The sequence below is a fragment of the Schistocerca gregaria genome, chromosome X (assembly GCF_023897955.1).
Source record: "Schistocerca gregaria isolate iqSchGreg1 chromosome X, iqSchGreg1.2, whole genome shotgun sequence".
Lineage (NCBI taxonomy): Eukaryota > Metazoa > Arthropoda > Insecta > Orthoptera > Acrididae > Schistocerca > Schistocerca gregaria.
Window position 1 is genome coordinate 853,619,350 of NC_064931.1, and position 144,179 is coordinate 853,763,528.

Here is a 144,179-nt window from a genome sequence, read left to right on the forward strand (position 1 = left end):
TGGACACCTGACCTATTCAGCGGAACCCGAAACCCAACCACCCTGTGGCGCAAGTCGAGGAATCTGCAGCCTACACAGTCTGCAGAAACGAATAGTTCCCCCAACCAGATATAAAATATGACAAAATATTTGTCAATGTATCAGATCTAGTTTCATTAGTTTTTGAGCCCAAAATGGTATAGGCTGAAAAATTTCAAGAAGTCAACCCCTATACAAAATGTTCATCAACAAACATTATTCATCACTGGAACTGGATTCTCTAAAAAAAATTACAATTAAAATGTTTTCTATTAAATGGAGTTGACGATAGATCTCGTCAACAACAAGCTTGGATACAATGGGAAGAAACAGTATATCACAATTGATGAAATGAATAATCCTTGGTTTAAAGTTAAATTAGTTGCAGCTTGGATGCAGTTTGAAAACATGTAGATACAGCCAATAAAGTAAAATAAGAAAAAATGATAACCCTGCAAAACACTGTGGTTAACAGGTAATGAAGCATCAACTACATTTCTCACTGAATCTAGACTGTACAAGCTGATATTCAAATTAAATATGCCTCTCAGTGTAAAGCTTACCAAACAGGCAATGAAAGAAATTTTACCATGAGTTTGTAAACATGGAGAATATATGATTTAAAATGATGGGTAGAAATTGTAGTGAGGTGAAATAACTGACTTGGAAAATATAAATAAAATTCGAGAAGATCACATAAATCATTTTAATGGTATAGTTTATATTGTTTTAGTAATAATAAGAGGAAGAAACAGTGTAACAGAAAGATTGTTGCCTCTTGTTGTACCTGAAACAATCGATCAAAATTTAAGACCAGATTTCGTCTGTTTAAAATTATGTGATGATGACTATGAGTGTAATTCTTGTGTCATTAGAACACAAAGAGGAGATTTACAATGGCAGTTATATAGTTTTGAAAATGATCATCCAAATTGTGAAGAAATGTTAAGGTTTCACTACAATCCTAACTCAATAAATTTGTACCAAAGAATGAAAGAAAATTAAAATATTATTTGTGAGCATGATTATTTTAATTTTGTGGATGGCTACACAAAAGAACAGTTGAGTTATGACACAATCAGTCATCATCACTGCAAGTCAATATAAAAAATAGATTTTCTTCAAGAAAAATGAAAACTCAATTACTTGTTTCATAATTTAACTTTATGTAACATTAATTATTATTTATTATAACTGTTTGAGTTTCGAAAATTTCTATTGAACAGCTGGTTGTATACTCTTTTTAAAATATTCCTTTAAGTTTACTGAATTTAACTTTATCTTCTACTTTATGTTTGGGCTTGGCATCACTCACATAAATTGTCTTCTTTGGCAATTCTCTTCCATTATCCTTGGTCACAAGCTTTACTTTTGTTGTTGAATGCTTTGTGTTATTGTACTCATCAATCAAGTTTTCAGTGAGATCAAATCATTTATAATTTCCTTGAAGAGCAAATCTCTTCCACATCTTCTTCAATACCCTGCCAAATCTTTGGACAACAGGTGCTTTTAATTCTGTAAAAGTTGAATAATGGTTAATATTGTATTTCTTCATAAGTTCGTGCAATTTTTGGTATAGAATCCTTTTCCATTCTCTGTTTGTAGATTTCTTGGAGTTATTACTTCAAATATTTTTTTCAAAGGCATCAACTATATTTTTACCTGTTTTACCTTTGAAAGGAATAGCTCAAGCAAATTTCGAGAAACATCTATTAGAGATAATAAATATTTATAACCATTATTTATTTTTGAAATTCCTTTTGGGTTGCCTGAATCCCTTTCCACTACATCAACTTGCCATAAATCATCTATACTAAGAGAAAGGACATTTCTTCCTTTAAAATTTTTCTCTTTGGAAACTTATTAATAATTTCTCATTGGTAACTCATTAATAATTTCTTCTCGAATATTGGACTGCTGACCATCACCTAGAATTTTTTAACAAGTCTACTCGTTTTAATTTTGCATACTGTGCAAAGACCTTCCATTCTCTGTCTTCAATTTTTGGTTCTTACTGTTTGAGTATGATGTGTTTCTGTAATTTTCTTGCATTTCAAGCAGAAGATATGGTTATCCAGTTATATGGATTAAATTTAACCACATAAAATCATTTTTAAATCTACTGGTACAATTTTCGCTGTGTCTTTTAATCTTACAGCTAGAAAATATAACTTATGTATTCCTATTTATATAGTCTCATTATCATTCTTTATTTCATACAGCTTATCAGATACGTTTACTATGATATGAAAATCATCAAATGTCAAATCTCCATTTCTATTTTTACCAATGACAATACTTTTCCTTAGTGTAAAGTCATACTCAAAATTATACATTTTTTATTGATCTTGTGTCATAAATTTAAATTCAGTTCTTTGTCCTTCATGCACCTTATTTTATTCTGTATTGCACCTATCTAAAGCATATTGAAGAGCCATATCCATGCTTTTTATTCTTTCATGAAATTGTGTTGTAGTGGTATGGTTATCTTTATGAATCTGAGTACTATTTTCAATAAGATGTGCTACAGTAACATAAATATTGAATTGTGTTTGACTACTTGCATATTTGGTAACCAGATTGTCCATAGGTACTGAGTGCAAATCATGACTGTTTAATTCATTTTCTAAGTATTGTTTGGTAACTGCATCATAACCACTTTCGGTTCTTCTAAATCCACTAATCTTCTAACTTTTAAATCAATAGATACTCTAGTTATTTTCGACATGTTACATAATGATTTATGAAACTGTTTAATCATTGTTCTATTTTAGATCAATTTTTGATTGCAAATCTTCGATTTCATTTTTTGTTTTCTAATTCTCCATTTATGAAACAGCTTCTGAAGCAGCCTAAAGGCTGTGCTCTATTACCAAAAATGTCTAGCTATTAAATTCAAAAGATTATAGAAATGAGCAAGAGGATGGCTTCCATAACATCTGACAATAGTTTCAGCACAAATATACACAAATGACTGCATGTTACTTCATTAAAAGTTTGTATTCTGTCAACACTGCGTATAGTTCGATTTTTTTTCAAGTAATTTACTAGTTGCTTTAGCACTGAGTGAATCACACACTCAGGATGCAGTCTGAAGAGTGCTATACCAGTCGCTACCTTAGGGCTACTCCCAAATTTGTTATGATAATTCTTACAACAGCAGATCCAGTGAGTACCAGCATGATCAGATGTATCTAAATTTACTATTCCACATTAAAAAGTTTTAGTTCATTAGGTAATTCATCAATCATGATGATGACTTTTCTTTTTGCTTATGACTGCATTTGCAACAGCAGCTGCTCTACCACGTAGTGAACCAGTCCTAGCTAATATGGTAGTCCTGGCAAAGTAATGGCATGTTTTGTAAGTTCAGACCCATTTTTTGTCTGATATTCAATAATTTTTTTCACAACAAGTAGTCCTAACGTTATGATTAAATTTCAACCAGTTTTCTTGATATGAGCTATTTTTCTTTTTTGAGCATCACTTAAAAAATTATCAATACTATGTCGCTGTACATTGTTGAGTTTAATTTTAATTGCTTTGGGTTTAGTTTCGCAACCAGTTAGCAATTTGTTCTCAATGCTGAAGTTATCATTTATATAGAATAAAAATTTTATGAAGATGAATGTTTTTAGATAGCACTGAAATTGAGATATTGAAATATTTCGGTAGTGGTGTTTTACTACTGAAAATTTTATACTCCTCAGGTATTATCCTCAATATCATACTTTACTCAGCTCTTCAGAGCCATCTAAACCAATTCCTAATTTTCGTTTGGCATACAACTCGTCTGTAGCAATCTGTTTTTTAGTTAAAGGATTCATCAATCCATCTATAGCATCATATTTTTTTCACCATTTTTTAATTTATCCTCTTTGAATTCAAGTGGCAAAGTACCAACAAATTTATAATAACTGACAGTTCTCAATACAAAACCTTTCTCATCAGTTATTGTTATATTGCAACACTCTTTCAGTTACATCTATTTTTCTAGCATCCCTCATTTTTTAACATTGACGTATCTTTTATTTCTTTTCTCTTCTTAATATTGATTGTGTACAGTTTTTATTTCTGTTCTGTCTTCAAACCCTTCTTCACACTTCTTCAATGAATTCTGTATTTCTGAGTTACTTAATGTACAATCTCAACTAATATTATTATATTGTTTCTTCTTCTTCTTTCGTTTCACCCTCTTTAGGATACACTGGATGAATCATTTCTATGTGCGTTGTTCTTTTCTTAAGGCCCAGTATTTCTTCATTCTTTCTGATATTCTCCTCCTCTCATCTTCTGAGATGATGGGTTTGGACTTTTGAGTAGTTTTGTCTTGGAACCCTATGTTTTCATCTTTAGTAATTAATTTAGCTGTTCGATCAATAAGTGAATTCTCTGAAATCTTTAATTCTACTAGGTCTTTCTCAGTTTCTTTGAACCAGTTGGGTTTCGTTTTGCAGTTACGGAAGAAATCAAAGATTTGTTTAGTTAATATGTTGGAATTCATTCTGAGAAGAAGACGATAAAAATTTATTCTCATTTTTCGCATAGAATCTAAAAGTTTTTCAATTTTCTTGTAGATAGTTTCATTTTTGATGTATATAAACTGATTGTCTTGAAATTTTGGCCCATTGATTTTTGGATCTGCCCTGTTCAAAAGGACTTTAGAAAGAATCTTGTACTTTATATCCAGCAGTGATATTCCTCTGTAATTGTTGGGGTCTGTCTTCAAACCTTTCTTGTGGATAGGGTGGATGAGAGCTGTTCTCCATTCTGTGATGATCTCTTCTTCTTTCCAGATTTTATTGAAAACACACTTAAGGGATGTAACTGCATTTTTGTTTAATATGTGGCATTTGTACAGATTCCTCTAGATGGGGATGATGTGTTCAAGGAATCATTTTTTTTTCATTTTCTCTGTTTTCTTCAATAGCTTTCAGTACATTATTGTCCATATCGTTGACTCCTTGTTTTACCTGTACGACTGCATCAATAACAGGTTGGCCTTGCTATATCTTTCACATTCTGCCCTTGGCTGTTTTTCCAGAAAGCATGGACCTTTCTTTCAATTCTTCAGTTTTTTCTGTTTTCTAAAGCGTTTTTTGTAACAACTTCTAGGCTGTATTTGGCCAACATTTACTGAAGATTAAAAATAGATAATTTTTTTATTTCACCGTGTTTTAGCAGGGTATGACCATGCACCACTGAATCTGATATAATTTTCATGTTCAAATTATTAACAAACCTTTCGTTCTAACTCTGAGTTTTCCCTCATTAGGTTTCCTAGCCATGTCTATCGTAAAAAATCTGAACTTACACTCATTCCAACAATTACTATACATTTCTTTAAAAATGATAAACCTTTAAGTGACCACTAACAAACTCATGATAAATATGAGATACATTTATATCATCTTGTCTAAATATATTTAAAAAATTAGATTATCTCACAATGGTTGCTTTGGAATCTTCGAATATATTTGGGCTACACAAAAACATTCCCTTCCTTTACATCTACCTCATAAAATATTCCATGACTACATCCCAATTTTCTACAATGAAGTCATCAAATACTACAAGTGAACCTTGAAATTGATCCAGTGGTATAATTTCATCATTATTTTCAATAAAGGCAGTAGTCTTCTTATTATTTCGGATGCAGTTCAAAGACAGCTTTAGCTGTCGTGTGTCTTCCACATTTTTTCATAAATTCTTGATATTTTAGTTGATGTATACTTTTGGAGTGAACATACAAACGATTGATTTTATTCCAGTGCAACCATCCCAGAGCTGAGATATAAATATCAAACGTTAATGTTGTTTTTCCACATCGACCTAGCTCTATTTTTGCGTATTGAATAGAACCAAGCAAGACCGTGTCATGTTAGTTTTTTGATCTCTTCTATGGGATTCTTATTTCTGTTTCACAATCAATTTTCATTAAATTAATAATATTTTTGTTAGTAATAAATGAGTCACTTATTTCAATTGAGTGGTAAGTCATATGTTCTCAAAAAAAAAAGACTGTACCTATGCAAGCCAGTAATAGCGATATTACAATGGTTGGTTTAACTCTAAATGTTATTGCTGTTGTGGTCTTCAGTCCTGAGACTAGTTTGAAGAAGCTCTCCATGCTACGCAATCCTGTGCAAGCCTCTTCACCTCCCAGTACCTACCGCAACCTACATTCTTCTGAATCTGCTTAGTGTGTTCACCTCTTGCTCCCTCTACGATTTTTACCCTCCGCGCTGCCCTCCAATACTAAATTGGCGATCCTTTGATGCCTCAGAACATGTCCTACCAACCGATTCCTTCTTCCAGTCAAGTTGTGCCACAAACTTCTCTTCTCCCCAGTTCTATTCAATACCTCCTCATTAGTTACGTGATCTACCCATCTAATCTTCAGCATTCTTCTGTAGCACCACATTTCAAAAGCTTCTATTCTCATTTTGTCCAAACTATTTATCGTCCATGTTTCACTTCCATACATGGCTACACTCCATACAAATACTTTCAGAAATGACTTCCTGACAGTTAAATCTATACTCGATGTTAACAAATTTCTCTTCTTCAGAAACGCTTTCCTTGCCATTGCCAGTCTACATTTTATATCCTCTCTACTTCGACCATCATCAGTTATTTTGCTCCCCAAATAGCAAAACTCCTTTACTACTTTAAGTGTCTCATTTCCTAATCTAATTCCCTCAGCATCACCCGACTTAATTCGACTACATTCCATTATCCTCCTTTTGCTTTTGTCGATGTTCATTTTATATCCTCCTTTCAAGACACTATCCATTCCGTTCAACTGCTCTTCCAAGTCCTTTGCCGTCTCTGACACAATTACAATGTCATCGGCGAACCTCAAAGTTTTTATTTCTTCTCCATGGATTTTAATACCTACTCCGAATTTTTCTTTTGTTTCCTTCACTGCATGCTCAATATACAGATTGAATAATATCGGGGATAGGCTACAGCCCTGTCTCACTCCCTTCCCAACCACTGCTTCCCTTTCATGCCCCTCGATTCTTCTAACTGCCATCTGGTTTCTGTACAAATTGTAAATAGCCTTTCGCTCCCTGTATTTTACCCCTGCCACCTTCAGAATTTGAAAGGAAGCATTGTCAAAAGCTTTCTCTAAGTCTACAAATGCTAGAAACGTAGGTTTGCCCTTCCTTAATCTAGCTTCTAAGAAGAGTCGTAGGGTCAGTATTGCCTCACATGTTCCAACATTTCTACAGAATCCCAACTTATCTTCCCCGAGGTCGACTTCTGCTAGTTTTTTCATTCATCTCTAAAGAATTCGCATTAGTATTTTGCAGCTGTGACTTATTAAACTGATAGTTCGGTAATTTTCACATCTGTCAACACCTGCTTTCTTTGGGGTTGGAATTATTATATTCTTCTTGACGTCTGAGGGTATTTCGCCTGTTTCATACATCTTGCTCACCAGATGGTAGAGTTTTGTCAGGACTGGCTCTCCCAAGGCCGTCAGTAGTTCCAATGGAATGTTGTCTACCCCAGGGGCCTTGTTTCGACTCAGGTCTTTCAGTGCTCTGTCAAACTCTTCATGCAGTATCGTATCTCCCATTTCATCTTCATCTACATCCTCTTCCATTTCCATAATATTGTCCTCAAGTACGTCGCCCTTGTATAGTCCTTCTATATACTCCTTCCACCTTTCTGCTTTCCCTTCTTTGCTTAGAACTGGGTTTCCATCTGAGCTCTTGATGTTCATGCAAGTGGTTCTGTTATCTCCAAAGGTCTCTTTAATCTTCCTGTAGGCAGTATTTAACTTACCCCTAGTGAGATAAGCCTCTACATCCTCACATTTGTCCTCTAGCCATCCCTGCTTAGCCATTTTGCACTTCCTGTCAATCTTATTTTTGAGACGTTTGTATTCCTTTTTGCCTGCTTCATTTACTGCATTTTTATATTTTCTCCTTTCATCAATTAAATTCAATATTTCTTCTGTTGCCCAAGGATTTCTACTAGCCCTCGTCTTTTTATCTATTTGATCCTCTGCTGCCTTCACTACTTCATCCCTCAAAGCTACCCATTCTTCTTCTACTGTATTTCTTTCCCCCATTACCTGAACCACTGTACAACCTCTAGTTCTTTCAGTTTATCCAGGTCCCATCTCCTTAAATTCCCACCTTTTTGCAGTTTCTTCAGTTTTAATATACAGGTCATAACCAGTAAATTGTAGTCAGAGTTCACATCTGCCCCTGGAAATGTCTTACAATTTAAAACCTGGTTCCTAAATCTCTGTCTTACCATTATATAATCTATCTGATCCCTTTTAGTATCTCCAGGGTTCTTCCATGTATACAGCCTTCTTTTATGATTCTTGAACCAAGTGTTAGCTATGATTAAGTTATGCTCTGTACAAAATTCTACCAGGCGGCTTCCTCTTTCATTTTTTAGCCCAATCCATATTCACCTACTACGTTTCCTTCTCTCCCTTTTCCTACTACCGAATTCCAGTCACCCATGACTATTAAAATTTTCGTCACCCTTCACTATCTGAATGACTTCTTTTATTTCATCATACATTTCTTCAATTTATTTGTCATCTGCAGAGCTAGTTGGCATATAAACTTCTACTACTGTAGTAGGCATAGGCTTCGTATCTATCTTGGCCACAGTAATGCGTTCACTAAGCTGTTTGTAGTAGCTTACCCGCATTCCTATTTTCCTATTCATTATTAAACCTACTTCTGCATTACCCCTATTTGATTTTGTATTTATAACCCTGTAGTCACCTGACCAGAAGCCTTTTTCCTCCTGCCACCGAACTTCGCTAATTCCCACTATATATAACTTTAACCTATCCATTTCCCTTTTAAAATTTTCTAATCTACCTGCACGATTAAGGGATCTGACATTCCACGCTCCGATCCATAGAACGCCAGTTTTCTTTCTCCTGATAGCAATGTCCTCGTGAGTAGTCCACGCCCAGAGATCCGAATGGGGGACTATTTTACCTCCAGAATATTTTAACCAAGAGGACGCCATCATCATTTATCCATACAGTAAAGCTGCATGCCTTTGGGAAAAATTATGGCTGTAGTTTCCCCTTGCTTTCAGCCATTCACAGTACCAGCACAGCAAGGCTATTTTGGTTGATGTTACAGGGCCAGATCAGTCAACAATTCAGACTGTTGTCCCTGCAACTACTGGAAAGGCTGCTGCCCCTCTTCAGGAACCACACATTTGTCTGGCCTCTCAACAGATCCCCCTCCGTTGTGGTTGTACCTATGGTACAGCCGTCTGTATGGCTGAGGCACGCAAGCCTCCCCACCAACGGCAAGGTCCATGGTTCATGGGGGGGGGGGGGGGGGTTACTCTAAATATTACATCAAAAAATAATAAACTGCATTGTGATGAAGGAACGATAGAACTTCCTGTAGGGCAATGCAGTTCAAAATACACAGAAAAATTTATTCATACAAAAACCTTATATTAACATTAAGCCAGATGAAATTTTAGACAGAGTTGTAATTGAAAGTAATGTTAAATTTTGTATGGATAAAAAAGACAGTACTGTAAATATGCTTGGATTTAGAAATCAAACTATTCTTGCTAATGAAAACACTGTTGCTAATCATGTGCACAAATTATGCCATTTGAATAATTTACACGAATTTCAAATAGGCTGATGGAATGCTTGTGAAGTATACTAATCGAGAAATTAATATTGTTGTTTCATTCTAACCTAATGCAGAATTTGGTGCATCGATAATTAATGAACCACATTACCCTGCATATATGGCAATTTATTTAACCTATTGAGTATTTAGAAATAACTGTAACTGATGTAAATGATAGTTTGATCGACTTCATCGGTGCAGTGGTGCTACTCTGATAGCTGTTTTAGAAATGTATTAATAAATTTTAATCATTATTAAATGAATAAGATTGAGAGCTGCCACCTGGCGTTTGGGGATGTAAAATTGGTTAGTTTGGGTAGCCAACTTTCGTCTAAACTAAAGCTCTATATCTACATTCAACATAGAAGCTTTCCCAGGAGCCCCTCATTCACCCACATTTCCTCTCGCACACACGATCGATAGCTGGTCGCAGGTGATGCTTCAAAAACGACCAGCTTTGCAAAAGAAGCATCTACACTTTCTGCGCAACCCACCCATCATTTTGCATGACAATGCGCGGGCGCATACGGCGCAAGCTGTGGCTGCTCTGTTCGGTCGATGGGACTGGAAAGTACTGTACCATGCACCATACTCCCCAGACTTACGACCTTGCGACTTTGATTTGATTCCGAAGATGAGAGAACCACTTCGTGGGATTCGCTTCAGACCTGTTCCAGAGATTCGACAGGCAGTAGACAGCTCCATTCGAACCTTCAAGAGAACAGGCTCTGCTAACGGTGTACTATGCCTTCCACATCGCTGGCAACGGGTTCTACACAACGCTGGTGACTACTTTGAAGTATAGTAACAGGTGCAAACATGTAACTCTTTTGTATCTGTTGTGAATAAATAGCTGCCACTATTAAAGTTCCAACCCTCGTATTATCCTAAGTTCATAGAGCAGTGATCAGGGTTGCGAAACTCTTTTACTGGGCCTATCTGACAGTATGATATAGTTAATAATTCACGCTAGACAGAACCTAATGATTACCCTCCGCCACCTCACTTAATGTACAGTTGAAGATAAGGCATTCATAAACGATTTTAAAAAGCAGAATGCTTAACCTAACATACAAAGTGAATAACTTACAGACCTAGTAAGAAGTACCTTGCTCCAAGTAATCTAGGTAAGTACGCCAGCTTTCTCATCCGTCATGGTTCTCGCCACCTCCCTTCGTGACGAAAGGCCCCCAGCGTTGGTTTCCATCTGTAAGACCTGTGAGCCGGTCGTGGTGGCCAAGCGGTTCTGGGCGCTGCAGTCCGGAACCGCGCGCCTGCTACGGTCGCAGGTTCGAATCCTGCCTCGGGCGTGGATATGTGTGATGTCCTTAGGTTAGTTAGGTTTAAGTAGTTCTGAGTTCTAGGGGACTGATGACCTCAGAAGTTAAGTCCCATAGTGCTCACAGCCATTTGAACCATTTTTTGTAAGACCTGTAAACATATTTTCAACAGTATACAACATGGCAAGATCTATAATTTGAAGGTACCTCATGTGTCACAACCCTTACAGACTACAACTGGTAATCCATCTCTATAAACAATAAACAATGCGTTCTCAATTAAAACGAAAGAAAGAATCTTAAGGTATGTATGTAACACTGATTCCTTAAATTGATTAGTGTCATGCAGATCTCTCTCACCATGTGTCGTCACGTTCCGAAGTGGTGTCCAGCAGCAGTTCTCGTAATCAACACGTTGAGAGTTATGCTCTCGTTCTCTTCTTATCACCTGGTCCAACCATAACACAAACGTGTAATTTTCTTAGTAGTGTGATCACGCAGATTTCTCTAACTACCACATATATCAATGCTTGACTTCAGACAACTGTAACTAGTTTTAGGCAACACTACAAAAGCCTCTGATCTGCCTGTATTACATCCCTTGACGATATTGTCGTGGAGTTTCTGCTCAAACCACTTTCACTGTAGCTACAAAATAACTCTCGCGAGTGCACATGTACAGGGTGTTTCAAAAATGAGCGGTACATTTGAAACGGCAATACAAACTAAACGAGCAGCGATAGAAATGCACCGTTTGTGGCAATATGCTTGGGACAACAGTATATTTTCAGGCGGACAAACTTTCGAAATTACAGTAGTTACAATTTTCAACAACACATGGCGGTGCAAGTGATGTGAAAGATATAGAAGACAACGCAGTCTGTGGGTGCGCCATTCTGTACGTCGTCTTTCTGCTGTAAGCGTGTGCTGTTCACAACGTGCAAGTGTGCTGTGGACAACATGGTTTATTCCTTAGAACAGAGGATTTTTCTGGTGTTGGAATTCCACCGCCTAGAACACAGTGTTGTTGCAACAAGACGAAGTTTTCAACGGAGGTTTAATGTAACCAAAGAACCGAAAAGTGATAAAATAAAGGATCTGTTTGAAAAATTTCAACGGACTGTGAACGTGACGGATGAACGTGCTGGAAAGGTAGGGCGACTGCGTACGGCAACCACAGAGGGCAACGCGCAGCTAGTGCAGCAGGTGATCCAACAGCGGCCTCGGGTTTCCGTTCGCCGTGTTGCAGCTGCGGTCCAAATGACGCCAACGTCCACGTATCGTCTCATGCGCCAGAGTTTACACCTCTATCCATACAAAATTCAAACACGGCAACCCCTCAGCGCCGCTACCATTGCTGCACGAGAGACATTCGCTAACGATATAGTGCACAGGATTGGTGATGGCGATATGGATGTGGGCAGCATTTGGTTTACTGACGAAGCTTATTTTTACCTGGACAGCTTCGTCAATAAACAGAACTGGCGCATATGGGGAACCGAAAAGCCCCATGTTGCAGCCCCATCATCCCTGCATCCTCAAAAAGTACTGGTCTGGGCCGCCATTTCTTCCAAAGAAATCATTGGCCCATTTTTCAGATCCGAAACGATTACCGCATCACGCTATCTGGACATTCTTCATGAATTTGTGGCGGTGCAAACTGCCTTAGACGACACTGCGAACACCTCGTGGTTTATGCAAGATGGTGCCTGGCCACATCGCACGGCTGACGTCTTTAATTTCCTGAATGAATATTTCGATGATCGTTTGATTGCTTTGGGCTATCCGAAACATACAGGAGGCGGCGTGGATTGGCCTCCCTATTCGCCAGACATGAACCCCTGTGACTTCTTTCTGTAGGGACACGTGAAAGACCATGTGTACCGCCAGAATCCAGAAACAATTGAACAGCTGAAGCAGTACATCTCATCTGCATGTGAAGCCATTCCACCAAACACGATGTCAAAGGTTTCGGGTAATTTCATTCAAAGACTACGCCATATTATTGCTACGCATGGTGGATATGTGGAAAATATCGTACTATAGAGTTTCCCAGACCTCAGCGCCATCTGTTGTTGACAATTGTAACTACTGTAATTTCGAAAGTTTGTTTGCCTGAAAATGTACTGTTGTCCCAAGCATATTGCAACAAACGGTGTATTTCTATCGCTGCTCGTTTAGTTTGTATTGCCATTTCAAATATACCGGTCATTTTTGAAACACCCTGTATATTGACGTGGCGTTACTGTGACTGGCTCACGACTCTCTCGGTGATTGTCTCAACGCTGCAGATGCGTGGGCGGGCACTTTGGCCACCTTAACATCAAACTCCATCACGAAGTGACCATACTCAATCGAAACTCCATGGAAACTGTTGCGACGCAACTCAGGCAGGCCCATACACTATCGAAGCTCCAACGATAAACAGGTAAAAATCAACTATGGCGTGCCCATACGCTTCCAAAACTCCAACGATAAACTCAACGCTGGCCCATGCACTAGCGGAATTCCAACGATAAACTGGTGCAAACGCAACTCAGGCATGCCCTGGCAATTGCGAAACTGCAACAATAAACTGGTGTGGCACAACTCAATCGTGCCCATACGCTATCGAAAAAGTATGCAATCACTGATGCACAGCTGATCAAGGTCTTGACACGAGCATGAATCGTACTCTTACAATTCCAGAGTACATGGTAACATTCCCACATCGCGGTTCGCCGAAAATTTGCGACCCCGACAATTATTCACATACAGTGTACATCATGACAACATATTGCTGGCGGGCATTCCGGGTCAACAAACAGTTTCTATAGAGGGAGAGGAAACGCAATATGGTATTTACAATCTTAACTTATGTATACAAAAAATAAATCAATCATCCTAATGCTACAGATGTTTAGTTCGCGAAAGAAAAGGGACACTCTATTCTACGAATGGTTTCAGGTGACTTATGTGACGGAGTCCAATTGACTTTATTGTCTTTAGCAACTCGAGTTCCAAGTAATTCGAGTGTGCGTTTTTCCGTACACGAATGGCCCGTTATACGTCGAAAAGAGCTTGTGGCGTTTTTGTTTCTGCTTCTTGCACAGCTGAAAGGATTCAACTACAACCTTTTGCCCAACATAAATTTCGCGCTTCAGCGCCTTCTTGTCTGACTGTTTTCTTGGTTTCTCGCAGCGACTTGGTTCTTGATGATTCTGCCGATTCCGCAAGACTTAACGGGCCAAGCAGTGTGACTCTGGGGAGGGGGGGGGGGGAGGTGCCTCATTCATCGCATCTTGAAAATCTTTCAAGAAAATGTCCCATGTATTGTGCTGCTTGTTGCAGTAAAACCTGCAGAGATTTCCAAGCTCTCTCATCACCTGTTCAGCGGAATTCGAGCTCAGGAGATGGATCGAAATACCGACTGGTTCAATCCTATGTCGTCTGAGCATTTTCTTCCATCTTTCTGAGGTGAACTGAGGCGCTTTATCTTATATGAGTTTCTCTAGGTGTCCAATCTGGGGTAGGAAATCGTTGCACAGAGCGCAATATACACTCCTGGAAGTTGAAATAAGAACACCGTGAATTCATTGTCCCAGGAAGGGGAAACTTTATTGACACATTCCTGGGGTCAGATACATCACATGATCACACTGACAGAACCACAGGCACATCGACACTGGCAACAGAGCATGCACAATGTCGGCACTAGTACAGTGTATATCCACCTTTCGCAGCAATGCAGGCTGCTATTCTCCCATGGAGACGATCGTAGAGATGCTGGATGTAGTCCTGTGGAATGGCTTGCCATGCCATTTCAACCTGGCGCCTCAGTTGGACAAGCGTTCGTGCTGGACGTGCACACCGCGTGAGACGACGCTTCATCCAGTCCCAAACATGCTCAATGGGGAACAGATCCGGAGATCTTGCTGGCCAGGGTAGTTGACTTACACCTTCTAGAGTACGTTGGGTGGATCGGGATACATGCGGACGTTCATTGTCCTGTTGGAACAGCAAGTTCCCTTGCCGGTCTAGGAATGGTAGAACGATGGGTTCGATGACGGTTTGGATGTACCGTGCACTATTCAGTGTGTCCTCGACGATCACCAGAGGTGTACGGCCAGTGTAGGAGATCGCTCCCCACACCATGATGCCGGGTGTTGGCCCTGTGTGCCTCGGTCGTATGCAGTCCTCATTGTGGCGCTCACCTGCACGGCGCCAAACACGCATACGACCATCATTGGCACCAAGGCAGAAGCGACTCTCATCGCTGAAGACGACACGTCTCCATTCGTCCCTCCATTCACGCCTGTCGCGACACCACTGGAGGCGGGCTGCACGATGTTGGGGCGTGAGCGGAAGACGGCCTAACGGTGTGCGGGACCGTAGCCCAGCTTCATGGAGACGGTTGCGAATGGTCCTCGCCGATACCCCAGGAGCAACAGTGTCCCTAATTTGCTGGGAAGTGGCGGTGCGGTCCCCTACGGCACTGCGTAGGATCCTACGGTCTTGGCGTGCATCCGTGCGTCGCTGCGGTCCGGTCCCAGGTCGACGGGCACGTGCACCTTCCGCCGACCACTGGCGACAACATCGATGTACTGTGGAGACCTCACGCCCCACGTGTTGAGCAATTCTTCGGTACGTCCACCCGGCCTCCCGCATGCCCACTATACGCCCTCGCTCAAAGTCCGTCAACTGCACATACGGTTCACGTCCACGCTGTCGCGGCATGCTAGCAGTGCTAAAGACTGCGATGGAGCTCCGTATGCCACGGTAAACTGGCTGACACTGACGGCGGAGGTACACAAATGCTGCGCAGCTAGCGCCATTCGACGGCCAACACCGCGGCGCCTGGTGTGTCCGCTGTGCCGTGCGTGTGATCATTGCTTGTACAGCCCTCTCGCAGTGTCCGGAGCAAGTATGGTGGGTCTGACACACCGGTGTCAATGTGTTCTTTTTTCCATTTCCAGGAGTGTAGATCACGCAGAGGGAGAAGAGACTTCACTGCTTCGGTATACCGCTTCATCAAGACAGAACAGACACCACTCATATCAGTAATTCTAAGGGTGCCACGGATGTTTGATGAAAACGTTTCAGTGTGGATGCCCAACCAACGTCAGAACTCCTACGAGATTCAGAAATCTGCGAGTTTAAGGTTAAAGGGTAGGGGTCGTTGCAGTGCAGCTAGCAGGAAGTTCGGAATTTGGCGCTGACAGAAAGGCGTGTCCGGATTGCCGAGGCAATTAAGATATTCATTCTAGAGACGCTGAGGATCTGACGCGCTTGGGTAGCTCAGTCGGTAGAGCACTTGCCCGCGAAAGGCAAAGTTTCCGATCTCGAGTCTTGGTCCAGCACAAAGTTTCCATAGCTCAGTTTGTTCGGTCAGAGGACTGGCTGACCTCTGCAATAATAATAATAATAATAAACTGAGTGGAGGGATCAACGATGCAACTGAACGGATGTCATGTGACGTCCGCCCCGACCAAATGCAACGAATAATAACGAACAAAATGAGAAAAAAGAAGAAAATACACTTAAGGCACTCATTCTAGAGAAGCGGAGCATCCGGGTACGAATCCACATCCAACAAAAATTTTCAATTTAACCCTATTCCATTGCTGCAGTGCCCTATGCAGCTGTAAGTCATTATTTCCTTTCTATCTATTTCCCATTCCGTCTCCTTTCCACTTCTTTCGCTCCCATTATTCAGAGATACTTTCACCGTTGTAGGCTGTGAGGTGCAGGCGTGGTTTTTGGAGCTGCAGGTGTCCCAATTACTTATAAGTAGTCTATTTAGGCAGTGTGATTGAAGCACTGAAATAGAACAGATTGGCTGAAAAGCTGTAAAGATATGGATAGGTTGTGGTTTGTTCTCTGAATATGACTGTCACCTCTGACTTTTGGAACATTGTTTTTATCCATTATGCTAGAGACAGAGCCGTTTGCTGTTTGGCCAGACGAGGAGAGCTGTTTCAAATTAGCCAACTATTTTACTATGCGCGTTGCTTTGTGAATGGGGGTTTGCGTCTATAGTTCTGGAGAATATTGTCAGGAGAAGTGAGTAAAGATTTAGAATGTGAAATCATATTAACCTCCATTTACTAAAATATAGGTTGAAGTGGAAGAGAGTTTGCTTCGTGCTTCTTTTGCAGGCACACTTTCTGTGTGTGTCCTGCCTTGAGATTGTCAGAAGAAGAGGCGTTTGCTGTCTTGTGTGACATAAGACTTGACGGAAGACTTAGGAACGTGAAGTTTGGAATGTAAGTGGCTACTTTCCTGCTAACGCCGTTTGTCAAGACGGGTTACGCGAGGCGGAGACTGCTTACAACTAGGCTCAGTGAGTGTTGCAACAGGCACATCAAAGGTGAGATCCGCGAGGTCTTGTATTTACTGAGCTGCGATTACTTTAAGCATATCATTGAGACGAAGACTGCAAAGCTTTAAAATCTCTGCACATATTCTGTTGTCTATAAGGTTCTGAAAAATGGCATCGCAAAGCATTCCATCTTGAAAAGGAGCTCCACAAGTGCAGTTGCATTTACAGTTCAAAGTTGTCACCCTAACAAGGAAAGTCTCTCAACTCGGACAGGATATCGGTGTTCCGATCGTATTTAGATAGTTTATGTACCAATGTGATTAGGGTGGTAAAAGCATTCGATCGTGTTACTATTAGATTGCCAGCTATCAGACTTTATTCCTCAACAAAATGCATTAAACAATATGTAGAATCACAATAGGCACATTTGACGAAAGCAATATCTGGACAATCCCCAAAATCACATTACTGAGCTGCAGAATCAAATGCCATTTGAATCACATTCTTGAATTCAGTAACATGTACGGTAGTATTGCACCCAGCCACTTGCCAGGAATATTGAAGCAAAGGCTGATACACTGGAGCAGTTATAAATAACCAGACGCATTTTGATTATGAAAATTCTATGTCCTACAAGTAATTTAGTGTCGAATTCAGTGCAGAGAGTACTTATGGAGTCTGGTATCATTCTTTCACATATTTTATATCGCCAGAAGAAATATACAACCAAAGACTGTATGTATTTCGTTGTCTTTGGCGGAATAATCATGTATTCATTGTCTTTACCCGAAAATGAATCATTTACTATTGTTGTGTCCTTGTGAACACTCCAAGAATCACAAAGCAGTATACACTTCTGGTCATTTGCGACATTGCAATTACCAAAATTCACGAAATTTTCCGATTTACTTCTTCGACAAAATAGACTACAGACTGGTGAAAATATTCGTCTTTCTGTACATCTCTGGCTCTCATGAAAGCAGTGATATGTCTATGGCACATTCTGTATTATTCCTTGAGACGTGTTGTGAAAGCTGAAGAACACTTTTAATCTTTGTGTGCTCAGTTTATCTTGCTTTTTGCATTGCCCAAACTTTCAGATGCCTGCATTGGACATGTTTTCCTTCATTCCTAGGTGTGTGAAATTGGGATAGAGTGTATTGTTTTATCTCCCGTTCTTTGATTGCCTTCTTTCCTCGAAAGGGATGTTCATTACATCTTTTTTCTCCTTATAATTAGATAATAATTTGACGTTCGATGTGTTTTTTTCTATAGATGACTGTGTTTTCAATGAGAAGCTGTAACGATATTATGTGGAGGTGTATGATAATCATCATAAATACGCTCAAGACATCATTAAGAAAATTTTGTTAAAATATCAACAGTACTGGATTTCTTTTCTGGTGAAGGTTCATACTGACCAGAACTGTTAGCTTCTCTTTGAGGAGTACTGGATGGAAGATGCCAGGTACTGTGCCACCTTAATTACTATACAGCTCGATGTGGTGGCTCTTCAGTACATTGCCATAGTCAAAAATTTCTCGGTTCCGCCCGAGCAACGTGATTCTCAATTAGTGTTTTCAGTAACTATATTGACAAGCAGAACTTTATTTATGCGTTCAAGGAAATTGCTGCCACCACAGTACACATTGTGCCTTCACCACAATCCAAGCTCAATAACATTAAATTCAGTAATTACAATTTGTGTAGTTTACATTAACCTAAAACAAGTTCAAGTGTTTATCATGTGTGTTTATGTATTGTGAAACGATTTCAGGCTGTGGTATTGTTTTAGATGAATAATGTCCTCCTGCTAGGCAATATCAAATACATAGAATTAAGTGCTCCCTGTTCAGTCACCTCAAAGAAGGCAGAACTCAAGTCTGGGTGGAAGGCCCGTACAGGTGTTGGTCCTGCTTAAACACAGGAAGTAGCTACACGGACGTCGTGGTACCTGAGCTCTGGGGCACAATAGGGTGATGGCTGGCCACTATTGTAGTAAGGGCTGGAAGGATAACCGGATAATACTTCCGAACGCTGAAAATCTTAGACACAGGTGAGAGGAACGAAGAAGTGTTGCCTGATAAACCACGCACGCTAGGTTATTTCCAAGGATTTTTACTCAGAGGCGTACCACTGTGCGAGTATAGGTTTTTCCTCACAAACTTTTCGCGCTGGACGACAAAAGACTAAAATATGGTTGGTCGGCGTTCGGAAGAATCTTTAGAGAGGGAGAATATTCTGTTGTTTCGGGAATAGGATTCGTTTTCGGAATGACGATGGTGGGGAGCTGAGCCTTGCTGGGAGGCGAGCGCTGGAGAGATGAGGTCTTCTTTTGTGGGTGCCCATGTGTGACAGTCCCTCGATATTAGCTTTGTTGGTATGGATGGACTTGCTGTCTTTGCTCTCCGGAGAGTTTATAGTTAGAACAGTTAGGAATGGTACTGTTGCAAACCTATACGATTCTGGACTTCACATCCGGGTTGGAAGTCGTCATTGAGTACGCCGCGTTCAGTAATTGAGAGCACTTCCTCTGCTTATACTTGCGTTGAGACGTTATCTGAAATGCATTTACTGAAACAATTAACCATTCCCTTTCCTGTTCGACTAGCAAATTTACGAGAGGAAGCGACTGTTTGTAAGCTTTTGTACGAGCCGTAATATCAGTTATATAGTCATAAAATCGTAGAAAAATAGGTCTGCAGAATCAAGCCTTAATTCTGAGTCTCGAAATTTTTAAACATATACAGTGTCTCTTACTAATATGATAACTATAATTAGAGCTACATGGTATGTACCCATGAAAAGTTACTATCCCTCCTTTCACATATTTTTCTTTGCCCGTAGCAACAACAGTAATTCACCCTCGCTATTACACTATCAACAAACGGTGAAACACAACAAAAACTCTTGATATTATAAACTTCAAGCGCTGCAGAAAGCACACACGCACAGCTAAGTCCCGAAGACACGTGACAATCCCGGTTTAATGTTGACAACATGCGCAGAACGCAATGCTCACTCCAGAGATATTTACTCTATGGTTAATACTGGCTAGAGGTGGGCCAAACGGTTATTCTGGAGTAACTGTTATCATGGTTCCAGTTATTCTTTGATAACCGTTATTTTTAAGGGTTATCAATAACTGTCAAGTTATTTTTAACTGCCGAATACTCTGACAGGGCTACAGTTGAATAACGACACAGTTAACAATGTGCGTTTTTAAGTATGAAGTAATATGTAAACTGAATACTGTAGTTAAATTCGAAGCTTAATTTCTTGTGCTGCTCACTTAATCGAATAAGTGTACAGCCTTGTAATACAACATACAAACATAAGTAATGTAACAGATTCGTTTACTCCTGTCCTGTACAATATCTAAATTACAAGACCTCAAAACTGGGAAAACGTTCCCACAACTATAAAATAGTTTCTGATACAAGGAGAATTTTATAGTGTAGCTGACTACATTAGCAAACAGTGATCAAAAGTTCATCCTGTGAGTGATAAATCTCGTGCATCATAAAAAGAACTAGCAACTAGAATCCGTGTTAAAGAAATTATCTATAATTAGGAATCACTGATGTATAATATAAGGTAATTATATCTCACAAAATTATTATTATTATTTTGTTTGTATCATGTATCATAAGTCATTTCGTACCATGTAATATTATGAATGGACTGCGTCATAAGTCATTGTGTATGATGTAATATATACATTTATATACTGTGAAAGTTCCTATTTATATTTAATGTGTAAGCTACTTTATATACTTTTATATTTCATATTATCTAGATTGTAAGCCTAACGACCTGTCCTATGTTACAAGTACATGTCTGTACAAAAGGTAATTTACAGGACCCATAAAAATCACAGTAACAATCGCAATGAAATACGTGTGTGTGGGTGTGTGTGTGTGTGTGTGTGTGTGCTCGCATGCGTGCGTACTGAGTATAATGTATTGGGTTTATTTGAGCATTGGTGTTGGATGTGTGAAGTCGTTGGCGGCAGTATTTGTAATTCGGAATGTAAGATTTGGAATTTTTTCCAATGAATTATCAAGTTTTTTGCTTGTGTGTTTGGCGTTTTCGTTAGGTGTTATTGGTTTGTTGTTTTTAGTGTGGTAAGACACTTAATGTGTGTGTATGGGATGGCCGATCTAGTTTGCAGCGCTGGAATTTGCTGGTGGTAAGTAACTTTTTTTTCCCTAGTTGTGTTGTTTTGTGAATTTATGGAGTATTGAATGTGTTTTAATTTATGTAGGGATGTTTGATTTGTGGATTTTTGAGGTTGTAGTTTTGATTTTATTTTTAGCAGTTGTAGGTGTTGGTTTTTTTGGCATCAGTACTTGTGGTGGAGCTATATGGGTCACTGGAATTGGCCGATTCCCTTTTTCGTTGTTGTAGGTATTGGTGTTCTGGTATCGTCCAGTTTAAGTAAAAATTCTGCTATATTTCAGTTTTGACAGCACCTGGTCACAACAGTCAAGTTCAGGTATTCTGTGTATGATAAATTTATTAAAAGTGCATAACTATGTTTTATCCTGACAGTGTATCAATTCTGTAAATTTTAGCAGTTACTGTAATATATCCACATATTTTGACAATGTACTGACAAATGATGAGGATAATAATTATTGTATTCAAATGTTTTATGTTATACTTTTTGACATGTTATTTGTCATTCGTGATGGCCAGCCGCTATTTCCCATGGGGGGGGTCTACGACCTTTAACTGGAGTCACCCAGTCAGGCTCTGAGCACTATGGGACGTAACAGCTATAGTCATCAGTCCCCTAGAACTTAGAACTACTTAAACCTTACTAACCTAAGAACATCACACACAACACCCAGCCATCACGAGGCAGAGAAAATCCCTGACCCCGCCGGGAATCGAACCCGGGAACCCGGGCGTGGGAAGCGAGAACGCTACCGCACGACCACGAGATGCGGGCCACCGAGTCAGGAACACAGACACACAGTTATTCCGTCACCAACTTGCAAGTTTCCAGTAGTGGTAACCCGATAACTTCCAAAGAACGAGAACTGTGAGCCAATGACGAACGAGAACTGTGAGCCAATGACGATAACTGCCAGAGAAAAATACAGATCTCTGACAGTTATTTCCTTAGTCGCTCGAATTCCTTATGGTAACTCTCTTTGTACTACCCGTCCAAGCTAAATTGACATATAAGGCCGTGGCTCAAGGGAACGACCGTACTTGTTAATGCCTGTACTGCAGCTCCCATCAGCCACCGCTCTGACATTAAATTTATTTAATTGTTTGTGCTAAAAGTAACGAAGGCGCACGAAATAGTACACAGTTCTTATCAACAGATGGCGCACAGTCTCACAGTTATTCCCATGACCTATAGAACGCCTTCCAAATGGTCTATCCCTCTCCGTAGCCAGATCTCCGATGAGTTGACGTGAAAGCATAGTAAGATATTCGGTCAACAGATGGCGCGAGGCACTGTTGGCAGTTATTTAAGTAACTAAAGACCCGTCCACACGCAACGATCTGTCTGCGCAAATGTCTGCGCACATCACGTCTGCGCAGACAGATCGTTGCGTATGGACAGAAGATTTGCACCAACCTGAGGTGTGTGCAAACCTGGAAGTTGGAGTTGGAGGTTTGAGCGAAACCTCTCAAATCTGTGGGTTCAAACCATATCTGCGCAGACAAGTTGGAGTGTGTGGACAGGAGATCGCCGCAAATCTGGCGCGAAACAGCTTCTTGATCAGTCTAGTGTTTGTATTTGTGCGCACAGGGCATTAAAATGGTTGATACTCGTCAATGTTCTCGAGAGTTTGTAAGTGAATTCATTGAAATGTATAGAAACCACCCATGTTTGTGAAAGATTAAAAGTAAAGAATATAGTGACCGAGACAAAAAGACAGCAGCATACTATGTTCTAATTGAAAAATTGCGGGCAGTTGACGCCTCGGCAAACAGAGAAACGGTAATAAAAAAATTAAAAAATCGTTGCGAACTGGCGAAATTATTTGCGGACGGATGTCGAAACTTATAATTCTCTCTTAAAGCTTGTAACCCATCATATTATGAGAAAAAATATTTGTATGACAAGGGCAATTTCTCCTCATGAACGGTTGGCGGTAACATTAAGGAAGGAGCTACAAGGATTTGGAATTTTCAACTGCAATATCGAAACAAGCGTTGAGTAAAATAATACCCAACACATGTGAAACTATTTACGCTGTCCTGAAGGATGAGTTCATGAAGGCAAGTCAAGTAAATTAGGTCTGTCAGCGAACTATTTACCGAAAAGTTCAGAAATCTAGAAGATCTGGTGTAAGAGTAGATCAAGTATACCAGCCAACGTTATGGTATTTTCATCTGCTTGGCTTTCTTAGTGATCAAGAAACGCCAAGACCAAGCAGGAGTACAATTGAAGATGAAATTGGAGTGTCAATGTGCCAGGAAATGGGACACGAGGTAATGTGAAACAAAACAGGTTCGCCCTGCAACTCTCGCAGTAAATGTTCGTGAGAAAACTGCTTTCGCTTTAGCAGCCACTGTCTACACCATTTTGAACGCTTTCTCTGTTTCCTGCGGTTGGTCTGAATTTTTGCAGCACAAGTTGCGAACACAGACCAAAACAGAACTTCCTCCATATCTGAATTTCAAAATAACTGAATTAAATTTTTGACGTTTACGGGGAGCGTAGTCGCTTGCCACTGATATTTCTTTTCTACACCGACAGATGGCGGGCGACTAGTAGATTGGGGTTTGTGTCGTATGAACACACCACATTTGCAGCGATCTTTTGCATGTACAGACATCTGCGCCGATGTCTGCGCAGACAGATCGTTGCGTGTGGACCAGGCTTAACAGTATCAGATGAGCGGTTATCTCAGTAACCGGTTATTTCTATCAGTTACGTTATTTTTTGGGACCTCTAGTACTGGCTTGCCATCTGAGCGTTTGACATTTATACAGTTGCTTCTCTTCCCTCCAAAGGTGTGTCTAATTTTCGTATAGGCGGCATCTATCTTTTCCCTAGTCACGGGTGCTCCTTAAGTCTTGTATAGAATATTATCTTGCCATTCCTGGTAAACCATTTTGCATTTTCTGTCAGTCTCACTTTTTATACGTCTGTATTCCCTTACATGTCCATTTATTGTGGTTTCATATCACCTGCTTTCGTAACTTGAATTGTATATCTTGTATGTTATACAGTAACTGTCTTATGTAACTTATCCTCTGTTTTCTTCGTTATTTCCTATCTCGGAGCTACCTACTTATCTGTTGTATTGCTTACCCCTGTTTTAAAAGTTGCCTAATGCTTCCTCAGAAACTCAACTACTGGTTCCTTCAATCTATCCGGGTCCCATCTCTAATTTCCTACCGTTTTTGCAATTTATTCAGTTTTAATATGCAGGTCATAAACGGTAAATTAAATGTGGGTAACTCGATAATGTGATGTGCGTATATTCCTATTTTGGTATTCCCCTGCTCACTGTATTGTACTACATTGTGGTCAAGTGTGGGCAAGGATCAATTGCATGTGATGCAGCTCCAAATATCCATATTATTCAGTTACATCCAGTGAATTTATTTTACAACGGATCGGCATGAGTCATCATTGTTACCGTGCAGCAGATAAGTGCTTACAATTGATCTTTCAGCTGTAGTCCAGAAATTATATTTCTTTTGGCTCAAGTTTTCTACTGTCAGAAAATTACGAATTTATGGCCTACACAGTTCACTACAAAATTCGTCACTTCGCTAGTTTAATTTTGTTATGCCCAAAGCCAGTCATCCAAATCTGCCACTATGTCCTGTGTACTGAACTTTTTGTGGAGGCAGGCCGTTAAAAACGTATAAAATATAATTTTTATGTGTGAGTTAACCTTCTTGGTAATACCGGTTTTAAATAGAACAGGAAAGGGAGGAAATGGACAGTGGTAGTAGAATTACCCTCCAACACACACACCATAAGGTAGCTTGTGGAGTATAGATGTAGAAGATGCATCCTCTTCTTTTTGTCAAATTCACTAATCACAAAGTCATAAAACTCAAGTTCACCCAGCTGCCACAGGTCTCTCTCAATTGATAACACGTCTAAGTAAGCCATTATTTCGTTTGTGAACTATGTACATAGTTTTCATCCTTTTTTTTGAGCTAATGCTAAAAAATAAGTTAACAGTTTTACAATTTTAGTGTCTATTTTAACTTCATAAACTTTCACAAATCAACACTTTTTATTTCGCATTTTTCTGTTAAGTTGTATTATCTGAGGAGCCATATGGGTTAAAACACACTTGTCTTTAATGAGCGATCCGTGTGATTCATCAAGTCCTGTGAATGCCCTCTCTTGCGCTAACAAGTAGCTAACTAGATCAGTTGAGCATTTCATTATGTCCTTATTCCCTTTTACGACTTTATAATAAGTTACGAACTGCATACCCAACATGCAATCAAATCTCTCGGCTTTCCCAAACTTTTCAATTGATTATGGAAAATAAATGGCTCTGAAAATATCTGTGCTTTTCAATGACAGAACTCTAACCACGTAACAATATTCAATATTACCAATACGTCATTTGCTTTGCAAACGACAAGATCAACGAACAGCGTTTGCACATTACGGCATCGTGTCAATCACTCGTTGCTGTTGTAAGATGTTGCGTATTGAAGCACCTTACGCAAGATTTCATCTAAGCTTTGTGCGTAATGCAGATGGATGTCTATCCTGTTGTATTATGTTCCTCTTCTCTTGGAAACAGCGGACGGGAAACCTTAGCAAAACACACTCCCATTGACGATACATCACTGAACGTTTCGCCGCTCCGAGCTACGATACGAAACGAAATCAGCTTCCTGAGAACTCTGCATTATGTGATGTTTATGGCTTCAAAATAACGCCCAACTAAGTACTACCTTCATGCCTTAACCAGTAGCATACTATCCCAAGCACCAGAAAAGAACACACACCTTTTACTTTTCTAACCTCACGTTGAAAGTCCGCAGTCGTCTTACTCAGGGACCTTGTGGCCACTGGGAGCAGATAGCCAAACTACCAGAAGTCCCAGGGGTCTCTAGCGCAGCACTTTCAAAACACATCGATCCTCACCGTGAACACGAAGCTACAGACACCGTGAACACGAAGCTACAGAATTTGCAGAGAATCACGAGAAATCGGTAACTCTAACGAACAAATTCTGCTTAATATCGCATATCAACCTATGCAAAAAGAACGCTTATAAACATTAATGTACCCAGTTTATGTTTGGCAAGCAGTGTTTACTGTCGAATACACGCCAGTGATACATTACAATTGATATGTGAATAATTTACTGGGCAATAAGCTTATTTATCTATTTGACCACAGCAACACTACCTACACTCAAGCAAGTCGGAGGAAATGACAATATCAGCCAATTGCTGGTGTTGGTCTGCAAGTCCCTCAGTATATCTAAGCAGTGCGGTTGCACACTGCTTAAGACACTGGACGTGTATAATCAAGATAACTGGGGTTCAAATCCAAACGAAACTTTGTTATGTGTGGTTTTTCTAAAACTTCCTTCAAATGAATGCTTGACTGTTTCCCACTCGAGATGGGTCACTGCCTTCCCAAATGACCTCAATGAGAGAAGTTCTAACCTTCATTCCCATTTCTGTCCACCTACCAACTACAAATGGTGATATCCTAGCTTTACACACCATTAAAATAAAGTTGTTCCAATGTGTTCACAGTCACAATCACCCAAGTTTCATGTAATATGGTACCTCAAATACGATTTGGCACATCCAAAGATTTTTTTACTACCACCACTGTAGCTCAGCACTCGGAAAAGATCTCCATCTCTTGCATAAAGTTTGTGTGTGTTTTTTGATAGACACAATCCAGAAAGTAAGCAATTTTCTGTCTTTCCTACAAACCCACCTAACGTTCAACACCTTTTCTATTTGAGAAGCAGCATTCTGTCACATACACATCTTCAATTTCCCAGCAATCTGTAGTTTTTATAATTTGTATTACACCATAAATTGTAAATGGTACTCCACAGAGTCTAGTATGCACTGTTATGAAAGCTTCTCACAGACAGAAACTGTGTGCCAAACAGGTACTTGAATCCATTCCGTCTGCCAGCAATGACCACCAAAACAGAGGGTCCAGGTACTACTTCCAGCCCGGCCCACAGTTTTGGTCTGCTGACAAGTTTCAAAACAACACACCACTGTAGAGTGAAATGTGCATTTTGGAAACAAACCCTAAGGTCTAGTTGAGTCTTTTATTTACTACTCGTTATTCCCATGCACACTGTTCAAGGACTTGAATGTAGTTTGGAACGTGGTAGTGATAGCGACAGACCTGAAGACCTTAATTTGGGCATGTACAGCTCAGTGAGTAAGAGTACTGCTTGAAGAAGATGAAGAAGTAACTGTAATTAAATGCAGGATACCGTTTCATGATTGTAATTTTTTTCTGGAGAAATAAAGTAATAGAGAACCAAATGCAAGAATGTCATTGGATACAGATTAAGTTGAAACTGATAATAATAATTGATGAGTGCATATAGAATACATACTGTATGCATATAGAATACATACTGTTACTCAGTTATCAAAATTATAAAAAAAGGACAATCTAGAAACAGTCTTCTTCATTCATGACTCAGTGGTACTATCTCTAAAAGATCTAGATTTCAGACTATAGATCATCTTATATGGGGTATCCCAGTGGAAACTGTCAATATTCAGGGATATGACAGAAACAGTCATTCGTAGAAAATGTGTCTAGTCACCATGAGCTATAAAATGCCTACATTAAGAGCTATGAGCACTTTTTCATCTTTGATACTGTGAAACAAATCTCTTCTGCTGCAAGCTCTTTGCCTTTCACGTGTTGAAAGGTGTTAGTGTGTACAAAAAAAAAAGAAAAAAAATTCGAGTAAACATGAGCTCTAAAGTGCATACCTTAAGAGCTACGAGACCCTGTTCATCTTCACTACTGCTACTTAAAAAGTGCTCATAGCTTCTTTTTTCTAACACCCCATACAATCAGGCCCTGAAGACAAGAGAAAATCAACTGGCCCCCATTTCATCCTCAGTCATGTGTCATTGGAGGCGGGGATGTGATATGGAGGGGCATGGGGTCAGCAGCCGACACTCCTCACCGTTGCCGACATTCCAACATTGGAGCCACCTCCTCTCAATCAAGTAGCTCCTCAGTTGGCATCACAAGCCTAAGTGTACCTCAGTTTAGTCTTCAACCAAGGAAAAAATCCCTGGAAGTACCAGTAATTGAACCAAAGTCCCCCTCATGAGATGTCTCATGTTGACCACTCTGCTATGGTGGCAGATGATAATAGCTCTTAAGGAATGCATTTTAGAATCCCATGTTTACTAGACTTTCTTGCTTTGAATGATCATACCTGTCATATCCTTGAATATTGATCATTCCCCCTGGGACACCCTTCATGTACTATAAGAAATGATCAATGGATATACATTTTGAATGACTTAGACATCCAATGAAGGAAAGAATGAGAAGCCTAAGACAGTAAAGGAGGTGTGCTCACTATCTGAAGAAAGTATCTCTTCTTTGCAGTAGAAGATGATCCAGTCGCTGAAAGGAAATATATGTCTAAAGCCTGACAGTTTTGTGTGTGTGTATGTGTGAAGATTAATACATTTCACTACAACCTCAAGCAAACGAAAACTTGGCAGATGCTGAGTGATTTGAAACAGATTTTTATTGTTTATTAAATGTTTCATTAACTCTATGAGGTGGGTTGCTGTTGAAGGTGATTTCAGCTGATTGCTTGCAAGTGACAATAGGAACAAGGGCACTTTTAATTAGAAAAATAGTGTTGGAAGGTTTTTCCATACAGCTTGCCCTTTGTGAAGCCACTATTTATTTCCTCATGTACACATTTCATTGCTGCAACTGTGCCCCTGAGAATCACTTATTTTTGTAGTGAATTGCCAGAAGAGGACTACTTGTGTACCATTAATCAAAATTTATTAAGGCCTTATTCCGCTCTCTTATAAGAAACTTCTAGATCCATCTAAGAAACGATACAACTTTGCCAATTTGGATAGGCAAGTTACAAACATGACAATCAGATTTGCTGCTGAGATTGGGATTTTGATGAGGGTATTGGAAACTGATAAGCTGAAACAGCCTGCATCTCGAATTAAATGTATTTCCAAATGTAGAAGACAAACAGCAAGGACGTTTGAAAAATAAAAAAAATACAAATCTCTTCAATGGAAATATAAAATTCATTATGCCAAAAGAAAAATCTACCATTTGTTAAAATTATAATGCAAAACAAAGGCAAAAACTAAAGAAAAATGTGTGTCTTGCAGGTCCATTTCTGCTTGCCATCAGTAGCAATAACTCCACATCCAAAATAGCAGGGCATTTAAAGCACCATTTTACAGGATTTTCATCATACTTGATAATAAAAATTCTTCCATTGGAAATATAATATGGGTATCATGAATGTCAAAAGTATTCAAGCAAGGTAATTCAAACAGAAAAAAATGCACATGAAATAGATCGTTATATCTGTCTATCCTCATATAACATACAACAGCCATCTACAGTGACCACCTTCTTCCTGCATACAACAGCTGTCTACAGTGACCACCTTCTTCCTGTTGCATGCTGGCAGTATTCATTAAGGATCAAGAGACTAACAAAATGCATCCTTCAGTTGCCTGGGCTCAGCAAAAAGGAGATAGAAAAGTAGATAACAAGGTTAATTAGTGTATCATGTAAACAAATCTGACATGGAACTTACGACTAGTGTATGTGAAGTGAGATATGAAGATAAACTTGCAGTTGCCCTATGTGAGTGTAGTACATTGATTGAAAACCATACACTGGGTACCACCTTATAAATGTCGTGCTGAAACTGAGGCTATGCCAACAGCAACACATTGTCACCATCACATGTAATGACAACAATGATTAAGGCATTCACCACATATCTGTTGTACAATCAATGAGGACTTGCTTTTGTGTCAATTTTGGTGTAAATGTCCATTGAGGACACATTTCGGAATTTTATTCATGATTATAACAAACTTTTATACTCGTAAAATGCAAATATGATTCACTAATTTGATTTATCTCTCAACAAATCTAATTCACAGTTTTGTTTTGTTAAAAAATGGGTCTTAATAGGCACCAATAAATATGCAAGTATCTTAGTGATATGGAAAAACACTGTTACAAGTAAATTTAATCAATTCTGAGGTTGCACCAGTGTGACTGACAATATCAAGCTGACATCAAAATATATCCTGAAATATTTCTATCTGTCACACAATTTCTTTGATAACACCCCCCCCCCCCCCCCCCCGAAACATTTTTCTCCCCGGAATCACCAGACTGCAAATAAAGTGCAGGTGTCACTAGCATTAGAACTGTTTAACCGTATTGCTTATGTTACAAACATTTCTTGCATAGGAACCTTTAGATTATTTAAGTACTTAATCACTTAATCCTAGCAACTGCCATATGACCCTACAATCAGTTTTAATTAATTAATACCAACTGTCAAATAACCCAATAACTGCTCTACACTTCAAACTATAGTCTCATCCCGTGAGAAAATTAATAATAAAATAACTTTCACACAACAAGACTTTCTCGTTTGATCTTGAATATAATTAATTCAAACTCAACACAACCCTCTCAAAGTCTATCTAAAACTGAAATATTCACACTGTATAATCAGTCACAGAACTACACTACAGTACTATTTTCTTTCTTTATAATCTACAGCTTATCACTGTCTGCAATTTTCTAAAGTGATTTCAATAGAATCTTCTCATCTGTTGCTTAAACAGCTCATTAATAATTTCATCATTTGCTACAAGTATCACAATATGAATTTCAAAACTATTTTGTTGCTCTAGATCTCTTAAATATCAGTAGAAATACCCCAAAATGAAAAGTTGTTCACCCCAGAGAGGGTAGCAATGAGTTTGTTACAATTTTCAAAATTGCTTTTTCTCTGCACTGGTGTATATAATTCATTGGGCACATACAGTATACCAGAAACGCTATCTTCCAAATTCTGTGCCACATAGCTATGGATAAACAGATAGAATAGCACGTCAATGAAAAGCACTGGAAAATCCTGTACACGAGGGAATGAACACTAACTATATTTTGAGAAGTGTTGGTGCATCTCTGACAATAATCCAAGAATATAGTCTGACCACTTCAAGTTCAAGATCACTGGTAAGAATAATACTAAAGCCGCATGAGCCATTAGCATTCTCATGGTAACAAATACAATCATTGTAACACAAATTAAGACTTTCACTGCCACCACCGGGCCAAAAAGAAAATCTGATTGAAGTTCATGATAGCAAAATATATATATAGGGCTGTAAGCAATTGCACAAGCAAAATGCTAGAAAAATCATCACACTTATACCATCAACTACTTGAATCTGGCAGTAGATTACCGGCAAATTATTGCAAAATGAAGCACACAAGGGTCAAAGTGGTAAATCAAATGCAACACCACAACTATCTATTTATTCTTTCAATGAATAATTAGACTGTGTATCCTGCAGACACAGATTATTATGCATTCATACCATTTTGCCAGGAGAAAGGAGTCTACTTTCATTTACTTTTTTTATACCATGTGAAAATGACCTGACTGGTAACAAGTTCAATGGCTGAACGAATCCCCCTCTCAGCAACATAGTTTACACTGTGTGGAACTTACTGATACTTGAGACTTGAATCCAGACCCTCGCTTTTCTTGGGCAATGCTCTTAGCAACTGATTGATCCAGGCTTCAACTCCTACTCAGAAGATTTCCGATGTGCTTTGCTGGACTGACACCTCAGAGAAATGGTTAAGCCACAGCTATCTTACATCTCTTCTTACATTCAAATTTTAGTATGGTATTGTAATTTTAAATTTTTACTCTGATGCTGGGAGAAATATGACCTAAGATAGAAACCTTACCGAAAAACTGCAATGTTTATAAGATAATTTGGTTGTCCTTAATTCTAAATGTTGGAATTTAAAAAACGAAATTAGAATAGCCAAAGTACAGCTCACATCCTGATCTACAAGAAAATGAAGCTACTGAGCAAAGCAGATCAGTATCAGGCCTATTTCCTAGTGGAAGTGTAAAGAATATTAACAAATTATCAACTGAGTCACACATGGAGTAAAACCACAACTGCTTCAGTTCATTCTTTTTGAGTCAAATTATCCCTGAAGAACAGAAATAAAATACTATTTTACAATTGTCAATTAAAATGAAAACGACTACACATTAACTCAAAACAACTAAATTTAATGTGAAAGAAATGTAAATTTAGAATCTGAATAATACTGCAATGTATAATATTACAAATGAGAAACTAAACCTCTAAATACTGCTGTTAGGGTGATTTATATGTACCAGAGACAAGCTTCACTTCATTTATTGATGAACAATCCACAAATATCCTGTATTGTTCAATAACAATAGCAAAACACTTTTAGAAAAAACTTCCAAAATCACTCTCTAGATCTTAAAAATTAACATATCTGAAGGAACACAAATCATCTGGGTGCAGAAATTACTAATACCTACAAATATGGAATGAACAAAATATTCTGATATGATTAAAATAAAATTTTAACCAACACAGAGTGGAGGTAAGGGAGGAGGAAACATTAGCTGAACTGTATAGCAACACTCAGTGTCTGGAGTTTGAATTCCAGAGCATTTTCACCTTGCTATGAATATCTAACAAATGCCTCTGCTGTTGCAAAAATTCTGGCAGTCTATTTTAAGGAATTACATTCTGACTTTGTACTTAAGTGGTAATGTTTGTTTTTACTTTCCCTATATCAGTATTCAACCCAGCTTCTGAATATATGCTCAATACATTCATTATTATGAAAATCAAACAGTGCAGACAAGAAACTGCTAGCAAATAGAATGTACACTGTTTTTTTTGTTTTTTTTTTTTTTACAGTACAACTGTATACAACTCACAATCTAGCATTTTAACCTACATACAGCAGTGTGGCATATGAAGAAAAATGTTTTAACATAGGAAGTGCCTGAATTGTGGCAGCAGTTCTAAAGTCAAGCATACAGCAATAAGACAGACGTTATCACAGTTAAATACAAATATTCTAAAACTGATGTCATCATTTACAACCAGTTTTAAGGCACAATCTAAAAAGTGAGATGTCTCTCAGAATTTTCTGTAATATAAACATACAATGTCAGTCTTTTGTATCAGTACCTTGGAACTATTTATCACAAGATGTAGAAGTGATTTTACAAACATATGTTCCATGAAGCAGTGACCTGCCAAACTGAATTAAGAAAGCTGCCCAGGATGAGAGAGAGAGAGAGAGAGAGAGAGAGAGAGAGAGAGAGAGAGAGAGAGAGAGAGAGAGAGAGGGGGGGGGGGGGGGGGGGGGAGACTACTACGTGGAGGCACACGGGAAAAGTGGGGTAAAAATTAGATAGTGACATGAGAAAAGTGGAGAGAGAAGTCGTATTGTAAGGAGGGCAGATGGGGAACAGTGATGCAGAGTGGTGGAGTGAAGCAGCAGCAAAAGGTGAGGAAATGGTGGAGTGAAGCAGGAGCAAAAGGTGAGAAAGTGGTGGAGTGAAGCAGGGGCAAAAGGTGAGAAGTGGTGGAGTGAAGTGGGGGGGGGGGGGGGGGGGGAGGGGAGGAGGAGGGCAGATGGTGAGAAGTGGTGGAGTGGAGCAGGGAAAGAAGATGGGAAATGGTGGAGTGAAGGGGGTTGGATTACAAGTGATAGAGTGCAGGGGGAAAGATGAGGAGTGGTGGAGTGAAAGGGGCAAAAAGTGAGAAGTGGTGGAGTAAAAAAGTGACAGAAGGGATAAAATGGCGGAGTGAAAGGGTGGAGTAGAGGGGTGAAGTGCTGAAGTGAACAGGTATAGCTGGGGAGAAATGAGGAAGTGAAGTGGAGGGAGGTGGTAAGTAGGGGGGAGGGAGGCCACACATCTGCTGTGTTATGTAGGTCTTACATTACTAGTCACTGAGAAATTTTAAATTATTTCTTATGTAATAACTAAAATGCCGAGTCTACAGTGACACCTCAGTTGAACTGAAAGAAATTAAGCTACAATTTAAACTGATTTACTGTAAAGGAAAACAGCTATCTTGCCATTAGAAAAATATTTAATCAATTCCATAACATAAACTGATAAGTTTCTATTTACTATATACAGTTTAAATACAAATAATCTTTATCACAGTATCATGAGAACAGTAATGCTAGCTCAACAAGTACATAATTTTCAGCACAACGTTAACCACAGGAGCTGCTTTATATTGCCCATTTTGATTATCATGGTTGGATATTAAAGCTTTGGCTAACTCACGAATGCAACAACATAATGGGTTTAAAATTATTGGCCTGCTAGAAATATTCCAACAACAAAACGTAAGCAACATATTTATACTCTTTTGTAACTGTTGGACTATCTGCATTACAGAGTTGGAACAAGTTTTTTGAATCCCTCCTCCTAGAATTCTGTTCCATATATTGAGACTGTAAAACTGAGATTTTTTTCTTTCATACAACAAAATTTAGCACAAATTAACAGTTTATGACATTAATTTAAAACATAGACTTTTCTGCACAAAATGGAAGTATACAGCATCAATTGAAAGTTTATTTGCTAACATGAGTCGGGGATGATGGCACTTTAACATAATGGTCACATTTAACCTAACGAGAAAGAAGAAGAAGGAGAAAAAAAAAAAAAGGTAACAGGAACATGATGTAGCTATTATGGGCAGGTGATATTTAAGTTATCTTTTTAAATCAATGTAGCAGAATTCATTATATGACAATGAATACACTGATAACTTGTGATACAAAATTCTGGGAAGTATCTCAGGAACTTTATATTATGAACCATTATCACCAATGATGTGGCATGACATACTAACAGTCTTCCAACAGAAAATTGCCACATAACAGAACAAAGAGTTCCAAATGCTCAAGCTTGTCAGCCCACATGTGTTTATGCAAGGAAAACACTTTTCTTTCAGTTTAGAATTGAATGGCAGGCACCTTTTGACATGCAAATTACAAAAACTTGGTTTGTTGGTGTTGCTTATTGATTGGAACAGGTCTTTTATTTCTCCACAACGGAGGACTGAATAAATGTTAAAAACTACATAATTAAGTATCTTTAACATCACTGGCTGGTGTTAATGGTAATAATGAAAGGTGACAAATGTAAGCATTCTTCATCTCGTTGTATGCAGTTTAAGTAGCTATATGAATTCTGGCTTTATACGTTTCAAATACTGTTACCAAAAACTTGATTCTTGCAAGTAATTCACTTGGAAGAACTGAAGCATATCATTAAATAAAAAATGAAGTATAAATATATCTAAGTACTAAATCATTCCTCCAGTGAATGACAGGCAACTAGTAAAAGGCACAGGCAACTGTACAAAACTCTGAGTTACAATCAGACTCACTAGTAAATATGTATTAAGTTGATGCTTACAACAAATCAACATTGGGCAGTGTAGCCTATACAATATTAACAGTAACCCTACATTTGGCAACGATATCCAATTAAATATAGGGTACTTGACTTCCCAGCGTACGGAAAATGTGAGGTTGCAAATACAGGACGGGGATGCCCTTTATGTCAATTATCACAAGCCATGTGCCCACGGCACAAACTGTACCATAACTAGGCAAATGCACAAATCCCTGATATCGCTGTTGTATTTCTATCCTTCAGACCCCAGACAGCACCATAATTACACAATTCATGGCTGCAGTTTCACAAAATTACGGTCCATTTGCCAGTCTGCGTGACGACTAGCATACCACAGCCAATGGCGCAGTCACGGTTATCAGTCACAGGTGCGCATATTTCATATTCCGTACACGTCACTACTCAGTATCCGTGACATGCAACAATATAACAGCCAAATCAACCAAATCATCTTAGTCTATAATTGTATACGGTAGTATATGAAGCAACTCTCCAGCTGCAGTCGTCCGCGATACACACTCGTGCCATTCTCTAAACTTGCCATCATGAGACACATTTCCAGTCACACCATCTATCTCGCCATCCAGAAGATCTTCTGCTCTGTAATCGCAATGGACAGATGGTGAGGTCTCCTCTCGACACACTGCAGAGGCATCAATTGGAGGAAGCCTAGACATTATTTCTGCAATCTGAGCACAGATATCGCCCGATCTGGTGGAATCACTGACAGCGTTCAGCAGTGACGACACTGAGCGAGCTGGTGACAGTGAAGGTGAGGGAGTGGGCGACGGTGCAGGAGGGGGAGGTTTTACAGTTTGGGCTGCCGGAACAGAGCTCGCATCGATTCGAGACTGGCGTACCCGCTTCACCGAGGACAAATGTGTACTAGCAGTTTTCACAGATGGCATACTGATGACAGCAGTACCGACATCGTCTCTGAGTGGTGGTGTCGGGGAGGGAGTTGGTACGGATGCGGCAGGTGACGTACACAGCGTACGAGATACAGGTTCATGGGGTGGAACACCTGCGGTGTTAGAATGTACTTGCAGCTGATGAGGTCGCACCACAGGTGACAGCGGTTTCCGCACTACAGGCGATACCGGTTTCCGCACTACCAGAGACACTGGGGTCACAACTGCAGGAGACAGAGGTTGCCTCAGTGCTGGAGAGACGGGCTGCCTCACCGCCGGAGACACGGGCTGCCTCACCGCCGGAGACACGGGCTGCCTCACCGCCGGAGACACGGGCTGCCTCACCGCCGGAGACACGGGCTGCCTCACCGCCGGAGACACAGGCTGCCTCACCGCCGGAGAAACTGGCTGCCTCACCGCAGGAGACACGGGCTGCCTCACTGCAGGAGACACGGGCTGCCTCACCGCAGGAGACACGGGCTGCCTCACCGCAGGAGACACGGGCTGCCTCACCGCAGGAGACACGGGCTGCCTCACCGCAGGAGACATGGGCTGCCGTACTGCCGGAGACGCCCGTGCGTGCAATGCAGGAGATACCGGTTTTGGCTCCGGAGTTGTACTCGAAGGCGTGTATGATCCACTGCTGGTGCAAGAACTCAGACCGGCCAGCAGTTCCTGAGTAGTTTTCACACGCAGTGCTCGAGCTGCCGAAGCCAATTTCTTTTTGACTATGTCGTCATTATGACAGTTAGTTGAACGGTGAGCACGGCGACGCCTACCAGTCGTCGCCGAGCCTTTAACGGCAGGGACACTTTCTATAGGATTGTCTGTTTCTAGCCCGCCATTCACTTGTCGTGCGACTTTAGCTGGAGGCTGACCTTCGTCCGAGTCATCTTTTCGGAGCCGCTTGTTGGCGGCAATGGTCCTTGGTACAGAGTCTGCATGGTGTGGAGGTCGACCGGGAGAGCCTGCTGGTGAATGGGGTCCCGGGCTAGCTCCGTGTCCAGGTGTAGGTCCACTTTGTACTGGACTTGCTCCTGCACTGGCACACGCACTTGCACCAACACTCGCACCGTTCACTCTATGTGCAGGACTCTGTCGCTCCGGCATGATCATGTGACGCCACTGACGAACCAGACCTTTGGCACGTTTTGCAAGCATTTCGTCGGTTGTCTTCTTTCGTAGTTCATTGATGTATCGTCCCAGCCGTGTAGTCTAAAAAAAGGAAAGAACATTCTGGAGGTGATAACAGTAGAAACCGTAAATTTCATTGATTTAGCTCATATACTGCAAGTAGACTGAAATCAGTGAATGACAGATCATTAAAGCTGTGATGGCTTACACATTACTAATTCATAGTCAAATAGTCTATATCCTGAAAGTACCATTAAATACAAAGTTGCTGATTGTAGAAAAGAGTAACATATGAGTGCATGATTTATCATACTAATACCTCTTGTTGCATTATGTACAGCCAACACATGGCCAAGAATATAGAAGTAGGAGTCTCGATTGACATGTAAATGCAAGGTTCCTCTGCTGAGGCTTTATGGTAATGAAATGAATCAAAAAATATTGTAGAAATTCCAGAAGTTAAAAAAAATTACACCTAGGGTAATGGGTTTCTTACTACTTTGTGAAGGACATGTAAATCATTGTCCCATAATGCGTAGCTCAAGTTCAACGTAGTCACATGAGGAGCTCAAAATCATTCATCATCTCTCTACAAAAAACATTTTTTTTTTACAATACTAAATCAACATTTACACAAAATCAAAGTGCAGAGGACGTCATGATTTTACAAATGTTTTCTAGATATTTAACAAAAGAAATGTATCTTAGAAATTTTGTCACAAATGAAAAAGAAAACTTACTTTATTGCAAGATATCATTTTTGAACATGAGAGGTATTGCATCGTCATGTAATAATGATGTAGCTCTCAAACAAATGACAGGTAGATGAAATGACTACAAGGAAACCGTATGCCCCTTGCTGTATCAGGAATAGTCATTCTATTAGTAACTACAGATGGGGCTTCAGAATCCATTCTTGCAAATATGTCAAGAGTTACTACCTCTTCAAGTTATATGTAGCTATTTAAAAATAATTCTCACAGGTATCTGAACTTGCAGTAAAAGAAACACAGGGGACGCCAACTCCAAACTCTTTTTCATATTATTTTACTAGGGGTTGGTCATGTTCCAGAAATAAGTACATAGAGGCTTGTCTTATAGAACTCATAATGTACATAATTAATAGAATATCAAGTACTGAAATTGCAAATCTAAAAGAAGCCAAGACATATATTATCAAAAAGGTTAATGAAGGTGGAAACAGCCTTTTTTTATTAGTTTTTCAGTGGTCTTGTGGGTAAGGAAGTTCTGTCGGCATGAAATATTAAAACATGTATGCAGCCCCTAGAACAAAATCCAACATACAACTCCAAATTACATCCTATACTAATATTTGTTACATATGTTACACACAGGCTAATCCTATCTTTCGAAATAGCAAACATGAATGTCCACCAGTAAAAGCAAGAAAAATGTGATGCACTCAAAGTAGTATGACAAAATAACTAAACAGTGTGGAGTCCTCTTCCTGGAAGAAACAGCATATATTCACTGATCAGCCAGAACATTATGACCACTGATCCACTGTCGATATAAATCTGTCTAGGTGTTAGCAGCTACATCTGGTGAGGAATGACTGCTAGTCAGCCACATGCATGGTGCATGTAGTATCAGTGAGCTTGCTGCCTGTGTGTAGAATGGGGAAGGTTCATGATCTATCTGACTTTGACTGAGGGCAGATTGTGATGGCTCAGAGGCTCAGCACAAGCTCTTTTGAAACTGCACAACTTGTTGGGTGTACGAGGAGTGCTGTTATAAGTGTTTTCAACACATGGCAAAACCAAAGTGAAACCATATCCAGACGTCATGGAGTTTGCGGCCACCTGTCATTACAGATGTCGAACGTTGTAGTCTGGGTGGACTGGTAAAACAGGACAGGTGACATACTGTTGCGGAACTTACATCAGACTTTAATGCTGGGTAAAGTACAAGTGTCCCTGAACACAAAGTGCATCGAACATTCCTAATGATGGGTCCCTGCAGCCGAAGACACACTCATGTGCCAATGTTAACACCACGACATCAGCGACTGTGTACGAAATGGGTGCGTGACCATTGGTGCTGGACACTGGTGCAGTGGCAGAGTGTTGCAGGGTCTAATGAATTCCAATAACTTATTCATCATGCCGATTGGAGGGTGCAAATAAGTCATCTTCCTGGGAAACAGCTCCTCGACACCTGTACTGCGGAACGGAGACAAGGTGGCAGCGGCTCCAGTATGCTCTGGGAAACATTCACACAGGCATCCATGGGTCCAGTGCAGTACACTGGTTGCAGACACGTACACCCCTTCATCTCATGTTTTCCATTGGCAGTGGCATTTTTCTACAAGATAATGCGCCACATCACAAGGCCAGGAGTGTGACAGGGTATTTTGAGGAACACAGTGGCCAGTTCCAATTGATGTGCTGGTCTCCCCCCCCCCCCCCCCCCCCACCAACTCACCAGATCTGAACGTGATTGATCACATCTGAGATGACATTGAGCCTAGTGTCAGAGCTCACTGTCCATCCCCCCCCCCCCTCCCCTTCCCCGGCACTTATGTAATTACGTGATTTGTGTATACAGATGTGGTGCCAACTCCCTCCAGTGACCTACCAAGATCTCACAGCCATGATGCAACACAGCTGTCATCTGTGCCAAAGATGGACGTACCAGCTATTTGGTAGGTTTTGAATATTATTCTGGATGATCAATGTATAAATAAAACCACAGTGACAGAACATATGTACCACACCCATAGTACTGGTTACACCCACCACAGCTTCCTTATTTGCTATTCCGGCTACTTATTCACATATACAGGGCGATTTTTCCCACCCTGTGCAGACTCTAGGGATTGATCGATGAGAGGATACAGAACAAAAAAACGTCTAATGATTATGGCCTAATACACCATGCAGCCACATTTCAGTATGCATGGTTTCCTCTTACAGGGTGGTACTGTTCCTCATACGGCATGCTCTGGTGCCCTGTCTTGCCAAAGTATTTATAATGTTGTGTCCCATTCACTTCTCTTGGTGACTCACCTTGCTGTGGATGTGCGAAAGTGTTGTACCCAACGGTTCCGTGTTCAAATCAAGACCTTGCTGACATGGTGTTTATTTACAGAAAGGCAAATGGCAATGGGTGGTGGGCAGCAAGGTTGTTGTATCACGAGATCTATTCCTGTGTAATTATTGACAGTCAAGAATGTAGATTTCTAACAGCATGTTAAATACCCAAAGCATTGTAGAATGTTTAAGAGAAAGATATTCTACATTTATAATAAACTTTCAATTTGATCATTAAGGATCACTTACCGTAAGTACAATATGATTAGAATTATCTGTTACTTGACACTTCACACCTTGTGACACAGTCCCTCCACAGCTCTCAACATGACAAGTGTACTGTCTGTCATTACCAAAGTGGCACAACAAACTGCCATTTCACTTGCAGTCTTTGAGTAATGCGATGTATAAACATAACACTTCATCTGGCACTGCCCAGCCCCCCATTCAGCTGTATACAGCTGTAGCAGGCAAAACTGCATTCTGTTCAAGCTGGGCAACCTTCTCCCTACAGTTCACAATTAACTGATGTGCAGCTGATAGCCAACGTGGCAATACTGTTATAGCACATAACATATGCCAAAAAAGAAGAATTTTCAATCTCAGTGTAAGCAATTTGCTGCAGTAGTTAACACAGTACAAGTCTGTGGTCAATTTGATCGTCTTACATTGGGTGCATTATCTCACTGATTTACCATCATTCTTAGTTCCTATGGCTGCAGCAATCAGCAGCAACATTTTGTGGTTGAGGCAGTAGTTCCGCTTCCCAGCAAATAGCAATGGTATGTTATTATTTGGATTAAAAAAATCAATCAAAAGTCATTTCCAGTAATGCCTGATGCATTGAGTGCCTTTTTTTATTTGTGGGCACATATACTGTATATGTTACATAAATAATGTCTATTTTTTTCATTTCATGAAGCTTTCTCATAATCAGGAATGTGTAAGTGGTGTTTCGAAATCCCAAATTGATGGATATGAAACAAATGTGCAGTCAGCTCCAATTCAATAAAAAAATGTGCATAGTGGTAGTTCTATACAGAGATTCAGCTCCAATGACATCACATCATTGGTGACTGCTGTGAAAATTCTGTTGCTGACAACATGCCTGCAGATTCTTTTTACAGTTTTCATACACAGCATTTTTTGACATAGCAATGTATAAGGGCCATTTCAATAAATGTTGAGGAGAACCAAAATAACTCTGCACGTGTATTTCTAGCATACCAGTGGACCAGACGTTTCAGAAAATCTCTTCTATTTCTTTGGTTATCATTCTTAATAATAAAACTGTTCCACCTTTGTCAATGGGTCACTATTTATTTATATGTGAGTCCACAGATTTCACAAAATGCTCAGATTGCATACAAAGAGATTCATAAAATTAAGTTTTTGTGTATTGATGTAAAAAGACATGTTTTCCTGTTTCCATGCTAGAATTAAAAAAAAAAAAAACAATGTATATCTTTTCGCTTTCAACAAAATAACTGCTATGCTCTATATAGGATTCAGGTACTGGAAACTTATTCATGAGGAACATGGATTCAAATTACCTTAGCAACCATAATTTATTGAACTGACTGTCTTTTAATGTTCATACCCGTCAGCAATTGACAGCTTTGGAAAGTACATCTACAAACATACTCCGCAAGCCACCGTATGGTGTACGGCAGAGGATAAAATGTATCACTACTAGTCATTTCCTTTCCTATTCCAGTCGCAAATACAGGAAAAGGGGTGGGGGGGTGGGGGGGATGACTGTCGAAAACCTCCATTTGAGCTCAAATTCCTTGCATTTTATATTTGTGGTCCATACAGAAAATGTACATTTGAAGCACTAGAATCATTCTGCAGCCAGCCTCAAATGCTGGTTCTCTAAATTTCTGCACCAGTGCCTTGCGTAAAGAGTGCCGTCTTCCCTCTATGGATTCCCATTTCAGTTCCCCGGGCATCTCCATAATATTTGCATGCTGAACGAACATACTGGTAACAAGTCTAGCAGTATCCTCTGAATTGCTTCAATGTCTCTCTTTAATCTGACCTGGTGGGGATCCCAAACACATGACCATAACTCAAGAATTGGTTGCACTAACGTTCTATACACTATCTCCTTTATGGATGAGGTACACTTTCGCAAAATGCGCCCAATAAAACTAAGTCAAGTATACACTTTCCCTACCACCAATCTGATGTGCTCATTCCATTTCATAGCACTTTGCAACGTTACACATAAATATTTAATCAATGTGGCTGTCAAGCAACGCCTACTAATGCTGTACACGAACTGCACATGAACTTACATTTTTGCCATTCATCACACCAACTTGAAATTTGGAAACCCTTTTTTTTTTGTCATGGTTTTAGGGCAAAACTGCTACAGTCATCAGTCATTGCTCCGATTGCTGCTGATTTCCAAATCAGCAGCAATCGGAGCGAAACTCAAAGAGTGGGGAAACTAAAAAGTAGAAAGAAAGCTGAGAAAACCACTATAGAAGGGGGGTTGTTTTCCCCAAAAAGAGCTTCAAATGACCGACGTCATCTCACTGACACTGAAGTAAGAGATGTCTCACCGTACACAGTTGAGAGCAGTGGGGACAAAGCGGGGGAGGATCGCACTTCAAAAGATGTCAATGGCTAAAAAGACAGTGCCCTATCTGGAGTCTAGTTAAAATTACCTCCTCCCGATGACGAGTTCGGGAGGAAGAGGTCCAAGCACAGGGAAGAACTTTCATGTCCGCAATTTATTATTGGGGAGTGTACACCAATGTGTGTGCCATAAAAGAGCAACACGACGACACAAAACACACTACAGATTGGCGAAGGGAACCATGCAAACAGCAGGCTGAAGAGGAGAGTTTGCAGCCTATATTGGCCGCCTCGTTTCCACAGATACCAATGTGTCCTGGGATCCAGAGGAATGCCACAGAGACGCCCCCCAAGTGGAGGCAGTGCGGAATCTGGTGGACCAGAGGGTGGACAGGGTAAAGATCTTTGAGACTGAGGAGAGAGCTGAGCGAATCTGAGCATATAATATACTGCATGTGCTGATGGCGACTGATGTATTGGACAGCCTGGAGAACAGCATAAAGTTCCGCAGTAAAACCCGAACACTGGTCAGGAAGCCGAAATCAATTAGGGGTGTCGCCAACAATATAGGCACTCCCAACACCAAATGATGTTTTTGAGGAGTCAGTGTAAATAAATGTGGCATTCTTCATTTGTGTGCATAGAGCAGCAAATGCCCGACAATAAACGAGAGAAGGGGGTACCATCCTTGGGAAGCTGACAAAGTCACAGAGCCGTCAGGTCTGGGACAGAGCCAAGGTGGCGCCACACTCACAGTTTAAAGAAAGTGGAAAGAAAGAGAACGTAGCAGTTGACGGAAGAGGACTCCCGGTGGTATTATATATTATACCCTAAATCCAAGGAGGCGTTGGAGAGGGGGAAAAAAAGAAGAAGTCACGGGCCGGATTAGAAGGCATGGAAGACAGATGGCTAGCATAACAACTCAGAAGGACAGCTCGCCGATTGGACAGCGGAGGTTCAGCAGTCTCAGCATAATGGCTTTCCACAGGGCTGGTGTAAAAAGCTCCAGACTCTAAACGCAATCCACGGTGTTGGACAGAGTCGAGACACCGAAGAATAGATGGCTGAGCAGAGGAGTAAACTATGCTTCTATAGTCCAATTTCGAGTGCACTAAGGCGCGACAGAGGCGGAGAAGGATCACTCGGTCTGCTCCCCAGGAGGTACCATTCAGAACACGGAGGGTGTTGATGGATCGCAGACAGCGAGCCGAAAGATAGGAAATGTGGGAGGACCAGTACAGTTTTCTGTCAAACATAAGACCCAAGAATCTAGCGATGTCCGCAAACCGAAGGTCAATAGGATGTAGATGTAGGGAAGGTGGAAGAAACTCCATACGATGCCAAAAATTGACACAAACGGTCTTACTGCGAGAAAAGCGGAAGTCGGTTTCGATGCTCCAAGAGTGGAGGCGATCGAGACATCCTTGAAGATGATGTTCAAGAGGGCTGGTCCGTTGAGAGCTGTAGTAGATCACAAAATCGTCCACAAAGAGGGAGCCCAAGACATTGGGAAGGAGGCAATCCATAATTGGATTTATGGCGATGGCAAACAGTACAACACTTAGAACAGAGCCCTGGAGTACCCCGTTTTCTTGAGTAGTGTTCACCCGCACTTTAAATGTGCGCTCTGCCATAAATTCACAAATAAAAAGGGGCAGCTGACCTCGAAAGCCCCAAAAGAACAGTGTACAGAGGATGCCAGTCCTTCAGCAGGTATCGTATGCTCTCTCCAGATCAAAAAATATTACTACCATTTGGCGTTTCCTGAGAAAATTGTTCATGATATATGTGGAGAGAGCAATAAGATGGTCAATGGCAGAACGATGCTTTCAGAAACCGCATTCGGCAGGTGTTAAAAGGCTTCAGGACTTCAGCCACCAGGCTAAACGGCAATTCGCCATACACTCCAAAACCTTACATACACTACTCATGAGAGAAATTGGGCGATAGCTAGAGGGGAGATGTTTGTCCTTTCCAGGTTTCGGAACAGGAATGACGATAGCTTCCAACCATCTTCTGGGAAAAGTACTGTCATTCCAAATTCAATTATAATGGTGAAGGAGATAACGGGAGACTATGGTGCCATCTGGTCCTGGGGCGGAAGAGCGAGGAGAAGAGAGTGCGTGTTGGAGTTCCCGCATGTTGAAAATGGTATTATAGCTTTCGCTATTTTGAGAGGAGAAAGCAAAAAATCGCACTTCCGCTGCACATTTCTTCGAGATAAAGGCTGGCAGGTAATTTGAAGAACTCAAAAATCTCAGCAAAGTGTTGACCCAATGAGTTAGAAATTGTGACAGGCTCGACTAAGGTATCACGTGCGACAGTGAGCCCAGAGATCATGGAAAAACTAGGCGTGTCAGATAACCGTTGAATTCGGCTCCAAACTTCTAAGGAGGGAGTGAAGGTGTTAAAAGAGATAGTAAAGTAGTCCCAGTTTGCCTTCTTGCTATCACGGATGACGTGGCGGCATCGCGCATGTAACTGCTTATAGTGGATACAGTTGGCCAAAGTAGGATGGTGGCGGAAAACGCAAAGAGCACGTCACCACTCACGTATTGCGTCACGGCACGCCTCGTTCCAGCAAAGAACCAGGGGGCACCAGGGAAAATTGGAGGTGTGAGCTGTTGACTGTTCCGCGGCTGTAAGAACAACTTCTATAACATGAGTGACCTGATCATCAACACTAGGAAAGTTACCACCACTGAATGTCGCTAGAGACTGAAAAAAGTGTCCAATCGGTTCAGGCAAACTTCCAGCGTCTCGAGCAGTTGAGACTGCATTTGAATGACCCATGGAAAATGGTCACTCGAGTGTGTATCAGCAAGAGTGAACATTCAAAGTCCTGAGCTAGCTGAACAGTACATCTACATCTACATTTATACTCTGCAAGCCACCCAACAATGTGTGGTGGAGGGCACTTTACGTGCCACTGTCATTACCTCCCTTTTCTATTCCAGTCGCATATGGTTCGCGGGAAGAACGATTGTCGGAAGGCCTCCGTGCGCGCTCGAATCTCTCTAATTTTACATTCGTGATCTCCTCGGGAGGTATAAGTAGGGGGAAGCAATATATTCGATACCTCTTCCAGAAACGCACCCTCTCGAAACCTGGCGAGCAAGCTACACCGCAATGCAGAGCGCCTCTCTTGCAGAGTCTGCCACTTGAGTTTGCTAAACATCTTAGTAACGCTATCATAGTTACCAAATAACCCTGTGACGAAACGCGCCGCTCTTCTTTGGATCTTCTCTATCTCTTCCGTCAACCCGATCTGGTACGGATCCCACACTGATGAGCAATACTCAAGTATAGGTCGAACAAGTGTTTTGTAAGCCACCTCCTTTGTTGATGGACTACATTTTCTAAGGGCTCTCCCAATGAATCTCAACCTGGTACCCGCCTTACCAACAATTAATTTTATATGATCATTCTACTTCAAATCATTCCGTACGCATACCCCCAGATATTTTACAGAAGTAACTGCTACCAGTGTTTGTTCCGCTACCATATAATCATACAATAAAGGATCCTTCTTTCTATGTATTCGCAATACATTACATTTGTCTATGTTAAGGGTCAGTTGCCACTCCCTGCACCAAGTGCCTATCTGCTACAGATCTTCCTGCATTTCGCTACAATTTTCTAATGCTGCAACTTCTCTGTATACTACAGCATCATCCGCGAAAAGCCGCATGGGACTTCCGACACTATCTACTAGGTCATTTATATGTATTGTGAAAAGCAGTGGTCCCATAACACACCCCTGTGGCATGCCACAGGTTACTTTAACGTCTGTAGATCTCTCCATTGAGAACATGCTGTGTTCTGTTTGCTAAAAACTCCTCAATCCAGCCACACAGTTGGTCTAATATTCCGTAGGCTCTTACTTTGTTTATCAGGCGACAGTGCAGAACTGTATCGAACGCCTTCCGGAAGTCCAGGAAAATAGCATCTACCTGGGAGCCTGTATATAATATTTTCTGGGTCTCATGAACAAATAAAGCGAGTTGGGTCTCACACGATCGCTGTTTCCGGAATCCATGTTGATTCCTACAGAGTAGATTCTGGGTTTCCAAAAACGACATGGTACTCGAGCAAAAAACATGTTCTAAAATTCTAAAACAGATCGACATCAGAGATATAGCACCGACCGAAAGGTCCAAATGATAGAAATTTGTCATGGAGGCAGACAAAAATGTATGTTCCCCAGTGTTGAGGCAAACAAGATCCGCTTGGTGGAAGACTTCAATCAATAGGGAGCCTCATGGACAAGGACGAGGAGATCCCCAAAGTGGAGGTCGGCACTGAAAGTCCCCAACAAGCAAATAGGGGGACAGGAGCTGACCAAGAAGATGAAGGAGATCAGCTCTTGCCATTGGTGTGGATGATGGAATGTATACGGTACAAACAGAGAAGGTGTATCCAGAAAGGGAAAGACGGACAGCAACAGCTTGCAAGCAACTGTTTAAGGGGATTGGGTGATAATGGACAGTATCATGGAGAAGAATCCCAAGTCCCCCATGTGCTGGAATGCCATCAACAGAGGGGAGATCAAACCGGATGGACTGAAAATGAGGAAGGGGAAAAAAAAAGGGATCGTGGGGATGCAGCTTTGTTTCCTGAAGACAGACGATGACTTGCGAGTAGGATTGTAAGAGAATCAACAATTCATCCCGATTGGCTCTAATGCCAGACATATACCACTGGATAATTGACATAGTGTGGACAGAAAAGGGAAGAATCGTACCACAGTTGCTATCAACTTAACGATTGATGAGAGCCGCCGGCCGTCAGTGTGGAACGGCATTCAGCCAAAGGCAGGAGATCCTAATCCATAGCTTGGTCAGGGGCAGCTCTTGCCACCATTGATCGGCCGGCTGATCGGCCACCAGCAGTGTGCCTTGGGGACACGGAAGACACCCGAGGTCGATTACCGCAAGGTGGCACTATAGATGAGACACGCCATGGCGGAGAAGGAGAGGAACTTGGTTTCTTGTCGTCCTTCTTGGAAACAGGACATTGAAATGAGGGAGGAATCGATGGTTGAGAAGTCGGGGTACATAAAAAAATCTTCACGAGTAGACTCTTTTTTTGTTAGTCCCTGATTTTGGGGCTCGTGATTTAGCAGAAGCTGATGAAGAGTGAGCCGTAGAGTGAGCAGGTGATAGTGGGGAAGTTGAACAGGCGATCTTTGCGCTGGCCGATCTGGCGATTGTGGCATTAAAGGTCACAAGTCTGTGTGGCCGGCTCCTTAGCAGGCTGAGGAGATGCAATGACAGTGCTATATTCATCTGCTGCAGGCACAGTGGGCTGTCGACTGGTGAATAACTGACAAGCAGCACTCTGATTTCCTGAATAAACCGTTTTCTTTGAAAATGGGGCAATCTCTAGAGGAAGAAGTGTGGTCACCCATACAATTGATACAACGAGGGGATGAAGGTGAAAAAGCAACCTCATGGGCATTCTTGCCACATGTAACGCGTTTGGCTGGATTGGAACACAACTGGCTGGTATGATTAAACCGCTGACACTGATAGCAACACATAGGGTTGTGGATGTAAGGGCGAACTGAAATTATCTCATAGCCCGCTTTAATGTTCGATGGAAGTTGAACTCAGTCAAATGTCAAGAAGGGCGGGGGGGAGAGAGGGGGGGAGAGAGGGAGAGAGGGGGGGAGAGAGGGGGGGAGAGGGAGAGGGAGAGAGAGAGAGAGAGAGAGGGAGAGAGAGAGGGAGGGAGGGAGAGAGAGAGAGGGAGGGAGGGAGGGAGAGAGAGAGAGAGAGAGAGAGAGAGAGAGAGAGAGAGGGAGGGGGAGAGAGAGAGAGAGAGAGAGAGAGAGAGAGAGAGAGAGAGAGAGAGAGAGAGAGAGAGAGAGAGAGAGAGAGGGGGGGGGGGGGAAGAGAATATGGTCAGAAGCACTTTCTTATATTTTCATTTCTGTTATCAAGTGTTTAAACTGCCAACTGTCTACAGCAACACACATTTGCTTTGAATTTAATCTGGAGTGAAAAGTTCAGTGGCATATCAACCCAGGCTACCATGATGATGACGATGATGATGATGATGATGATGATGATGATGATCATGATCATGTTGTTGTTGTTTGGTTTGTAGGGTGCTCAACTGCACGGTCATCAGTGCCCGTACACATTCCCCATCCATTCACAGTCCAATCTAGCCAATTTCATGAATAATTATGAAATGATGGGGACAACACAAACACCCAGTTGCCGAGCAGAGAAAATCCCCCAGGGTACTATGAGTTCAAGTGCTATCAAGCAACCAGGAAAGAGTTAACTGAGCATTTGCCTGGGCACAAACAAGTAGTGATCCAGGCACCCATCGTACTGGTTTCACGTACATCTTTATATTTCAAGTGGTACTTCCCCTAGGAGAGCCTGTAGCACTGCAGTAAGATATGTTTATCTTTTACATCTTAAGGTTTCCTCAATGAAGAAAGGAATAATCACAGTTTCCAATACAAGTGCTGAGCTGAAAGTTTTTAGGAGCTCTTAAACCAGAAACCTGATGAGAACAGGATTATTTCAGTTTGAAAGAGCTTTGTTTTTCGACCCTTGAGTTTGCATGCAATGATTTCCACATCACTGGATTTCAAACTATGCTGCAAACAATGAGCAAAGATGCAGGCAGTGCTGAGTCAAACAGTGCAAGATGGATTTGTCATGCCACTGTTTTTGTACAATGACTACAAAAAGAAGTTAAATGTAGAACAATACCAACCTTCTCTGGTATGTGTTTTTGATGAGTCTTTACCTTTTAAGGCCACCATTGGAAACTGGTTTAATGAATTTTCAAGGCGTCGGGAGTTTCTTGAAGATAAACTTTGTTCCCATCGTCCAGCAATGGCAGGGGCCCAAGAAAACATTGATGTTGCGAGGAAAATTATCGAAGATGATCCCCATCTCATTTTTTGTGACATTCAAGGGACTCTAAATGTTGGATCGTCTGTGGCACGGACCATTATTCATGATCATTCAGACCTAACCAACAGATGGGCCTGCTGGGTGCCACATTCCCTGATAGAGGCCCAAAAATACAACAAGAATGGATTGATGCTTGAAAAATTGGACAAAGGGCAATCCAAAGACACTCAGTACTGACACACAAAAACAAAATCATATCATAAAACCTGTAATAAATGGACTATCAGATCATGACATGCAGCTCCTTGTTTTAGACGTAAATCTAAGCAGATTATCAAGACTGCTAAATCTGAGTACAGGAGAGTAGTCAATCAACCAAAAATTGAGTGTGTTAGAAAACTGCTCAAAGATATGAACTGGAAAGATGTTTATAGTGCTCATGACATGAATGAAAAATATAACACATTCATGAACAATGTCAGTATCATGTTTGAAAACTGTTTTCCTCTAAAAGTTACTCAATTTAAACAGAAGTCTATTATAAAACCATGGATTACACAAGGAATAAAGATTTCCTGTAAGACAAAAAGGAAAATGTATCTGTCGACCAAGAATAGCTCCAATGCTGATGATTTAGTTAAATACAAGGAATACTGTAAAATATTAAAAAAAAAAATAATTCAGACATCTAAACAAATGCAGTAAGAGAAGAAGATAGTAATGTCAGGGAACAAAATAAAAACAATATGACCTATAGTGAAAGAGGAGACTGGTAGAACCAGAAAGGAACAGGAGCAAACAGCATTAAGGGTAGATGACACATTAGTAACTGATGGGCACTGTGTGGCAAATCTATTTAACAAGTACTTTATATCCATTACTGATAGAATGGGATTGTCAGGATCAGTAAATAATGCCCTTGAATATCTGAAACTAGCCTTTACAAATAGCTTCAGCTACATGGGTCAAATGGCTCTGAGCACTATGGGACTTAACATCTATGGTCATCAGTCCCCTAGAACTTAAAACTACGTAAACTTAACTAATCTAAGGACATCACACAACACCCAGTCATCACGAGGGGAAGAAAATCCCTGACCCCGCCGGGAATCAAACCCGGGAACCCAGGTGCGGGAAGTGAGAACGCTACCACACGACCACGAGCTGCTGACTCAGGTACATGAATATGTCACTCACTTCACCAAAAGAAATAACGTCCATAATAAAATCTTTAAAAACATAGCATTCTAGTGGTTACGATGAAAAGCAAAGTTAATTAAGGCATGTTCTTGTGAGTTTAGTACAATTCTGTTACTTGTGTAACCAGTCAATTAAAACTGGGATATTTCCTGACTGGCTAAAATTTGCAGATGTTAAGCCTATATTCAAGAAAGGGGATAAAGAGATACCACCGAACTACAGACTGATTTCACTTTTGCCAGCAAATTTTAGAAAAAGTAATGTACAGGCAGCTTCTCAACCATCTGACCACAAATAACACATTATCAAGAACACAGTTTGGATTTCTGAAGGGTTCCGATATCGAGAAGGCTATTTACACCTACAATGAAAATGTACTTAATTCATTAAATAACAAGTTACAAGCAGCAGGTATTTTCTGTGATTTGTCAAAGGCATTTGATTGTGTGAACCATTACATCCTTTTAAATAAATTACAATTCTATGGTGTCACAGGCAGTGCTGCAAAATGGTTCAAGTCATACCTCGCTAACAGGAAACAAAGAGTGTCAGTGCAAGGGACTAGCGAATTAAGTCATCAGTCATCATCAGTATGGGAAGAAATTACATGTGGTGTCCCACAAGGATCCATCTTAGAGCCATTGCTTTTCCTTGTGTACATTAATGATCTCTCATCAGTTACACTGCCAGAAGCAGAGTTCGTTTTGTTTGCAGATGACAGAAGTCCTGCAATAAATAGTATGTCGAGTGTAGTTCTAGAAATATCTGCTAATGATATTTTCATGGATATTAATAAATGGTTTAAAGCCAACTCACTGACAATGAACTTCAAAAAGACTCACTATATGCAGTTCAGAACCTGTAAGAGGTTTCCTTCCAGCATATGCATACAGTATGAAGAAGAACAGATAGAAGAGGTTTACAGTCTTAAATTCCTGGGATTACAACTTGATAATAAATTCAGTTGGGAGGAGCACACCACAGAACTGCAGAAATGCCTTAACAAATCTGTATTTGCAATCCAAGTGTTAGCAGATAGGTGATATAAAAATGAAAAAGCTTGCATACTTTGCCTACTTTCATTCCATAATGTCATTTGGTATAATATTTTGGGGTAACTCTTCAAGTCAAACAAAAGTTTTCAGAGTCCAAAAGTGTGTAATGCGGATTATTTGTGGAGTAAATTCACGGACGTCCTGTAGAAACCTCTTCAAAGAACTCTGTATACTAACTACTGCCTCTCAGTATATTTACTCCTTCATGAAATTTGTCCTAAATAATATATCTCTTGTTCCAACAAACAGCTCAGTTCATACATACAATACCAGGAACAAAAATGATCTGCACAAGGACTTAAAAGTACTTTCTTTAGTTCAAAAAGGGGTCCACTACTCAGGAACACTCATCTTCAATAATTTGCCAGCAAACATAAAAAACGTAGTTACAAATAAAGATCAGTTTAAAAGGAGCCTGAAAGACTTACTAGTGGCCAACTCCTACTCAATTGACAAATTTTTTAATAGAAACAAATGATGTATTGTATATATTTATACTATTAGTATTGTTACTTCAGATTTAAAAAAATTAAAAAAATAAATAAATTGACATGTTCCACATCCACGAGGACCTCCTCAGCATGTAATGAAAACCTAACCTAATCTAAGCTGATGAAGCAAGACAGTAATTGGTTTCAGGTTCAAAACAGTTAAATCCCAAGTTCTAAGTACTGCAGTTACTCCAAAACTAGTAGTCAGATTTTGAAGAGTGAAATTGCAATGACTTCATCTGTTTTACAAGTATGATACCAGAACATAAATTATTATAGTTCAATCTGAAAAAGTGTAGTTGAAATTGATATCTCTGTAATTAATATAGCTATGAAAACAGACTGTACGTTGTTTAGTGAGGACTTTCTCACAATTAATCTGGGTAAAAACAGAATGTGGAAATATTTGAGGTGAACAGCTTAGCAGGATCATCCTGTACATTTCTTCCAGTTTTCAGCCTCTCCTTCTTTGCTTAGTGGCGGCTTACAGCCAGAGCTCTTAATATTCAAACAACTGTTTCTCTTTTACACAAAGATCTCTTTAATTTACTTATAGGAGGTATCTATCATTTCTATACTGTGACTCTATAGCTTTGCACTTCTCCTCTAGCCATTTATACTTTGCCATTTCGCACTTTCTGTGAATCTTATTTTATAGACATATTCCCTTTTTTGCCTCTTCATTTACTGTGTTTTTGCATTTTCTCCTTTTATTGATTAAATTCATTATCTCGTGTGTTATCCAATGATTTTTACTGGGCCTTGTCTCCTTGCCTTCTTGCTCCACAGCTGCCTTCATTATTTCATCTTTCAAGGCTGCCCCTGCATCTTACATTGTATCCCATTCCCTAGTTTCAGAAAACAGTTGCCTAATTCTCCCTTTGAACTCTAAACATCTGATTCTATCATCTCTTAGAGGCATAACAAAAATTTCTTACCTTTCTGCAATTTATTCCATTTTAATCTGCAGTTCATAAGCAATAAATTGTAGTCAGAGTGCATGTCTGCCACTGGAAATGTTTTGCAGTTAAAAATCTTTGTTACATGACCTGTCTGAAACCTTCTGGTATTAGAGGTGACCTGGATGAAATAAAAGCAGCAACAGCACACACTTGGGCAGTATTTCTGGAGGTTTAGCAGTGATCATGGCCAAAACCTGAATAGGTAGGGGAAAGACAGATTAGCTGAGCATCTTGCAGTATGTGTACTTACTGGAGTGGGGGGAGGTGATACAAGATTGTAGGTAAAATTCCAATTATTAATGGAGTCAGAAGGGCACTTTTTATGTTAGAGTCACATTATAGACTGTCAGTCTTGGCAAAAAAAAAAATTAGAAACATAACATGAGCATAATATATGTAACATTTCCCAGAAAAGTAAAATTAGTCTGGTTCATCAGAAATTAGAGGGTTGGAAAGCTTCTTGTATGTCTAGAAGATGTGGAAAATTCTGAACTGATACATGCTCTATGCCTCTCTGAATGTCATGTAACCACAGGGGTGGAGTCAGTCATTACACATTCACATAGAGCATTAATTTGTAAATAAGGCTACATGCTGAACATTTATAAGTTATTTATTTTTATCTAAAATATACAGATGTGAGTTCATAAATCCTACCCACCATATTTAACACATTATAATAATAGAAATTTTTCTGTGGAATAGAAGGTGGTGTCATGGAGAAACTTTTACAGTTTGTTTTCAAATTTTACTTAGCATTTGTCAGAGATTTTATATCACAGTGTAGATTATCAAAAATTTTAGTTGCAGCATTGTGCACCCTTTTTTGTGCTAAAGGAAGCCTTAAAGTGGAGTAATGAAGGTCCTTTTTCTTTCTGGTACTGTAATTAGGTGAAGCACTGTTCCTTTTGAATTGCAGTGGATTATTTACAACGAAGTTAAATATCAGCAGTTATAGACTAGCATTATTTTTGTGCTGAATTAACAGGGAAAAAGAAATAGCTGCAACATGTGTAGAAGTTGGATAAAAAATATTGACACGAGCAGTTCTTGTGTACAGCAGGGTCTAGAAGCATATGGATAACTGAAAGGATTAAAGTATCATGTAAAAGGAAAAGGTAACTTTATAAGTTAGTTAGTTAGTTAGACCAAGTAAAGATCTGACATTACTTGCGTTCTACAAAAATTATGGTACCATTTTAAGAAAAGTCATTAAAATGACCAGAGATATGCATACCATTATGTACATTAATACTGCAGATAATAAGATTAAAACTATGTGGGATACTGTGAAACAGGTGAGAGGACAACCAATCTGTGCACAAGATATCATCAAAATTAAACTCAATGAAAATATTGTGTGAGATAATGCACAAGTTGCAGATACTCTTAACAATCATTTTCCATCTGTAGCAGCAAAAATAGGATTAAATGGTTCATTCGAAGAAGGAAGAGAATATACTACAAATGTCAGTGCACAAAAATTTTAGCAACTAGAATTAGTACCAACCCCCTTTACAGAAGGTAATAGAATTGTGAAAGTTCTAAAAAAATATAATTATTGGCCAATTTCCTTACTGATGTCCGTTTTCAATGATATGAAAAAGTTATGTTCTCACAAGTAGCTTCTCATTAAGTAGAGACAAATTACTTAGCACTTTACTGTTTGGATTCCAGAAGGGCTGCATGAAACTTAAATGATAAAAATCACCATTTGATATTTTTTGTGACCTTTCCAAGGTGGTCAATTGCATGGGTCATATTACTCACTTTAAAAACTTAAATTTTGTGGAATTTATGGTTTTACACGCAACTGGTTTGAATCATACCTAACAAACAGAATACAAAATGTTGTGCTGAACAATTCAAACAATGTTGGAAGGAGAGAAAATTTCAGTGACTGGGGAGAGATCACACAAGGAATCAATTTTCATTTTCTTATATATGTTAACATTCATCACACAGAATTTGTACTTTTTGCAGATGATACTAGTCTTATAATATATCCAATTGGGAGAAAGCATTTACGTCTGTCAACAACCATTCACAGTTTGAAAGCACAAGTAACATTCATACATAAAATAACAGAAGCAGCAGCCTTAGTATGGCACAGAATGGAGTGAGGATTTCAACCACAAAAACCTTTGAACACCTACCCAGTGATGGAAAGAAGTCAATAGACGATAAAATTAACGTCAAACACAAATTGAAATAGTATCTGCTTGACAACGTTTTCCACACCATATAAGATTTTCTGAATGTTTAAAATTAATCTCTCTCTCCCTGTCTGTGTGTATGCGTGTGTGTGTGGGCGGTGTGGGAGGGGCGGGGGGTGGGGGGTGCGGGAGGGGGAGTTTAAGAAGAGGTATAAAACACCAACAAAAAGAGGTTTGCTAAAGACAGTAAGATGATCAGCATGTTGCTACATTTCTCAATAAGAAAGTGTATTGTAACTGTGCAACTGACATGTTACACTGTAGCTGATATATTACACATCACAGGGACAGATATCAATTATTAAGCATGGAACTTGCAAATATATAAACAACAACTTCCTGGAATGTGTGACAAAAGAAAATAATGCTTTCACCAGTTTTCAATGGTGCAGCATTGTTGCCTATGATTAGCTCTTTTATGCCTGAACATTCCTTCAAGTTGTGCAAGAAAATTAGTTGCAGAAAAATATCAGTATCAGGATATTACATGTAGCAGGCTTCGAGTTAGATCCCTGAAATTGTTAATTAACATGTAAGAGAACTTTAATTTAAAATGATTCCAAATTTTTAAGTACAACTTTAAATATTACCTGCACGTATCTCTTTGGCACAAGCTGGAAGATTACGCTTCCAACTTGGCAGCCATCCTGAAACACCATGTTGCTTGTACGTTGTGTACAATATAACAACTATAAATGTAGAATTGTAATAATTTATTGTCTTATGTTATCTTGGCCAACTGCTACACATTTCTTCCATATTCATACAGCCTGTCATGCGGTCAATATGCGAGAAGAAACTGACAAGATGCTCTTTATAATCACCAATTTTAAGAGTTGACTAAAATTATATTTAAATAAACAATGGAATTCTCCCATCAGACTAAGTGGGTCAAAACTTAACCATGAACTACTACATTGTACTCCTGTGATTTTACCACATTCTGTACACTGTCACATTTTCCATTTCATATTTAGATCTTCCATAAGACTGGACAAAAAAATTAGCATCACTCGTTTAAAGAAAATTAATGATACCTGAATTAAATCATTCAGATCTATGTGCCAACATGTCCAAATTATGATTAGGAAGTGGGAGATTTCTGTCAACAGTTACAGAAACTCAAAGAAGAGCAAGCATCACTACAAAATTTTAATTCTGGAATTCAATGATACAGTAAGTCACAAACAAAAGAATAAGTCTTTAGTCAGAAATTTCAAGTGCAGTAGCAGAAATGAAACAGGTCATACATTAAAAGAATTTTGTGAGAACAATGTGTATGTTCTTAACATAGAGCAAAACAAACAGAAAAAGGACTTCACAAGGAACAAATAGAAACAAATCAAATTCAGTATGCTAAGAAAAGAAATGAAAATACAAAGTTGAAAGAAACAGACTTGTCAAGCAGGAAGTACAAAAATTAAATTATTGTTACTCACTTAACCATAGAGAGATATACATGATTAAATCAAGCAAGAACATCTGTATGGTAGAAAAAGAAGGTTATACTCACACAGGGGGGGGGGGGGGGGGGGGAAATTAAGTTGAAAAAGAATAATTTCAAGTGGGATGAGGCACCTATTAAAGGACTAAGAGTTTTATGAAAATAATAATAAGAGTATGATAGACTATCCGGAAATCAAACAAAAACATTCTTTAATGTCCTTGAGAGGCTGTGGGGAGATGAAATGAAATTATGATAAGAGGAACAACTGAGCCTCCTCTTGATAACATGACATATTCACTGAACTTGTTACCAAAAACAGAGAAAGCAGATTAAGGAACAAATTGCCCTCACAAGTGGATATAGCACACCAGTCCATTGCAAGTTGAGAACACAATTACAGAACAGAGAAATGCATATATTAACAGATCTCGAGGAAAAAGACACTTATTCAAGTACACTGAAGAACATATAAATCAATGTTACTTCTCCTGTTAGATTTAATCAGAACAGACAAATTCAGAATTGAAAAAGGAGTCAGCAACGAGACTCCATAGCACTAAAACTATTCTCAGTTCTCAGCTGTGCTACAAGAAGAAGGAATATATGTATATGGAACGTATCTGAACCACCTTCATTTTAATGATTACATTTGAAGTTTGGAAGTAAATATGACAATCAATTATGAAATAACTAAAGTAATTTATAACCAACATACCAGTAACATAACATAAATTGAAAATGAAGTAATGGAACTACTTGGCAAGTTTTCGTATTTCAGGCATTTGCAGACAAATGAGTGGACATCAAATGAAATTAACAGAAAATTAAACACACATGGAGTATTTCTGGTAAACTAAAGAGTGTCTGAAACAGAAAGTTTACATTCATTGTATTTTACCAATTTTTTCTTATCATAATGACACAAACTTTATTGGCAATAATCATTCAAAATTGGGGGTTGTTCAGAGAGCAATGATGTTGAGATTTTCTAGGAGAGACCACAAAACAAACAAATGGATCAAGAAAGACTGGATAACTGAGATATAATTATGACTGTAATGATAATGGATGAGCTGCATGGTTTGATTCTCTGTCAGTCCGAGGATATTTTCTGTCATATAGTGTTTCTTTCACCCCTAGCAATCATTTATTCGTGCAAAAATGCCAAGTTGCACCACACTTCATAGCCTGTGTTTAGCTGAAGGCCAGTTTTTAACTACCTAGGTAAGTCAATTAATAGGTAAGAGGAAGTCAAGAGCATACCACTTTCAATACGATCATGCTTAGTAATGTGGAGATCAAATAAACTTTCAGGTCGAAATCAGCTTTGCTTTACCTACAATATTCATTTAATTAGTTCAGGTAGCTTATACTGATATGAAGTTTATTCATGCTTAATCCATCGGATCTCTGTCTTTGACATGTGAGCACAAAACATACCATTACTAAACCAGAACATCATTAAAGTGAACTCATAAATATAAGAATATTTAAAATGAGTTCTTCGGGAAAATATCCATCAGATATGCATTTATTTATACTGAATGTTAAGGGGTACACAATATAGTCTATTACTTCCTTTAGTAAATTACAGGATATGTCATATATATCTACACTGTCTGAAGATTTCATCCATTTTACAATGCTTAGGACATGACTAGGTGAGACCTCTGAGAACATAAATGTACCTGTGCCTGTTGGTGTTCTGCAAACATTTTTAGAAAGTAACTCTGATGAATTGATAAGGAAGATCTAAATAAGGAATGCTTGATCAGGTAATTTCCTACTTCACAGTTATTTCAGTGGGAGACAAATACCATAATACAATTATGTGGACCTAAGGTGGCTCTACTGGAAATATCATTTTGAGAAAAGCCTTCGATCTGAGGTGAAAATCTGTAGTATCTTCACTAAATGACTGCAGCTTTTTCTTTTATTAACTACGAATCTCATAAACAAGTACATGGTGAACTCCAATGTCACTGTAAGAATACCAGCTTGTTAAATGTTGGCCTATATGTGTGTTAAATGCACCAACATTAAGTTTCTGTACAAGATTTTTAATATGGGACCTTCCAAGAATGACGACATAAAATTTAAGTCTCATTTTCCTTGGAGTTTAGACAGATTTCTGCTAATCCATTTTTCCACTGTACAGATAGAAGGAAGGAAGATTACAGTTTAATGTCTCACTGAAATTCAGGTCATTAGCAACAAATCACAAGCTCACAATGTTGTCAAGGAGGGGGAAGGAAATTGGCTGTGTCCTTTGAAATTAATTATCCTGTAATTTGCCTGGAGCGATGTAGGAAAATCACAGGAAAGCTCAATTTGGATGACTGGATACAAATTTGAATAGTCAAGTTCAATGTACTGACTATAGTGCCCCTCTCACAGTTGTGTATATGGAGTCTGTCCAAGTAGATCCTGCTTACCAGGAATTTTATGCAATGGTCAATGTCAATGGAAAATGTTGCTTTGTCACTAACCACAAAATGTTTATTAAAGTGGAGCCTTATGTGCTAATTTGGTAAAGCAGAAAAAATACGTCTAGTGTGATATTTACTTTAGTTTACTTTAACAGTGTGCTATCGTAATGAACAATTATTCACCCCATCTTCCTTACCTAACTTGCCCATTTTCATCTCACACGCCAAGCTGCACTGTGCTGCCTGCCTGTGTACTACCACCAGATGCTGTTGCACTTGAAGTTCTGGTTATTCCTCATGTTTTTTCTAGCCCAGTTAACACAGATTTTTGCACTGACTGCCACTCCACACTAATTTGGGACTGTATTATTGAACAGCCGCATAAAAAGTCCACATAAAAAATATTTTGTTTTTTATGAGAAACAAACTGATATTTTCTGTTGACATGATGTGTCATGTGACATGAAAAGCAATATTTGTCTGGGTTGACTGCATCTAAACACTACAAAAACAGATGTGAAATATCTGTCAAAATGCTAGATACAATGCACTTGACTTTACGACTCTTCGGATGCATATGGTTTTATGTAAGAGTGTGTGTGTGTGTGTGTGTGTGTGTGTGTGTGTGTGTGTGTGTGTGTCAATTCCTTAATAAACAGCACACCAATTTTCACAAGACACTTCCAGTGACAATTCCCAAAGTGAGCTAGCGACATTGTAATGCACACACACACTGAGACCACTTGAGCACTGCAATTCGGTGTCGGTGAGATTTAAAAAGCACACACTGTGGCATGTGTTTGTCCTAATATACGACTGCATATTAAATACCTAAAAGTACCTCAAAATTTAAGCAGATGAGGTGTCTCTGATTATCATGCCTTTTGGAACAGATATTAAAACACTTTCAGACTACACACACACACACACACACACACACACACACACACACACACACACACACACACACACACACACACACACACACACACAAATTTGATTCAATCCCTATAACAACTTCTTATTCACTCTCCAGTAACTAGTTTTTCTGTTGTTTCCATTCCCCACAATTGCTCAGATTCACAATTGAGATTTCCAAACAAATTACAGTTTTCATTATTTTTTGACATTTTACTCAAATTTTGCGCTATTTACATGGCCATCCATTGAATTAAAGTATTTCATTTTGAACCAGTCTTAGAGTAAAAGATAATTATATCCAACCTCTTTTGATGTTCACAAATGATATACTGCTTTCTTCAGCTGCATTATTTTATTGTTATATTATTCTGCCCAGTGAAAGAATTTGATTATGTGTAACAAAATTTCATCTTGTTTCTGCAACATATCTCAAGTTTCATACTCGGACGGGCAATAACACTTGTGAGCAATGTTTAAGTTATCTGATCCAGTGCTATTCTGTTTTCTCTGGTGCAAAAATTCTGAATTCTGTGGAGTTTTGGCAGACACTGTGCTAGTTTATGTGAGCATCAGTTAACAGTTTCTTTCGATTTTGTGACACTGTTTGATCTTCTGCAACAAAAACTGCTTATAAATGGAAAGTAACATTCTAGAGGGTGAGTTATTACACAGCTGTGCCAGCAGATTCTAACTTGGGACGTTGTAAATAACAGGTTGTGCTGAAAAGTAATGCCTCAAATTTTTTTATGAGAAAACTTAATTTTTTAAAAAATAAAACAAACTTTATCCTTACTGTCTAAATATTTGCTACCCTGTGTTACTAAGAGGGCACTGAATTGTACCACGTAATATGGCGATGTATAACATAGCTATGCTAGAGCATGAGAAACAGTGTGCTTTAGTCAGGTTTCAAATTAGAAAAGTTCACCCTGACATCGAGCACCTTTCCTTTAGCACGACAATGCCAGACAACACACAAGCACCGCGACATCTGCAACCACCCAATGCTTTGTGTTCACTGTCATCAATCATCCTCCATGGAGTCTGACATGACCCCATCAAATTTTCATCTGTTTCCAAAATGTACGGAATACCTTCAAGGACTTCACTTGGATAGTGATGAAGGTGTGAAAGCAGAGTTGAGATTGCGGCTCTGTCAACGGAGTCAAACATCCTACAGTGATAGTATCAACAAGTTAGTCCCTCTGTGCATTTTCAACTTCTCGCGGCGTAATGAATAGTCCATTAAATTTCGGGCATGCAGCCCCACAAATAAAATTTCCTCCACCGATATTTCAGCTGCGTATCGTCCGGCCATCCTCAGAGTGAGTCACAAGACTAACAACAAGATGTCAAGCACGGCCTTATATGCTCCACTGCGGCAGTACTGCGCATGTGTGTCACAGATGCTGGTCGGCATCAAAGAAATACACTTATACAAGCGTCACCTGTGTAGAAGGCTTACAGACATTCGATTCGCTTATCAATGTATGTTCAGCAGCGGTGATACAGCAATGACTTCTCTGCAGTTTAATTACCCAAAGAGCCAGATTCCATGCTTTGTCCAAATTAAAACCACTATCTCTATTTATTAAATTATTAGCTAATCTAATCTCTATAGCTTCCTTGAAGACAGATTCCCAAAAGGAAGAGGTGGATGTTAAAATCTTCACATCGCTATAATTCATGGAACGCCTTGTATCAATATAATGTTCGGCTACAGCTCACTTGTCTGGCTGTGATAAGTGTGTATATCTTTGATGCTCCACACATCTCTCATGAACAGTGCATGTTGTTTGACCTATGTATGACTTCTAACAATTTCCTCAAGGAATCTGATACATACTCACTTTATGAAACAGTAAATCATCCTTTACAGAGCTGAGTAAAGCTGCAATCTTCGTGGTAGGCCGGAAGATCACCTTGACACAGTGTTTCTCAAGAATATGGCCTATTTTCGAGGACTGTCTTCTTCCCCATCACATGCCTGATTTCTAGGTTTTGTACTGAATGCTCTACGAATTTGTAGTGGAGAATATCCATCCACTTTAAAAATGCTCTTGAGGTATGTGAGCTCTTCTTGCAAATTATCTTTATTGGATATACACTGCACCCTGTGCACTAAGGTCCTAAGGACACCTATGGCCTGTGAAAGGTGATGGCAGCTACTGGCATGAAGAGATAGATTTGTGAGAGTCTGTTTCCAATATACGGCATGTCTTAATGTGCAGTCAACTTTACAGTGAACAACAACACCCAAAAAGGGGAGGCAGCTGTCTTTTTCTATTTCCGCAGTAAATTTGGTACTAGCATGAATAGAATTCAAATGCTCAAGAAATCAATGTAATTCATCCATCCCGTGTGGTCATACCACAAATGTGTCTACATACCTCCGAAGACCGTTGGTATAAACATGCCGAGTCCAGTGCCTTGTCCTCTAAGTCGTCCATGAATAAATTAGCTACCAGAGGGAGAGGGTGCTTTCCAGAAAGTGCGAGGTGCAGTACCACAGAGATCTTATGGGTTTCTTAAAGTTCACAAGATGGATAAGGATGAGCGTCTAGAGCAGTTGTCTACGAGACCTATAATGAGCACTATTGGTTCATCAATGTATTTTTCTACCAAATATTTAGCTTCCTTATTAAAACCATTGTAGGAAAATGTAGTCACCACATTCTTAATTCTATGATTTTATTCAGAGACTTGGCTATGTCAAGCTAAATAGTATGGATGTTCTTGTTAGTTTTGATGTGGTATCATTATATACAAAGGTACCTTTAAAGGACTCTCTCTCTCTCATCAGTTAACATTTTGATAAGAACATTGCGGCCTTATCTGAACACGTGCTTTTATCATCGTCTTTTCAGTTTAATGGTGGATTTTATGAACAAATTGATGGTGCTGCTATGGGAAGTGCCCCCTCCCCCTCTGGGAGCTAATTTATGACCAGTCAATAGCTGTCTCTTGTTGTTAGTCTTGTGATGCTCTCTGAGGATGGCCGGATGATACGCAGCCGAAATATCAGTGGAGGAAATTTTATTTGCACCCAAAATTTAATGGACTACGCTAATCTCTCATTGGGACAATTGTGTTCGCCAGCAGGATGACTGTCAAAAAATAAATATGTAGACATGAAGAATAAAGAAGTAGAATGTTGATAATAGTTGTTATATTTAAAAAGACTGAACAATTTCCACATAAAATGTTGAAGACATTGCCTTTCAGTACACCCTCACAAACGTGTTTTCTGGGAAGAGGTAACCTGTCAGGCCATCACTGGATTGACAACCAGTCTAGAAAAGGAAGAAAATATCAATTCCTGTGCCAGTGAATGATGCACAATATGACAGTTTTGATCACTAGCCAGAGTATGGGCCAAAGGAAAGCTGTAGGCTTTGCCCTCAGGGGTGGAAAACATGGAATTGTTTTGTGCTTAGCACAAAAAAGGAATTGTTTTAAGACGTGAGACAAGAAATAGTGTAAAATGCAACCATTTTCTCAGTATAGTATTTCATATTGTAACACCTCTGCTTATTATACGCACTAGGATGCTTACAGACAACATACTGTACTTTTTTAAAAATACATGTAAAATTGTTCACATGACCATACACATCCTATTTCAGTAACTTAATATATTTTTCTTCATAATATTTCTTTGTGCTCCAATTAAGGATTAATATAATTTTCAAGTGCTAATGTTTTCTTATGAAATTTCACAAAGGCTTAGCAGAAGCTATCATTCACGTGCTACTTTTAAACTGATACATGAAAATAGGTGAATTTGCGATTTTCTTGTCACTTTTTATTTAAGTATCTTTTCAAAAAGTAAAATAATGTGTTGTTCTAGTTACATGGAGCAATATTTTACCTATAATGTAGAATATGAATAACCACTAAATGGATACCATAGCCTTATTCACACAGTTTAAGTGTCTTTAGTGAGAAGTGTATTTATAGTATGTGTTATCTGTAATTTTTCTTTGGAATGTTATTGATATGTTACTTAAAAATTTTGAACAAGGAAGTGGAATTAAATACACAAACAGTTTATGTAATTTATTTATTTCCAGATTGATTGTTAGCAAGAATGATGATACTGATGAAAATGTCCAACTGCACATTATTTATGCAGATATTTGTACACATTTTTGCCTCTATTGTGCTTTAACTGTAAAAAATAGCAATCACATACAAAGAAAGCAAACACCTTGTATTTAGTGTTTCGTAAATGCGGTGCAAAATTACCAGCACTGCAGTGCTATCCAACAATAGTCTAAAAAGGTACAATTTCATCTCTGATCTTTGGACCTATCTTAAACTACATATTAGCCTCTCTGAAATGCTGGTAAATATATTCTTCCATAAGTTTAATATTTGGTATGCTGAATTAATAAAATGTTATTTATTAAAATATGTCCATTCTGATAAATTTAAGACACTTGGGGAGCTATTTCACGACTTGGTGGAAATGAATATATGAACCACACAATCAGCATTATTCTCTGGTAGCCAAATTTTATTTTGTCTCTCTCAGAATTGTAAACGTATAAGGTGGTAAGTCATTTACTAATGAAACCTGCAGAATACACTGATGTGTCCACCCAACCGATAGAAGTGTGTTTCAATAATGCTATCACCACAAATTTGTTTAGTTAGTACAATCTGACAGCTTTCACTAAACCAAAAATTAATTTATTTGTAATGAACAGAACATCACAACCGCAGCTGAATCTCATTTTTTCCTCTGTAACTTAAATTTCAACTCAAACAGCTCATTTGCTATTACTGTGAATATGTTTGTGCACCTCAAGACTCTTGTCTGGAGTTTGCTTAGATGCCTACACACAGGACATGAAAAAGTATGGTCCCTTTTTTTGAGATGTGAATCAATTACTTTTGTTAACTGTTTATGAAGTGTTTTCATCACTCACAGATCTCCTTGGGTTACAATATCCTGTTTGGAAGCTGTTGCAGAAACCTTGATGACGGCTGTAAAGTATCCACAGAAAGAGATTTTTTGCCACCTGCTGCTTTCTCTTAGCCTCAGCTACAGTTAAGTAGATAACAAATTATCTTTACATATCCACTGATGAGCCAAACTGTTGTTGACAGTGGGTCATCGACCTGTTTTGCATCTGCACATGACCCTAAAGTATATACTGCATATTTAGCAGCTGCACCTCAATATTAATGCTCCCTCTCTCCAATGCCAATTCCATCCCTCAATAAATTTGAAAAATCACTTACATGTTTCAGTATAAGCCAAAATTGTAATTTTACCGTAATGACATCTCGTGTCATGTATCAGAAGATAATGACTTGTTTCTTGACTCCTTTCAGAGAAACAATGCCTTTCTTCTATGTTCTTCTCTTGAAATTTGTAAAGCACTTTTATGACTCCTTTAGTCATATCTTATTGCCTACAGAATATTGTTTTCTCTTACAGTCTTCCATTTTGGCACTTGGGTAATATCAGAGTTCTGAAGAGACTGGCCATTTCTAAGACATGCATGAATAAAATTTTGCAGTAACATCTACATTGATTTCATGTGATGTGTATTTGTGACATCAGATTTTGAAACTGTATGGCCTATTACTGACTAGCTGTGAACTATTGTAAGCAAAGAACTTGAAATTTTGGTGAGTCACCTTTTTTGGAACATATACATACAAAATGGTGAAAATCTAAACTTTGTAGTATTGAAGTTCAGTTAACTGTGAACCTTTTATTTTTTGCAACAAGCAATATTAGATCCAAATATTATTGGTTTATGGTCAATTTGTTCACATTAAATGTACCTAGCTGCTCTTCATTACCCTAAAACAGTGTTTTCAAATTTAGTTAGCACATCAATTTATTCTTTAGGACAATTTGTATCTCTCTCCTTACTCTGCGTTGTTGAAGTACAGAAGCCTTAGTTTTAAATAATAAAACTGTGTTCAAAATTTGAGTGTATTATGAAATCTTCCATATCAATTTAACTGCTTAGTCTAAAGCCACTATGATAAACTACAGCAGGTGTGGAACTTCACGATAATTATGGGCAGTCTGAAAAGACACACCAAAGTAAATTAGGCCTAAGATTTATGAACTGAGAGAAAATTTCTAGTCACTTATCTGAAAATAATTTTTCAGCTATTTACCAGCAATTTGTTTTTATATGATGAACTGTAAGATATTTGAAAACTATTTATCTTTAAGTATTTGCAAAATGTGATGTACCTTGCAGTTAGTATTCAGTCTGTTACCAAAAGAAAACTTATTATATTAATTCACAAACTATTTAAAAATGTAGCAGTTATAAAGTAAATTACTTCATTAGTTTCTTATATTATTTACTTATGTGTTCTCGGAATCATTTAACTACATTGCTTTTCTGACATCATGTTTACCCCATGTTTTCTCTGGCCATTATAACTCTAGTTTCCAAAATTTTCATGCACATTAAACAAAAAGTACACACACACACACACACACACACATACACACACACACACACACACACACACACACACACACACACACACACACACTCTTTCAATGGTGAACTCACTAATGCTTTAAAATATGGAGAGATACTGAAAAGGAATGCCTCAACACTTTGAACGTGAAAACTCTTTAAAGCTTTTTAAGTAAAATGCACATTTATTCGTCATGGCTACCTATTTACTTCTCAACATAGTCACTTGAGCAACAAACACATTTCTCTTAATAACAGACTAGTCTGTTGATATTGTCATGGTAGAATGTTTGACTTGGTTTACTGAACCACAATCTCAACTCTGCTTGCACCACTCCACAACTACCTATGTGAGGTGGTGTTTAAATTTTGGAAACATAAGAAGATCAGATGGGGTCAAGTAGGTACTACACGGAAGATGACTGATGACGCTGAACCCAAGGCAACGGACTGTCGCAGATGTCCCAGCACTCGTGTGTGTTCTGGAGGGTGTTCCACGTGTGGATGAACTGTCCAAATTTGTGCTTTCAGCTTTCCGAGTGTCTCATGATACCTTGCAGAATCGATGGTGATCCCAATAGGCATGCATTCCGAATACACTACACCTTGAAAATCCCAAAACACTGTGAGTATGACATTGCCTACCAATGGCATGGTCTTCAACTTATTTGGTGTCTGTCCAGTCATCCACTTCGTGCTCTGTCACACACATTTAGATTAGCACCACCGTCGTCTTCATTATGAGCATCAACAACCCAGCATCACTCATTACTGATGTCAATAAAATGATCACTATACACAGCTTTTTTTCGTCTACGGATTTAAATTGGAGCCAACTTTTCTGTGTTTAGAAAATAAATTACAGCAACCAGTTTTTTGTGCACTGGCATAGTTTTGTTACACACCGTCATGTTACATCCTACAATTTGAAGTCCTCTAGCGGCAGAGGGTTGCACCTTCAATCAGTGAAGCTGAAAAGTCAACCAAGTAACATGCACGATGTGTAATACCGCAACTGATATTGAGAAGAGAATAACAAATTAGGAGGCATTATTTTTCAGCATGCCCTGTTGCATCTACAAATAATTTGGTATCAGAAAACAACATGCCCACAATGATAATTTCATTTTTGTCCTTTGATCAGCCATTTTGTTCCCTCAATACTTTTTAAATAACAAATTTCTCAGGAAGGTCTTGCTAGAAGTTGTCCATTTTACGAACTTATCTGAATTAATTCTGTGTTGTGTAAAATGTAAATTCACTTGAGAAAACAATAAAATTATGACATAGAATTGCTGGCCAATACTTACCTTCAAGAGATGAAATTTCAGTGCTGCCGACCTACATACATACATACACACACTATCATAGCTTTTGGATTAACAGTTCCTTCTTATGTGAGAAGTGTGGGGTAGGTTGTGTGGTCTCCTCTTGACTTCACAACAAGTAGGCATCTCTCATTCTGGGATCTAAATGTCATCCTGATCCTTTTCAACCTACACCAACTTACCCCTCTTTCCTCCCAGAACAAGAAATAATTAGTTCTAAAAGCTAGGATAGTATGAACTTTTCTACATGTATCAGCAGTACTGAAATTTCACCTCCTGTAGCTAAGCAATGGCCTGAAATAACTTCTATGGTAGACAAAGAACACAATAAAACACTACTACAGCTAGAAATGTACTTTACCCAATTCGCACAATGCCTTTCATCTCTTGTGAAACTAATGGGCTCTTCTACATTGTGTGACACAAATAAAGAAACAGGAAAAGCAAACTAACAGAAAATATATGCACATTGGCCATTGCAGTTCTTGAACACTTACTACATTACTTCTGTTGTGCACATATATTAAAAATGGACTACCAAGTTACTCCTTTCCTATGAAATGGTACAAAGATGAAAGACTGGAAGTACGGCAAATACATTATAATGCAACATGCCTCAAAGTTCAGCCTGTTGTGATCTGCAGGCTGTGGAAGAAGCTGCAGTCAACAGAAATGTCTCAACTTACACTGTATGCTAACCAGATAAGAGCATTGTTAATGAGAATCGATACATTTGTGCAAGTTCTCAAAAGGGGGGGGGGGGGGGAGGGGAGGAGGCCGTGTCCAACCGTGTGCACACTGGGTGCCATGGGTTATTTTGTACCTCGAAGTGTGTTAAGATGATTTTATAAAGATTGTTTACTTGCTAGGAGACTAGTCATCATCATCATCACCATCATCATAAGAAACTGCTGGCATAGCAGCTTCCTTGCTTAGAGTAGTTTCTTTCTTGCAACACACACAAAGATCTATACAATCCCATGTTGGACCTTGACTGCTCATGAAAAATTCCCGATACCTGCAATATCTATCCACAAACAGCATGTTTAGTCAATCAGTAATTCAAAGCAGAATGTTTGTTGCCATTTTTGCATTTTATATCTGAACATATTCTCATTTCTCTTGTAACAAAGAGGAAGGAAGATATAGCACAATCTCCTGTTGACAATATGCTCATTACAGACAGGTCAAAATCAGATTGGAGCAAGACAGGGAAGAAAACCAGCCACATGCTTTCTGATGGTACCATCCAGTCACCTGGCATGAGTTATTTAGAGAAACCTTTAATCCTAAATCTGGATAGTCAGACAGGGATTTTAACAGTCATCCCTCAAACATGAGTCCTATTCCACATCGCTGGACCACCTCACTTTGTTTTTCGATAAATAAGTTATGTGTATAACATCATTTTCTATGATCAGGTATCATTCACAAACATCCAGTGGCATAAAATAAAGCAAATAAAATAACAATTAAACTAAAGAATAGTGTCCAGCAAGGAGAGGTCATCCTAATTCTATCAAGTTCATGGGGGTAAGCTCTTTGTATACAACCGGCTGGTCTTCCTCTTGATGAATCTTACAAAGGTTACAATATGCTCTCCAAAGATGATCGAATAAAATATCAATTAAGTTAAGGTACATTCTCTATAACCTCTTTCAGCATGACTGCATCTTGTTCTCTTCCTGCAGAGAGCACCTAGGAGGGCACATATGCAAGAATGTAACTTTCTCAGATGAATATGGTACTGAAACTGCTATCTGCAAGCACTTACACTTACATGTTACACACCAGCTTGATCTTTCTAATCCCCTGCTATCCTATTTCTCCCTCTAACCAGCCCACATTCCATCTTTCTCCATAACCCACCATTGTCAATATTACCTGGTTTGTGTGTGTGTGTGTGTGTGTGTGTGTGTGTGTGTGTGTGTGTGTGTGTGTGTTTTCTTAACATACAAATTACATTCTACATAAGCAAGTACTTCAATGGCAACCTTCACTGGGTAAAATGTACAACTTCTGTTTGATGATACACTCTGTAATTACCCATATGAAATAACAGATTCAAAGCAAACCACAGGGTATGAACATGTAATTGCAATTAAAAATGGCATTCTACTTATCCAACGGTAGACTTTGCTCTATTTTTTAACAGATAATTCATACACACTTATGTAATTTTTGAAACTATGATTACTTAGATACCCTACACACTGAAGTGTTGAAATATCCCAAATGCAGCACAATTCTCATAAATAGAGACCTGTAGTAGAATTATTCAATCAGCTATGAAATATTTGCATTCACAAAGGAATGGAAAAAGGGTAAACTCTCCACAGCAATCTCTTATAATTATTACAATGACACTGTGTTATAGATAATTGATAGCACTAAAAGATAAATGTGTACATTCCACTGAACACTAACTGATATTAAATATTCAATGAAATAACCATGAACTACTACTAGATCTTACCTCAAGCACCTCCTTTGTAACTGGAGTGTTTTCCAGCAGTCCAATAACTTCTTCCACAGCGCCATAATTAATAACCTGTAATTTCAAACATCTTTAAGAATGTACTATGCACAAGTTAGTACCTAAGTATAATATGAGTCAATGTGGCAATCAGGAAACTACAGTTCCATTTACATAACTAATTAAGCAAAAGATGGATGTTGTATGAGAAAATTTCGCACAGCAGAAGAGGAAATTAAGCAAATATTGTGTAAAACCTTTTCCTTATCTTTACTTTTGGGCAGTTCACCATTGTGGAATGTAGTGAATATCTACAAATAAAATAATATGCAACACAATTAACGGCAATATGTTACCAGAGCTGTCACAAAATACAGAAAAGAAAGGGAAAACAACCAGATGCATTTCACCCACAATAATAGACAGTTATTGCATGATCATATATATATATATATATATCCTTATCTCCAACTCCAAGCAGCTATTTTCAGTTTGAGATACAGAGGCTACGTGAAATGGCATATGCTGCCTCTCCAGTACATGAGCAAAAGACAGACACTAACAACACAAAAATGAAAGTAAAGAATGGATATTATAGTGTAGATATAAATAACAGTTAATTGAGAGAATGCTAAATGCCCTTCAGCAGAACATCAAAAGCTTATATTTACTGCACACTCAAAATTACTTGTTTGACACTAGCATAATGTGTGTGAAGGCTTATGATAGGAAAAACACTGTGGTCCATGTGGAAGTCTCAAAATCTCAACCAGCTGTTGGGTACAGAAAGAATACTATTTTGCCAAACAGCAACAGCTGGACATATACAATTCATTGTTATTTATAAATTAGTACTTATCAATGCTCACACACAAGCAAATACTATTGATTAATTTATGACTTTTACAGTCACAAATACATACAATTTTTTTGAGTATTATTATTTCAATTTCCACATACTGAAAATTAATGAAAGACTGGTTGTAGTCTTCTTTTTATGCAGCATAGGTATGAAAAGGTTAAATTATATATAATTTAACTTTAACACATTTTCTCACTATTTGTTCTGTGGTAAGATTTTCTAATATGATCCACTGAACAATTCTATTATACTTTCATTTCCAGGACAGCCACTCCACTTAAAACGTGGATGCAAGTCTCTTCAAAATGATGTTCAGTATTTGTATGGTCTCATCCTCTACCTTTTTAAAAATGCAATAATTTATTTAGCCTGAAACTCAAGTATTTTAAAAATGAGTTCACTTTATTCATTCAGTGTAAGTTACATTTACACTTCATTATTACTTAAGAAGTCTGATAGGGGATAAAATACTGCATGGTATCAATCTCGAAGGACTTTATAGGCAGGGAACAATGTGTGTGAATTTAATATTACATAGAATGTACATGGTCTGAGGAGTGCCTTCTGAAACATAACAGGTAACATTCTGCAACATTTCCCGGCAATGAGAAATATCCCATAAAAATGTTAATATCCAATTGATTCCAGAATTATCACGTGGTCATGTTACTGTAGCATGCAAATAGTAAGCCTTCCGAACATGGTATGCTCCAACATGAAACTGCAGCCTTTACTGGTGTAGTATTACTACATTGTTTGATGCAGCTTCTGTCTCATGAACTTCCAAAACAGCTTTCAGTGCATTGCAGTGCGAAACGATGATTCTGACTACCAAAATAATGCGTGTGAAAACATACTGCACCTAACACACTAAGAGAGCAAAACCTGTGATGTCAGACATCTCATCTTAAAGCCAGTGACAGTAGAGCTTCATTTCAAGTACTGGGTCAATGCTAGCTACAGTTCTGTTGCCACCTATTTTCACAATTCATGTTTCAGCTGTCATAAAAGATGGGTAGAATACCTGCAACATCCAACCCCTAGCTATAATTAATAATAACCAACTTAACACTAATCTATAACAATATTGCTTTCTATTATTGATCAGCGAGATGGCAAAGTACAGGTAAGACACTACAGAGGTTAATATGTCAAGTGTCAGATCCAATCAACGTCCAGCATGAAAGTTGAGACACCATCTGGAGCAGTATTTCGATGGAACACCACTCCTCTACGTGTTGTAATCAATGTTTAAGACGCAATAAACTTGTAAAACACCAGAATTCCCCCCCCCCCCCCCTCCCCCCCCCCCGTCTAGTCATTCACACAGAATATAGATTCTTTCTCTGTCTCACACCAGTGATTAGTTCAAGTGTTGTCTCTGCAGTATATTTTTAAAAAATGTGAAGCTGTTATGTTGTTTTGTGCAGTTTATTTATTTTTTCACTACGATCCACAAATTTAATGATTTTAATTCTTGAAGATTCCTCATGGTGGTACAATTTGTGCAAACAGTGCCATATGTTTTCACAATACACTTCAACAATGTTATTTATGACAATGAGCAAGTAAACCATTACAATTTCTCTTCATGAACCTATTCTGTCATTTTTTCAGGTTCCTCTTTATTAACTGACATGCAGAAGCAAAAGTTTACACTTTTCAGGCCTCTATACAAAACAGACTTAAATAGAGGTTTATATTAAAAATTCTTTTAAACTTCACAATGAGTTACATTCATTTTTCAGTGAGGACGAACAAACACCTACAAATGGTAAGAGCAAAGGGCCTAGTACTTCGTCGAAATTCTGTTACGTAGAAGGCCATCACGGTCTTTTCACTATGTACCACACTCAGGTGGCATCATTGTAGAGGCCATAGTAAACCAAATTAGGATGGCAAAAGAGGGATTTTGGATCAAGGGTTTTGCAATTTTAAAAATCTAACACTTTATTGCAGCACCACATGATTCATTGCAATATAGCTGCACCACGTTCAGTGCAATTGACGAACACAAAGAAAACTTAAAGCCAATTTATAAACAGTTCTGCACACAGGAAAAGTATCAATATATAATTTAACGGAAGAGCAGCTTTATCTTATAATTTTATTTTATTCAATCATTTAACACATGAACCTTTCAGAAAATCTATACGCTATACTGACTGTTGAAGATTAGCCTGTGCAGATGGGAATAGAAACTTTCTTTCACTCAAATTAACCATTACACTGATTGCAACTTAACTAGCACACATCTGCCTTCTCCTTTCAGTATCACATAGAAATATGCATTTAAATACATTTACACAGTGAATTAACATACCTGCAGAATATTTTACATGAACAGAAACATTAATAGCTTTCTCTGTCTTTAGTGCCAACAATAACACCAAATATCTTTAATAGCATTGTTTTAAGTATTAGCCCCAATTACTAATAAAATTTAATGGCAACATAGTACACACTTTGAACTTCCCGTGGCTGACCTTTCTGTACATGCTACCTCACCCTCTTCCTGTGAAGTTTTACTCATACTGACTTAGTTATGAAAGTAATCTTTTAAGACATCAATAGCTACCATCTGTGAACATGTAAAAGACAAAACGGGTTGATAAATGTTATATGTGAAAAGAGGGAATAATGTGAAAAAAATATTTTTCAAAGTGAAGTGTTGTGGAGTAAGTATAAAAACTTACTGTGGAATACATACAGAAAACCATGAAAGTGACAATATGTACATGCAAGAACCAATGGTAATGAAGTTACCTAACTAAATAAAACATCCAAAAAGTATGAATTATCACATCGAATATTTCCTTTGTTATTCTGTGACAGGTCCATGAAAAATGTTAGTCTTTGATAAATGAAACAGACCAGTTACATAACTCAAGAACCCCTAGAAATTTATTCCATTATACTGTGACTACTACTACTACTACTAAGCAATACAAACATTATTTGTGAACAAAATCACATGTCCAGTCTCTGAACACTGTATGTAAACACACAAACATCTAGCACATGTAGAAGTAACAAGTGCCAATTTTTAAAGAGGTTCTGACAAAGTTTACCACTGTCACATTGTGTTCTGGGTCAGTTGTGATGACTGACTTCAAATCTAAACGAGAAAAATTGTTTTCCTCAAATTGTAATTTTGCAGTTACTTGAAGATAGTTTTTGCTGAAATCTAATTTTTCAATAAAGGTGCTTTTTATGTTCTGCTGCAGTAAAGTACCCAGTACACCTTCCCAGCCTACAACCTGGAACCTTCATCCCATTGGGATAGTAAAAAATATTCTGCTGGGCTCCATTTTTGCTCAGGTTCCTGGTGTATGGAAATAGATCTTTTGGTGAAATCCCGTTGGCCTCCTTATGCATTTCTTTACTTTGCTCAGCATGTAACAAGGAGTTCGATTTACTTTTGAATTCTGTACACTGTATGCATATAGGCCACGGCTTCCATCGGATAACTAGATCATACGAATAAAATTACACATATGGTTCAGTTAACCACAACAGGACGTACCTGAAGTAATCTGCAATATTCAAATGCATCAGTACAAAAGTAGTTTCGAACATTTTTTTTTTTTTTTTCCTTTTAAGCAATTCACTCTGGCATCGACGCAAATCAATTACACAGCTTTTCGCACACTTGTGTTCACAATTACCTGAGATTAGAGAATCACACAGAAATATGATTTTGAAGTCATGAGTTTGAGAACATCCATTAAATGTTGAAACGGAAGAAGGATACAAGGCACGTCACAGTAAATCTGGATGATGTATGAAAGGAATCTTCTGTGGGAGCATCTACTTTGTACAAAATCACTTTATTTACGTAATTAACACAGTTTTTATCCACAAACGGAGAACACACAATACTTCACTTGCACGTTTCACTTATCATAATGCCAAAACACCGCACATTACAATGAATATAGCAACTGTTAGGTTCATTATCCTTTGCACGTTATTTTTAACGGCTCCAGAACACTTTATGGCGATTAAACGTAGTTTAATATGCTGTCAGTATGAAATATGAGTCAACGTGAATGCCTTGAGTTTACATGTTACGGGCCATGCTCCACTGGCCAGTGCGCACGCGCTGTGCCGCGTAAGGAGGAGGTCTAGGCTAGACACTGTCCTCTTACAGCTCCGTGTACCCAATTTCCACACACGAAATTTGACGTCTCTTCCACTATGTTAAGCAAAATCACGCTTCTGAATGAACCTGTATATATTTATGGTACTGCTGTTAAGGAATTCTTGTCTGATATGGGTGTATTTCTACCTTAGCTAGTGGAAAACTAACACAAGTTGGAGTCAGACACGCCACTTTCACAGCGCATTTAGCTAAGTTTCTTCGTAATTTTTATTAATTTCGGTGTTTCATGTGTTTCGACAGTATTTAAAACCTTACATTGTATTCCTTATCCAGTGCCCTCAGTAACTTCTCCTTGATCTCCGAAGGAGAATGCTGCATGAGGCCGTACTGGGACTCCTACTGACACGATCCTTTCCTACATACAGTACCAAGCACTTATGGCGGACATCTGCTACTACGGAATTCTGGGAGTATAATCCCAGTTCCCGATGGGTGCCGAAAACTGACGAACGTGACGTCATTGTGTGTTTCACGAGAGTTCGCAATAACCTATACGATTTTAAAACTTGAAAACAACATTCTATGTTTATTGCATGGTGTGTGGAGTTACGTTTTCTGTAACACTCAATTAGCTGCAGTTGCAAATACTTTTTATTTCCGACAACCAATATTTTTTTCAATAAGCGACAGGTCATACTGAGTGCGTAGAGACAACTGTTTTATTGTACGATAAAGACCAACCACATGTCATGATGTTGGTATCTGTCATTTTCGTTACAACAACAAAAAAATGCATTACAGATCTGAATGAATGTAACTGCAGTATTTTTTAAGTAAAATACTCATCCGCAAATAAACGGTACGTGGTATTAGTAGTTTACTAACTGTTGACACCTGTTGTGATGTGGATCAACCAAGAAATGATGCTTCGCTGCTGTTGCAAAAATTTTGCAATAAATGAAATTATATTAATGTTTGGATGTCGGGTGCGGTGTAGAGGACGGTATCCAACTGTGACAACTGACAAGAATGCAGATTATTTTTACAGTTTCTAGAAAAGATGGCTGCCGAGTTGAACATATGAATGACATTTCGTTTGTTGTTGAAGACATAACCTAAATATACAGGATTGGTGAACAAAATGAAATGTGAATTGCGGAGAGAAGTAAAGTTGTAACTGAGTTTAGCGTTTTGTTCAGGTAGGAGACCCATTATGAGTTAATTTTTGCATCGATGGTTATTTAGGAGAACTAGTGTAATTAAGACAGCTGTTGGTAAATTATTGCGTTTGTTGTGTTCGTATTGTCGTTTCGTTTCAAAGGGGAATATTTTCTGTTGTCTACTGAAGCCACCACGTTGGATAATCACGGAAATGGGAAACTACGAAAGCTACGATTGTTGGACTTGGTTGAGAGTTCAAATTATTTATTATACCGAGAAAAACTCGTTGACAGTACAAGTTTTTTCCTCTCCTCAAATCGTTGGGTATTTCGGAAGCCTGGTATTTTATTTTGAGTGCCGTCTTCAATACATATCTCACTATGTAGGTAATCAGGCAAATATTTCACTTTCACCGACATAGTTAAAATACGGTACATCGGGATCTTCAAAACGTAGGCACATGTCTCATATGTATTCAATCTAGCTAGGGCCACCATCTGCCGGTTCTTCCAATTAGCCTTTTTAAATGCTCATATTCTTATCAGAAATGCAGTATCATTTGTGTTATTTCTGGAATAATATAATGAAGCCATCGATATAACACACGTTAAGTGTGCATATTTTTACTGTGAGTATCCCGTGACACAAAGATTTAACTGAGAAGACGGTGTGGTAAATACCCCTGCACAACTCTGTTGACATGTTAAAAATAATTTGAAACTTTAATTAGTCCCACTTTGGAAATAACAAAACTGTGTAGGGCTAGGTACAATTTGAAAGCATTAAAATACAATTATACATTACTTATGCCTAACAAAATACAGTTACGCTGGATATAAGCACAAAATTAGCAGTTTCAGCCTTTCAGCGATGTCAACGTTCATTTAAGTCATAAGCAATCTGTATTAAAGGATGCCATGAACGTATTAAGCTACTTTTATGATAAATCATTTTGTCCAGTGTTGTCACTTGTGAGATCCATGCATTCAGGAAATTGTTTGGGTCATTCGTTAAGGATGTGGTGCATTGTTTGTCTAGGATTACTTACTCTGGATGCACAAAACATAACAACTGGAGGGCATATCTTGGAATCTCCGAAAACTAATTCTAGATTATATTTTCTTGGCAGTCAGTTTAACCACATCATAATTTTTGAGGCATGTTTTTAGCTTGAAACAGTAAAAAGTGTCATCGCAAATGTGTATCCAGGAAAATCGTCTCACTTCATATGACATGGGTATTAGAAACTGTGGAATTTTGGTTGTTGGATATGTACTGTTACTCCATTGGCCTTATCTACATCTACTACATCTACATCCATACTCCGCAAGACACCTGACGGTGTGTGGCGGAGGGTACCCTGAGTACCTCTATCGGTTCTCCCTTCTATTCCAGTCTTGTATTGTACGTGGAAAGAAGGATTGTCGGTATGCTTCTGTGTGGGCTCTAATCTCTCTGATTTTATCCTCATGGTCTCTCCGCGAGATATACGTAGGAGGGAGCAATATACTGCTTGACTCTTCGGTGAAGGTATGTTCTCGAAACTTCAGCAAAAGCCCGTACTGAGCTACTGAGTGTGTCTCTTGCAGAGTCTTCCACTGGAGTTTATCTATCATCTCCATAACGCTTTCGCAATTACTAAATGATCCTGTAACGAAGTGCGCTGCTCTCCGTTGGATCTTCTCTATCTCTTCTATCAACCCTATCTGGTGCGGATCCCACACTGCTGAGCAGTATTCAAGCAGTGGGCGAACAAGCGTACTGTAACCTACTTCCTTTGTTGTCGGATTGCATTTCCTTAAGATTCTTCCAATGAATCTCAATCTGGCATCTGCTTTACCGACGATCAACTTTATATGATCATTCCATTTTAAATCACTCCTAATGCGTACTCCCAGATAATTTATGGAATTAACTGCTTCCTGTTGCTGACCTGCTATTTTCTAGCTAAATGATAAGGGACCTATCTTTCTGTGTATTCGCATCACATTACACTTGTCTACATTGAGATTCAATTGCCATTCCGTGCACCATGCGTCAATTCGCTGCAGATCCTTCTGCATTTCAGTACAATTTTCCATTGTTGCAACCTCTCGATACACCACAGCATCATCTGCAAAAAGCCTCAGTGAACTTCCAATGTCATCCACCATATTATCGGCTGCTTTTATCATTTAGTTAACCACAGTTCTCTTCAGCACAGTTGATGTAATGTTGGAAAGAACAAGGTATGTTGGTACAGAAGATCTCACCAATGATTCACGAAGCTAAATCTCCTGTGTGTGTTCCAGACATATCATAATTTGCCACTCACTGCATACAATGTAAAATAATTAATTTATCACAGATATCAGGCTCTGCTCCTCACATGGTTTTGGCTATTTTATTATTCAACTTTTTCCTGGGCTTGCTTTCTGTGCATATTAACAGAGATGTTCATTGCAACTAAACTGTGTGCTTTGTTCAAGATTATACTGAAATGGTTGTGTCTGTATAATATTTAATTCTTCATGTTCAAAAACACATCTCCTGCCATTCATTACTGGTTTGTTGGTTGGTTAGTTAGCTAGATAGTTACTTTAATGTTCCATGTATCATTTTGCACGATAAATTGTCTTGATGTGGAAAGAGTCATTGTACATTCATATTGCAAATTAAACATCACCATATTATTGCTATTATTATTATTACAATTACAGTATAGTAGTCAGTCAATTTGACAGCTAAGAAAGTACCTTAATTTCCTGGAAATCTCAGGTGGCAAAGTCAGATATGTTATTAATGTCACTGTTATCATGCACATTTTTGTGTGGGTCAGGTAGAGCCAAGTCATCAAAAATAAGTTTGATGTATGGGGTATCTCAGTAACGTGGAGTAAACCCATTGTTCTTTATAGTCTGTGCACACTTGTTTATTTCTCCATGTGGGTAAGGAAAAGTATTTTATAAAATGGAGATTAACTTTATTTTGTGGAATAATTACAGAACATTGTAATAAGATACGTAAGAATAAGACAATGTAGAATTTTGACAAACATTGTTTCTTATTATCATTTAGTCAGTCCCTTGCCATTAATTCATTACTCACAAACTCGTTTTCACAAGTCTGGTCAAAGTTACTGATCCATCGTCAAGAGGAAGTTCAAGAGAAACTGCCTGTATGTTAATATGAAACAGCATGCATTAAAATAATCAAGTTTTTTTTTTACCTGGTTGAGACTAACGAATTATTTAGGAATAGAGAGACAACTCACAGAAAGGCAGAAGCGCTGTGCTGTCAACAGATACAACAACAAAAGATACATGGATTTGCTTTGCTAGCTTTCAGGATGAAATTCCTTTCTCAAGTACCCACCTGCCACTCTCTTCTCTCTCTCTCTAGCCAGAACACAGTAATATAATCAGAAGAAAATCACACTATACTCACCATATTATTTACAGTGTTTTTGTTTCTGATGTCACTGATCAAAGCTGACAATTCGTATCAAACAGTCCTCTTTATCTCTATATTTCTGGAGTGTAATTAGCAGTCTTCAAAAGGGAGGTAAGAAGGAAATGACAAGTATTTTGGACAGGTCAGGAAAACTGCTGGTGAATCCTGTGGATGCCTTGGGGAGATGGAGGGAATATTTTGAAGTGTTGCTCAATGTAGGTGAAAATACGATCAGTAATGTTTCAGATTTTGAGGTAGAATGGGATAGGAATGATGATGGAAATAGGATTACATTTGAGGAAGTGGAGAAAATGGTCAATAGATTGCAGTGCAATAAAGCAGCTGGGGTGGATGAAATTAAGTCGGAACTCATCAAATACAGTGGAATGTCAGGTCTTAAATGGCTACACAGGATAATTGAAATGGGCTGGGAGTCGGGACAGGTTCCATCAGACTGGACAAAAGCAGTAATCACACCAATCTTTAAACATGGAAACAGAAAAGATTGTAACAACTACAGAGGTAGCTCTTTAATCAGCGTTGTGGGTAAAATCTTCTCAGGTATTGTTGAAAGGAAACTGCGAGTATTAGTTGAGGACAAATTGGATGAAAATCAGTGTGGGTTTACCCCTCTTAGAGGTTGTCAGGACCAGAGCTTTAGCTTACGGCAAATAATGGAGAAGTGTTAAAAGTGGAACAGGGAAGATTAGCATCTCCAAAACGAAAGTAATGTCAGTGGGAAAGAGATATAAATGGATTGGGCGCCAAATAGGAGGATCAAATTTAGAACAGGTGGACGGTTTCAAGTACTTAGGATGCATATTATCACAGGATGGCAACATAGTGAAAGAAGTGGAAGCGAGGTGTAGCAAAGCTAATACAGTGAGCGCTCAGCTACGATCTACTCTCTTCTGCAAGAAGGAAGTCAGTACCAAGACTAAGTTATCTGTGCACCGTTTAATCTTTCGACCAACTCTGTTGTATGGGAGTGAAAGCTGGGTGGATTCAGGTTACCTTATAAATAAGGTTGAGGTTACAGATATGAAAGTAGCTAGGATGATTGCAGGTGCTTGTAGATGGGAACAATGGCAGGAGGGTCTCCACAATGCGGAAATCAAAGAAAAACTGGGAATGAACTCTATAGCTATAGCAGTCAGGGCGAACAGTCTTAGATGGTGGGGTTATGTTACACACATAGGAGAAGCAAGGTTACCCAAGAGACTCATGGGTTCAGCAGTAGAGGGTAGGAGGAGTCAGGGTAGATCAAGGAGAAGGTACCTGGATTCAGTTAAGAATGATTTTGAAGTAATAGGCTTAACATCAGAAGAGGCACCAATGTTAGCACTGAATAGGGGATCATGGAGGAATTTTATAAGGGGGACTATGCTCCAGACTGAATGCTGAAAGGCATAATCAGTCTTAAATTATTATTATTATTATTATTATTATTATGTACAGAACTTGTCATTTAACTTACACTTGACAATTTTCAGCTTAAAGGCTATCACACTTTCTGTAGAGAATTAATTTCCCATTATTGGACTAGAGACATGTTTTCCTCTTAAGGCAAGGGAGAAAAACGAAAAAAATGTCACAATTTAATGTAGAATAAAATCTCTGTCCCATCTATACTGTCCAGTCACATGAATGTGACCACCTTTAAAACCCTGAAACCACCTTGTACAGTGCCTGACGTTAAGGAGGAGTGTCCGTGAGGTTCTGGAAGGTACCGACAGGGATGTGGAGCCATGCCAACTGCTCAAAATTTGTCAGTTGAGGACCCATGGTGCGAATAGTCTGATAGAGGGGTTTAAATCTAGGAAGCTTGGTGCTCTTCAAACCATGCACGAACACAGCAAGCTGTGTGACACATTGTGTTGTCCTGCTGGGAGATGTCATCATGGGGGGGGGGGGGGATAAGGCTGCATTACCAATGGGCATGGTTCCCAAGGATAGATGTGTACTGGTGTTGATCCATTGTGCATTCCAGAATGACAAGATCACTCAGGGAATCCCATGAAGACATCCTCTAAAGCATAACACCCCCTCCTGGCTGCGGGGTGTTTGCTTTCAAACGTTTCATGCCATGCACGCCAAGGGCCATGTATCCTGTGTAGCATAAAGCATGATTCATCTTGAAAGACCACCTGTCACCACTCAGTAGATGTCCAGTTGCATTGTTGGGGCATGCAAATTGCAGCCTTTATCAGCAATGAATAGCAGTCAGCATGGGTGCATGAACCATGTGTCTGCTGCTGAGGCCCATATACAGCAACATTTGCTGAATGGTTGTTGGGGAGTCACTGTTTGTAGCCCCTCGATTCATCTGGGTGGTCAGTTGCTCGACAGTTGTAGGTCTATTCGCCCATACACACCTCCACAGCCATTGTTCCCACCTGTCATCTATGGACCATGGTGCACCAGAGTTGCCTTGGCATGCCAGTTTTGGATAGCACCATTTTGCCATGCATGTATACATTAACCATGGTGGAAAACAGTTTACAAACTTAGCCATTTTTGAAATGCTTCCACCCTTGGCCCAAAAGCCAACAATCATCACCTTTTGGACAGCAGATAAATCACTCTCTTTCCACATTATGAAAATAACTACACTGTTTCCCACATCCCCCAACATGCTTTATATACCCTTACTGCTAGTGCTGCCACCTCCCAAATGTGACTGGTTATCGCATCTTGACACCAAACATAGATGATGGTCACACTAATGTGACTGGATCATATAACAGAAAGCCTACATGTTGATCATTCAGCTATGACAACCAGAAAAAATTCCTCCATTATTGGTCTGTGTATTGTATCTATAGCTCAAGCATATTTTATTTGCAGAAAAACTTTTGTGTCTCCTTGGAATAGATCTAGAATACAGGTAGGGTGGTTTTTACATGATGTTTCAAGTAATAATTCCTGTTTTGCTTGTTCTCAACATAATCTGGAAAAATATCTTGTTGCATTTCATTTGTGTCAGTGCTGTACCGAACTTTCGCTCTGGCTGTGATTTTCCACCACCACTTTTTGTGTTGTCAAGTATACACTTGATGAACAAAGGCGTCTTTATTACCTATAGTTGTCTGTTCTAAAAGTGTTACATGTTGGAACTCTTTTTATACTACTATTGCTGTATTTATCTCTAAGGAAGGCATTATGCTAAGTCTCAATACTCTGAATGTAGAATCTGTACTCATCCTATAAATGTGTCTATTATTTGTTGCCAGTTTCTAGATAAATTGGTCTCACATGCAACTAGTACTGGGAACTACATTTACATTTACTAAAACTTCTCACTTAATCCGAAAACAGTAAAAACTTATCCAGACAGTCACACCATCTACATGGAATTCAACTGTTTTCACAACACACCCTAATCAATGTGGTTCTTTCAGAACAACCAAGCCATCATAACCAGTCTGAGTGCAAGATCATTTATCATCACTCACCATTGCATAAAACCTTTTCTGTAGTTATTAGACAAATGACTACAACGCTTTCACCAGTCTAAGCAATGCCACATGTTTATTTGTGAGGTCAGTGGCTTGACTTCACAAAAATATCATTAACAGTTGACACAGACAACTATAACTCTCATGATATTTCTCCAATGGAAGTGGGCATAGGGTGAGCACATTATTTGTCTCTGTGGCCTCATGAATCCCTCAGAGATCCAACGGTCCGCTGTCCTCTCAGTTCTTTCCGTTAAAAAGTAGTTTATGTGTACTAGAATCTTTATTGTCATGTGACATGTCATATAATATCATTTAGTTGAAACATTGGTGACTAGTCAATGAATACTGTAGTCTGAGCAAATGCTGTTCGCAGACAGAGAGTTCTGATACTGATTTATTCTACATCTAATATAAAATAGTAAAAGTAATACATAACTTTGTGTGCTATAGTTACAGCATCAGTTGCTAACAATAGATTCGGATGTTCAAATATATTCAGTCTTCAGTATAATGACTATTCTGTAAATGAGGAGACCTGACCCCTATGAAAGTTTGTGAACCCCTCTGCTGGCATATGATCAGTAGCGGCATAAGTGTTCATAGCAGCACAGTGGCGACTGTAAGAAATGTGGGGCCTTCCCCGCCTCCCCCCCCCAACCCCCCACCCACCCCCTACACGCGCACACTCACACATTCATTACTGCAGGGAGTGCCCTGTCCCTGGGTATGAAATTACATTATTATTTACAGATCATACACTTTATCTTGACCCTTTCTGATACGGGAAAGTCAGCTGACTTCGTACCCCCTTGTAATATTTATGCTCGTTGCCAGCCTTGGCTACGAATGGTATTGTGCGCTGTAGTTATAAGTAGCCATTGTGAATGTAGTGTTGATTTGTGTGCAGTGTTGTGTGTAGGCGCATTCTTAATATTAAGTGAAGAGCTGTACCTAGTCCTCAGAGTGACCTGCCATTAACCTTCATGTCAACTGCTTCAACCCATGAATCCATTATGTGTTCGTTTCTCTGGCAAGCTATAGGCTGATTGCTGTGTGAGGATGAGGTGGGGTTTGTCTCAACAGTCAGTGTGCTATGACCCAGTTGTGAGCTTCCGCCCCCAGCACCCTCCGCTCAGGCACCAAGTTAAACTGTGTGATCCGTATGTCAATTTGTGTTTACATGAAAGTTTCTGCTGATGTTTGCAGGTTCTTGATGACCAATTACAATCCAGCCTAGTTAGCTGACATGCGTCTCATTTATAGGAAGGCACAACACAACAGTTGCGCAGCTAGGTGCCTGTATGCAGAATGATTTCAGGGTAGAGGTTACCAAATCATGTCACATGTCAAAGACTACATAGCCATCTTTATGGAACAGGATCCCTTAGACAAGATTCACAGGAAACATAGACCTTGTAGTGTGCAAACAGTTCAGTTATAGGAAGCTGTGTTAAAGCCTGTGGAGAATAACTGCAGCACCATCACACAACCCATAGCCAAGGAACTAAATACCTTCAGCATCAGTGAATTTCCCCAGTGTGTGGAATTCTGTCAATTGGTATTTACTCCAGATTTGTAGATGCCCCCGACTTCCAAACATATGTATTGTTTACTAATATGGCTGTCTTTACAAGGGAAGGAATACAGAACAATCACAATAGCCATGCCTGGGAGTTGGAAAATCCTTAGGCAACTCATTTGTTCTGGCATCTGCTTGGGTCATATCTTCTATCAAGAATCCTCTTCGGGGGAAGTTGCTGTATCTTTCTCCATGAACATTGAAAATGTCCTGCTAGCAGTTGGGCAACAGTTATGATGTGGCACCACCACACTTGCACATTTTCCCAAATTGTTGGATTGGGACCAGTGGACCAGTACTGTGGCCATCACTTTCTCCCAACCTCACTCCTACAGATTTCTTCTTCTGGGGAGCATTTAGTGTATGAGGCATTACTGCATAGCTGGTTGCCCATTTGGCTAGAGTTGAAACCCTTGTTTGTGAAACACCCAATTGTTTTGAGTATGTTAGAAAATTGTTAGAATGCTGATGCTAGTTGTGGATTAATGTAAACTGATCACATTTTCAGTAATATCTCTAAAACAATATTCATTACACACAGTTTGAATGCCATTTCTGATCATCACTGGCAGAGAAGCCAAGTCCCCGAGACATTTTTATCACACATATCAGTTTTTCTTTTAATGTCCTCTAAATCATCTTTTTTTACATACTGTATATTAATAGGGGTCTAAATACACGTAGATTACAGTGAAAAATTTAAATAGGTGCTACATATCTTCCTCTTTCTTAAAATCTTCCTTACTGTAGTGACATTTGCATTTTAACAATTACTTGTGTGTCTATAATTTATTTGTAGGTATATATTAAAAGAGCATATACGTCTATTGTAAGAGAATGGTTTTCAAGAGCTGCTACTTATCGTCCTTATTTATAAAATCTTCCACACTATTATAATCATTGGTCTTTAAGTATTTTTCAGTGTTCACTTCCGTAATTTTTAGCTTATAGTCCTCTAAGCTCTCATGAAGCATGGACTTTACTGAGGGCGGGGGGCTCGCATGCTTCAAAGGTACAGAAAGCCACACTGCACACTGTAGGTGCAGACACTATGGAGGGATGTATGTGGAGAGTCCAGACTAAGCTGGTTTGTGAAGAGGGCAGCAGCATTTTCAGTAGCTGCAGGAGCAACAGCCAGGATTATTGACTGATATGTTAGTACTACAAGCAGCTGAAACCAAGAGAAAACTACAGCCATTATATTTCCTGAGGGCATGCAGCTCTACTGTATGTTTAAATGTTCTGCCAGCTTGGATAAATTGTTCTGGAGATAAAATAGCCCCCAAGTGGATTCCCAGGCAGGAGGTGGGGATGTCGTCGTTAGGAAAAACATGACTGGCCGTGTACAGTTTGGTGTGTGAAAAGTTAGGATCTTTAACTAATGGATGGTTGACACAATTTAAAACTTGTAATGAGTAGGTTGGAATGTAACAATACTATGAAATGGAAAGTTACTACTCACCATATAGTGGAGATGCTGAGTCGCAGATAGGCACAACACAAAGACAGTCACAAATAAAGCTTTCGGCCATTAAGGTCTTCGTCAACAATAGATGTAGACACATGCACGTGCACACACGACTGCAATCTCAGGCAACTGAAACCACACTGCAGTGTGGTTTCAGTTGTCTGAGACTGCAGTCGTGTGCGGTTATCAGTGCAAAATCAAGTAGGGGTAATGCATAAGAAGGTTTGATAATGAATAAGAAAATAGAACTGTAGGTATGTTAATATGGACAGCATACTGACTGCATTACTTTAGCTAACAAGGGCAACTCCCCATTTCACCCCCTCAGATTTAGTTGCAAGATGGTGCAGTGGATAGCCTATCAAAAAATGAACACAGATCAACCATGAAAACAGGAAGAAAGTGTACTGAACTGTGAACATAGAAGCAAAATAGAAATAGTGCACAGTCCAAGCTCAAGATATGCAGCATCGAGTATGATTGAGTGTGACAGGGTTGTGTTTGTGGTGATGGACATCAAAGAGGGAGATCTGGGTTCAAATCTCTCTCATGCCTCAATTTTTTTTCTCACTAAATTATGAACTGTCTGTCCAGTTATTGACCTGTCTATTTGCTGTATTCACATTTGTGTCTGTGTTGTGGTGTAAAGTCCATTTTTAACAGTGAGATGTAAGAAAGGAACTTCCAGACTTATGTACCTCCTATTTGTTCAACACAAGTGCCACACATTATGACTTTTGTGTCCTGTTACGGAAGTTTTGACTTTTGATTTCCTTTGATGGAACATAGTTCATACACACTTATTTGTTGTTTTCATTTCTGTGAAAGGTTGATTTGGCATCTTGCCTGCTCTCGCTATTCATCACATTTACTCTTGGCAGTAATATATTATGACTGGACAAATAGTTCATAGTTTTGTGAAAAAAAAATTTGGGGCACGAGCAGGATTTGAACACAGGTCTCCCCCTTCGAAGTCCAACACCATGACCACATAACGACACCGTAGCTGTAGAATCCTGCTCGATGCTACACTTCTTGAGCTTGGACTGTTCACTATTTCTATTTTGTTTCTTTTTTCACACTTCAGTACACTTACTTCCTGTTTTCATGCTTGATCTGTGTTCAGTTTTTGATGGCTATCCATTGCTCCATCTTAAGACTAAATCTGAGGGGGCTGCAATGGAGAGTTTCCCTTGTGAGATAAGTACAAAGCCAAAACCCACTACAGTTGTGCACGTTTACTAGTTTTTCAAATGGAGTGATTGAAGGAGTGTATGATGAGATAAAGGAAATGATCCAGATATTTAAAGGAGCGAAAATTTAATTTTGATGTGAGACTGGGATTCCATAATACAAAAAGGAAGAGAAGGAAATACAGTTGGAGAACATAGACTGGGGAAAAGGAATAAAAGATGAACCCACCTGGTATAATTTTGCATAGAGCATAAACTAACCATTGTTATTACTTTAAAAATTATGAAAGAAAGTTGAATATTTGGAAGAAACCTTGAGAGACAGGAAGGTTTCAAATAGATTACATAATGATAAAACAAATATCCCAAAGCCAAATTTTTTTAATCTGCGAAATATTATCATGGTCACATGTGGATTCTGACCATAATTTATTGGTTATGAAATGCAGATTAAAATTGCAAAAAGGAAGGGAATTATGGCGAGTTGAAATAACCAGAGGTTGTTGAGAGTTTCAGAGGGGGCATAAGGCAACAATAGATTCAAACTGTGGTGACAAACTCAATACAAAGGCAGTGGAGGATTAAACATGGAAAAAGACAAGGCAAGTAGAAAGCCTTGGATAAAACATGAATATGTAATATAATTGAGGTAAAGAGAAAATATAAAAAGTGAACCTGCAAAAGGGAATACAGACAACTAAAATTGAGTTTGATAGCAAGTGCAAGTTAGCAAAGCAGCAATGGATGCATGAGAAATGCAAGAATATAGAATCATACATAACTAGGGGAAAATTATAACATCATTTGGGGAAAACAGAAGCAGCTATATGCTCTAATGGCAAACCATTACTAAGCAAAGGGAAGGTTGGAACGTGGAAAGAAAATGTAGTTAAGGGCTAGTCAAGGGAAATGAAATTCCAGATAACATTATAGAAATATTTACAATTTGATAGAAGAAAGGTGCTGATAGATGTGAGCATTACCAAATTATAAGTCATGCTTGCAAAATACTGACAAATTATTTACAGTAGAATGGGAAAGCTGGTAGAATCTGACCTCGGGGAAGGTCAGTTTCAGTTGTGTAGAGATGTAGGAATGCGTAAGGTAATACTGATTCTATGACTCATCTTAGAAGACAGGTTGAAGAAAGACAATCTTATGTTTATAGCTGTTTTAGATATAGAGAAAGCTTTTGGTGATGTGTACTAGAATACACTCTTTGAAATTTTGAATGTGTCAGAGAGAAAATAGGTGGAGTGAACGTTTGTTTCCAACATGTGCAGAAATAAGGGTCGAGAAAGATAAGGAGGAACAGTGGTTCAGAAGGTAGTGAGACAAGGTAGCCTATCCCTGGTGTTATTCGATTTGAACATTGAGTAAGCAGGAGTCTGAATTAGGGTTCAGGAGGAAGCAGTAAAAGTTTTGCAGTTTGCTGATGACATCGAAATTCTGTCAGAGACAATGAAGGTCTTGGAAGAGCAGTTAAATGGAATGGATGGCATCCTGAAAAGAGGTTATAAGATGTCAATCAACCAAGGTAAAACAAGGGTATTGGGGTGGCTTAAGTAGACAGGATTTAAAATACTGGCTATAGCCTAGGAAGTATTTTTGGAGGGAAAAAAGAGTAATTTGTTTAAATGTAACAAGTTTTGTGAAGTCTCTTATGAAAGTATTTTTTTGGAATATAGCTTTGTGCAGAAGCAAAATGTGGTCAGTAAGCAATTCAGATAAGAAGAGAGTAGAAACTTTTTAAATATGGTGCTACAAAAGAATGCTGTAGATTTGATGCATAGATTGAGTAACTAATAAGGGGGTAGTGAGTCGAATAGGGGGAAAAAATCTTTATGGCACAACTTGATCAAAAGAAGCAACTGCTAGATGGGACACATACTGTGACATGAAGAAATTGTCAGTTTGGCAATGGATTCAGAAGGGGAGGGGGGCTAAAATTGCAGAGAGAAACCAAGGGGGTGAATACAGTAGGTAGGTTCAGCTGGATGTTCACTGATGAACCAAAACATTATAACACCTGGTTAATAGCTTTTTGGTCCATCTTTGGAACTCAATACAACACCAATTCTATGAACAATCTATTCTACAATTTGTTGTTAGATTTGTGGAGGTTGTGGCATCATATGTGTACACACAGGTCATGTAATTCCTGTAAACGGGTGGCAGGGACAAATAATCCAGTGAAATTTTTTTAAGTGCTTTATCTGAAAACTACATTGAGCAGTCAAACAGAGAACCGACTCGTAGCGATAACATATTAGACCTTCTGGTGACAAACAGACTCGAACTATTTGAAACAGTTAACACAGAACAGGGAATCAGCGATCATAAAGCGGTTAGTGCATCGATGATTTCAGCCGCAAATAGAAATATTAAAAAAGGTAGGAAGATTTTCCTGTTTAGCAAAAGTGACAAAAAACAGATTACAGAGTACCTGATGGCTCAACACAAAAGTTTTGTCTCAAGTACAGATAGTGTTAAGGATCAGTGGACAAAGTTCAAAACCATCGTACAATTTGTGTTAGATGAGTATGTGCCAAGCAAGATCGTAAGAGATGGAAAAGAGCCACCGTGGTACAACAACAGAGTTAGAAAACTGCTACGGAAGCAAAAGGAACTTCACACCAAATATAAACACAGCCAAAGCCTTGCAGACGAACAAAAGTTACTCGAAGCAAAATGTAGTTTGACGAAGGCAATGCGAGAGGCGTTCAATGAATTCGAAAGTAAAGTTCTAAGTACTGACTTGGCAGAAAATCCTAATAAATTTTGGTCTTATGTCAAAGCGGTAGGTGGATCAAAACAAAATGTCCAGACACTCTGTGACCAAAATGGTACTGAACCAGAGGATGACAGACTAAAGGCCGAAATACTAAATGTCTTCTTCCAAAGCTGTTTCACAGAGGAAGACTGCACTATAGTTCCTTCTCTAGATTGTCGTACTGATGACAGAGGAAAGGCCGCTGGACCTGATGGGATAGCAGTTCGATTTTACACAGTGTATGTGAAGGAACTTGCCCCCGTTCTTGCAGCGGTGTACCGTAGGTCTGTAGAAGAGCATAGCATTCCAAAGGATTGGAAAAGGGCACAGGTCATCCCCGTTTTCAAGAATGGACGTCGAACAGATGTGCAAAACTATAGACCTATATCTCTAACGTCGATCAGTTGCCGAATTTTGGAACATGTATTATGTTCGAGTATAACGACTTTTCTGGAGACTAGATATCTACTCTGTAGGAATCATAATGGGTTCCGAGAAAGATGGTCGTGTGAAACCCAGCTCGCGCTATTCGTCCATGAGACTCAGAGGGCCATAGACACGGGTTCACAGGTAGATGCCGTGTTTCTTGACTTCCGCAAGGCGTTTGACACAGTTCCCCACAGTCGTTTAATGAACAAAGTAAGAGCATATGGACTATCAGACCAATTGTGTGATTGGATTGAGGAGTTCCTAGATAACAGAATTTGGCATGTCATTCTCAATGGAGAGAAGTCTTCCGAGGTAAGAGTGATTTCAGGTGTTCCGAAGGGGTGTCATAGGACCGTTGCTGTTCACAATAAACATAAATGACATTGTGGATGACATCGGAAGTTCACTGAGGCTTTTTGCAGATGATGCTGTGGCGTATCGAGAGGTTGCAACAATGGAAATTGTACTGAAATGCAGGAGGATATGCAGCGAATTGACGCATGGTGCAGGGAATGGCAATTGAATCTCAATGTAGACAAGTGTAGTATGCTGCAAATACATAGAAAGATAGATTCCTTATCATTTAGCTACAAAATAGCAGGTCAGCAACTGGAAGCAGTTAATTCCATAAATTATCTGGGAGTACGCATTAGGAGTGATTTAAAATGGAATGATCATACAAAGTTGATCGTTGGTGAAGCAGATGCCAGACTGAGATTCATTGGAAGATTCCTAAGGAAATGCAATCCGACAACAAAGGAACTAGGTTACAGTATGCTTGTTCGCCCACTGCTCGAATACTGTTCAGCAGTGTGGGATCCATACCACATAGGGTTGATACAAGAGATAGAGAAGATCCAACGGAGAGCAGCGCGCTTCGCTACAGGATTATTTAGTAATCGCGAAAGCGTTATGGAGATGATAGATAAACTCCAGTGGAAGACTCTGCAGGAGAGACGCTCAGTAGCTCTGAACGGGCTTTTGTTAAAGTTTCGAGAACATACCTTCACCGATGAGTCAAGCAGTATATTGCTCCTTCCTACGTATACCTCACGAAGAGACCCTGAGGATAAAATCAGAGAGATTAGAGCCCACACAGAAGCATACCGACAAACCTTCTTTCCTCGAAGAAGAGACTGGAATAGAAGGGAACCGATAGAGGTACTCAAGGTACCCTCCGCCACACACCGTCAGGTAGCTTGCGGAGTATGGATGTAGACGTAAATAACAGGCCACTCATTTGTGTATGTAGTGATAGTGCCTGATAGTGGCCCAGAAAGGTTCCATCGGATTCATGTCAGGGGAATTTGGTGGCCAAGACATCAACATGATTTAGTTATCATGCTCTTCAAACCACTAAAGCACGATTCTGGCTCTGAGACACTGACAGTTACATTGCTCAAAGATGACATCGCCATCAGGGAAGACATGAAGTATGAAGGGATGCAGGTGGTCCAGAGTTGAAATGCTATCTTTGATTACTACCAAAGGTCCTATGCAAGCACAGGTGAATGTTTTTCATAGCGTAGTACTGCTCCCACCAGCCCGAACCCTTGGTGCAGTGCATGTTTCAAGTCACTGTTCACCTCACTGATAGTGGTTTTGGAGACGACCATTGACTTGGTGTAGTAATAAGTGTGATTCATCCAAATAACTGATATGTTTCCAATGATACGTGGTCAAATCCTGATGGTCCCACGCCCACTGCAGTCATAACTGTCATTCTCGTTGGGGTGACATGTGGACACACACAAGTCGTCTGCTGTAGAGGACCATGTTCAACAGTGTACCATGAACAGTATGCTCCAATACACTTGTACGTGCACTGGCATTGAGCTCTTTCAGCAGAGACATCACAGATCACCATCTATCCTACTTTACAGAGCAGAAACACCCCCCCCCCCCTCCCAGACTCACCATTCTGTGGAGAATTCTGGACATCTAACTATTTAACGCCTAGTGGTAGTGTCACTGTTCTTCTACCACTATATGTAGATGCTCACGCAGTAGCACGTGAACATTCAATCGGGCTCACTGTTTCAAGATATTCATTTACAGGGTCTAATAATCTGCCCTTTGTCATACTCACTTATCTCAATGGATTTCCCCCATTTGCAGCCCATATCTCCTCTAGAGTAATCCGCAACTGTCTCTGCTCCAATTACATACTTTCCATACCATGTCATGTGTCTGTAATTCCGCCAGTCAGCATTCAACATTGCGGTGAGTAGTCATGTTTTGGCTGTTCAGCTTGGGTTCTAGTAGTTTCTCAGAGATGGTGAAGCTTGCATGGGATATAGTAGTGTGGAGAGGCACATCTAACCAGACTTTGACCTGAAGACCAAAAACAACTACAGTCCTTCCACTTTCAGTGTATTTTACTACTAAGCTTCATAGCCAAATAGAAAGGGGTATTATGCCATATTTAAAGGCAGATAACACGTGGATGGTCAGTTGCATTATTTAGAATTCCCATTGTATAAATAAAACTGTTTCATCACTTCACTAAATAGTCCATATCAGTCCAAGACAAGATTTTGCTTATAGTAACTCGAAGAAATGTCTCTGCAGTGATCAGCTCTTTGAAATCACAATTTAACGCACTGCTGCACGCTTATTGTTGGACGTTCCACCACTAGCTCAGTGCACGGCGTGCACACAGTGTCAGGTCAAAGCAAGGCTCTGCTGTGGCTGCCAGCAGGCACAGAGCATCATGTGTGAAGCTCTGCTATGGCCTGCAGTCAGCATGTTAACTGTGATATACATTGAGGTGACCAAAGTCATGGGATAGCAATATGCACATGTGCAGATGGCAGTAGTACTGCGTACATGAAGTATGGAAGACTGCTGCATTGGCAGAGCTGACATTTATAATGGGTAATTCACATGAACAGGTTTCCAACATGATTATGGCTTCACAATGGGAACTAGCAGACTTTGAACACGTTATGATAGTAGGAGCTAGGTGCATGGGACATTCCATTTCGGAAATTGTTAGAGAATTCAATATTCCGAGATCGTGTCAAGAGTGTACAGAGAATAGCAAATTACCTGTCACCAAAGAGAACGCAGTGTCAGTGGCCTTCATTTAGCGACCGAGAGCAGCGGCGTTAGTGCAGCGTTGTTAGTAGTAACGGACAAACAGCACTGCCTGAAATAACCACAGAAATCAGTTTGTTATGTGCAACGAATGTATCCATTATAACAATGCGGCGACATTTGGTGTTAATGGGATGTGGCAGCAGATCTCAGATGCAGGTGCCTTTGCTAATAGCATGACATCGCCTGTAGGGCTTCACCTGGGTTTGTGACGATATCGGTTGGATCATCAGTGACTGGAAAACCAGGGCCTGGTGCGATGAGCCCTAATTTCAGTTGATAAGAGCTGATGGTAAGGTTCGAGAGTGGCTCAAACCCCACGAAATCATGGACCCAAGTTGTCAATAAGGCACTGTGCAAGCTGGTGGTGACTCAATAATGGTGTAAGCTGAGTTTATATGGAATGGACTGGGTCCTCTGGTCCAACTGAACCAATTATTGAGTGTAAATGATTCTATAATCAGTGAACAGTCTAGGTCGGGTTGGTACTTATTAAAATGACCGTTTTTGGCCTATACTTAGCCCATCTTCAGAGAGCGCTCTGAAAAGACAGAAAACGTGCTAGACTTAAAATAATTGATGCATATTAAAATCAAAAGAGTCGTTAGCCATCAGCTGCATATAACAGCTTCTTGAGCTGAAACTGCTGCTGTTGGCTAGGCAGCATTGCGTTAAACAGATTTGGTGAGGCCGTGTTTGTACTGTATGGCGTCAACGTCATACAATGAAGAACGATTTATATAAATTACGTATCAATTGACGGTACCGTTTATGCTAAAGTGAATAATTATAAAAAGCAATGCTGTAGGAGAGAATATAATGTTAAAAATATTGAGTAATGTAATAAAATTATTTAAAAGTATATATCTTATTTCTTGTTGTACCATCTGGCAGAAATAATTTATCTAAGTAGCGTAAAATATCCACAGCATCGGCTATTTGATGTGTGGTGTGTGTGTATAAATCAATTGGATTAATGTAAAATAATTATCATCCACGGTAATTATGCAATAATTAAACTCTATGCTGAATAATGTGAAATTTAGTAAACATTGGCGCACTGTTCTGTTCTGAACACGCTATGTAAGGACGCCATTGCCATGGAGACGTCGTAGATGATGGCCGGTAAGTATCAAACATGTATATCATAGACGCCATGTGTTACCATAATCGTAACTGCCAAAGTTTATCACGATGGTTTCTTGAAGTGGCGCCAGTACAATTTTTACTACAAGCTGCAAACAAGAAGCTATTCGTAATATAGACCTGTTTTACAAGGAACGTTTGTAGTAGGAAGCCAATAAACTAGTATTTGTGGCGAAATTAGGCTAACATATAAAATGTGATTATAAAATAGCGTCTAATCACATAATGGAACAGGAATGAAGATAATATTGTTTAGGATACCACAATTTTTTTTTCAGAAGAAACAATATAAATGGAAACCTGTAGTCCTTATTGGCCGAGAATTTATGCCAGCATATAAAATCTGGTGATAAAGGAGCGTGTGGTCAAATAATAATTACTAAAAAATCCAAAAACAGTCATTCGTGTCAACGTTTTGTTTAAAAAATCCAGTTTACAAAACGAAAATACCACTGGAATAATGGTAAAACAGAAAAGCAACACTCTGTTTAAATGATGTCTTCAAATAATTCGAAAAAAAGCTTTTTCTCGGAAATCCAGGTGTTCATTCAACAGGATTGACGAATTGTTTCTAAATTACACAAAGATTTCAAATTCTTCCAGATTGTTCAGGAGTAATACTTTAGGAATAATATGCAGAATTTTGAGGTTATCCACGATATCTCCTTCTGAATGACTATTGGAGTTCAGATGTTGTCCAAAGACTGATTTATTACTTGCTGTACCCGAAATGTGTTCCTTGAACCATGTTGTAAAACTACGTCCAGTTTATCAATATATATTTTCTCAGAGTCACTGATTGCTGTCTCTCTTCTTCAGCCTGCTCTTCGCATGATTCCCTTCGCCGATCTACGGTATGTTTTATGTCGTCGTGTTGTTCTTTTATGGCACGCACATTGTTCGACACTTCCCAATAATAAATTGCGGGACGTGAAAGCTCTTCCCTGTGCTTGGACCTCTTTCTCCCGAACTCGTCGTCGGGAAGAGGTAATTTTAACTAGACTCCAGATGGGGAACTGTCTTTTTAGCCATCGACATCTTTTATGTGGCGATCTTCCCCCCCCCCCCCCCCGCTCTGTCCCCACTGCTCTCAACTGTGGACGGTGAGACACTTTTTACTTGAGTGCCCCTATTTTACTCTGTTACGCGCCTGTCTACAGCTGTCGCCTGATAGATCTTCCATTTTGGCAGATGAGACGCGCTCAACCTATCGCGTTCTCGAGTTTATTAGTGCCAGTGAGATGACGTCAGTCATTTGAAGCTCATTTTGGGGACAAACAACCCCCCTTGTATAGTGGTTTTTTAAGCTTTCTTTCTGTTTTTAGTTTCCTCACTTTTTTGAGTTTCGCTTCCATTGCTGCTGTTATCCTGTTTCGTTTTTTTACCTTTTCCTAAGTCACAGACCGGGTGCTAATGACCTTAGCAGTTTTGCACCCTAAACCATAGCAAAAAAAAAAAAAAATACACTCACTGCACATGTTTGATTTTATTCAAAAGCATATTTGTAGTCGAAAAGGCGAGAGTTATACCAGAGTTTCTAAAGCCCCCCAGGTAGTTGGGGGAACACCGTATTCTATTGCTCCCCCGTTAGCAACATTGGGAGTAACAACCCCTCCTTCTTTGGGGACTTCAGTCCCCATCTCTGAGCCAGAGAAGTGCCCGCCCCCTCCAGCTCCCCTCGCGCGGAAGGGATCGCTTGGTGCCCTCCCTTCCATGGTTACTGCCCCTCCAGATGTCACCTAGCGGCTGAAAAAGCCACCACCTGAGAGCCGTAGGGCTTCCAGGTCTTCCTCGGTCCATGAGACTGGGTCGAAAAAGCCCACCCAGCCTGATAAACCGAAGGACAAACGGGACCCTACCGAAAAGAAGAAAAAACAAAAGGAGAAGGACATTGAGACAGAAAAGGAGTTCACCACTACACCTGAAGGTGATGTGGAGCATCTAGTGCCCCTTCAGGAGCTAGATGTTGCTCGAACCGCAGCTCCTATGGAAGTTGATCAGATTACTTCACAATCGGTGGCGGCGAGCGCTTCTAAGGCGTAACCTATCTCCCCCCAGGTTCTTTCATGTCTTCAGTCGGATACCATTATCCTTCAATGGAATTGCCGTGGTTTTTTCCATCACCTTGCTGAACTGAAACAGCTTATGTGCCGCTTCCTTGCCACTTGTCTGGCCCTACAGGAAACCTGGTTTCCTGTTCGGCGGACCCCCTCCCTCTGTGGCTACCGGGGTTACTATAAGAGCCGCGTAGAATGCGACAGGGTGTCTGGCGGTGTCTGTGTTTATGTTCTTGCCACTGTTCCTAGTGCCCCAGTGCCACTTCACACGGCTCTCGAGACTGTAGCTATTAGAGTCCGGGCAGGAATGGAGCTTACCATCTGTTCCCTCTACCTTCCCCTGGATGAGGTTGTCCCTCTTGCCGACCTAGCTGCCTTGTTCGCCCAGCTCCCCCCGCCATACCTCCTTTTGGGGGACTTTAATGCCCACCACCCTTTAGGAGGTGGGGCCCAGATCTCGGGCCAGGGTAGGAACGTTGAGGCTCTCTTGGCACAGCAGGACATTTGCCTCCTTAACACTGGTGCTCCCACATATTTTAGCTTGACTCATGGCACATACTCAGTCATTGACCTCTCTCTTAGTAGCCCAGGTCTTTTTCTATACCTCAGTTGGAGGGTCCACGACGACCTCTGTGGTAGCGACCACTTTCCTATCCTGGATTCTCTTCTTCAATCCCAACCCCCTGAACAGCTGCCATGATGGTTCCTTCGTGGGGCTGATTGGGCAGCCTAGGCCTCAGCTACTATGGCCATTGGTCCTGGTGACGTTGATTTGGCAGTGGACAAGGTCACTATGGCCATTGTCTCTGCTGCTGAGGCAACTGTACCCTGCGATTAAAGTACCCTAAGGCGTAAGTCAGTCCCTTGGTGGACACCAGAGATTGCAAAAGCTATCCGGGACCGCCAGCGAGCCCTGCAACGACACCGGCGTCACCCTTCCCTAGAGAATCTGGTTGCCTTTAATTGGCTGCTGGCCCGGGCTCGGCGGTTAATCCGGCGGAGCAAAGAGGACTGCTGGGAACGATATGTTGCCACCATAGGTTCTTGCACCTCCCCATCTCAGGTGTGGTCACGGGCTCGGCGCGTTTTTGACTTTCGCCCTCATGTTTCTGCCCCTTCCATTTCTCTTCGGTGTACACTTTATACTGACCCACTCACCATCGTCAAACATCTGGCAGAGTACTTCGCTCATATTTTCGCGACAGGAGGCTACAGCGCAGAATTCCCCTCCATTAAAAAGCAGGCTGAGTGTTCGACGTTGTTGTTTCGCACGCACTGTTGGGAACGATACAACGCCCTGTTTAATGGATGGGAGTTCCAATGTGCCCTTACAGCTTGCCCCGATACCTCTCCAGGTCGAGACCGAATTCACAACCAGTTTCTTTGCCATCTCTCGGCGCACTGTCAGGGTGAATTACTTGCCCTGTTTAACCACATCTGGATTGAAGGCGTTTTCCCAACTCGTTGGCAGGATAACGTTACCTGGTGCAGATCCGCTGGTGGTTGATAGCTATCGCCCTATCAGCCTTACCAATGTTATGTGCAAACTCCTGGAATGGATGGTGATTCGGCGGCTCATGTGGATCCTCGAAACTCAGGGCTTCCGTCAGGGCCGCTAAGCGATCGACAATTTAGTCTCTCTAGAGTCGGCTATTCGTGCACCTTTTACTCGGCGAGAACATCTAGTTGCTGTTTTCTTTGATCTTCGGAAGGTGTCCGATACCACCTGGCGCCATCATACCCTTGCTACGCTGCACGAATGGATCTTACGGGGTCCACTTTCGATTTTTCTACGGAATTTCCTCTCCAATCGCTCCTTTCGGGTTAAAGTTGGCATATATTTTAGCTCTGCTCTGTATTCAGGAGAACGGTGTCCCACAGGGCTCGGTTCTCAGTGTTCCCCTCTTTTTGGTGGCGATTAATGGTCTTGCGGCTGTGGTGGGCTCATCGGTCTGTTCCTCTCTATATGCCGATGACTTTTGTCCTTATTACAGTTCCCCAAGCATCATTGTCGCTGAACGGCGGCTGCAGCGAGCTATCTGTAAGGCATATTTTTGGACATCAACCATGGTTTTCATTTCTCAACCTCTAAGACCCGAGTGAAGCATTTCTGTCGTTGTTGGACCGTCCACCTACATCCAGAGCTCTACCTTGCCAATGAACTTCTTCATATTGAGGAGACACGTCGCTTCCTTGGCATGCTGTTTGATGCTCAGCTCACTTGGACACCTCATCTTCGCGAGCTTAAACAACAATGCTGGCGGCACCTCAACATGCTTCGCTGCCCCAGCCACACCGTTTGGGGGGCTCCACAAACAACCCTCCTACAGCCCTATAAGGCCTTAGTCCAGTTCCATCTCAACTACGGGTGTGTGGTGTATGACTCAGCAGCACCTTCAACGTTGCAGATCCTCGACCCATTTCTCCATTGTGGCGTCAGACTGTCGACAGGTACCTTCTGCACTAGTCCGGTGACTAGCCTTCTTGTAGAAGCTGGAATCCCTACCCTATGATTCCGCCGACAACAGTTGCTTGCATCCCCCTGCGGGTCCAGCGTAAGAATAGGCCCGAGGTATTCCTGCCTGTCGCATGAGGCGACTAAAGGAGTTTCAACCAATTTGGCCTTCAATGTCTTGTTCCCCATTGGGGTTTGACCTCCATTTTTCAAAATTCTACAGAAGTACAAACCTTTTGGGGAAGGACACCTTATGTGGTGTATCACCGGTCCTCAGTGCACTAAGACCTTGGCACTCCTCATCGCAACAGCGCCCTAACTGCACCCACTGTTCATCGATTTAGGCCTAAACACCTCATGGTTTGCACAAGTGCGTCCCCATCTGCACCTACGATGATGATGGACTTTCCATGGCACCCGAAATCCAGCACGGTAGCCAACCCATTGTGGTGGGGTCGTCATGTACCCTCTACGTTGTAGCCCCCTGACAACACAGGGATCGTACTGCTGATACCTGAGCTGCACCCTCCCCACGTCAGCCAAGGAGTAAATGCGTCGACCTGGGGCATCAAGACTCCCGGCAACGGTCATCCTGCCAGGTGGCCCTTGCTGAAGCTGGGTGGCGCCTGTGGAGAGAGCCCCTGGTCGGAGTGGGTGGTATCGGGGCGGACATTTGGCAGATGAAACGTCAACATGCATCAGGTCGCTCTGCGGCCATGTCTTCTAAGAGGAAAGGTTCCGTCTCTGTCTCTGTCTCTGGTTCTGGTACTTCTGCCTTTCCCCCCTTGGCCACTCCCTGTGAGGAAGGACAGGCCCACCGGCTTTGGGCGAAATACTTGCCCCGCTATTTAGTCTGTTCTCACACTGATGGGGAGACGTTCGCCACCTCCAAGCCCATGTTCTTTGTGTAGCATATCGAGGATATCTTCGGAGAAATCGAGGCTCTTAGTAAAAGGCGTTCGGGGTCCATTCTCATAAAGACCACCTCCGCTACACAGTCCGTGGCGCTCCAGGCATGTGGCCGACTAGGGGACATCCCAGTGTCAGTTGTCCCACATCTGGCGCTCAATAGGATACAGGGGATTATTTTCCACTGGGACCTCCTGCTGCAATCTGATGAGGAGCTCAGGGCCAACCTGGAGCGCCGTGACATGCATTTCGTCCGGCGAGTCCAGCGCGGCCCCAAAGATCATCACGTCAACACTGGGGCCTTTATCCTCGCCTTCGAGGGGTATGTTCGCCTGGAGAAGGTAAAGGTGATATGCTACCCGTGAGACCTTACGTCCCACCTCCTATGCAATGCTTTCGATGTTTGCACTTCGGGCACATGTCGTCACGGTGTGAAGCTGAGTCCCTTTGTTGCGATTGTGGACATCCTCTTCATGAGGGACATACATGCACCCCACCACCTCAGTGCGTCAACTGTCCTGCCCTCCACTCGCTTAGATCTTTCGACTGCTCCGCATATCAGAAGGAGAAGAAGATACAAGAATTGAAAACCTTGGACCGTCTGTCTTATTCTGAAGCCAGGAAGAAATATGACTGCCTCCATCCTGTGATGTTGACAACGTCCTTTGCTTTGGTAGTGTTCACTCCTTCTGCAGTATCCTCACCCCTATCCTGTCCCCCCTCCACCTCCTCACCCCATCCAGGGGCTATGCCTCCACCTCCCAAATCCCTCCCTTCCAAATCCTCCTCTCTCATGGCCCCTGCCCCCTCTGCCCCAGAGGCCACCATTCCACCTCCTCCATCTCCACCGTCTGAGAAGCGATCAAAAAAGGACCCTGGGCGTGAGGACTTTCTTTGGGTCCAACCCCCATAGCCCACCATCGCTGCTCAGTTTCACCGGGACGCTCTGCTGCCAGGCGTTCAGCTGGCCTGTCGTCGGCGGACGATGCTGCCCCTCATACGCAATCCAGGAATGTGGCCGCAGCTGGCGACGACTCCATGGAACAGGATCCGCATCCCGACGGTTGTAGCGATGTTCCCTCGAACCCTGGCCCTCCGCGGCCGTCGTGGTGACCAGCTCTTCACCTGTTTCGTTCCACCTTTCTCTGATTACCGATTACTCTGTTACATTGTAACATAAGAGGTATTCGATCTAGTCGGGAGGAATTACAACTGCTCCTCCGCCTGCACTGTCTTTTCGTCATTGGTCTTCAGGAAACGAAGTTACGCCCAACTGACAGTATTGCTTTTACCCACTATACCTCCAAGCGATCTGACCTAACCCCTGTGGACGGTATTCCAGCTCATGGTGGGGTCATTTTGCTAATTCAGGACGATGTCTATTACCATCACATCCCATTGACCACCCCACTCCAAGCAATAGCTGCCCATATTACTCTTTCTGCCTTTACTTTTTCTGTTTGTACTGTCTACACTCCATTGTCATCCGCAGTTATTCAGGCTGACATGATGCACCTGACTGCTCAGCTTCCTCCTCCGTTTCTGTTGTTTGGCGACTTCAATGCCCATCATCCCCTTTGGGGTTCTCCTGCATCCTGTCAGAGAGGCTCCCTCTTGGTGGATGCCTTCAACCATCTCAATCTTGTCCTCTCGGACTCTACTCATACCTACTCCCATTTGGACCCCTCAATCTGTTCTACCACTCTTCCCATCGGTTCGAGTGGTATGTCCTTTCTGACACCTATTCGAGCGACCATTTCCCCTGTGTCGTTCGTCTCCTACACCACACCCCCAGCCCCACGTCCCTCGAGCTGGAACATACCGAAAGCTGACTGGGGACTTTCCTCCTCCCTGGCGATCTTTCTGGACCAACATTTTCTCAGCTGTGACAGTCAGGTCGAATACCTCCAGGCTGTTATCATCAATGATGCTGAACGTTCCATTCCTCGTACTACCTCTTCTTCACGTCGTGTTTCAGTCCCCTGGTGGAATGAAGCTTGCAGAGACACTATCCGTGCTCGACGACGTGCATTACGCACCTTTTACCGTCATCCTACGCTGGCGAATTGTATTGGTTACAAACGACTCCGAGTGCAGTGTAGTCGATTCATCAAAGACAGCAAAAAAGCTTGTTGGGCCTCTTTCACAAGCTCCTTTAACAATTTTACTCCCTCTTCTGTCGTCTGGGGTGGCCTGCGCCAGCTGTCTGGCATTAAGGCCCACTCCTCGATACCTGGCCTGACTTCAGGTAATGAGGTACTTGTGGACCCTGTGGATGTCTCCAACGCCTTCGGCCGCTTTTTCACGGAGGTTTCAAACTCCGCCCATTACCACCCTGCCTTCCTTCCCAGAAAAGAGGCAGAAGAGGCTCGGCGACCTTCCTTCTGGAAGATTATAATGCCCCCTTTACCACGCGGGAACTCGAACGTGCACTTGCAGTGCCCCGGTCCTCTGCTCTGGGGCCAGATGCCATTCACGTTCAGATGCTGACACACCTTTCTCTGGCAGGCAAATGCTTTCTTCTTCATAAATATAACCGCGTCTGAACCGAAGGTCAGGTCCCCATGCATTGGCGTGAGGCCGTCGTTGTTCCCATACCCAAACCCGGGAAGGATAGACGCCTTCCTTCTAGTTACCGCCCCATTTCTCTTACAAGCTGTGTCTGTAAGGTGATGGAGCACATGGTTAACGCTCGGTTGGTTTGGATTCTTGAATCTCGACAGCTACTTACCAATGTTCAATGTGGCTTTCGTCGACGCCACTTCGCTGTTGACCACCTTGTGACCTTGTCGACGTTCATCATGAACAACTTTTTGCGAAAGCGCCAAACGGTAGCTGTGTTCTTCGATTTGGAGAAGGCTTACGATACCTGTAGGAGAGGAGGTATCCTTCTCACTATGCACAGGTGGGGCCTACGTGGTCCCCTGCCCCTTTTTGTGGATTCATTTTTAACAGATCGAATGTTTAGCGTACGTTTGGGTTCCGTATTCATCCAGGAGAACAGAGTGCCTCAGGGCTCTGTTTCGAGCGTAGCCCTTTATGCCATAGCGATCAATCCAATTATGAATTGCATTCCATCTAATGTCTCAGGCTCTCTTTTCGTCGATGACTCTGCGTTCTATTGCAGTGTCCAAAGAACATGCCTCCTGGAGCGCTGCCTTCAGCATTGTCTTGACAGCCTATTCTCATGGAGTGTGGCTAATGGCTTCCAGTTCTCTGAAGAGAAGACGGTTTGCATCAACTTTTGGCGAAATAAAGCATTCCTTCCACCATCTTTACATCTCGGTTCCGTTGTTCTCCCATTCGTGGAGACAACGAAGTTTTTAGGGCTCACACTGGACAGGAAACTTTGTTGGTCTCCGCATGTATCTTATTTGGCTGCCCGTTGTACACATTCCCTTTATGTCCTCGGTGTTCTTAGTGGTTCATCTTTGGGAGCAGATCACACTGTCCTGCTTCGCTTATATCAGTCCATAGTCCGATCAAAGCTGGATTATGGGAGCCTCGTTTACTCGTCTGCTCGGCCATCCCTCTTACGCTGTCTCAACTCCATCCACCATCGGAGGTTACATCTTGCGACCGGAGCATTCTATACTAGTCCTGTCGAAAGTCTTTATGCTGAAGCTGCTGAATTACCATTGACCTACCGGCGCGACGTGCTGCTTTGTCGGTATGCCTGCCGGCTGTTGTCAATGCCCGACCACCCCTCTTCTCAGTCCTTCTTCGACGATTCTCTCGACCGTCAGTATGGGTTGTATGTGTCTGCCCTGCTGCCCCCTGGAGTCCGCTTTCGTCGCCTGCTTCGACAATTGGATTTTGCCCTCCCTACCACCTTCAGAAAGGGTGAGAGCCTGACACCACTTTGGCTCCAGGCTCTGGTTCACATTCATCTTGCCCTAGCTCGCTCCCGAAGGAGGGCACTCCGGATGCAGTGTATTGCTCACGGTTTGTCGAACTTCATGCGCGACTCGCCAGTAACACGTTTATTTACACTGATGGATCCAAAACTGACGATGGTGTCAGCTGTGTATTTGTCGTCGGGGACGTCATCTTTAAATACCAGCTCCTCGACCAGTGTTCCAGCTTTACGACCGAGCTTTTTGCTATCTATCAGGTCGTTCAGTATGTCCGCTGCCACCGCCATTCTCCGTATGTACTCTGCTCTGATTCACTCAGTGCTCTTCAGAGCCTTGGAGCTCCATATCCGGTCCATCCTTCGGTGCCACGGATCCAGCAATCCCTCCATTCTTTTGGTGATGATGGCTCTCCTGTTAGCTTTATGTGGGTTCTAGGCCATGGGAATGAGGCTGCTGATGCTGCAGCCAAGGCTGCAGTCCTCCTGCCGCGGCCAGCCTCCCTTTGTGTTCCATCGTCTGACATTAGTGGGGTTGTTTATAAGAGGCTTGTGTCATTATGGTGGGATGCTTGGTCGTCACTTCAAGAACATAAGCTCCGCACCATGAAACCGTTCCCAACAGCTTGGACAACCTCCTCCCGACCATCTCGCGGAGAGGAGGTCATTTTGGCCAGGTTGCGGATTGGGCATTGCCGGTTTAGCCACCGCTACCTGCTGTCCGGTAACCCTGCCCCACAGTGCCTTTGTGGTCATACATTGACAGTGTGCCACGTTTTATTGTCATGTCCCCATTTTAATCAATCTCATGTTGTCCTGTCCCTGCCATCTACCTTACAGTAAATTTTAGCTGATGACGCTTGAGCAGCTGCTCGTGTTCTTCGTTTTATTACTTTGACGGACTTGTCCAAAGACATCTAACTGTTTTAATTATTTTATATGCGTCTTTGTAAGAACTTTCTGGTGTCCCCCCCCCCCCCCCCTTGAGTTTTACCAGATTATATGTGCACTTACATTCGTGACTGGGCGCTAATGACCTTAGTAGTTGAGCGGCCTAAAACCCCACAAAAAAATAACTTGCTTGCGTCATACATCGCCCGCGTCCACGCCACGCCTGACCACCCAAACCGCAGGCTCCTTTTTCCGTCTTCTACACTCCCCTCCCCACGACGGCGGCCTAGGTCGGGTCTCCCGATCGCGGTTTGCTCTTTCCCTTCTCTCGTCACTCGAGTCCTTTCCCCATCCTCCATCCTTCCAGCCCTCTTCTTCTACCCCTCTTTGGTCCCTCCCTCGCTTGTGGCTTTACTTGGATTTGTCCTGCGAATCCAAGTCCTCCGTTCCACCTGCCAGTCTTCGTCAACAATTCCTGGCTATTCTTGCCTCGTTTTGCGATGCAGATGTAGCCTACATCGATGGTTCTGTGGTCGATGGGCGCACTGGGTTTGCTTTCATCCACGGCGACTACGTTGAGCAGCATTCCCTGCCTTGTTGGAGCAGTGTTTTCACTGCGGAGCTGGTTGCTCTTTATCATGCATTCGCTCACCTTTAATCCTGCCCTGGGAAGTCATTTATCATATGCAGTGACTCCCTGAGTGGATTTCAAGCACTCGACCGGTGTTTTTCTCGGGACCCTTTGGTGCTCAGTATTCAAGATGCTGTTTTTCCTCTCGCCGAGTGTAGTCGTTCAGCTATGTTTGTGAGGACCCTGGGCCACATCGGTATTCCAGGAAACGAACGTGTCGATTGGTTGGCCAAGCAGGCACCACTTCGCCACCCCTGGAGCTTGGTCTCGTGGAACGAGACCTCCAGTCAGCTCTACATCGCAAGGTCCGCGATGTCTGGAGCTCTGAATGGTCTTTCTTGAACACGCCAAATAATCTCCGCATAGTAAAGTCGTACATGGCAGTGTGGAACACATCCTTGAGGGTGACGCGTAGGGACTCAGTTGTTCTCTGCCTTCTCCGAATTGGACATACGCGGTTGACCCACAGCTATCTCCTTCATTGTGAGAACCTGCTCAAGTGTCGCTGTGATGAAGGGCTGACAGTGGTCCATCTTCTGATGGACTGCCCCCCTTTTAGCCCCCTTGTGGCAGTCCTTTAATTTACCAGCTGCACTTCCTTTAATTCTCAGTGACGATGCCTCTACAGGTGACTCAGTTTTACGTTTTATCCATTTCTAAAGCTACACCCACTGCAGCGACTTGTAATTGTGACGGGGTTGCCAAAATAGTGTCTCTTATGGTAACAAGTTGTGTTGGTACCTCTACAACGCTTTACAGCTGGAGGTTCTGCATTTGTAGTTGAGTGGTTGACCTTTTACCTGATCCATCAACCGTTGTAGTTGTTTTACTCTAGTCAACTATTTGCTGTGCTCCTTTTAAGTGACCTCTATTTTGTGTTACTGCAGTGTTCATTTTAGCTCTGTACCGCTTGGTGTTCCCTCCCTCTGGATGCAGAGGTTACGCTTTTACTGTATAGGCCTTTTACAAGTATGTCTGTTTGGAACTGGGGACTGAGGATCTCGATGTTTAGCCCCCATCAAACCCCAAAAGCAAGCAACCAACCAACCAAAAAATGGATGGCCCCTTCTTTTTCGTGCTCAGTTGTGAACCTTAATTTTCGACGAAAATCATTCAAAGAATTCGTGACATTATTAATTTTTTCTGCAGAGCCATCATATAACAGTGAAGTGTCGTTTACATAACATTTATAATAAATTATTTTACTATATTTTTGCGGGTTGTCCACAGGAAAACTTGTTTCAATATAATTGACGAAGATGTCTGCCATAGTACCAGCCAATGAATTCCCCATGGCTAAGCCATCATGTTGTATATAAAATTTGTCATTGGATGTAAAACAACTAAAACTTAAGGAAGTTTCTAGCACTGTGATAAACTCTGCAATTTCATTACAATTCATTATTTGATGCCTTATGAGATTGTTCTCAATATTGTCCATACTCAATATTAAAAAAAAACTTATACACCAGCATTCCAATAGGAGAAACTGTCTACATTATAATGCAGCCTCCAGACTACGTCTAAGCCATGTCTCCGATACATCCTTTCTTTGAGGAGAGCTACTGTGAAGCTTAGAAGGTGAGGGACAATGTACTGCCAGAAGTAAAGCTGTGAGGATGGATTGTGAGTCGTGTTTGGGTAACTCAATCAGTAGAGCACTTGACTGCGAAAGGTAGAGATCTCGATTTCGAGTGTCATTCTGACACACAGTTTCAATCTACCTGGAAGTTTCCTGTTGCTCAAGTTTCTGAAGTTACATATGAAACATTACAGCAAGTAATACAGAAATCTAAACAGCTTATAATGAAAAAAATTACAACAAAATAAAAACTATATGGGATATACTGAAGACAGAGACTGGTGGGGTCAAAGAGAACGAGGAACAGATAAGTCTAAAAATAAATGAGGCACTGGTAACAAGTGCAATCCTCCTATAGAAGTACTTTGTTTCTGTTAGTGACAGCCTGGGACTATCAGGGTCAGTAAACAGTGCAATGGATTATCTAGGGGCAGTCTTTACAAATAACTTCAGTAAAATGGAAATGTCACCTCTCCCAAAGAAGTAACATCCATCATAAAATCCTTAAAATCTAACTATTCTAGTTGGTATGATAACATATCGACAAAGTTAATCAAAGAATGCCCATGCGAGTTGAATGCTATCTTAAGTTACTTGTGTAATCAACATCTTATCAGTAGAGCTTTTCCAGACTGGTTAAAATATGATGAGGTTATGCCTCTTTACAAGTGAGGGAGTAAAAAGATACCATCAAACTGTAGAACAATTTTACTTTTGCCAGATTTTTCAAAAATATTTGAAAAGATTGTGTTCAAGCATCTCCTTAAGCATCTGATTGCAAATAATACATTGTTCAAGTCACAATTTGAGTTTCTTAAGGGTTCTGTTATAGAGAAAGCTATTTACATGTACGATGAGAATGTACTTAAATTATTCGATAATAAATTAGAGGCTACTGGCAGTTTCTGTGACCTGTGTGAATCACAGCATTTTCTTAATTAAATTATAATATTATGGTGTCACTGGCAGTGCTGCAAAATGGTTTGGATCTTATCTCACTAACTGGAAACAAAGGGTGTTCATTTCAACCTGTGCAATAAGCAGTCAGTCCTCATCCAATTGCGAATTAATTAAATGTGTTCCTCAAGGTTCTATCTTGGGTCTGTTGCTTTTTCTTGTATACATTAATGACCCCTCGTCTGTTATATTGCCTGATGCTAAGTTTGTTTTGTTTGCAGATGATATAAACATTGCAATAAGTAACAAGTCAAGTGTATATTTAGAAATAGCAGTTATTGATAAGACCAATATATCATCCAAATATAAAAAACAGAACGAAAATCCTCTTAATATCAAGTCAACAAAATGCTGCCATATTTGGGCAGCATTTCTTAGCCAATAAGGCATCTGCACAAATTCAAAAAGGCGAAAGGGAGTGATGATCTCCATTTTAGGTATTTATTATCAAGCCATTGCTATTTAGTGGTAGGCCTTTTTACAGTCCATCACGCTAAGCATGTCGGCACCAGCCACAGCATTTGAAGAATCCCATAAGCTGGAAATGGAATACCTACCTCATACAGTATGAGAGTCAAGTGATCAATAATCTCCACAGAGTCTGAAAGAGTTGTCTTTTTAAGCACTAAATAAATTGGTTTCACCCATTGGCTGATTGAAAGCCAGACTAACCCTGTAGGCGAAAAGGTCCTCAAAAATCTATTTAGCTGTTTGGCACTTATCCAATGTAAGTCTCCATGCTTTTGCATAGACCGGGAGAGGGGGGTGGGGAGGCTTGTGATGTGTGAATATAACGCCATGTCCCTTATACAACACTGAGTCTTATTGACAGTACGTTGCTTTCGACTGGTATGACTGATTGTACTATAGTTGACCTTCACTCCACTAACCTGCATGTTTGGCGTTTGTTGACTTAATATGTTGGTACTCAGCGCCACCTGTGGTAGAGGCTGCTGCTCATATTGCTACCAGTTAGCTATCCTTGTATATATATAATGTACAACTGTTCCTGACAGTGCTTTATTTTATTCTGTAAGTCAGTATTTCCTGACCAAATAACACTTTGAGGTGTTCTACCTCCTGTACTTTGTTGTTAGTTTTTGCAATATCACGTTTTGTATTATTTATTAATCTCACAATTTTGCCTTTACTTTCCACCTGTTATGGTATGTCTATAGTATCCGTGTCCTTGGATGCCTGCACTGATTGTCCCATAATAGAACATCTAGTCACTCGTGTAGCTAAGTCTATAGAAAATTTGTTGTCGTGAAAAACTTCACCCCAGTTATTGACACTGACGTGTCTGCTATCACAAAATCCCCGATGACGCTGCACGGCATTCTGAAATCCACTGTCAGGTATGTTATTCGACAATGACAAATAGGTGTGTCATTAATAGCATATAGAAAGGTCCGTGTTGATTTGCTGCCTGAACGAGAGTGTTCATATGGTACAGAGCTAACTGCCGATCCTGAGTGTACCAGAAACCAGCTGCCTGACATCCGATCCCACACAAAAATTGTGGTGAGGCTGGTAGAGCGTAATCTTCTTTTGGTACTCTTCCCTTGTAGCTTGCTTGCATCTTGACTTTCACTGTCAAGTGCTCCAATAGTAGGCGGTTGTTGGTGATACTTTAAATTACAAGATGAAATACAGTTGCTCACTGTTGTGCCAAATTTTTCATGATACCAACATATTTGTCAAAGAAGCGATTCATCAGTACATGTGTTGATGCGATCCCTTTGCGTTACCAAAAACGTGAGGGGAACGTCTTTCAGTCTGGAGTGATCGGCTGTTTCCATAATAGCTCAGTTACTGACGCGCCGCGTCAATGCTATGTATCCTATGGTTCTTTACATCTCGCCCATCCAGCCTCAGACGAGTTGGGAAGAGATCATATTGCACCGGGACCATACCCCTCTTGCTGTACGAACGTGCCTCACTGCGTAACATTAGGACATGTTTGATGCTCGAATCCTGCTCATTATGTAACTGCAGTATTGCCAGGATTCTATCAGCTATGTCTAATTTGACCTCTATGGGTTCCTGTTCCCTTGGAGTAAGTGTGGCCAACAGTAAGCTGGAAGTTTGAGTAAACGAAAATATTATGGATCCAACAATTTATGATGAACAATGTGGAAGAAAAATTCTACAACTTGCCACATCTGCTGCCTTAGTTGAGGAGGTGTTCTGCTTCTGATTTCTTCTTTGTATCAGATGAGGCGTGTTTCCCATTCAGGTGTGTTCGACAAAAGTGACAATAAAGCCATTTTTGTCATATCATACTTCTTTGATGTAGGTGGAGCAGCAATAACATCACTATTTAGATGAGGATGTTCGACGAAATTGCTCAGTGCTGCTACGAACTTTTGTGTGTTGTTTGTTATTCCATAACTTTGTAGAATGAATTCTACTATTTTTAACCAAGTCTGTGATTGGCTGGGCTGGAATATGGTATTTTAGGAATGGTTCCCGCTTTCAGTGGCTTGTCCTAATGACTTGTTGAAAAGGCATCGTTCTGCCAGATTTAGAGGATGAAAAATCCTTGCACACTTGTGGCACAGTTGTTAATCTAGTGAACATCTTGTGGAGCTATTACTGGCATGGTAGGAAAATCGGAGCTCACATCACACAGTTCCCACTGTTGAGTAGTATGGTATGAGGCAGGCGGGGACATTAGGCTATACCTGGCGCAGTAGAATCCGTCGTGGTTGTGTGCTTCAACAATACTGATTGATAGTGGAAGTGTCACACATATGAGATTTTGTAGAAGATTTGATTACCTTTGGCACCATTTGACTTGGTTGCACCCAACGAGGGTTGCCGTTGGTTACTTTGTTCATGACATGGTCTGCCATTATCTCTATTCTCTGTGTAGTTTATAGTCAAAGTCTCCTGCACCCTCAAATTTGCTTCATCCTGTGCTGATCGAATGATGATGGTGTGCACTTTGCTGCTGGAGTCTTCTTTCTGACTGAAAAATTCTGCTTCTTGTTGGTGATGTAAGTTTACCGTTGTGGTAGATGTCTAGTGTTGTACAAGGGTTGGAACTTTAATTGTGGCAACTATTTATTTACAGCTCGTACAAAATACACTCCTGGAAATGGAAAAAAGAACACATTGACACCGGTGTGTCAGACTCACCATACTTGCCCCGGACACTGCGAGAGGGCTGTACAAGCAATGATCACACACATGGCACAGCGGACACACCAGGAACCGCGGCGTTGGCCGTCGAATGGCGCTAGCTGCGCAGCATTTGTGCACCGCCGCCGTCAGTGTCAGACAGTTTGCCGTGGCATACGGAGCTCCATCGCAGTCTTTAACACTGGTAGCATGCCGCGACAGCGTGGACGTGAACCGTATGTGCAGTTGACGGACTTTGAGCGAGGGCGTATAGTAGGCATGCGGGAGGCCGGGTGGACGTACCGCCGAATTGCTCAACAAGTGGGGCGTGAGGTCTCCACAGAACATCGATGTTGTCGCCAGTGGTCGGCGGAAGGTGCACGTGCCCGTCGACCTGGGACCGGACCGCAGGGACGCACGGATGCACGCCAAGACCGTAGGATCCTACGCAGTGCCGTAGGGGACCGCACCGCCACTTCCCAGCAAATTAGGGACACTGTTGCTCCTGGGGTATCGGCGAGGACCATTCGCAACCGTCTCCATGAAGCTGGGCTACGGTCCCGCACACCGTTAGGCCGTCTTCCGCTCACGCCCCAACATCGTGCAGCCCGCCTCCAGTGGTGTCGCGACAGGCGTTAATGGAGGGACGAATGGAGACGTGTCGTCTTCAGCGATGAGAGTCGCTTCTGCCTTGGTGCCAATGATGGTCGTATGCGTGTTTGGCGCCGTGCAGGTGAGCACCACAATCAGGACTGCATACGACCGAGGCACACAGGGCCAACACCCGGCATCATGGTGTGGGGAGCGATCTCCTACACTGGCCGTACACCTCTGGTGATCGTCGAGGGGACACTGAATAGTGCACGGTACATCCAAACCGTCATCGAACCCATCGTTCTACCATTCCTAGACCGGCAAGGGAACTTGCTGTTCCAACAGGACAATGCACGACCGCATGTATCCCGTGCCACCCAACGTGCTCTAGAAGGTGTAAGTCAACTACCCTGGCCAGCAAGATCTCCGGATCTGTTCCCCATTGAGCATGTTTGGGACTGGATGAAGCGTCGTCTCACGCGGTTTGCACGTCCAGCACGAACGCTGGTCCAACTGAGGCGCCAGGTGGAAATGGCATGGCAAGCCGTTCCACAGGACTACATCCAGCATCTCTACGATCGTCTCCATGGGAGAATAGCAGCCTGCATTGCTGCGAAAGGTGGATATACACTGTACTAGTGCCGACATTGTGCATGCTCTGTTGCCAGTGTCTATGTGCCTGTGGTTCTGTCAGGGTGATCATGTGATGTATCTGATCCCAGGAATGTGTCAATAAAGTTTCCCCTTCCTGGGACAATGAATTCACGGTGTTCTTATTTCAATTTCCAGGGGTGTAGATACGTGTTTTAAATTTTTACTGACCTTCACAGTAGACACCAGCATTGTGTATAACCCATTGCCAGCGATGTGGAAGTCGTAAAATATTCTTAGCAGTGCCAGTTGCGTTGAAAGTTCGTGCGGCGCGGTCTATTGCCCAACGAGTTTGCAGCAGTTCTGAAGCGAATACCGTGTAGTGTTTCTTTCAGTTTAGAAATCGAGTTAAGCTCACGAAGGCTTAAGTCAGTGGAGTGCAGTAGGTGGTATAGCACTTAGCAGCCCCATCAGTCAAACAAATCAGTAACAATCAAAATATCCACGGGTGTACTGCCGGTCTACAGTGTCCAACGGGCACTGTAGACCGGCAGTACACCCGTGGATATTTTTATTATCAAATACGCCTGGAGAAACTCAAGAATCACAGATCAGTAACAGTTTGCACTGTACATACTTGAGCATTGTCCTGCAAAATGATGGTCAGGTCCTGCAGAAAGTGTCATCACTTCTATCTCTAGGCTAGTCGTAGACTGTGATCCAAAAATGAACAGCATAATGAGAGAAGTGAAGACACTCTTTGCATGACCTGACCATCATTTTGCAGGACAATGCTCAAGCGCATACAGTGCAAGCTGATACTGATTTGTTTAACTGATGGGGCTGCTAAATGATATACCACCTACTGCGCTCCACTGACTTAAACCCTCTTAAGTTCAACTTTATTTCTAAACTGCATTAAACAATTCACGGCATTCGCTTCAGAACTGCCATAAATTCGTCGGGCAATAGACCGCGCCGCTCGAATTTCCAATGCAACTGGCACTGCTAAGAGTATTCTGCGACTTCCACATCGCTGGCAGAGGGTTATACACAATGCTGGTGACTACTCTGAAGTTCAGTAAAACTTTGGAACACGTATCTATTTTGTACGAGCTGTAAATAAATAGATGCCACTATTAAAGTTCCAACCCTCGTACATCACACATTTATCCAGAGTTGTGAAGTATGTGCTGTCTTGGGCTCACCATTGTAGTTATCTGGTATTAGTGTTTTGGAACTAATGATGATCCAACACACTATTTGATACACAATAACTACTTTATCCATATTCTGTTCACAAGCATAAAGAATACTTCAACACCATCACTTGTTACCATATCAGAACTCACGTAAACCTTAAAGACAGTCCTCTTCCCAGCCCCTTTGCATACGAAAGTTTTGTTATCTCCATATATCAGTCTTGATGAGTTCGATTTCCTTTGAAATTTAATGTTATTGTTATTGATGCAGGTCTATAGAACCTCACTGTCAATGCTACAGGTTTACTGCACTCAGTTTAATCTCTAGGTGGCAAATAGTGAAGTGAAATTCGTCTACAGACGCTTATGATTCTTGGGGGGCGTATTATCTGTGAGTGCGTTTAGTATTCTGTCTGAAAATTGATCATTAACATATATTAACGGTATTTGTAGTGTGAAATTTAGCGGAGATAGTTGTTTAAAAGCTTCTATACTCAAGACAGGGATTATCAGAAGAAATTACCATAGTAAATCTACATATGAGAAGGAATTGCCACCAGAGAATAATGAATGGTTTGAACATCGATTTATTGAGTCATCATTAGCGATTAGTGCAGGTCCGCTTTGTCCCTCGGTACACTACAATTGTGCACTTGCTACGTGGTGACACATGGTCACAACGCCAACCATATAAGAAATGAAAAATCTTTACCCATTAAAGAATTTCGTTGTAGGAAGCCGGTAGTTGACATCAGCAGGGAGTCGGAATAATGCATTGTGGCGACCATGCCACGACTGCAAAGAAAGCAGACAGAGAGATATGGACGATCTTTTGGTTGATGTGGGAAGATCAAGAACAGAAGATTTCAGCGCACACTGTGAGCATCCGGGGATGCAGTCGATGGTAATCCTCTTGAGACCATCACACCATGATTATCTGACAACAGTATATGAACTGACACTAGTTTTGCTTTTGATTGCGTGTAGCTGTCATGAGTGGCAGTGATGCAATGGCTCCAATCTGCAGCTACGAAAGTACGATAAAATAAGTTTATTGACAGTGAGTCGTTCGGAACGTGTAGGGTGTCGCAATGTCCTGCTGGAATTGCCCAAGTCCATCTAAATGCACAATGGACATGAATGGATGCAGGTGATCAGACAGTATGCTTACGTACATATCACTTGTCAGAGTCGTATCTAGATATATCAGGGGTTCCATATCTCTCCAACTGCACACCCCCAACACCATTACAGAGCCTCCACCAGCTTGAACAGTCCCCTATTGAGAAGCAGGGTCCATGGATTCATGAGGTTGTCCCCATACCCATACATGTCCATCCGCTTGAAACAATTAAGTAACGAGACTCGTCCGAGCAGGCAACAAGTTTCCAGTCATCAACAGTCCAATGCCAATATTTATGGGCCCAGGCGAGGCGTAAAGCTTTGTGTCATGCTGTCATCGAGGGTACATGAGTGGGCCTTCGACTCCGAAAGCCCATATCGATGATGATTCTTTGAATGGTTTGCACACTGACAATTGCTGATGGCCCAGCATTGAAATCTGCGGCAATTTGCGGAAGGGTTTGAGCTTCTGATACATTGAACGATTTTCTTCAGTTGTCATTGGTCCTGTTCTTCCAGGATCTTTTGCCAGGCGCAGCTATGACGGAGATTTGATGTTTTACCGGATTTCTGATATTCACAGCACACACGTGAAATGGCTGTACGGGAAAAGCTCCACTTCATCACTACCTGGGAGGCTCTGTGTCCTAGCGCTCGTGTACCGACTATAACACCACGTTTGAACTCAATTAAATCTTGATAACGTGTCACTGTAGCAGCAGTAACGTATCTAACAACTGCCCCAGACACTTGTCTTTTGTAGGCATTGCCGAACGCAGTGTAGTGGTAGTGTTATGATGTGCATAGTAAAACCTGCAGGGTAGAGTCAGGTGAGCTTGTAAAGTAAGACATTATCTGGTACGCAAATTTGGAAAATAGCCCACTTACACTATATTTAACTACTCATATCGAAGCAGAAAGGATAAACATAGAGTAATAAATAAAGGATCAGAATGGGTACATAGAGAGAAATAATTACTGGACCTCAACGCTTATGGGAGAAGGTAACATTGGGAGCTTTCGCTGAAGTATAGAGGAAGGAATTAAAACTGTTAATTGTAGATTAGTAAGACTCTAAGGTAGAGTGATCCTCAGCTAAGTGTGTGCAAATTAAGCAGTAGGGGAGGAAAGGATTTTTAAAAAATTCTTATTTAGCACATAGGTGACATAGCATTACTGACCTAACAGAGCTGTAGTCTCTAAGTATTAGGTACCTAGTAACCAGATCTTCATGGTAAGCAGATTCTGAACTGGCATTACCCAGGCCTGAATGGTAAGCACACCCTGAACTGGCATGTGTGCATAAGTACTGTTATCAGTTGGACCAATATTGCTCACTTGTAGCTGTCAGTAATACGCTCTAAAGGGGACACAGTGTCCTAATAGGATATCTTCATAGGGAATTCTCGTGTCCCTAACATTAAACGAGCTTAACATAAGACCAAAACAGAGCTCTACTACTACTACGATGAAAAATAGAAAAGCAGTGATTTTGAGGTTGTTTCTATAGTGAGAAATAATGTAATCTATATGATCTCAGGAATAGGTAGATGAGGTACCGGTAACAGTAGTATTACTCAAGGAAGAATTAATGTGAATGCTTGTGAGAGGTTCTGATGATTCAAGTGGTAGCGTACAGTGACTGTCAATGATAAAAGCCATGTGATAAGACAGTCTTTATCGTTTTGAGGCTCTGTTCTGAAGGAATCTATTAAAATACAAGTGGCTGATCAACAGAGACATTGGGTTCACTCTCAACAAAGCTTGGGACCTAGCACTCAGCCAACGAAAACGACAGCATTGGCCGAGAGTGACTTCTATGCCCGATGCTGGCCAAAGGACTACTAAGGGACCAGTGTTTGCACCCAGCATCCGGTGGTGCTGTCCCTCACCACCACTTCACCCATCATGGTGTGCGACTAGCAGTGGAGGAAGAGGTTGAGGCGACAGGAGTATAACATAGGCAGGATGCCGAAATATCATGTTATAAATACGACTACATCCAGCGGGGTACCCAACAACAGTATAGACACCATGTACATGCCTGACTTATAAGGAAATTGGAAGTTAAGTTTTATTCCTGTAGACTAATGAGGTTTAACTACACACTAGTCAGACTTATTTAGTTAAAGTTATCGAATCCACACACATAAAAACAGCACTGGTGGCTATCAGTGTAATTAATACACTACTGGCCATTAAAATTGCTGCATTGAGAAGAAAAGCAGATGATAAACGGGTATTCATTGGACAAATATATTATACTAGAACTGACATGTGATTACATTTTCGCGCAATTTGGGTGCATAGATCCTGAGAAATCAGTACCAAAACAACCACCTCTAGCCGCAATAACGGCCTTGATACGCCTGGGCATTGAGTCAAACAGAGCTTGGATGGCGTGTACAGGTACAGCTGCCCATGCAGCTTCAACACGATACCACAGTTCATCAAGAGTAGTGACTGGCGTATTGTGACGAGCCAGTTACTCTACCACTATTGACCAGAAGTTTTCGCTTGGTGAGAATGTGCTGGCCAGGGCAGCAGTCGAACATTTTCTGTATCCAGAAAGGCCCGTACAGGACCGGCAACATGCGGTCGTACATTATCCTGCTGAAATGTAGGGTTTCGCAGGAATCGAATGAAGGGTAGAGCCATGGGTCGTAACACATCTGAAATGTAACGTCCACAGTCCAAAGTGCCGTCAATGCGAACAAGAGGTGACCGAGACATGTAACCAGTGGCACCCCATACAATCACGCCGGGTGATACGCCAGTCTGGCGATGATGAATACACACTTCCAATGTGAGTTCACTGCGATGTCGCCAAACACGGATGCGACCATAATGATGCTGTAAACAGAACCTGGATTCGTCCGAAATATGACGTTTTGCCAGTCGTGTACCCAGGTTCGTCGTTGAGTACACCATCGCAAGCGCTCCTACCTGTGATGCAGTGTCAAGGGTAACCGCAGCCATGGTTTCCGAGCTGATAGTCCATGCTGCTGCATACGTCGTCGAACTGTTGTTGTCTTGCAAACGTCCGCATCTGTTGACTCAGGGATCGAGACGTGACTGCACGAATCATTACAGCCATGCGGAAAAGATGCCTGTCATCTCGACTGCTAGTGATACGAGGCCGTTGGTATCCAGCGCAGCGTTCCGTATTACCCTCCTGAGCCCACCGATTCCATATTCTGCTAACAGCCATTGGATCTCGACCAACGCGAGCAGAAATGTAGCGATACGATAAACCGCAATCGCGATAGGCTACAATCCGGCCTTTATCAAAGTCGGAAACGTGATGGTACGCATTTCTCCTCCTTACACGAGGCATTACAACAACGTTTCACCAGGCAACAACTGCTGTTTGTGAATGAGAAATCGGTTGGAAACTTTCGTCATGCCAGTAGGTTGTAGGTGTCGCCACCGGTGCCAACCTTGTGTGAATGCTCTGAAAAGCTTATCATTTGCATATCACAGCATCTTCTTCGTATCGGTTAAATTTCGCGTCTTCGTGGTGTAGCAATTTTAATAGCCAGTAGTGTAATATGACCCAAGTGTTAGTTAAGCTACGCTAGGACAACAAATGAGAGTGTCAACTGTTTTCATCGACTGCTGCTATATGTGAAAAAGATATGATCTTTGAATAAAGAAAATTATGAATGTCCAGTACCAACGTAACACATACCAGTTTATAAAGGCAGATGGTTTTAAAAAATGTGATTTGGTGGTAATACTGTTAAACTTTGGAAACTCTTATACACCTATGAGTAATATCTTAAAAGTAACTGTTTTATTCAAGGATGTAAGATTTGTGAATCCAGATTTATTCTTGTCAGTGGTTAACATATTATGTAACGACCTACATTAATGTGGATAACGGACTCCACAAATAAATACTAATATAACTCAAAGTTGTGAACTGCCTCCATAACAGAATGAGGGCATTAAATAATACAGCTATTTTAAATACACTATGTGATCAAAAGTATCCAGACACCTGACTGAAAATGACTTACAAGTTTGTGGCACCCTCCATCGGAAATGCTGGAATGCAAGATGGTGTTGGCGCACCCTTAACCTTGATGACAGCTTCCACTCTCGCAGGCATACGTTCAGTCACGTGCTGGAAGGTTTTTTGGGGAATGGCGTCCCATTCTTCACGGAATACTGCACTGAGAAGAGGTATCGATGTCGCTCGGTGAGGCCCGACACGACGTCGTCGTGCCAAAACATCCCAAAGGTATTCTATAGGATTCATGCAGTCGCCATCCTCGAATTGCTCTCAACAGTGGGAAGCAAGAAGGTACTTAAAACATCAGTGTAGGCCTGTACTGTGATAGTGCCACGCAAAACAACAACAGGTGCAAGCCCCATTCATGAAAAACACCACCACATCATAACACAACCGCCTTCGAATTTTACTGTTGCCACTACACATGCTGGCAGATGATGTTGACTGGGCATTTGCCATACACACACCCTGAATCACTCCACGCAATGTTTTTCCACTGTTCAATCGTGTAATGTTAACGCTCCTTACACCAAGCGAGGCGTCATTTGGCATTTACCTGCGTCATGTGTGGCTTAGGAGCAGCGCTTCGACCATGAATTCCCAGTTTTCTCACCTTCCGCCTTACCGTCCTAGTACTTGCAGTGGACCCTGATGCAGTTTGGAATTATTATGTGATTGACTGGATAGATGTCTGCCTATTACACATTACGACCCTCCTCAACTGTCGGCGGTCTCTGTCAGTCAACAGACGAGGACGTCCTGTACGCCTTTGTGCTGTATGTGTCCCTTCACGTTTCCTCTTCAATATCGCATCGGAAACAATGGACCAAAGGATGTTTAGGAGTGTGTAAATTTCGCGTACAAACATATGACACAAGTGACACCCAATTGCCTGACCACAACCGATATCTGTGAGTTCTGCGGAGTGCCCATTCCGCTCTCTCACGATGTCTAATGACTGCCGAGGTCGCGGATATGGAGCTGGCAGTAGGTGGCAGCACAATGCACCTAATGTGAAAAACGTATGTTTTTGATGGTGTCCGGGTACTTCTGATCACATAGTGTAGTTTAAGTAGAAAAGCACACATATCTTGGCGTGAGTTATTGTAAGCTATATCCACAAAAATTAAGGAGGGATGGAAATAAGTACATTATGACAAAGCCTTTATTTACATTTTAGTACCTAAAAGACAGTTTTAATTAAGATGGCCACATTGAAGTAAATGTCACGGACACCAGTGGCGTAACTTGTGTATGAAAGTACAATTAAAATGACAATTATTATTCAAATTAAAATGGTTAAGAAGTATTGAAAAAATGAAATGTCGTGTGACGAGGGCCTCCCGTCGGGTAGACCATTCGCCTGGTGCAAGTCTTTCGATCTGATGCCACTTCGGCGACTTTCGCGTCGATGCGGAAGAAATGATGATGGTTAGGACAACACAACACCCTCTTAATGCCAATGGACATACACTCCTGGAAATGGAAAAAAGAACACATTGACACCGGTGTGTCAGACCCACCATACTTGCTCCGGACACTGCTCCGGACACTGTACAAGCAATGATCACACGCACGGCACAGCGGACACACCAGGAACCGCGGTGTTGGCCGTCGAATGGCGCTAGCTGCGCAGCATTTGTGCACCGCCGCCGTCAGTGTCAGCCAGTTTGCCGTGGCATACGGAGCTCCATCGCAGTCTTTAACACTGGTAGCATGCCGCGACAGCGTGGACGTGAACCGTATGTGCAGTTGACGGACTTTGAGCGAGGGCGTATAGTGGGCATGCGGGAGGCCGGGTGGACGTACCGCCGAATTGCTCAACACGTGGGGCGTGAGGTCTCCACAGTACATCGATGTTGTCGCCAGTGGTCGGCGGAAGATGCACGTGCCCGTCGACCTGGGACCGGACCGCAGCGACGCACGGATGCACGCCAAGACCGTAGGATCCTACGCAGTGCCGTAAGGGACCGCACCGCCACTTCCCAGCAAATTAGGGACACTGTTGCTCCTGGGGTATCGGCGAGAACCATTCACTACCGTCTCCATGAAGCTGGGCTACGGTCCCGCACACCATTAGGCCGTCTACCGCTCACGTCCCAACATCGTGCAGCCCGCCTCCAGTGGTGTCGCGACAGGCGTTAATGGAGGGACGAATGGAGACGTGTCGTCTTCAGCGATGAGAGTCGCTTCTGCCTTGGTGCCAATGATGGTCGTATGCGTGTTTGGCGCCGTGCAGGTGAGCACCACAATCAGGACTGCATACGACCGAGGCACACATGGCCAATACCCGACATCATGGTGTGGTGAGCGATCTCCTACACTGGCCGTACACCTCTGGTGATCGTCGAGAGGACACTGAATAGTGCACGGTACATCCAAACCGTCATCGAAGCCATGGTTCTACCATTCCTATACCGGCAAGGGAACTTGCTGTTCCAACAGGACAATGCACATCCGCATGTATCCCGTGCCACCCAACGTGCTCTAGAAGGTGTAAGTCAACTACCCTGGCCAGCAAGATCTCCGGATCTGTCCCCCATTGAGCATGTTTGGGACTGGATGAAGCGTCGTCTCACGCGGTCTGCACGTCCAGCACGAACGCTGGTCCAACTGAGGCGCCAGGTGGAAATGGCATGGCAAGCCGTTCCACAGGACTACATCCAGCATCTTTACGATCGTCTCCATGGGAGAATAGCAGCCTGCATTGCTGCGAAAGGTAGATATACACTGTACTAGTGCCGACATTGTGCATGCTCTGTTGTTTGTGTCTCTGTTCCTGTGGTTCTGTCAATGTGATCATGTGATGTATCTGACCCCAGGAATGTTTGAATAAAGTTTCCCCTTCCTGGGACAATGAATTCACGGTGTTCTTATTTCAATTTCCAGGAGTGTAAAACACACTATGACATCACCTCTGGTGGTTGCAGACTTAACTGAAGTTGCTATGTTATGATCGTAGTATGAAAGTCTAAGTCATCGTGTAATTTATGTACAGTCAACTCAACTCAAAAAATGAAACAAATATGGTTGGACATCCAGCATAAGTTATTCATTGTTATTAATTTAAACCTGGAGACATTCATCTAGTGTGTAGTCTTTACCGTAATTGTGGTAAACACTGGTATCTCTCACTGAGCAATTCCAGGCAAGTATAAATGTGTGTCACAATTATCTATAATAAATTTTAAATGAATTGTATTTAAATGCTATGTTTGTCATTTATTACATGAGGCTTAGATGGTTCTCCGACCGTGTAGGCTGCAGATTCCTCGACTTGCGCCATAGGGTGACGTGGTTTCGGGTTCCGCTAAACAGGTCAGGTGTCCACTACACAAAGGAGGCGGCTACACGGGTAGCAGGGGCTGTGTGGCGTGGACTGGGCGGGATTTTAGTTAGACAGTCTGGGGAAAGATGAAAAAGGTCTCCAGTCTTAAAGGTTACAGGGCAAAGAAACGACGAGAATCGACCAAGCAACAGTCGATGTTGTAGTTGTAAGTTGTCGTAGCTGTGTTGGAAAAGTACCAGAGCTTCAAACGCCAACAGAATGCACTGAATCTGAAACCGCTATAGGAACAGAAAGCTGTCTAAAGCCGGAGATAAATTCTGCCTAAATTTTGACAGAGGCGCAAACCGTGTTCAGAAAGGTTAGATTAAATAAAGTAGGTGGTGGTGTGTTTGTGTCTCTTGGTAGTAGTTTATCTTGTAGTGGAGTTGAAATAGATAGTTCCTGCAAATTACTCTGGGTAGAGGTTATACTCAGCAGCCATACCAAAATAATAATTGGCTCCTTCTACCGACCCCCCCAACTCAGATGACATAATACCTGAATGGTTCAAAGAAAACTTGAATCTCATTACAAATAAGTACCCCACTCATACAGTTACAATTGGTGTTCAATCTACCCTCGATTTGTAGGCGAAAAGACATGTTCAAAGCCGGTGGTAGACAGAAAACATCTTCCGACATTGTACTAAATGCTTTCTCTGAGAATTACATTGAACAATTAGTTCATGAGCCCACACGAATTGTAAACGGTTGTGAAAAAACACTTAACCTCTTAGCCACAAATAATCCTGATCTAATAGAGAACGTCATGACAGAATACAGGGGTTGGTAAACACAAGGTCATTGTAGCGAGGCTCAAAACCGTATCAACCAAATTCATTAAAAATAAACATAAAATATGTCTATTTAAAACAGCAGATAAACATTCGCTCGATGCCAAAGATACAGTATCGACAGCAATAGGTAGATTCATACAGCAAAAGTTAATAAGAGACGGGACTGATCCACTATGGTACACAAAACACGTCAGAACAGTGTTGCAGAAGCGACGAAAAAAGAATGCCAAATTCAGAAGAACGCAAAATCCCCAAGACTGGCTAAGTTTCACGGCTGCTCGAAATTTAGTGCGGGCGTCAATGCGAGATGTTTTTAATAGTTCCCACAATGAAACATTTTCTCAAAATATGGTATACAATCCAAAGAGATTCTAGTCGTGTGCAAAGTACACCAGTGGCAAAAAACAGTCAATACCGTCACTGCGCGATAGCGACGGAAATGTTACCAATGATGGTGCCACTAAAGCGGAGTTACAAAAATACAATTTTCCGTAATTCCTTCACGAAAGGAGACGAAGTAAATATTCCAGAATTCGAAACCAGAACAGCTGTTAGCATGAGTAACATAAAAGTAGATATCTTGGGTGTTGCGAAGCAACTCAAATCACTTAAGAAAGGCAAGTCTTCTAGTCCAGATGGTATACCAATCAGGTTCCTTTCAAAGTATGCAGACACAATAGCGCCTTTCTTAGCAATCATATACAACCACTCACTTGACAAAAGGTCTGTTCCTAAAGACTGGAAAGTAGCACAGGTCACACCAATATTCAAGAAAGGAAATAAGAGGAACCCATTGAATTACAGACCCATGTCACTGACCTCAATTTGCAGTAGGATTTTGGAGCATATACTGTACTCTAACATTATTAATCATCGTGAAGAAAATGACTTATTGATACATAACCAACACGGATTCAGAAAATATCGTTCTTGTGCAACACAGCTAGCTCTTATTCCCATGAAGTAATGAGTGCTGTCGTCAACGGATGTCAGATTGATTCCATATTTCTAGATTTCCAGAAGTCTTTTGATACCGTTCCTCACAAGCGCCTATTAATCAAATTGCGTGCATATGGAGTATCGTCCCAGTTGTGTGACTGGATTCGTGATTTCCTCTCAGAGAGCTCACAGTTCGTAGTGATAGACGGTAAATCTAAGGACTGTCAATTCGACTAAATACCTAGGAATTATAATTACGAGCAACTTAAATTGGAAATACTACATAGATAATATTATGGGGAAGGCGAAGCAAAGACTTTGCTTTGTTGGCAGAGCACTTATATGATGCGGCAAACCCACTAAAGAGGCAGCCTACATTACACTTGTCGGTCCTCTGCTAGAATATTGCTGCATGGTGTGAGATCCTTACCAGGCAGGATTGACGGAGGACACGGAAAAAGTGCAAAGAAGGGCAGCTCGTTTCGTGTTATCGCGCAATAGGGGTGAGAGTGTCACTGATATCATACGCGAGTTGGGGTGGCAGTCACTGAATCAAAGGCGGTTTTCTTTGTGGCGAGCTCTATTTACGAAGTTTCAATCACCAACTTTCTCTTCTGAATGCCAAGATATTTTGTTGACACTCGTCTACGTAAGGAGAAATGATCGTCATAATAATATAAGAGAAATCAGAGCTCGAATGGAAAGATTTAGGTGTTCCTTTATCCCACCTACATGGATTCATTGTCGTGACCTTAAATTGGTTATTGAAATGTCTTGCTAAAAAATCTGAGATTATGAATTTATACTCAGTACTGTATCTGATACCAAGCAGTGAACGTTAACATTTGTATTCTGTCAGACGTACATATAATGGTGATTCTTGTCACTCAGGAAACGATAAGAAGCAGCATTGAGATGACTCAGAAGTGATTCATAATTTAATGTGGAACTATATAATATTATGGATCTTAAATCCAAAGGAAAATTTATCATCCAGCTTTAATGGGATTTCTTACAGCTCAGGTGAAGTCTAGAAAAGATTTGAATGTATGATGATGCTAAAGGTGATCTGAAGTGATAGCAACATCTCTGATAGTCAGTACTTGATGATTAATGAGCACATCAGTGTTAAATAATCTATTAAACTTTTAGTGAAATATAAGGAACTGTCTAACTCAGTTACTAGTCATTTGCTGCCTCGAGGGCATCAACAAGGATTATTGCAAAAAGTTTCGAATTCAAATCACATGGATTTTAGGCCAAATGATTCAAAATTGAACTATTAACTAGGACAAGGGTTTATGGAACTAAACTGTGATTGCTACACGTTTTTGCAGCCAGTTTAATCTTTCAGTGACATATACTGAATTGAAATTTGTCTAAGCAGACATAAAATTCTTGGTGGGCATGTTAACTCTGATGGTGTTTCATACTTGGTTTGAGCATTGATCATTACATTGCATGAATGGAGTTTGTAGTGTGAAATTTAATGAAAATGGCTATTTAAAAAATTACCACTGTAAATGTACATAAAAGAAGAAATTGCAACCAGAGATTAATGAACGTTTTGAACATCAGTTTATTAAGACTTTGGTTTTTTTTTTACAAAACTGTAAACTTTGTACCCACAAGTGGAATGCACCATTTTACATCCAAAATTTCTGGTTCTACTTCCTGTTAGCGCAAAGGTTGTGCTATTGAAAACTGGACTTAATAGAAGGAAAATTAGTTCAATGAAGATTAATGCAGGCTCATTTTGCTCGTGCTTAGACTATGATCGTGTACCCACTGTGAGGCGACAAATGATTGTGACATCAACTCTATAAAAAATAAAACATCCTTATACGTTAAAGAATTTTGTTGTAAGAAACCTTTACTTGACATGAGGAGCAAGTCGCAACAGCTCAATATACAAAACAAAACAGAAATTTCCACTGACCTTTGAGAAGCTACCGCTCTTTTTCCTTAACTACTCACTCTCCATTAGCCAATGAAATGGTCATCTTCATATCTGCAGTTATACTGACTGTTTACAAACTGTTGTTCAGGCAACATATGGGTGTGTGGGAGAAGAAAGTACTCTGAAAATTAGGCAGTGCAAGGCAGAAGTGGGTAAGTAAGTGCAAGAACCATTACCACTGTGAACTGCCCAGTGCTCACTGTCTCAACTGACATCGCCCAAATAAATAAATAAATAGATAAAATTAATTACTGTTTGTTGGGCGTGATTACTTATATCATCCGCAAAATGAATGTAGAGTGGCATGTCATTAATATATATTAAGAACAATAATGGTCCCAAAACGGAACCCTGTAGGACACCATTGTTGATACCTCTCTAGCTGGAGGACTCTGATGATTTTTGCAAACTACCTGTACTGCCAAACTCAACCTTCTGCATTCTTCCAGTGAAATATGAATTAAACCATTTGTGCACTGTCCCATCCATACCACAACACTTATCTAGAAGAATTTTATAATTTACACAGTCAAAAGCCTTTGAGATATCACAAAATATTCCAATGGGTGATTTTCGGTTACTCAGAACATTTAATATTTGATCAGTGAAAGGATATATGGCATTTTCTTTTGAAAAGCCTTTCTGAAAAACGAACTGACATTTTGTTAATACTTCATTTGTTACTCTTGAATACATTTCTTTTTCAAGAATTTTGGATAAAGCAGTCGGAAGTGAGATTGGGTGGTAGTTGTAGCATCAGATCTATCCCGTTTTTTATGCAATGGTTTAACAATAACATGCTTCAGTCTATCTGGAAAAAATGCCCTGTTTCCGAGAGCTACTATATATGTAACAGAGAATCATAAATATCAGTTGGGAATAAGCTTTTAGCGCACACAAGTTTATTTTCGTGGTCATCCTCCACAGCAAGCACAGAAATACTTCTTTTGTAAATAAAACTGCCTTTTCTTGTTGAAAGAAAAGGTGGTTATATTTACAAAACAAGTATTATTGTACTTTACTGGAAATGCCATCAATTTCATGTGAGCTTTTACTTTTGAGTGAATTTATTATTTTACTAATTTAAGTAGGAGGGGTGGCTGAATTTAAATTTTATTAAATTGCATAGGTATTGCCTCTTCCATATACTGCCTTGCATTTTCTATGCCTAACTGGATCCTGTTTCCTCTACAACACTTAGAAAATGATTATTAAAATATTTTCTAGTTCTGACTTTTTGTTAACAAACTTTTCCTTGAGTTTGATAGAAAGAAACTATATGATGTTTGGATGAGCATAGTATATCTATTCCATCCTCAATTGCTACATTTTCTAAACAAACAAGAAGCTCATTTATTTTTTTTAATTCCCTGATATTCTGATGCAATATACTATAATTATTTTTCACTATGCTTTTATGAGAATCTTGTGACATTCTAACATTATTTTTCACTATACTTTTTTTAATGTCTCTAGTACCTGCGTGTCTGAGCTTCTCACTAAACGTAATTGCATTCAATGTTGAATCATTGGACACTGATCATAGCCTAAAAAAAGCAGCATTCTCATGAGTTTCAGTGTCCCCCTTAAAGATTTTGCTATCATCTGAGCCAATTTACTCTTGCCTTTTGTGTTAAAATGCTAGGCCCTGCCTTGTGAAGCCCCACCTATCAGTACCATAAACAGGAACCAAATGTATGCCTGACAAAGTAGCTGCCTGAAGCAGCTGATCTAGCTCAATATTGATCCTCCTGACACAACTGTTCATTTGGGGCAAATCGTACAGCATGAAATCTGTAACTAATCAACATTTGTATGTTTCATTGTAGACACTATTCCCCAACATGTAACCAACCCTTTCTTGCCCACAAAGCACACCCAGTATCAGTTGTCATACTTCTTACCTCCTCTGACCCACACTCATCTGCAGGAGAACACATGCCTTTATTTACATATAAGTTATGGGAGGTACTGTGGCTGCAGTTCCTTCAAAGTTATGCTTTAGATGTAGCACCTGGCTGTGGGCATATTGGATTTCATCAATCTTGTATTTGGTATGTTTTATATTAGTACCACATTATAACTTATATCCTACAAACAAATCCTGTCCCAGTACACTGGCATATTGAGGAACTTTTGAAAAGTTACATTTTATTGATATGAAATGTCAGATAATGAGTCATTGGTGAATAAAGATTTCAGGAGCCTTAGGACTACAAGACAAAGACCAAAATTATCCACTCTCACTATGGTGTAATGGGTAACATCATGTGAAGTAACTGAAGAGGCAGATTTGCAAATATGATAATTTTGGTTCATGTCCAGTGATTGGCAAAAATTTTATTATTCACTTTCACTTTTCTTTGAGCTTCTGGGACTTGTCATTGTCAATAATATACAAATTAAGGATGCAACATGGAAATGCAAGAGATTATTCAAAACACATATACTATCTGGTAAAAACAAACTACCACTTATTGTCAGAACAAAAAAATATAAAAAGGGCTGACACATGTGAGAAAGAATAAAAAGATGACTTAGCCTCACTGTCAGCCACCTATGAAATATAAAAGACATTTTACAAGCTAGTTATTTTAGATTTCTTTTCCAAACAAAAACATCATCAAATAAAACAAATATGCAGATGACATACATTGTAGTACTGGTACAGCCATACTCCTGTTGGTATTATTTCCCTGTTGTTTCAGTTACTTTCAAGAGAAGGGAGAATTTACTTTCTGGCATTGAATTTTAATTTTCACACAAATTAGAGCATACTTCACACAACCAGCACATTTATTTAACAGTTGGCGATTTCCTTCTTTATTACATTTTGTAATACATACCACTATTTAAATAATTAATATGTAGTTGACTGGTTCTTACTTTCAAAGAAAGAAAATACAGCAATTACTATAATTTTTAGCACAAAATAGAGCACACTTCACACAGCCAGCACATTTATTTAGCACTGGGGAAGCCTCTTAAGTACTTTTCGTACTAAATACAGCTATGTAAGTAAAGAGTTTAAGGTGGGCAACTTCTCACTTTCAAAGAAAGAAATGACAGCAACAGTTTCCTATTTGCAGTGAGGGAAACAGCTAAACATTTATAGAGTTTCTGCTTTAATTATTCTGCTGAAGTGGATGCCAAAATCACGTTGATACCACCGTCTAACATAATCTATTAAGCCAGGTTCACAAACGAATCTAATGTGGCGCCACAGCTGGTGGCGTCCTGTAGTGGAATCGTGAGCTATCATTCACGCAAGATGCCAGAAATTCTACATAGTTGCACAGTTTTCAATATGGCGTCTGTTGAAATCATATATTATAATCCAGGTTATGGCCTTAGAGCAATGACAAGAGTTAAATACAAGGAAGACGAAACCCAAATGTTGTATCTGAAAACAGATTTTGCACAGGGATAAATCAGGGGAAAAACACATTTATAAAACAAATAACACTCAGGGACGAAAATGCTAACCGACAGCTAGCATGTACATATCATCGGTAGGTACGCCATTCTTCCACTATTTTAGAATCTTATTATGTTCATTGATGCAGGCATTTTGAATAATTTTTAATTTTTGTTTAACAGTTGCCATGTCACACTCTGGAACAATTTCCTGCATATAATCAAAAGTTTATACAAGGCTTTGTGTCACAAATTACAAAGTTTATATGACTCGCTTTTTTGGTTGAATATATTAAGTTTCTTTATTCATTTAAGACTAGTTGCAGAAAAACAAACATAAGTTGGTATATTCGTGTAGGTCCAGAAGAAGATGCTTAAGTGTACCTGCCAACTTTTTTCACTTTTTTGAGAAATAAAAAACACTGAAATCGATTGGCGTACAGCAGCTATTGCACAATGATAACTGCAACAGAATTCTCATGTTTCGTGTTTCAAAATACTGCCACCAGTGAGCAGTGGTGGTAGGAAAGTGGCACAACAAAGTACAACCAAGCTGAACTCTTTGTGCCATGACAAAAGTTGCATCTCGGAAGTTGCACCACTAAAAACTGGGAGTTTACACTTGCAATTGCAATGCAACCACAGTATGTCAGTAGCTGTGGCGGCACTTTTGTTGCGTGTGTGGATCGAGCTGTGACGATACCTTGACAACAGAGATGCCCTCAAGAGAGCCAAAGTAAATCTGTGTTAGATGCCAGTTTTACCAAGGAACCAAAACTTTTGTACAAGAATTAATTGTATGTGTCATGAGAATCCTGTTAACCCATAACAAATTAATCACAGAGATGCCATCACTTTTAATGGTAACAACTGTAAGAACCAACATGATCCAAAACAGCTGTTTGATAGTCTGTATGGTGAGCCAGAAGTAGAGAGGATATAAAATATAGACTGGAAATGGCAAGGAAAGCGTTTCTGAAGAAGAGAAATTTGTTAACATCGAGTATAGATTCAAGTGACAGGAAGCCATTTCTAAAAGTATTTGTATGGAGTGTAGGCATGTATGGAAGTGAAACATGCAGGATAAATAGTTTCGACAAGAAGAGAATAGAAGCTTTTGAAATGTGGTGCTACAGAAGAATGCTGAAAATTAGATGGGTAGATCACATAACTAATGAGGAAGTATTGAATAGATTTTGGGAGAAGAGAAGTTTGTGGCACAACTTGACTAGAAGAAGGGATCGGTTGGTAGGACATGTTCTGAGTCATCAAGGGCTCACCAATTTAATACTGTAGGGCAGCGTGGAGGGTAAAAATCGTAGAGGGAGACCAAGAGATGAATACAGTAAGCACATTCAGAAGGATGTAGGTTGTGGTAGGTACTGGGAGATGAAGAAGCTTGCACAGGGTAGAGTAGCATGGAGAGCTGCATCAAACCAGTCTCAGCACTGATGACCACAACAACAACATACCACATCAGCAAATCATAGTATACATCCAATATTTAATGGCCTTTCAGGTCATGATGCCCAGTCGCTTACATTTAAGATAGTGGGGTCTGATTCAGCCAGTAACGAGAAGTGGGAAACTATACAAACAATGAATGAAACAGGAATTGAAGGTATAAAAAACTGTTTGAGGAATACAGACCGGAAATATGTATACAATTCACCTCGGATACCTGAAAAATATAACTGTTTCTCTAATGCAGTCATAGGTTGCATTGAAAACTGCTATGCTAAGACAGTAACCAAAGGAAAGAGATTAAATGTTTCAAAACCTTGGATTACAAATGGAATAAAAGTATCTTGCAAAATAAAAGGAAGACTGTACTTAATGTCAAGGGAAGACGGTGACTACAGATCTAAATCACATTACAAATTGAATTGTAAAATTCTAAACAAAGTAATCAAAACCTCAAAATGCATTTTTTTTTCAAGAAAAAATAAATCTCCTAATAACAAGATAAAAACTATATGGAAAATAGTAAAAAATGAAATAGGGAAAACTAATCAATCAAATGAGGAAATTATGTTAAATGTAAATAATGAGTTGATTAGAGATACCTCCTAATTTGCAGACACTTTCAACAACTTTTTCCTTTCAGTAGCAGACAACTTAGGTTTCTGATGTTCCTCAGAAGACAGCTTAAAATAGTTTTAAAAAATGCATTTCCACAGAAGTTTGACAAAATTCCATCCCATTTCATTATTGGCCAGTATTTTCAAAAGTGTTTGAAAGGGTTATGTACAATAGAATTTATAAACGCTTCGTACAGGAAAATATTATCATACGCAATAAGTTTGGATTTTAGAAAAGGTTGTCAACTGATCAAGCTATTTTCACTTTTACAGATGATATATTAGAATCAATAAATCAAAAGTTATTACCACTTGGAATATTCTGTGGTCTGGCTAAAGCTTTTGATTGTGTTAAGCATGATATCCTTATACAAAAGTTAAAATATTGTGGGATAACAGAAGTTCTCATCCTATGTTTTTAATAGAAAACAGTGTGTGTCTGTATCAGGCTTACCACATAATAATAGTGATTCAAAATATGAAACCATCAGACCAGGGGTGCCCCATGGCTCTATTTTAGGTCCCTTGTTGTTCCCATTATATATTAGTGACTCTCCATATGCAGTGTCACAAAATTCAAATTTTGTCTTATTTGCAGATGATACAAATATTGGTATAAAAACAGTACCTGTGATCTCACTGAGCAGTCAGCTAATGAAATATTTGTAAGTATCAATGGGTGGTTCACAGCAAATGTATTGTCACTGAATTTTGACAAGACCCAGTACATACAGTCTAGTACCTAACAAAGAATTCCTGACCTTATATGTATAATGAATTCAAACAATGAAATTAAAGCTGTAGACATTGTCAAATTTTTAGGGCTACAAATTGATCATAATCTAAATTGGAAAACTGACACTCCAGACTTAACGAAACGCCTACTTCAGCTACATTTGACTTATGATAGCAGAAACAGGTGATTTAAAAATGAAGAAGTTAGTTTATTCGGCCTACTTCCATTCATTAATGAGATATGGAATCTTCTTTAGAGGAAACACTTCTCACAAAGAGAACATTTTCCAAATTCAGAAACGAGTCATTAGAATTATATCTGGTGTCAGTCCTAGATCATCATGCAGAGACATCTTTAAGAAACTTGGTATTCTAACCACTACTACTCAGTACATATAGTCATTGATGTCCTTTGTCATTTCCAACATGTCTCTTTTTACACACAATAGTGCAAAACATGATTGTAATACCACAACCAAAAACAATCTATATAAGGACTATGAAAGTTTAACATTAGTACAAAAAGGAGTCAAACACTTGGTTACTCATATATTCAATAACTTACCAGAGGATATCAAAGGTCTTGTAAGTGATAAAGATCGGTTTTACAGTGAATTAAAGAACTTCCTGTTTGCCAAGTCCTTCTACTCCATCGATGAATATCTTCACAAGGATTACAAGTATTATAGCTCGTAACTCTGTCTGCAATAGAATTGTACTTTGTACAATATCCAAGTATCTGAGTAAAAAAAAAAGCTTTAACTCTTTCCACATCCCAGAGACTCCTCTCCAAGGGGTCCATGGAAAACGATAAATGTAATTGTGGATTTACAATGAAATGAACACCCTTAGCTGCTTACAGGTGTTGACACGCAAGACCACGAGCCGCGGACGAAACTCCAGTTTTGTTTCCACAGGCTGCCGGTTCACCGGACATCGACACAGATCCGCCGGGTGGATTCGTGCCGGGGACCAAGCGCTCCTTCCCGCCGGGAAAGCCGTGCGTTAGACCGCACGGCCAACCGGGCGGGCTGATCCATCTGAGCCACCGAGGACACAGAGGATAGTGCGACTGCAGGGATTTATCTCTGGCACGCCTCCCGCGAAACCCACGTTCTCAACTTATTGTGCCGCACTACATTCGTAGTGTCCCCGCCCATTCTACTCATTACTCGCGGCGCGTTGCCGATTCCCGTAAGAGTTCGGGCACTGTTTGTGCGAATGTCGGGGCACACATTTTCATCTGTCCCCGTTAACGTGTGTCAACGCCTCTAAGCAGCTAAGAGTGTTCATTGTAATTTCATTCTAACGAGCTGCGTGGTCACCAATGGTATCTGTTCTTTCCGACATGTCCGAAAGAACAGATACCATCTTAGTATATATATAGTTAAGGCTCACCGGCCACTTGACCATCTTCTTCTGTGCGAATGCACAAACAGTGCCCAAACTCTTACGGGAATCGGCAACGCGCAGCGAGTAATGAGTAGAATGGGCGGGGGCACTACGAATGTAGTGCGGGACAATACGTTGAGAATGTGGGTTTCGCGGGAGGCGTGGCAGAGATAAAACCCTGCAGTCACGCTATCCTCTGTGTCCTCGGTGGCTCAGATGGACAGAGCATCTGCCATGTAAGCAGGTGATCCCGCTTCGAGTCCCCGTCGGGCCACACATTTTTATCTGTCCCCGTTGACGTATGTCAACGCCTGTAAGCAGCTCAGGGTATTCATTTCATTGTAATTTCATTCGAACGAGCTGCATGGTCACCAATGTCCGAAAGAATAGATACCATCTTAGTACGTAACGATGTATGTTTTGTCGTTTTTCGCCTTCTTTTCTACGAACTTTCAGAGCACAAATATCAACAAGCCATTGTATCGTTGAAAATGTTCGTATGACTTTTCTACTTCCAAGTACTTCATATTACCATTGCACCAGCACTCTCCATCTTTGCATATAGTCGAAACTTTCGCATAAGTCTGAAATTTTTCTTAACGCTCCTGGTTAAGATCTATGTCCTGTAGACTAAACAGCTCATGAAAGTTTTGACATTACAGCTGTTAGACACCATCATGATATGGCAATCCTTTGGCACAAGTAGGCTGTGCCCTGACTGGACACACTGCTGTCCAGGTCTAAAACTGGACCACAGGTAAGTGTAACACTGTGTTTCTTTATAAAATCATATATATTTGACAAATATCAGTGCCTTCGATCTAAAGTTATAGCACCAGAAATAGTGTTGCTTTCCAAAATTAGTCATAACTACGTGTTCTGCTAGGTGTGCATAAGCCAGAGATAATGCTTGTGGTGGAGGAGGAGCTCCTGACGTGCAGATCTACACTCCTGCGGCTGTTTAATAGTTAGACAATGAGCCGGCCAGTTTGGCCGTGCGGTTCTAGGCGCTTCAGTCTGGAACCGCGTGACCGCTACGGTCGCAGGTTCGAATCCTGCCTAGGGCATGGATGACTGTGATGTCCTTAGGTTAGTTAGATTTAATTAGTTCTAAGTTTTAGGCGACTGATGACCTCAGAAGTTAGACAATGACCACGGTTGGTGAAGGAACAAGCACCACAGCATGGATTGGCCGCTGGTACTGCACTCTGTCTAGTGATTCCTCAAACTACTGAAGGTGTTTTTAGTGACCTGAAGACAGCAGCGGAATAAAGTGGCCGCATCAATAAAAACACCTCTACACTCCTTCATAAAACCATCCAACTGATGGTGTGGCCTGGCCACTGATGTGGGACTTGCTGTTTGTGAGCAGTCTGTTTTTGTGGTCGGCAGTGATGTGGGAGGATAGCAGTGGTAGTCATCCACCATCTTATATATTTTTTTTTAATTTTCTGCTATTTTAAACATAGGACAAGTGGGTTCAAATGGTTGAAATGGCTCTGAGCACTATGGGACTTAACATCTGTGGTCATCAGTCCCCTAGAACTTAGAACTACTTAAACCTAACTAACCTAAGGACATCACACACATCCATGCCCGAGACGGGATTCGAACCTGCGACCGTAGCAGTCGCGCGGTTCCGGACTGCGCACCTAGAACCGCTAGACCACCGCGGCCGGCAGGGCCAAGTGGGCTCTTTGATTCTGTCCTGATGGTCTATTTTGTGTCTACCCCATTTCAAGTGCAAGGACTAGTCCATTCTGTTATCACGAAGTATGTCCACCACTCAACCTGCATCTTACTTTCTAGTTTCACCAGAAATGTCACTGTGCCAACTTTCTGGAACACGTAGAATTTAGCACAGGTTACCTACTTCCACAGTGATGAGACAGATGTGGGAGGAAAACCTAGTTCTACACTTAAGACAAGTGGGCTTGTTCCACATTTGTCGATTCTATACTTCACACAAGTGACTACTTCTGCTGTGACATCAGAGGGGTGGGGGACGATTGGCTACTAAATGTACCAACATTGCATGTCATCCTCAAGTGATGTCATTGGAAATCTGAGAACAATGCAGACTGTCCTTGTATGCATAAAATCACACTACTAGCGGAAATAGGAAAACTGAATATTTTGGAGTGAAATCAACTGTGCTGCGGTGAAGGTAGAATTGTACAATATGTGCTACAATATTTATTATTTGTAGAGATGTTCTTCTTATTTCATTATCAGTTGTATTAATACACAGAAAGTCATCGAGTAAAAGGAAGTATTACAGGCCCTAAATTGTTCCTGGTCTAAATTAACGACATAGGAGACAATCTGAGTAGCCATTTTTTGCAGATGATGCTGTCATTTACCGTCTTGTAAAGTCATCAGATGATCAAAACAACTTGCAAAATGATTTAGATAAGATATTTGTATGGTGTGATAAGTGGCAATTGATCCTGAATAAGGAAAAGTGTGAAGTTATTCACGTGAGTACTAAAAGAAATCGGCTAAATTTCTATTACGCGATAAGTCAAACAAATCTTAAGGCTGTAAATTCAACTAAGTACTCGGGGATTACAATTACAAATAACCTAAACTGGAACGACCACATATATAATGTTGTGGGTAGAGCAAATAAAAGACTGTGTTTCATGGTCACAACACTTACAGTGTGCAACAGTTGTATGAAAGAGACTGCTTACACCACGTTTGCCCGCTCTATTCTGGAGTATTGCTGTGCGTTGTGGGATCTGCATCAGGTAGCACAGCACTGCATTCGAGAGTAGAACGGTAGAGAGACAGTTTGAAGGTGGTTCATTGAAACCTGTGTCAGGCACTTTATTGCGAAAAGCAGAGTAATCACGTAGATGTAGATAGACTAGAATAAATTTCCATTAAGTGAAGGACAAAGCTGCCTCAAGCCCTAGTGTTATGTACATTAGTTTACTATAAAGTAACTTTCCATTTTGGGTTTCAAATGGAATGGACTGAGCTTCCACACATGGTAGTGAACTATAAAAAGCAGCAAACAGCAAGAAATTAAGTACTGATTAAGGCAATGAGAACAAAGTATTGTGGCACATAGTCAAAGTGAAGCTACAGTAGAGCTGTGTAAAAGTGGGTTCAATTATTAAGTGTACTTGGATGTGTATGTGAGAGTCCCTTTGAACATGATTTCATAAGGTAGTGGTTTTGGAATGAGAGTTATAGTCACCTTAAGGTGAAAAGTTGTAAATGGAAGGTGCCCTACCCCATGAAACAGGGATTGAATCAAAATTTTAAAATACCAAGAAGCAATGTTTTATTTATGTAATAGTTATGTATGTATTTGTAAAATTATGGCAATGTTTCCAATTTTCATTTTAATTAATGGTAAAGAACACTACACTTGATAAGAAAGATGATCTCACTAAAGAAGGATAAGCAAAAGAAGTCTTTAATAAGCCAGACATCAGTACTATCATGTGGACAGGGAAGAGATTGCCTTAGGAGGCCCTTGCAAGCCATTTCAGATTTGTGCAACCACTTTCCTTAGTTGTATAATTGAAAATGATAGCGTGGAGTCGTAGGAAGAAAAGGCAAGTGGAGTGGGAGGAGGCTAGTGGAAACCAGCTACAGGACACAGATTTTCCTCCCACCCCCCACCCCAGCCCACCCCACCCCTTCTCCTTTATGTGTGCTTCACCCCTAAAGGAAGAGGAACCACTGGAGAGCACCTTGCCCTCCCTAACTGTCCCTAAGCCATCAACATCAATGATACAAGAAGAGTTAGAGTGTTCTTCGAATGATGTGGAGTGGTAATTGTGTTAGTACATGCAGAAGGAGATACAAAAGGGAGGAAATTGAAGAAGTATTTTTAAAATTTCTATTTTTTGTAAATTTGTGCATTTGATTTGTTGTTGCATTAATATTACTTTATTAGACTTCCGTTATATGAAAAAATGTTCTGATAATTTCAGGTGATTAAATAGTCTCCAGAATAACTGGTATAACAATTTGTCTTATATAGTTAAAATGCAGGTTATAATTTTATAGTGTCAGTTGCAAAATTAATATGAGATTGTTCCTTAACTTAGTACATCCCTAAAGAAAAATGAAGAATTCAAACTCATTAAGAGTTTAAATAATTCCTTTAAATTTACAGAAAAATGTTCATAGAATACTTATTTTTTAAACTATGGCAATTTTAAAACCGCTGGAGTTTGGATGGGATGCGGCAGTAATATTTCATTTCCCTGCTTACACTCATGTCAGAACAAAATATTTCGTGTTCAGGTAAAGCATATATTACTGTATGATAGGTTTGAAAATATGTATTAGAAAATTTGCAATTTATTGATGCAATCCACATATAAATCCATTTTTTGTTTTATTGCTATGTAATTTTAAACCTATCAGAGCATAATAATTCAGGGAGGTACAAGGGAGCCATGCTTGCCTTTCTACATCTACATCTACATCTAAATCTACATCTATACTCCGCAAGCCACCTGACGGTGTGTGGCGGAGGGTACCCTGAGTACCTCTATCGGTTCTCCCTTCTATTCCAGTCTCGTATTGTTCGTGGAAAGAAGGATTGCCGGTATGCTTCTGTGTGGACTCTAATCTCTCTGATTTTATCCTCATAGTCTCTTCGCGAGATATATGTAGGAGGGAGAAATATACTGCTTGACTCTTCGGTGAATGTAAGTTCTCGAAACTTTAACAAAAGCCCGTACCGAACTACTGAGCGTCTCTCCTGCAGAGTCTTCCACTGGAGTTTATCTATCATCTCCGTAACGCTTTCGCGATTACTAAATGATCCTGTAACAAAGCACGCTGCTCTCCGTTGGATCTTCTCTATCTCTTCTATCAACCCTACCTGGTGCGGATCCCACACTGCTGAGCAGTATTCAAGCAGTGGGCGAACAAGCGTACTGTAACCTACTTCCTATGTTTTCGCATTGCATTTCCTTATGATTCTTCCAATGAATCTGTCTTGCATCTGCTTTACCGACGATCAACTTTATATGATCATTCCATTTTAAATCACTCCTAATGCATACTCCCAGATAATTTATGGAATTAACTGCTTCCAATTGCTGACCTATTTTGTAGTTAAATGTTAAGGGATCTATCTTTCTATGTATTTGCAGCACATTACACTTGTCTACATTGAGATTCAATTGCCATTCCCTGCACCATGCGTCAATTCGCTGCAGATCCTCCTGCATTTCACTACAATTTTCCATTGTTACAACCTCTTGATACACCACAACATCATCTGCAAAAAGCCTCAGTAAACTTCCGATGTCATCCACCAGGTCATTTATGTGTATTGTGAATAGCAACGGTCCTATGACACTCCTCTGCGGCGCACCTGAAATCACTCTTACTTCGGAAGACTTCTCTCCAATGAGAATGACATGCTGCGTTCTGTTGTCTACGAACTCCTCAATCCAATCACACAATTGGTCTGGCAGTCCATATGCTCTTACTTTGTTCATTAAAGGACTGTGTGGAACTGTATAGAACGCCTTGCGGAAGTCCAGAAACACGGCATCTACCTGTGAACCCGTGTCTATGGCCCTCTGAGTCTCGTGGACGAATAGTGCGAGCTAGGTTTCACACGACCGTCTTTTTCGAAACCCATGCTGATTCCTACACAGTAGGAATTCTGGCTTCCTAGCGTCATCATTTAGCGCCTCTGATTTTTCTCTTAAAACGGCATTTTTCCGTAAACTATTAAGTTTAGAAAATCAAGACTTGGTATTTGGAATATTATTACACTAAACTATAATTTAAGAAAGGTTTAAACATAAATTTTGATTTTTAATTTCATACTAAATTGTGGTGCAATACTTGTGCGCTACATGAAAACACGTTAAGGTGACGTGATGCTTCTAGCAGTGAAGTGGGGCAAGTCCCGGCGCACTCGCTCGCCTCTCTATCTCACACATGATACAGCGCTTGGTTTGCTTCAACATTAACACAAATTTTGTTTCAAGTGTGATTACTATTTAAAGACCACAAAAAGTGTCTGTATTCATCCCATTCTATGGTATGCTCACTTCATATGTTTCCTCTACCTCATTACTGTTGCGAGATTGAATGTAATCAGCAATCGTACCTTCAACATCTCCATCATTTCACTTACTGTGCATTTGCGAAAGTAATTCAATAGTTTCAGTAACATTCTATGGTATGCTCACTTCATATGTGTCCTCTACCTCAATACTGTTGCGAGATTGAATGTAATCATCAAATGTATCTTCAGCATCTCCATCATTTCACTTACTGTGCATTTGCGAAAGTAATTCAAGAGTTTCAGTAACAGGTTTAAATATTTCTCCAATAGGTAAGTCTTCATAATATCCATCAAATCGTATTATGTAAGTAAATTATTTTAAATATCCTCAACATGTTGTCCACTAAAATTATATTGAGACTAGATTAGATTAGTTTTTGTCCCATAGATCCGTGTTGAGGAGATCCTCGTGGATGTGGAACATGTCACCTTTTTTATTTTTTATTATTACTTTTTTAAGCTTAAGTGACAATACTAATAGTATAAATATATACAACACATCATTTGTTTCTATTAAAAAATTCGTCAATGGAGTAGAAGGAGTAAGTAAGTAACTAAGTAAGTAGTAAGTCTTTCAGGCTCCATTTAAACTTATCTCTATTTGTAACTAAATTTTTTGTGTTTGCTGGCAAATTATTGAAGATGAGTGTTCCTGAGTAGTGGACCCCTTTTTGAACTAAAGTAAGTGCTTTTAAATCATTGTGCAGATCATTTTTGTTCCTGGTATTGTATGTATGAACTGAGCTGTTTGTTGGAAAAAGAGATATACACTCCTGGAAATGGAAAAAAAGAACACATTGACACCGGTGTGTCAGACCCACCATACTTGCTCCGGACACTGCGAGAGGGCTGTACAAACAATGATCACACGCACGGCACAGCGGACACACCAGGAACCGCGGTGTTGGCCATCGAATGGCGCTAGCTGCGCAGCATTTGTGCACCGCCGCCATCAGTGTCAGCCAGTTTGCCGTGGGATACGGAGCTCCATCGCAGTCTTTAACACTGGTAGCATGCCGCGTTAGCGTGGACTTGAACCGTATGTGCAGTTGACGGACTTTGAGCGAGGGCGTATAGTGGGCATGCGGGAGGCCGGGTGGACGTACCGCCGAATTGCTCAACACGTGGGGCGTGAGGTCTCCACAGTACATCGATGTTGTCGCCAGTGGTCGGCGGAAGGTGCACGTGCCCGTCGACCTGGGACCGGACCGCAGGGACGCACGGATCCACGCCAAGACCGTAGGATCCTACGCAGTGCCGTAGGGGACCGCACCGCCACTTCCCAGCAAATTGGGGACACTGTTGCTCCTGGGGTATCGGCGAGGACCATTCGCAACCGTCTCCATGAAGCTGGGCTACGGTCCCGCACACCGTTAGGCCGTCTTCCGCTCACGCCCCAACATCGTGCAGCCCGCCTCCAGTGATGTCGCGACAGGCGTGAATGGAGGGACGAATGGAGACGTGTCGTCTTCAGCGATGAGAGTCGCTTCTGCCTTGGTGCCAATGATGGTCGTATGCGTGTTTGGCGCCGTGCAGGTGAGCACCACAATCAGGACTGCATACGACCGAGGCACACAGGGCCAACACCCAGCATCATGGTGTGGGGAGCGATCTCCTACACTGGCCGGACACCTCTGGTGATCGTAGAGGGGACACTGAATAGTGCACGGTACATCCAAACCGTCATCGAACCCATCGTTCTACCATTCCTAGACCGGCAAGGGAACTTGCTGTTCCAACAGGACAATGCACGTCCGCATGTATCCCGTGCCACCCAACGTGCTCTAGAAGGTGTAAGTCAACTACCCTGGCCAGCAAGATCTCCGTATCTGTCCCCCATTGAGCATGTTTGGGACTGGATGAAGTGTCTTCTCACGCGGTCTGCACGTCCAGCACGAACGCTGGTCCAACTGAGGCGCCAGGTGGAAATGGCATGGCAAGCCGTTCCACAGGACTACATCCAGCATCTCTACGATCGTCTCCATGGGAGAATAGCAGCCTGCATTGCTGCGAAAGGTGGATATACACTGTACTAATGCCGACATTGTGCATGCTGTGTTGCCTGTGTCTATGTGCCTGTGGTTCTGTCAGTGTGATCATGCGATGTATCTGACCCCAGGAATGTGTCAATAAATTTTCCCCTTCCTGGGACAATGAATTCACGGTGTTCTTATTTCAATTTCCAGGAGTGTATTATTTAGAACAAATTTCATTAAGGAGTATCTATACTCAGAGGCAGTAGTTAGTATACCCAATTCTTTGAAGAGGTTTCTACAAGACGTCCGTGAGTTTACTCCATAAATAATACGTACTACACGCTTTTGGACTCTGAAAACTTTTGTTTGACTTGAAGAGTTACCCCAAAATATTATACCATATGACATTATGGAATGAAAGTAGGGAAAGTATGCAAGCTTTTTCACTTTTATGTCGCCTATGTCTGCTAACACTCTAAGTGCAAATACAGATTTGTTAAGGCGTTTCTGAAGTTCTGTGTTGTACTCCTCCCAACTGAATTTAGAATCAAGTTGTAATCCCAGGAATTTAAGACTGTCAACCTCTTCTATCTGCTCTTCTTCGTACTTTATGCATATGCTGGGTGGAAAGCTCTTACAGGTTCTGAATTGCATATAGTGAGTCTTTTCGAAGTTTGTCAGTGAGTTGGCTTTAAACCATTTATTAATATCCATGAAAATATCATTAGCAGATCTTTCTAGAACTACACTCGACATACTATTTATTGCAATACTCGTGTCATCTGCAAACAAAATGAACTCTGCTTCTGGCAGTGTAACTGATGAGAGATCATTAATGTACACAAGAAAAAGCAATGGCCCTAAGATGGATCCTTGTGGGACACCACATGTAATTTCGTTCCCATTCTGATGACGACTGATGACTTAATTCACTAGTCCCTTGCAGTGACACCCTTTGTTTCCTGTTAGCGAGGTATGACTTGAACCATTTTGCAGCACTGTCCGTGACACCATAGAATTCTAATTTATTTAAAAGGCTGTTGTGGTTTACACAATAGAATGCATTTGACAAGTCACAGAAAATACCTGCTGCTTGTAACTTGTTATTTAATGAATTAAGTACATTTTCACTGTAGGTGTAAATAGCCTTTTCGATATCAGAACCCTTCAGAAATCCAAACTGTGTTCTTGATAATATGTTACTTGTGGTCAGATGGTTGAGAAGCTGCCTGTAGATTACTTTTTCTAAAATTTTTGAGAATGCTGGCAAAAGCGAAATCGGTCTGTAGTTTGATGGCATCTCTTTATCCCCTTTTTTGAATAGAGGCTTAACATCTGCATATTTCAGCCAGTCAGGAAATGTCCCAGTTATAATTGACTGGTTACACAAGTAACTTAGAATTGTACTAAACTCACAAGAACATGCCTTAATTAACTTTGTTGATATTTCATTGTAACCACTAGAATGCTTTGTTTT

The 144,179-nt window shown here is 40.7% G+C and overlaps 1 protein-coding gene across 4 annotated transcripts; it reads right to left on the reverse strand.

Moving 5' to 3' along the window:
* Nucleotides 1-32,677: 32,677 nt before the first annotated feature.
* On the reverse strand, nucleotides 32,678-80,124 carry LOC126299518 (translation initiation factor IF-2-like). Of its 4 annotated transcripts, XM_049991483.1 has the most exons (4): nucleotides 76,604-76,734; nucleotides 71,322-71,396; nucleotides 37,139-37,893; nucleotides 32,678-37,042 (listed from the first exon to the last, which is right to left on the reverse strand). In XM_049991483.1, exons 1-4 carry the CDS (start codon nucleotides 76,664-76,666, stop codon nucleotides 36,220-36,222), a joined length of 1,716 nt encoding a protein of 571 aa, XP_049847440.1. In that variant the 5' UTR covers nucleotides 76,667-76,734; the 3' UTR covers nucleotides 32,678-36,219. The 4 variants fall into 4 exon arrangements, with proteins under 4 accessions (XP_049847440.1, XP_049847441.1, XP_049847439.1 ...); XM_049991484.1 differs by having other exon boundaries at nucleotides 32,678-37,893; nucleotides 75,710-80,124; XM_049991482.1 differs by having other exon boundaries at nucleotides 32,678-37,893; nucleotides 76,604-76,762.
* Nucleotides 80,125-144,179: the final 64,055 nt, after the last annotated feature.

What these genes read in the sequence shown, in the direction of transcription:
- LOC126299518 (XM_049991482.1), bottom strand. Translation starts at nt 76,666, where the DNA reads ATGCAGCATTCTCCTTCGGAGATCAAGGAGAAGTTACTGAGGGCACTG. An exon ending in CACTGGATAAGGAATACAAT is followed by an intron (nt 71,397 to 76,603) that starts GTAAGGTTTTAA and finishes TTGAAATTACAG; the next exon opens with GTTATTAATTATGGCGCTGT. An exon ending in TTACAAAGGAGGTGCTTGAG is followed by an intron (nt 37,894 to 71,321) that starts GTAAGATCTAGT and finishes TCCTTTTTTTAG; the next exon opens with ACTACACGGCTGGGACGATA.